At 38.9% G+C, this 136,058-nt stretch overlaps 5 protein-coding genes across 7 annotated transcripts; 2 read left to right on the top strand and 3 right to left on the bottom strand.

Annotated features, from left to right (window-relative positions):
* The first annotated feature begins 347 nt into the window (after window positions 1–347).
* rps6ka1 (ribosomal protein S6 kinase a, polypeptide 1) lies at window positions 348–50,774 on the top strand. Of its 3 annotated transcripts, none has more exons than XM_032547458.1 (22): window positions 348–1,003; window positions 7,302–7,346; window positions 38,788–38,904; window positions 38,994–39,075; window positions 40,412–40,492; window positions 41,942–42,021; window positions 42,156–42,262; window positions 43,668–43,705; window positions 44,120–44,262; window positions 44,372–44,442; window positions 44,542–44,630; window positions 44,755–44,819; window positions 44,919–45,021; window positions 45,101–45,228; window positions 46,338–46,463; window positions 46,611–46,700; window positions 46,786–46,944; window positions 47,772–47,933; window positions 48,012–48,088; window positions 48,167–48,284; window positions 48,365–48,502; window positions 49,073–50,774. In XM_032547458.1, the coding sequence occupies exons 1-22, from the start codon at window positions 941–943 to the stop codon at window positions 49,193–49,195; spliced, it is 2,205 nt and encodes a 734-aa protein (XP_032403349.1). In that variant the 5' UTR covers window positions 348–940; the 3' UTR covers window positions 49,196–50,774. The 3 variants fall into 3 exon arrangements, with proteins under 3 accessions (XP_032403349.1, XP_032403350.1, XP_032403348.1); XM_032547459.1 differs by lacking the exons at window positions 348–1,003; window positions 7,302–7,346 and adding exons at window positions 32,666–32,800; window positions 33,482–33,535; XM_032547457.1 differs by lacking the exons at window positions 348–1,003; window positions 7,302–7,346 and adding an exon at window positions 36,590–37,116.
* Window positions 50,775–56,167: 5,393 nt separating this feature from the next.
* On the top strand, window positions 56,168–62,201 carry LOC116709112 (TMF-regulated nuclear protein 1). Its single transcript, XM_032547460.1, has one exon. It carries the CDS (start codon window positions 57,580–57,582, stop codon window positions 58,261–58,263), a length of 684 nt encoding a protein of 227 aa, XP_032403351.1. The 5' UTR covers window positions 56,168–57,579; the 3' UTR covers window positions 58,264–62,201.
* A 2,126-nt stretch (window positions 62,202–64,327) lies between these two features.
* On the bottom strand, window positions 64,328–100,062 carry asap3 (ArfGAP with SH3 domain, ankyrin repeat and PH domain 3). Its single transcript, XM_032547461.1, is given in 30 exon segments — window positions 64,328–68,428; window positions 69,323–69,451; window positions 69,531–69,741; window positions 70,122–70,180; window positions 70,182–70,399; window positions 70,999–71,212; window positions 71,339–71,446; window positions 72,424–72,491; window positions 73,164–73,279; window positions 73,383–73,468; window positions 75,303–75,398; window positions 75,400–75,435; window positions 75,437–75,485; window positions 75,565–75,656; window positions 75,790–75,923; window positions 76,247–76,413; window positions 77,676–77,724; window positions 77,865–77,952; window positions 78,056–78,125; window positions 79,305–79,414; window positions 80,475–80,561; window positions 82,324–82,399; window positions 82,592–82,677; window positions 84,457–84,579; window position 85,455; window positions 85,777–85,826; window positions 87,464–87,538; window positions 89,598–89,743; window positions 93,748–93,820; window positions 99,571–100,062. Coding segments are annotated over 30 exon segments (3,018 nt in total). The 5' UTR covers window positions 99,697–100,062; the 3' UTR covers window positions 64,328–68,353.
* Window positions 100,063–107,493: 7,431 nt separating this feature from the next.
* Window positions 107,494–120,335, bottom strand: e2f2 (E2F transcription factor 2). Its single transcript, XM_032546253.1, has 7 exons — window positions 119,598–120,335; window positions 112,071–112,170; window positions 111,508–111,727; window positions 109,996–110,157; window positions 109,781–109,895; window positions 109,095–109,284; window positions 107,494–107,802 (listed from the first exon to the last, which is right to left on the bottom strand). Exons 1-7 carry the CDS (start codon window positions 119,871–119,873, stop codon window positions 107,516–107,518), a joined length of 1,350 nt encoding a protein of 449 aa, XP_032402144.1. The 5' UTR covers window positions 119,874–120,335; the 3' UTR covers window positions 107,494–107,515.
* A 5,062-nt stretch (window positions 120,336–125,397) lies between these two features.
* Window positions 125,398–126,831, bottom strand: id3 (inhibitor of DNA binding 3). Its single transcript, XM_032548101.1, has 3 exons — window positions 126,418–126,831; window positions 126,065–126,139; window positions 125,398–125,767 (listed from the first exon to the last, which is right to left on the bottom strand). Exons 1-2 carry the CDS (start codon window positions 126,712–126,714, stop codon window positions 126,086–126,088), a joined length of 351 nt encoding a protein of 116 aa, XP_032403992.1. The 5' UTR covers window positions 126,715–126,831; the 3' UTR covers window positions 125,398–125,767; window positions 126,065–126,085.
* Window positions 126,832–136,058: the final 9,227 nt, after the last annotated feature.

Consider the following 136,058-nt stretch of genomic DNA (forward strand, 5'->3'; position numbering starts at 1 on the left):
GGCTTTCAAAATAAAATGACTGTGTCATTTATTTTGATGACACAGTCATCAAAATAAAAGCTTTGAATTTACGAGTTTCACTTGAACTGAGTGGAATTACTGAGGGATAAAACAAACTGTCCTATTTATTGACATGCTTCTGTAAATAAAGGGACTTGATCGACTCAGTAGCATGGAGCCTAAGCGGCAGCAGGCCGTTCATTAACTGCATTCTCCACCCTGCATTACGTATTTACAGTTCTCCTCTCCACCAGAGGGTGGCGCTGACGGGCCGGTGCAAAACGGGAGCAAGAAATGGGGGGATGGATCTGCCAATGACAGCTCGAGTTGGGAGAGTGCTCGTATTACGGAGCCATACACACGGAGGTCTGCGAGCGCTCCGCGTCCTGCCGGGAAGCCTTCCTTCCTTTCCTGACCGGGAGAAAGCACACACGCGCGCACCAAGGAGGACGCAAAGATCCGAGACGACGTCGACTGCGGAGACGCCAGAGACAGAGAGAGAGAGGCTGACTGTGATTCCTCGGTGTGACATTAGGCTCAGTGCGCCGCGCTGGTAATTAAAGGATCCTGGATTAGCCCCCTGCTTGCTGCTGCGCTCCTCTCCTGCAAAGCCTCAGCTCCCCCGACGCGCTCGCCTGGAAGGAAAAACTGTTTGCGCACCCAAAAAAAGCAACTAAGCAGACCAACAGGCTCCAAAATTAGATCAGATCTGGGGGGTAGTGTTTAGGAAAGCTACTTGCTGCAGCGCGTCCTCTCCTCTCCTGCTCTGAGCGGAGAACAAAGTGCTGTTAAATCTGCGCTCTGCTGGGACTTGGGACCTGAACCAGGACATTCTGGAACTTGCACTTGACAAGAGCGACACGGACAACTCTGACGAGAGCACAGTCACACTCCAGCAGCTCAGGGGAAACTAAGAGTAAAGAATCAAATTCCTGCCAAAATGCCTCTTGCACAAATCGCGGAGCCATGGCCCACAGTGGAGCTGGTGCAGCTGGATACAGAGGTAAGGAAATGTGAAATTAATGGTTTGCTTTGCACTTGTGTGGCTAGTTTTAGTCCAAATCGCGTGGTTCCGTTTAAAGAACGTGAACTCATTTCATTCAGTCTAAAAAGTGGTCTCAGTGTTGAGTGAAGTTGCGCCCTTTTGCTGCTCAGCTGTGAATGAAAGTTGAAATAAACCGGATGATGTTAAGCTGAGTGAAGCTGACATAAAAGTTTCACAAATATTCTGCCCTGTTTTTTATAAAAGGTCGCGTTTCTCGGTCATATTATTCACCTCAGGACCAAATTTAAACCTGCAGCTCGGCTCATTGGAATGAGACTGCAGAGATTCTCCACCTCAGAAAAAACATTTCTAAGCTCATGTAGGTTCCTGGTCGGTTTCCAGAACTTTCGGTGTGAATTCACACAAAAAAAATTCCTGTTCTTGTTAACATTTATGTACAGATCAGGCATATTATTATGACTTCCTGCCCTAATTATGTGTTGTTCTGCCAATTGGCAATCACCCATGGTTTCCATGTGAAGCTGCAGTCTTTTGTATCGATGTCAGTTTAGTTTAGTTTCTACATTTTAATCAATAGAATTACTGTAAATTAAGCCCATATAATACCATAATCTCAGAGGAATGCTTGTTTTTGGCCTCCTAAATCTTAAAGGAAACCTATTTCTTGGTTTATGCCTGATTGATGTAGCTGTTACTGAAGCTGCAGTTTATTTTCTCAGAGTGAATTGTGACTTAAATGTCGTCAAACTGATTTTGAACATTTCTCAAAATGTGGGATTTTTACATAAATTTAGCATTTAGGCTGGGATTTGCTTTAACACAACTTGAGTTTTCCAACTTATTGATCATTTAGATTTTTTATTTGCTGACAGATTACAAAATCTGGAGAATAAGATGGAGAAAATCACAATGACAATATGTCTTGTGATCAGTAAAATGCTGAAGTCTGTAGAGTTGTTGTTTTTCTGCTTTTGGGTGATCGTAACTATAGAACCCATATGGTGCATAGTTTAGGCAAATACTGGCACAAAATGCTTTCATTAACTGGAATTCAAAAAATAAATATTATATATACATATTCATGTGATTTTTAGGAGAAAAACATCAGAAACAGTCTGATATTTAGCTGAAGCACAACTGAACATGGGATGAAAGCCAAACTTTTAATAAAATTTGCCATTCTTTTAATTGCAACATTGCAGCTGAGGGGTTTGCACTCTGCAAGAGACGTATAGAAGTTTAGAAAGACTTTCCCTTTCAGACAGATAGAATCTTCTGTCAGGCTTTTTAAAGCATTAGGTCCTTCGCCCACCTGTTGCAGCCAGTCATCATTTTAGCTCACATTGTACGTTTTTATTTCACATTTATGTGTAAATATTGCAAAATCTTATATTTGCAATCATATGGCAATAATTTTACATCAGTCCAGGTATGGCTATTGCTTTCAGGTGGCAGAGTATAGGAGGTTGAATCAGCTCAATTCATTATTTCTAAGGATTTCACTTAACATTAGGAAAGATTATGGCTGCTAAAGGGCTGTTAGAGGGCCTTTCAGCTCAATTCAAACAGGGACAGCCTAACTGTTGCTCTCTGTTATCAGAGGTAATTTGTGGGAATATGTTAATTCAGAGCAGATGTAGCTGAACGATCAATAATTGGGCTGTGGGCAAATCTATTTGTGTGTGATTTCTCTTGCTCGCTTTGCCCCAGAATAAAGCACAAAAGGTAATTTAGCTAATTTCCATTTGTGAAACCTGTTTGGCTTCCAAGCAAAACCACTCACACTGTTCATAATCAGGAAAAAAAAAGGCTCCTCATCTGCTGTCAAATCCTGAACAACTTTCTGTGCATGTGTCCAGGGTTCCTGCAGATAATTGTGCTTTAGTGCACATGGTTGGTTTTGTCCTCCGTCATCTTCTTGCCAATTAATCCAAAAGTGCATCCCTGCATGTTCCATCTGTCCATATGAGTAGTTGGGCTCTCGTGGCCCAGCCCTCCTTTTCACTCTCCCCAACATGTTCCCTGGCATGGCCTGCAGTCTCACTTCTCCTAAGTCTTCTCTATCAATCTGAGCCCTGGGCTGTCTCTTGCTGCCATCAGGAACCAGAACGTGCAGCTGGCTGGTAGGCTGGAGACAGAGATAAATGGCAAGCACTCCATGCTGCCAGGCACTGATTTGTCTCATCAAATTAATTACAGAAGCTGAAAATCGCAAAGCAAACGCTTTATGTTGGAGAAACAGCATCTTATTCATGCACGCGTCTAATGTAAACATGCAGTTATTTCAACAAGAACCGCACAAATATGGATCTGTGAGTCGTAATTATTGGACCCAGGGAAAGTCATGGTATTTTCACAGCATTAAACTTAGCATTCTTCACAGGCTCTCCACTACCATCTGCTCTGCTGCCACATGCTACTCGCAAAACTCACATGCTGCACAACTCTAAATAGACGGTACGATCTCCGGATGGCACAGTTTCTAAATAACTGAATGCTCTGTCTTGCTGCATCAAATTCTTATTGATCATTCAATCATTTCTTCAAAAATGTACAACCATCTGTATATTATTAGCATATTTTGAACTCATCAGCTTGTTTTGGGTAATTTATGAGTTCGTTCTGAGTCGAGCTCCATTCATGAGTCATTCTGATCTCCTGATTGAGAAGATTGTTCAGCACCGAGTCCAGACTGATTCATTAGCTGCAGCAGACACACTGCTGCGTCACCTCACTGACAGGCAAATCCAAAGAGTCAGAGGGCCACTGGTCACCTTCACACTCCTACCTGCCCATCAAAACCTTAATGCAAAAGGTTCACATGGATGACGAAGCAATCAGCCTGTTCACGAAGAGAGCCTGAGGAGCATCATGAATAATCACGCTGTGCATCGCAATAACAGAGCCGACTGAACCACTCGTTCTTTGCTTGTTGTCTGCAAAGTCTAGTTTCTGGGTTGAAACTTATTTTCTACCTACCTAACAACACCTAGGTATCCTGCATTCTCAATTTCTGCATTTCTTGAGTTTAAGACAATGATTTTTGTATTTTCGACATTAAATTGATATTATAGCACACTTACTTACTGACTTAAAGGAGTTGGAGTCATGTGGTGATGGAGACATTTGGAGTCGTGTGTCATCAATTCAATTTAATTCAATTCAAACACACTTTATTAATCCCAAAGGGACATTAAATGTTGTTCCAGCTCATTAATTCAGATTTTTCAAAGAGTTATTGAAGATGGTGATGGCTGTTGGCAGGAAACACCTCCTGTAGCGGTCTGTATTACAGCGGATCCGAAGAAGCCTCTGACTGAAGATACTCTGTTTTCTCAATCATATCAGCATACATATGGTAAGAAATGTTGTAGTACTCCTTCGTATTCTGAGGTAAATGGATCATGTAGGCGTTAAAAGAGTTCCAAGAATGGAGCCTTGAGGAACTCCATTTCTCCATTTAGTGCTGCTAAATGACAGAGCAGATTCATCATCTATGTGGTAAGATCTGAACAATTGGAGTACCACACAGTTCCACCCACTTTTCCAGTCTATCTATTCGCATGTTGTTGTGGGATTTGCTCTGAACTGCATCCACAGAGTGTTTCATGCTGGTAAAGGAGCATCAGTTTGCATTTCTAGATTAAGGTTTTTTTTTTTTAGTGGGGACACAAATTTGCTGATGCTGTAGAACAGTCAACAGTTTATAGCTTCACCAGCTGTAGATACACTGTTGTGCAATGACTGGCATTAATTTTCTGTTTCCTCTGCTCAAACCAGCCTTGAGCAGTTCATCTGCTTCCCTTTCATTTGTGCTTTTGTCAGCTAGGACATTGTGCAGACCTGTGAGTGAGTCTTCAGTTTGTGGTCATTTTATAGCAATGGACCGCCTGCATTTAGATGACCTTATCGGCTTATTTTTGAAGTTCACTTTAGCTCTAGCAAAAAAGAGAGCTACCTTTCACTTTTAATTAAAATTTTAGGGCAAAAACTAAAAGATTTTTTAAATCTGCAAATTAAAATAAACAATATTATCTTCAAAATTATTTACATTTTGAATGGAGAACATTTTCTGAATTGAAATGTTCTGCTAAACTCTCAAAGTAAAAGTGAATTTGTAAAGCAGGACTGCACAAGTCCTTAAGGTGCAAAGCCCAACAAGTCTGCAAAGACAAAAATAGGAGAAAGTAAAGTTAGTGGTTGGAATGTGTAGTATGTTTGCTGATTAGGCGTGGTCAGTAGGTAACCATAAAGCACTGGAGTGTGAGTTTTCGCTTGATTAGTGTGTTCACTCTTTGCTTCAGCTAATCTGGGTGTGAACCAGGTGAGGAACACCTACACAGAGCGGCGATAATGGAGGAGGAGGGCTGGCAAGGCGTTCGATAACGCAGCTCACTCACTGACGAACGTCTTAAAGAAGGATTTCTCCCCCCTGTGCATTCATGTTTCTTTGAGGCGGTGCAGAGATGGAGTAGTTCGACCTCTGTTGCTCTCTCTGTTTGTGAGAAAGCACTCAGTTGGTCTGAGAAAAGACAATCAAAGTGGCTATTTGTCTTTTTTTGGCACCGACCAGCAGCTGTCGATACAGTGACTGCCAGATGAGATTATGAGAAATTTAGTCAGCTAGAGTTGCAGTTAGAGGAGGGAGTAAAACAAGGGTTATTGTATTTCCTGGTTGCCTAGTTACAATGCAGCACCTCTCTGATCATCAAACATGGATTTATCCGTCTATTACACGAAAGCCATCACTGACCTGAAATTTACTCCCGGATCATTTGGGAGTCGGACGAGGAGTTCTCTCCGTCTCATCTGACAGCAGCACTGAAGCATAAATCCCAGTTGTTTGTTAATGCATTTGACTTTGAGTGTATTTTGGTGGCTGCTTGTTTGTGTGTGCGCTTGCATTTGCACTTGTTGACAAAGTCCATTGGGGAGGGAAGCATCACTAACTGGGCCATTTAGATCAACCATGCAGAGCTAATGAGGATGAAATGTGTTGAGCAGTAAAGTGAAGATGATGATGCTGGCTAAATATACAAACACTTCAGGATCTCCACCACTGGACTGATAACTCCAATGCTGTTTGCATCCTTCTAAAAAATGCAGTTAAATTGGAAATTGAAAGTTAAGTAAAGTGTCTGGAATTTGATTAAATTTGATTTTGACCCTCATTCCAACGGAGGTATGCCACTGCACACACTTGACAAACGGTTTGAATTTCTTATTTTATGTTGAGAACTTCTGCTCGTCATTGCTCCGACTGCCTGTCTCATTCTGTGCCATGTGAAGGAAGAGGAAGCCAGCTCGACGGACGCTCCAGTGGGAAACAAAGCCACGGCGGAAAGGGGGCTGGGAGGTCACTCCACTTGTCCTGACATTTAGCCACATTCCTGTGGACTCTGGTCTGATCCTCTGTAATAACAAGGACTCATGTATATTTAAGTGTCTATCATTTTGTATATATTTTTTTTACATTGATGATGAGTGACAGCGCGACTGTCAGCTTGTGAAAATAATTTCAGTCTAACTTGATGGCTTCCAATTTGTAACAAAAGGTTCATGCAGCAAAACTGGGAAGCCTTGATGTGTGGGGTAGGAAATTTCTTATTTAAAAATGGTTTCAAGTTCTATGAAGAGATGTTCAGATATTAAGTTCATGTCAAAAATTGCTAATCAATATGAAGGTCATCCGTTTCATGATGTGTTTTCAGGGTAGAATTACACAACTGAAGATATACTTTCTAATTTTGCTGAGAAGAAGATTAGCTTAAATGATCATAGTGTCGCATTTTGTTATGACAATCTCCTTAAACTAGTATGCATCTTGCACACCTTGTACTTTAAAAACCTGGCACTTTGGATTGTCCCTAAATCTATCTAGAGCCACAGTTGCTGCTTCGGGTTTTGAATTTAAAGTCTACATTAAAAAAAACTTTTTCCAAGCTTCATCTTGTTGTTCCAGAGTAAAATGCAATCTATTTATCCCATTTCAAATGTGATTTTATTCTAAAAATCAATCGAAGCCGTAAGTACTACATCATTTTTGCAAATAACAGTCATTACACCTTTCAAAAAGTCCTGCCTGCTGGGGATGGACAAAGGGGCGCGCTTGTGCGTGAGCCTCAGATTATTAGGTTTGCCTGCAGAGGTGGAAAGTGGACTGTTGCCACCCACACAGTCTTGTAAATATTCCCTAGTATCTCTTCCTTGCCCTCTCTCTCATCTTTTTGCACGCTCGTGTGATTCATGCACTGACACACACATTGATTCTTCTCACGTCTGCTTTATTTGACAGAATGGGCAGAGCACAACTGAGGACGGAGTCACAGCTGCTGTCAAGGTAAGTGACATCTGTGGAACAGAGACACGAACAAAGACAGAAAAACGGCACATAGATGTGACTCTTTAAGAGACTTTAACGTGCAGAATGCAACCAATTTTACTGGTTATCACAATCAAATCGTGTTGAATTTCCCTTTCCCTCTGACTCTTTGGCTTAAAGACGTATCAGATGACAGCACTGCTTCTGTTGGCCAGTAGTGGTCATTTTAAGATGTTTTTTTGTTTTTGCTTTTTCCAATCCACATTTGCATGTCCGTATATGTACAATGATTAGTTATGAATTATTTATTTATAGGGAAATGAGTCCTTGTTTTGTCTCTTATACGATGGACATAAGCAGAAAAATACAATAGCAGATTGTAATGCCGAGAAGATGCCAAAATCTTGAGTCTAACTTAATGTTTTAAGAAATATTATTAAAAAAAAATACTTAAATTTATTTGGTTACAGTGAGGGTAAAAACAAAGTGTTTTTGGAGATAAGAAAACAAATGTAAAATGTTCATATTAGTGTTAAATATCCAATAAATAAGCGAGTTATTCGCTTAACATCTGAAGATGAAATTAAATCAGAATTCATCTGTTAATGTAAATTTTGAGTTATTTTTTGGGTTGAGGTCAAAAAGAGAGAGAGAGAGAGAGAGAGAGAGAGTTGTGCTCTGTGAAGCATTCCTCAGCTGGTTAATTTTAGTAGGATTTGCAATGACAGCTTGTTGAGTTTATTGGCTGGCCAGGGGTTTAATGTCTGGCCACTCTATACAGTAATTTGTCAAAACAAAAAAAAAGCATTAGCAATGCAAATAGTGCCTGTCGTCATCTGATCTGCTTATATATCAACAAAAATGCCCACAGGCTGGTACATCCAAAAACACTCCCTCAAAATCACTGCGTCAGCCTTCCTCCCCTCCCGCTCTGCGTTTCTTTGTCCAGGCCTGAAACATGATCCTGTTTCCTCCTCTCTGTTACTTTCCCATCATGTGGCAGAGGACCAGGAAATGTTCCTTCTCATGTAGCGTCTCCTTTTATCTGGCCTGGTTCTTTAGGGACAAGTGTTGTGAGAGCATGCAGTTTCTTCTTTCAGCTCAGAACAATGTGCTCAGGCCGAGGGAGAGCTGAGAGTGGATTTAAAACAGGGTTTCTTTGAAAAGGGACCAGAATGGGCAAAGATGTTAAAATGTGATGGTAAAATAAAACTAATCTTTCTGTAAATAGAAAGCAGCAGTATCTAGTAAACAAATGTATTTTCCAGTGCAGCATTAGAAAGAAGTGCAGTATGCAAAACTAAGAAGCTACGCAAACAGGAGTTTGCTCAAAGCACAGTTAAATTTCTATGGTTCTTTTGCATTTATTTTGTAGTTGTTTTTTTCATAAATTTCCTGAAGTTGTTTATGAATCACCAACCGTATATTTTGTATGTAAGTTTTGGCGATTTGATTCGATAAACCAAAACAAAATAAGGCGTAACCAGGGTGTCTGCACATTGTTATAGAGCTTTAAATTCATGTACCTAAAATTAAGGCCTCAAAATGTACCAAATTTATTCAAATGTTAGTTAGCCTTCAATACATTAATCTATGGTTTTAATTTTCTTGTGGCAGGACTATTTAGTATCGTTTTTTTCTCAGAGGATTTTTCTGTTAGGCAAAAGTTTGAGTCGCATGGAGAGCTCCTCATCGTGTTTTGTGACTTGATGCAGTTGAGGCTACCGGTAACTAGCTGTTAATACATCTTTGCTAGCTAACTATGTTTGTAAGTGCAAATTTATTGTCAGTTTGCTGGACGACATTTGTCTTCAACAGTGGTTCACTTCTGTTGTTAACGTATATGAGGCTGGCAACAGAGATACATTCGCTACAAACTTGTCTGTCTGTTTTTGATTATTATGGACCACATACTTCTCTTAATGAAAATGTTTGGTTAATTTTGAGTTGGTGAAACCCTGAAGGCTACTCCAGTGCACTTAAAAGTAGGAAACTCAGAAGAATTAGAGAAATCTGAGAATAAACAGCATCTTGAAGACAAAGGAACACAACAAACGGGTCAGGAAGGAAGTTGTGGCGAAGTTAAAGCAGGTTATGTGATAAAACAATACCCCACACTTTGAAAATCTCCGTTCAGTTTATTATCTGAAAATATAGTTTGGATGCTTTTATTCAGCAGGGAGAGGGAAGCTTTTCAGAGCTGGTGAGAAAATGGATCAGGTTAAATGCAATCTTGGAGGGAAAACCGATTGGAGGCTGGAAAAATGTCACCAAGCAGCAGGAAAGTGAACATAAACACCCATCCAAAGCTTATAATGGTATGGTTTAGGAAAAAGCACAATTGTGTGTTAGAATGTATTTTTGTGCTATAAAATGGCACTATCACGTTACCTCCAGGTGTTACAACAATGCTGAATATATCAAACATGACTTCCTTGGAGCGTTGAACTTAGAAGTACTTTGTATGATGAGCAAATGTAGACGCACAGTTCCACCAGGTGTTTGCTAATTGCTGCTGCCGCTAGTCTGGAGGAGCTGAGTGGGGAAACTCTGCTGGAGAAGCTTTGTGGAAATGGGCGGTGCTTTGTGAGAGTAAGCGTTTAGACACCCCCAAATGGTTGCCATGGGAGATTCAAGGATTTCTCAAACATGCATAAAAGAATCAAGGCAACACTCCAGGTATGTTTTCGATGAGAGAATAACATTTTAACATGATGTAAAGCTAAAAATAATACATAATACCTCCCCTTTAATAAAATACATTAAAGGGTTTGGTTATAACATGACAAAGCATAAAAAATTCTGGTTATTGGAGTTAAATTTGTGTCAATAGTTGTTAGATGTTTTTGTAATGAGTTCAATTTTATAATCAGAATATGATGCTGGGTTTAATGATGGTAATGTGTTGCTGTTGAGGTGTGTGTGTGTGTGGGTGTGTGGGTGTGTGGGTTAGAAGACCTTGTCCCCAGATACCACGCCAGGAGGGCAGTTGTAACCAGGCGCTGCAGCGATCAATATCAAGCTCCTACTTAAATGCTAGGAATCTGATAATGGCTGCTGTTATCTGCTTCAGCCATGGGAGATACCTGACCTGATGGGGGAGAGAGAGCAGCAACTTTTGCAAGAAAGCACAGAGGGCAGGAGAGTCAGTCCTTAGTGATCCAACTGATGTTTCTGGAGCCTGACAGTGGCTTTGAATAGTTCTCCCCACTGAGGAGTGAGTCTGTGTTTGAGGATTTTTAGGGCTAGTGAGGTTAGGTCTATGGTCGTGGTCAAAGATGCTGCAGAGCTAATGAGCTAGCTCCATCCTGTCTGCCTCTTCAGGACGTCAAAGGTGTGAGATGCACACACTTTTGCGTACAAGCTTAAAAGTGACCTTTAGCTACAAGCTTAGCTAAAGGTTCAGCTGTCGTTCCTCAGCTGCAGTTTGAGACTGGCAAAAACAGATAGTGCCCTGAGATTATTCAAACCCATAAAAGGTTGAGGTTTAATGTAATCCTAAATTTTACTGCCCTTTTTTTCTTCAGATGCAAGGTAATATTAGCATTTTGGAGTGACCTAACAAGAGACTAGGTTTGAATGTCATGGAGAATCTGTGGAGGGGCTTAAAATGAGGGTGATGGCAAAGAGGCCTTCCAGCCTTAAAGAATTATAGCGTATCACCAAGGACAAATTGTGAAAATGCCAGTGGAAACATGCAAAAAGCTGACGAGAAAGGCCAGATTACTGTGATATCAATAAAGATTTTTTAATTGATTATAGAGAAAGGTATGGATAATATTTGACATCACATTTTTGAAGATGAAATTATACAATTTTTTTTGTTTTGTATTTCTTTCTTGGTTGAAAGTACTTCAAAATCTAAATAGGCCAGGAATTTGATTTAATTTTGAGCTGAACTGGAAGTTAGACTTTGCAAACATGACTTTCTTTAGTACGTTATTGACCAAGTCCTCCAACTTGTTTGTTTTCTTTCCAGAGGACGCTGCTCCAGTGAGTCTTTGGGATGTTCTTTGTAAATTAAGATGAGATCACATAATAAATATAGACCATAAATTCTCTGAACTTTCATTCCAATGTGTATTGTTGTATCTGGTGTCTATCTCATGATCTATTACAATTAGGAATGCCACTGGTAAGAAAGTTTGGGCCAATATCGATGTCCAATATGTCCAACTCATCTTGTTTAAAGAAATATATAAAAAATATAATATACCGATGTTGATGTCGTGCATCTCTGACTAAAATCCAAGCATATACCCCTGTCTTTTTTCATAGCTATATGCATCCTGATGTGACAGTACAGTAGTTAACAAATTGGTTCTGGTGAGAGGTTCTGACAGCGTGACCTGACAGCAGTACTCTGTAACCTCAGTGGATCTGTCTAGCCACAGTGGGATGATATTACCCAGCAATTTACTCCCTGGCAGGAGGCCAGGATTGCAGTGATTTGCTCTCAAAGGAAAAGTGAGGCCTTTGTCCTATTTCTAGCATCAGATCACATCAGGCCCATTGCCCTTGATGATGCATTGATCCACTAAGCTGAAACAAGGAAGATGTAATCTCAAACGTAGGGAGAGCTGTGACAGAAGTAGGTGTTTTTGAAAATTTTGCCTGAGTTTTGTTTATTTGATTATTTTTGTGAGGGATAAATTTTTCTATCAGCAATGCAAAGACTAGTCAAAGTCAACAAAATACTTCAGAGCAAAGAGCAGGAAGTATTGAATTATCTACTAAATACAAGATAAACTGAAACTATTTCTTGTTTTCTGTCTTCAAGCATCTGGTTTTACTTCAGTTTCTTTTGAGGCTGAAAATGTGACGAAGCTGACAGGATGTGATGTGCATTGTCTGTCTGAATGAGCCTGGAAGTTAATTGTGCTTCGCCAAATTAAATGCATAATGTTCTCCACTTCAGTCATTGAGGAAAACCTGTTTGTGAATTTAATGTTCACGGTACTTTTTAATGTTACTATAGTTCATTTTCTGCTGTAAAAACAATTAAACACAGAATAGTTTGACTTCTTGCATGTTACTAAACTGGCTCACTGTTGCATATGATGCAGTTAATCTTGAAAGCATGAAGCTTTGTGGAGAGCCAATCAACTATTTATTTTCTGTCCTTTTAAAAATACACCAGTCTATTAAATGCACAAGATCAGCATTTTTTATTTTTTAAACCAATAATTCACAAAGCATCTTACCATCTGGCTCTGTTGTTGATTCCAGATAATCTCCTTTGCACAAAACAAATAAATGTTTGCTTTATGGTAGCTTTCATGTGAAACCACAGCAATTCTCCTAATAAAGATGTTTATTTTTAAATCTTTCCTAATTCATAGAAGTGCTTTCAGAATAATATTATAAAACAATCCAAATGACAGATTGCCTCCATCATTCTGAGAGAACTAACAGAATGGACTCCTAATCTACAGTAAAGTTAGTGAAATAATGTGGAGCTTTACAGAAGGCTAGTGTTTACAGTGACCAGTAATTAAGGACGTGTTTGAGGCCTCATGCTTGATTACCACAAATTGCAACATAAGACTAGAGTCTCACGTCAAAGTGTTGTAATAATGCCGCAGTTCGTTGAGAGTTGGTTGTCATGGTTTTGTTGAGGCAAGCAGGAGCTATTCTCACAAAAGCCAGCCTGGTTATAATTGAAATTTAAATTAATGTCTGTGTTTCGACCACTGCAGCGTATAGGTGTCATACGCTGTAGAGATAAAAGTGGAGGCAGTGAAATTGGCTGTTTTATTTATGTGCTAAATAACAGTAAAAGGTGCGTCTGAGGTTTGCAGCGCAACTCAAATTAATTTCCAGTAAATGGTTTTTTATCTGCAGGAGCGCAGCGCTGTAGGACAAAGTGTGTTCTGTACTGTTTGCACTCTTTCTGTCCCATTGCTGTGCAGTTTGCACTTCACTGTGAACTCCAACCTTCCAGGCCTGAGGGGAGCAAGCTGTGTAAGGTAATGCCTTTTCCACTGGTGTCGGTGACATTTTTGTGCTCCCTAATGTAGATAATGGCTTTTTCACTGCAGCTCGGGTGCTGAGTGAGTGGTATTTGTGCTTCAGTGGCCGAGGCACTAAAGGGCACTGCAGAGCAAAACCAGGAGTGACGTAGCTGTCTAGAGAGTAAGAAGAGAGAGGATGGTGGGGCGCGCGGCGAGGGGAATGCAGTTTTTATCTTAACGACTAAGCTGTGATTTAAAGTGCTTCAGTTAAATAATATCTTTAGCTACAGAGACAATGTGTGGGTTGGTACTGCAGTTCGCAGAGCAGCTTTGTAACCTCAGGTTACTATAGACTGCTCTCCGGCCTGGTAAATCAGGAAATGGGAAGGTGCAAGCCGTGCAGCCTTGTAGCTTATGTAAATGCAAGACTCTGTTTTTCACATGCATGTTGTAGGCATGGCAACTGCTGTCTTTACTTCCACAGTTCTGGCCTTGCACTTGATTTACGTGGCCTTTTTACGACCCTCTTGTTTCAGAAACCTCACACTGCACATCTTCGTATAATACAGAGGTAGACTTATTTAATGCAGAGCTTTAATTCCAGTGGAATCTTAAAACACTCAACCATGTTATAAAGAAGTTGCCCTTCATGATGCAACACAGACCTGTTTGAGGCAGCGAGCAAAGGTTTGTTCTGTAGTTATTTTTGTTTGTTTTTCAGTTACAGCACCAGTAAGAAAATCAAGTGTATACTCTGGTACAGAATGGACAACCGCCTTGGTATAACTGACTCCTGGTTTACGTCCCACAGTGTTATATTGCTGCTAATAAATTTACAACAAGTGTATTATTACAGTTGTAATAATTTTGTCTATGAAATTTATTTGTTTGTTTGGATTCCATAATGTTTAGGTAGCAACTGGCAAATGTGCCAGCTGCAGAAAATAAAAACTTAATACATTTTAGACCTATGTAGGACATTTAAGATTTAAATTTAAAGCCTGAGTGAACTGCTTAAAAAGCAGTGTTCAAACATTTCCCCACATGGCCCAAAATGTTCTTAATGAAAGCAATTGAAAGCCACAAAATGTTCATATTTCTTGCCATTTGAATTAAAAAATGCTAGATTTGTATTTCTAATTTTGCAAACATTTTTCCTACAACAATAGACAAAACACAATATTCTAATAAAATAAAGAAGTCTGATTTCAGTAGAAAACATAATTATACACAACATCCTAAATGCTAAGTGTTTTATTCCGTCTTTGTCTGGATTTTTAGTATCCTCAGTGAGAAGAACGGGATGTTGGTCGCTCGTTCTTCGTAAAACATCTTGCTTTATTAAGCCGAGTTTAACCGAGATTATTTTCTTCAGCAAAGTTTAAAAGTCCAACTTTAAGCTGGAAACCAATTTTGTGCAATTTTTATTTATTTATTTGTGGTCAAGTGCTGCACAAAATCCCTTTGAGGGCCGCAAATGTCCCCTGGGCTCACACTTTAAACACCCTTGGCTTAAAACATGTTCAGTCATCTTATCTGACAGTCAGATCTATCCATCTATTGCGTCTTGCTTATTGAAGACCGGGTCACAGGGGCAAAAGTTCCAGGCGGGAATGCCAGACATTCTGGTCGACGTTCTGCAGCTCATTCGTGCAGATCACAAGGCGTTCCCAGGAAGGAAGGCACCTACACTCCCTCCACTGAGTTTCGGTTTTGGACTGAATGTACAAAACAAAGTAGCAAGAGAGAAAGAGTTTGAACTGTTGAAGTTCGAGCACAGAGTGTGCTTTCTGCTCTAGTGCTTTCTGGGATTTGCAGTTGTAGTCGTCTGTGTAACGTACCATGGACGGTTTGTAATGCATATAAAAGATAATCAGCAGTCAGCCTGCAGTCAGTATTGATAATATCATTCATATCACCACCTTTGCTCATACACTGTCACACACATGGTTAATAATACTCGTTCTTTAAAACACATTACCTTCTGTTTCTTTTTCTTCATCAGTGACTTGATTTTATTCTCCTTTCATTAATGTAATGTATCACCGTGTATTTTCTACATTGATATTAAATTTTAAAAAAAGAAGCTCTCGTAGTTTTTCAGCAGCTCTATAAATCAAAAACTCCTCATCCAGAACCGCAACAAAGGGAGAAAAAAGCTGATAGGTGCAATTCCTTCAGGAATGGATAAAGTAAGTTGGAAACTTAGAACCTTAAATTTCTTTGCTTAAATAAGCCTTTTTAAGAAACTTCTTTAAATACATGTTTGCATAGTGCTGTATAACCGAGCTCTCCAGGATCCTTTTAATCTATCATTCAGTTGTTATCACCTTTCTTGGCGCGGTGTAGGGAAACTCCAGGACCAAATAGGGAAATGATTACAAGAAAACCAGTATTTCCAAAATGTAAAATGTTGTCATCTGCCTTGAAAGAGCTGCCCCCACTTGTCTACACTGTTTTCTGCTGTTGGAGTATTATTCTTTCCAGGAACACTGCAGTGCTGCTACCCTGATGTCTTTCACTCAGGTAAATTTACTCAAAGGATCTCTGCATGGACACACAGATGCAGGGAAAATGGCCCAAAAGTCCTCCTTTTTTACACTCAGTTCATTTCCTATATCAGCCTCTTTTTTTACATGCTTCCCTGCAGGGACTGTTTGCATTTTTCATCTTTTACGAGATGCATTCTACCAACTTAACCCTCTCAAATCTGAGGTGACCTCAAAAATGCAAACCCGTTATTCTCTAACCAGCCTTAATGGGCCAAACTGGCTGCTGCAAACCCAACAGTTGTGCAATAATCATGTGGTTTGGATTCAGGCATTTCCTGAAGCATGCTATATTTTTACATCAACTACATTTTTTCAGCTACCAGATGATTTATGATTGTAATGCAGATCCAGCTTTTACAGATGCACCTAACAGTTTTGTGGGCAATTTCAGGATCCCCCTCTTTAACCAGCTGATGTCGATTTTAGCTATTTTTCATTTATCTTTAAGAAAACTAATATAAGACGATACAGCAGCATTGAAAACATTTTTCAAACCTTCCTATATAAAGAAAAATAATTTTACCTTGCGTTTTCAAAAGGTTATGCAATTATTACAGAATTTACACTTTAAACCTGCTTATCTTAGCTATTAGCACAGCTAGCAATACAGAACAGCCATGTTGGTTGGTGTATATTTCTTGTTGCCAGTATGTGAGAGCATGTAGGATCCATCCTGAAAGCTAACTCTCCTTAATCGAACTCAGACCAAACTTATTGACTACCAGATTTTCTCTCCATACTCAAACTGACCTTTAACCCTGTCAGCAGTTTCTTCTGTGCAGCTGGTAATGATTTCAGCACTGCCTACATCTTAGTCATAAATTAACAGTGTCCTCACCTATATGGATCATTGAACGGTTGTGTACACATTGTATGTACCAACTCAATAGTCAATAGTTAATTTGTTGCATTTTAGAGCTGCCTGGTGATGGTGCATTCAGTGACAAACTTGGAAATTGGAGTTTGTAGTTTTCGGTTATGATAAGAAAAAAATCAAGTCATCAGCAGCTCTAGTAAAGTAGTTTGGGTGTCTAATCATGTATTTTTGAAGTTGTGTTTTAGTTCCATTTTTTCCTTTTTGTTTTGTGTCTGTTTTGGTAATCACACACCTAGGATGTGTCCTTTTTTTAGCTCAGGCATCCTTCCAAAGCTTGGATGTGCCCAGTCATACCTACATGTTGTGCTGTTTGCAGCTGCACCTTTAATTAGATGAACTCTGTGGCTTTAGCTGGTGTATGATTAACATCCAATGGATTGCACTGGGAAACCAAAATGCTTCTGCAATCAGTGGGATGTTTACCATCGGTCACAGACAGACGAGGAATCAAGATGAATGGGGTTAAAGAATCCAAATTTAAATCAGCCAGTAAAATTCCCTGATTCCTTCTCGGATCACCAGAGATGACACATCAGCTCCTTACAAAGAGATCAGCTTTCAGAAATGATTTCTGATCAATAAGAATCATTATTGTGTGACATTCTGGTCTTTTCATCCCTAATTGCATTATCAAACTCTTTCAGGATACTTACTTCCTAAAAATAATAAAATACTCAACTAATCTACTCCTAATGATTTTTGAAAGCATAGAAAACTTCAAATCAATGCTGAATTAATTTGTATTTTTCTGTAGCTATTTTTCTTGTAGCCATGGAGTTGACGAGGCATATAAATATCCGGTGTAAGATGTAAAAGATGAAAAAGTTTTAAAAAGTTTCCTCTGTTTCTCCTGCAAGAGACTTTGCTTTTACTTTTACATGAGAAAATGTGGCAAAAGTTGCAGACTGAATTTATGCAATTCATCACTCAATGAAAGAAAAACATTGATATTGTTTTTTTTTGTTACAATCTTTACTGAGATATTAACATACTTTCCTTTTTTTTTTACTATATCTCATATTTCCAGATCCAGCTGGTGCCTAAAATGTTAGATATGGGTGTGAATTGTGTGATGACACTTTTAATGGCGAAAAATACTTAATCTTGTCAAACATATTTTAAAAATATTTTGCCTTAAATTTCATTCCTCGACCATCTGTTTCTATGCTCTTGTTTGCCAAGTTTTGACTAAATTCCTGGATCTCTCTGCACGTGCAGGCCATGACTTGGATTTGGTTACATAAGCACGGCTGACTTTGAACAACTTTACATGGAAAATGTTTCTTATATTAGTGGTAAGCACAGTTTATTCCCCACAAACACCATTATCCTGATTTAAAGTTATTTTTCTAAACTTGAGCAACAAATTCCCCTCCAGCTGCACAATTCACAATCGAGAATTAAGGAACACGTTTTCACACGACACCTTTAACGTGTCAGTATGAATAAGTGGATGACTGTGCAGCAGGATATTACTGGAAAAGGGCACACATGCTCCACTGGCCCTCCTGAGCTCAATAAAGGGTAAGCAACTATAATATAGACGGAATGATGATGATGATGAAGGTTGTAGAGCTGCTTCCTGATCTTCACACCATCCTCCAACCTTTTTTAAAGCTGGAAAGGGTTAAACATTTTCCAGGTAAAAAAGCCAACCATCCTAGAAATAGAGAAAAGAGCAGGGGTTCTTGCCAGAGGAGTAATGCATTATGTCGGCATCTTCTTGGCCATGATCCCTAGTGAGCGGAGGCCTGTATTAACAAGGTTTGCACACGCCTCGGAGCGCAGTCGAGCTTAACACTTCACATTCCACTGCAGCTTCAGAGGGAGGGGTCAGGAGTGAATAGAGCCATCTAAAACTGATTGTAGCTCTCTAGGATGTTAAAACCTCTTGTCTAGTCAGAGCCCACACATGCAAATATAGTTTGTTTTTCTCTCGCTACTCTGACATCCTGAACTCTGTGAACATTTGCATGCATTTAAATAAAACCTTAGTCTGTTATCCCTTTTGCTAAATAAACCCTGAAATGCAGCAGCTGTTCTGATTTGTTTATTTTCAGTTCCTAAGGAGTGAGCTCGTGTTTTTTTTTGTTGTTTTTTTTTGCAAATATGTGCGTGGTTTTTTGTTTTTTTTAATGCAAATTCCTTCCAAAAGAAGCGAGTGTGAGTCAGCACTGTGGCGTCTGCTGAGTGGCGACCCTGCTTGTACACATCATGCAAGCAGAAACACACACCCTGACTGCGATAGTGGAGTAGGACTTTCAAGTTATTTTTTTTATGTAGCTTTGACCTGATGACACGTCTGCCTTACAGCAGTCAGTGGTTTGCATGTTATTGGTCCCCAGGTTTGTGGTTGGACACCTAGGGGAAGGGCCGCCTCCGGCTACACACTAACACGTACATGGCCTAGATAAATCACAGACAGTGTGCAGAGTCTGCCTCTGAAGAGTGAATATTTCATTTTTTTTGTTTGCTGATCAGACTGCTCATCCTCTGTCCTGCTTGATGTGTTGCAGAGCTGCTTTCCAGTTCATACTTGACTCAGACAGATGAGCCATTTGAACATGATTGTGTTGTTTCCACCAGACTTTGTGCTCCCTGTAGTTCTGTTAAGTTCAGATAAGTGGGTCATAAACTACATTAGTGAGAATGATGCCAACATTAAGTAAAACAGTTGGATGTTGGAGTTACTTTGGTAATTTATTATTTAAAAAAACACTACGGTTTTGCTTATTCTTGTTCTCACAGTTATGGAGAGAAGTGTTGGGAAAATCATCAGTAAATGTCATAAAAATTATTTTAAATTATTTTAATTTACCCACATTTTTTACATTTTACTTTTAAAAAAAATTATTCAAAAACTGCAATAGTCAATGGGAATATCATATTGATTATTGGCATTACAGCAATTAAACAATTTTTTTTTGCATGTTTCAGTAGATTTTTAGACAGCTGATCCGTGGTGATGAGCTCCAACTCTTTGGAGGTCGGGAAGCTCTCCTTGCCATCACCCTAATCTTTAGCTGCACAGACTCTTTGTCAGAGACAATCCTGGCTGGGGAACTCCAAATCTTAGTCAGAAGAAACATGTTGGAGCTAAATCTGCCTGAGGTTTGGATAATTTTGGGCTCTACATCCTGTCCATCTGACTTCAGGTCAGGCTAAACTTTTCCTTTTTTAGGTTTTTTTGAATTACCAAAAATATTTTTGTCTGCATGCCAGAATCATGAGAAATTTCTAACATGTTTTACGAATCAAAGGGTTTTGCCCTCCTTGCTTATAGCTGGTAATCAAATGTTTTGAATTATTTTCAAAAATAAAATAATTTCTTTTCCATTATTTTCTACATTTTTACTGCTGTCCCTTCCTTCTGTTACCAGACTAGGAAGATAAAATGTTGAGCTTTAAACCTCTAATCTATTCTCACAGAATAATTATAAAAGGTACCACCAATGATTCAACTTGAATGTGATGGGAACTTTCATATCGTCCTATAGAAAAGCACAGAGATGATAATTAACTGTGGTTGGGTTGCATAATTTGATATCAGAACATCTAGTTAACGGTGCTGTGCTCCAACATCATCATCAAAGTTTAGTGGTTTAAAGATGGCCGCCTCTGAAGCAGCAGTGCTGATACTGAGCCACATCCTGAAAGCTCATCTCACAGCGTGACGATGAAGCTGTGAGCTGAAGAGCTTCAGGATGCGGTTTGGATGAAAAGCAAGACTGGTTGGTTCAAAACAACTGACTTTTTATGATGTAAAGAGAAGCAGAGGGAAGCTGGAATATGGAATGAGAAATTAGTTGGTCATATACTTATTTAAAGCAGCTTGCAAATATATTCTATTCTTTTTAGTATTTCGTTTTGCTTAACTGAGCTAAAAATGGTTAAAAATGTTGATTTGCACAACTTGGAGCAGCAGATGTACTGTGCATGAGTTTTGCCTTGTAATTGTAGCAAATCTGATAAAGACTTAAAATGTCAAAGGGGAGAAAATAATGACCTCAAACCTTTTTGTTTTTGCACACTGCAGAGTGATGTTCATTATCTGGTGCCAATGTTTATCTGGAACACAACGTTTCAGAAAGTGGACTACACTTTCTGAAACGTTGCTGCAGCGGATGACATTTAACTGTTTGAAAGCTCCCCAAATGACAACACAGCTTGAAATATGATGTGTGGCTGCTGATTCTGGTTTTCAACCTCAGATTTATAATAATGTCAGTGATACATTGAGATTACCCATCATTGTTTTTGTCAGCATGTGGCCCAAAAAAGTCTCATTTATTATTTATTTCTGTCCCTGTGAAACACATGATGAAAGATGGCAGAGTTTATCTTCCTGTTATCAAGCTACAGTTTTATCGTGTTACAAACTCAAATCTGTTTCATTGATAGACCAACACAAAGTAGTGTATAAATTTAAAGTAGAAAAATGATGCATAATCAACTCTGGAGCTCCTCTAGAACCACCACAGGCCTGTCAGTTTAAGTAGACGACCATGTTTTGGTTATCCTGGTAAAATCCAGACACTTGTTCTGCGCTTTGCTTCGTACAGAAGGTCTGGTCCTTCAGCTATTCAGAAATGTTTGGTTGCTGGACTCTAATGTTTTAAATTTTACCCAGTTGCTAACGTTTGTTAGACACTCTGGAGCTTTTTGGAAGTTGCCTGCTCTGTAAACAATCATCCTCCTTTTAGATTATATTTGTAATAAATATAAAAAATCATGTAATTGTTCTTCTACTCTACAATTAGGGTGTAAGTTATGTTGGTTTATTACAAAAAGTCCAGTAATAACACTGAAGTTTGTATGGTTATAATGACGTGATGGAATCAGAGGGTATAAATACTTTTACATTTATGTTTATGTGCTAAGCTCTTGATCTAGTTGGAGAAGCCTTTTTCTTATCTATTGTTTATTTTCCTTAGTTTTTATCGCTTATTCATAGGGTTTTGACTGAGATTTTGAGGAGTGTTTTTATGACTTTGCACGTTTGCTCAGTCTCTTTTCTCTGTTCTCGATCTGTTTTAGCGTTAATCTCTCCCTGTTTGTCGCTCAATCTTCTTACATTACGCGCAGTAATGGGATTGAATGCGTCAGTTTCAAATACTGCATGGTCTGACTCATTCGATTATTACTCCAGCAGGCAGACAATTAACAACCAGACCTCCCAGTTACTGCTTTATAAGTGGACTTGGAGGAGCTTGCTGGATGATAACAGCCAGGGAACTCTGATGATGCACACATGAACATACACAGACACAAAACCTAATGATAAAAGCCACTGAGGCTTGAAGATGCCCTCTTTCTGCCTCACACCCTATCTTTCATCAGCACTCTCCTAAAGCCTTATTCATCATTATGTCTTACAGTCCAGATAAGCATGAGGTGTTAAACACTTTGTTGAGCAGGTGTCCTTGACGATTGCTGATGTTATTACCAAGTTTCTGAGCCAAACTTCAGCTCACTTTTATAAAAAAAAGTTATTCACTCAAGCAAGGCCACCTCCAAAAGATCTCTTTTTGTTTGATTCTTCTATCTTATTTTCAACAAGGTCTTTTATAGTCTCACAGAAAAAGATGTCTGACTGAACGGTGTTGAGAGAATCAGTAGCTTCTTGTGAATATTTGAAGGTAATCAATTATGTGTGAACTTGAGTCTGGTTAACAAAAGTTCTCAATAGATAATCGGATTCATTACGCAAGTCGGACGTTGGACTTAGCACGCATAAAAGCTCTCAACGTAATCTTTCAAGAGCAACGGGAGAAATCTATTACGGCGGTTCACACACCTGCAGCTACGCACCATGAATCACGTCTTATCGGCTGAGTCAGAGTTGTGTTTATGCGGCAGGTTAATTGAGACTCTCCAGAGGGGTTTAGTACAAATTAAAATGGCTCTCTTCTTTGTAGCGCCAACAGCCCAGTTACAGTTGCCCCTGCAGACCCAGGAGGGACGCGTGTGTTGCATGTTTTTTTTTTTTTTTATGTACTGCAGAGCTCAATGAAAGTAAACCAGAATTCATATTTCTATACAAAGTATCTGTGTTTTAAGCTTGTCCTCAGTAAACCCAGCTTTAATGGCAGTGGCAGTTTAGGAGTTTTAGATTGCTGATGGACACACACTCTTACATACACACACAGGGCCTGGGAAATATGATTTATAGTCCAATTACCCAGCCTGCCTCTTTGATAAAAGGGAGCTCTAAATCTTCAGATCTTTTTGTGCACAGTATAACTGCTCCCTTTACTTGCCAATGATCCAGAAATCTGATCTGGTGCGCAGTTTCCATAGGATGCTGTTAAAACTGACTGTTTGTCTCTCAATCTGATGCTTTTTGGATAATTTCAGAAGATTACAATTGTGCAAGAAACTGTAAAAGTAAGACTAAGGATTTGAGAAGTTTGTGCTTCATTTTAAATTGTGATGAAAACAGTTGAATAAATAGTCACCTCAAGAATTGGAATAATTATTTTTGAAAACTTCTCCTTTTTAGTCTTCTTCAGTCTTGTTCTGTTGTTTTTCCAATGACCAAAACTGACAAATATTAAGAAAAAAGAAAAGAAAATGAGTATGGAGTAGCAGAGAACACTGCGGAAAGTTGTCAGAGTGATCATGTTTAAAACATGAAAGTCTGTCTTGGCTAATAAGCCAATGTCCATCCAAGAAGAGACAAAAGTAGGAATAGCAGCTCAAATGTAAATTCATAATGTCAACAATTATGTAATTTCTTCCAGTGAGGAGGTAGAAGTCAAAAGTCCATAAGCAGTAGACTTGGGAGACCTAATAAACTGGCACCCAATGAAGGAATTTAAAATCACTCTCTTGTCAGCCTGAAGTTTGTCACAGTCGAAAATGATAAAAGTTGTAATTTGAAACACTAAAAGTCTGACAGCAGTCTGAAAGATGTTCTTTTTTTCTGCTCCTCATTAAGCAGTTGTTATTCTGATGTGTACAGGTTTATGTCAACACATTTTGCTCAACATCAGAATAGCCGTTTCATATCGGCAATCTAGGTAGCTATTGTTTAATTCTCATTTTTAACATAAATAGTCTGTTTATTATGAGGACTTAACTACAATAATGTAGATTTCAAAACATGAATATCACAGATCATATTTTGTCATAATAATCAAACACTGTGACTGCTGTTAGTTTCTTCACAGCATGTTATTTGGCCTTAATAAGTTCACTTAAGCTTTTGCTACTCATGTAAGGGAATAAAAATACAAATATACAAGCTGACCGTAGTTGAACTTTCTCCCTTTCATTTGGCTTGGGCACAAAGAAAAGAAAAGTTGCAGCTGAAGCAAGAATGGTTTGGGGAAAGCAGTTATTGATTTACCGTTATTTTCAGGCATCAGTAAATATTTTTATTAACAAGAAGAAAGTAAGAGCCAGTATAAAAGAAACTTTCCTCCCAGCTACACTCCATGTCTAAAAATCTCTGAAGTTGATTGTCTGGTTGATAACTCCCACTCAAACTACTTGCCCTAGTGCGGCATGAACTTTTCCTGCTGTTCAGTCAGGTGTAAACTGCAGATTGCAGTTGTTTCATAATCCTTTTCCTGGCAGAAAGATGAGAAGAACTCCGTCCTTCACTTGTTTACTTCCTCAGAGCTCATCCACGCTCCCCGCATTGATGACGTTTGTAGCAAAAGTGCTGTTGACATTATTGTCCTTTGTTGCTGAAACTATTTCTATTCAGTATATTACCATTTATTTCATGTATTTTTTTTTTTGTCTCGCTCGCTGTGGATCCAGATAACATTTTGTCTCCCATACATGGTACTAGTTTCCTGATTTTAGAAGTTCAACTATCACATCCATTTTTATTATTTTATTTTCCCTTTGAACATACCACTTATGAAAGACCACTTATGATTTCTTTGATTATTGAAAGGTTTCATGGTTGTAATTTATTTTTTAGCAGCATTAAATGAATACAAACAAATTATTCAGCTGCTTCCTTAAAGACCCATAAACAGGTGATGGAAAAATATTTCACTTTTAACAGATGTGGCAGTAGAGTCATGATTTAAGGTGCTGCTGGCTTAGCCTCTGTGGCCTTTTTGCTCTGCTCCTGTTCCCATTTCATTTCAAGCATATGTTGTTGAAATACGTTATTTACGACTCCCACCAATCACACAAGCCTCGACACACAAAGGAAATGTCACAATTCACATAGTTTGCTATGTTCTCTTGAATGTCACAGGTACAAATGTTTTTGATGCTCTGACCTTACTCTGGTTTATCTGATTAGGGAAGAAATAAGGGTGGAAGCCACAAAATGTTCAGTGTTGTATCCAAGCACCAGTAATGGAATGTTGAGTGGAAGGAAAAGGTGAACAAACAAGTACTGAGTGTATATACACTAAGTTTTCAGTAGGGTAAGATTTCCGTATTATAATTTTTTTTTATGACTATTTCTAAAATTATTTGAATGTGACTTCAGAATCTACAAAATGAGTTTTACTAATTAAATAAAATTACAAACAAACATACACTTGTATTATATTTTACTGTATTGATGTAGCATACAGAGATAAATACATGCATAAACAAAAGTCACGCACATCTGACAAGTTAAATCTAAATTAATATAAATTCTCAACCTCTGAGTGATATATGTAACAGAATAATGTCTGCATTGATTTAAACCTGCTTCTATTTTTTTTTTTCTGTATTGGATTAAAAACTACGCGACTCGACCCAGATGCCCCTCAGTTGTGAGATATATCCTCCCATCTATCCTCTTCATCTCCTCCTTCTGTCCATTCATAGTCGCTATTGGCCTAGGTCGTCATGGTTACTGTCGGCGTCTCTAAGCCCTCATTCTGACTCGCGCTTCCTGGATCAAAGAGATTTACAGTAACTCTTACAGGCAGACTCCCACTGTCAGGATTCTTATTGATCCTTATGGATCAACTTTACGACGGCCTTTCATTCATAGATCCGTCTGGTTAGAAATGTGCAGACGCTCGGGTCCTCTTTGTTATGATTAATCACCTGGCCTGTCTGTGTGCTTTGTGTTATAGATAAGTGTGCGTGCTCAGAAGGGTCTCTGATATTAGCACCTCCCACCAGCCTAATAAAGGCCATCATAATATATTAGCTTCTGTATAAATATGGAAAGCTCTGTTCTGTTGCATGATGTGAAGAAGGTATGGCATTTTACTCCACACTGAAGAAGAGTGAGGTGATACATGAGCACTCTATTTGTGAAAACGGAGGCTGGCGCATGTTACCTGGAAGCAGCAAGTGAAAAAGGTTCCCTCTATGTGTGTACGGCCTTGTCTCGTGTGTCACCTCCTGCCTTGTAAAGAGGAAGCTGGCAGACAGGAGACAGAGAGAGTGCAGTTGCCATAGCGTCACGGTTTTCCCTCTTAAGTTTGATTGAAGGAAACTTTCTAACCATTTCAGCTCATCATTCATAGATCTCAGTAATAGCGGATCATGATGATGTTTTACTCTTTCACGTCTGACTTTTTGTTTTTTTATTCGTATTTCTTTGTTTATAGGTTGTCGTCAGTTTAGGTTCCTGTTGCTGTGTTGCTCCCTATCCCTGTTTGCTCTATTTTTGTTTCTCAGCAGTTTTGAGTGTCACACCCAAGGGTATGAAACCTTTGGCCCCTGTTGCCATGACTGCATCGCCATTTGAAGTACAGGGAAGTGTAGGATTTTATTCAAGACACTTCATATTCCAAAATAAATCTGTCTCCCGAGGAAAGCCATACTGCATTCCCTTAAAGCGTCATCAGTTGAACTTTGTTCATGTCATACTAAGCTTTAAACTGAAGATATCATACTTTTTGATCCTTCCTCTTCACATTTAAATCATTCAATTGTAGTCCAAATTAGGTAGAACTACAATACTTTGGTCTGAATACTTTGTTTTTGTTTTCTTCTTTTACCCCTGCTTCTGAAGTTCATCTGAGAACAGCTTGTTTTGGTGCTGTCTCTTTAAATGCAACTGAGGCATTTCACCCCTGCCCCTCCTCGAGGGCTGGCCATTTTGGTAGTTTCATTGCACAGATTGTATTATCCAGCAGTGCAGAAATGTCTCTGGATGAACTTGGATATCATGTTCACCAAGACATGGATGGCAAAAACAATGCCAAACTGTTTATGTAAAGACACTTTTCAAAACATGCAGCACAATGTAGTCCTGCAACAAATACTGTGACATAATGGTTCAAAAGTCTTAATGGAAAATGAAGAAAACTGAGCAGATTGAAAAATATCTCCCAACAGTGTGTAGATATTTACATAGCATAATGAGAGACTGAACTGAACTTTCTGCACTTCCTAGAGACTCAAAGTAAATGACAAAATGTATTTAAGGGCTAAAAATGAAATGCTTGAAAGTTTAGAAAAGTTTATTGTAAATGTAGAATATTTTTACTTAAACACATGAAAATTTGATCGGAAAATTGTGTTTTTCATACACTGTTAGCTGTGTGTCCTGAGAGAATGTTCACGTCATCGAGTCACTTTTACTTCTTTAAATATTCAGGTTTGATGTTTATAAACATTTTGGATTAAATTTAGAGCACTGTAGTCGTTTCAGAATAAATTAATCAATATAAAAAGTTTCATAATAATTGTGCCCACAGTGTACCTGCAGGTGTTTCTCTGCATGCAACAAGCTAGAGAACTATGAGTTACTTCTGCAATCGGCCAGCTTTGCTTTAACACCTGCTGACCTCATTGTTTGTATTAGCAGCACCATGCTCTCTTTATGTCTGGTGTTTTATGCTTCTTCCTGTCATTTCTGTTTTTATATTTCATTCCAAGGCCATTAGGACCCTTGTCAGCTGGCTGAGCTGCCTGTCATCTTACTGCCATCCTTTCTGCTTCTATTAATAATGCAGATGCCAACACAGGATTTCCTGTAGCTTCCCTGCTAATCCCGCGCCACCTCTGGGACACTTCCTGTACCATCTACCTTCCTCTTGTTCATGTGATTAGTTATGACTGATGAGACAGTGACTGTCATTCAGCTGCGCCACTTTTCGGGGTTCATTTCTATTCTAGTTGCTTATATGGGTTTATTTTTGTGTTTTCCTGTGGGAAAAGACATGACAGATGGCACCGTCCTGCTAAAGAATGGGCAAATGCAATGGCATTCATGATATGCAGTCCATTATATAAAAAATATCATCCAGATTTGGGATTTTTTAAACATTCATTTTGATTTGCTAAGTTTTGTAAGTTTCCTGAAGGCTGTAATAACAGCAGCGCTCTTGTCTTCTGTCTTTCTGTTAGAGAACAGCAGGCACTCTGGTAAAGACGGGGATAATCAGGTTAAGAGCTGCGGATTAGGCCCCTGTGCTCTTTGCGAGCCTTTAGGTAATCTGTCATCCTGAAACAGGACTTTGGTTTTCTCCATGTATATATTTTATTCTGCGAGTTTCTTGGAACTGGAATTAAAGTATTGAAGCTTGACATGTTTGAGGATTACATGGGGACCAGGTGAAAGCCCATCTGGCTCAACAGTCCTGCCAGCTTCCCCCCTGAAACATCTTTGTGTTTGTGTGTCGGCCTGGTCAGTCTGCGTTGAGAGAACAGGTGCTGCCTGGGGGTGAAACAAGAGCAAGAGAACTAAAGCAGGGGAGAGGAAAAAAAGTGAGGAATCACAAATTGAAACATTTCTGCAAAACTAAAGGAAAGTTGGTTGTTAACCAATACCAATAAAAAAACATTAAGTTGTGCACCTCGGTAAATCAGGATATTATCTAAATGTTTGACTGGATTTCAGTTGTTTGAAAACTATTTGCATAAGTTAATGAATTAATATGTGTAATCAATTGAGTTTTATTTTTTTCACTTGAGCTACTGAAATAAATACATTTTCTGATGATATTCAATTTCATTAAGATGCTCCTGTATATAAATAACCGTCTCCTATGAAGCTGTTTCTGGTCACTCTGTTCAACCATCTGTGTAAAGAAAACAGGATGAAATGGGAGACATTCTTGTCTCCCACCTGACAGATTTGGGAACTTCTATGTGGGCATGTCTGGACTTTCCTACTTTGACACAAAGGAACAAAAACACAAACATGTTTCAGAGCTCCAGAAATTCCTATGTAATTATGTTTGGTTAGGCATGCTGTGGACTTGTAGTTTCTTATTAAGTACAGAATATTTTTTTCAGGGAACCTCATAGTCACAAATACTTCAGAGTATTAGTGAATGCAAATATTTAAAGTGTAGGTTAACCCTTTATATGAAGGTAGTGTTGTAATTGGTGGACTGTGAGGTTTAATGATCCTTTAGACGAAACCGTTCCAGAGACTCCCTGATTAACCATGCAATTGGAAACCCTGAAGGATTTCTGTGGAGTTTTAGGAAGTGACATAAGAACAGGTTTGTAATAGGAAAGTAAGTTGGAAAAGGCTCACTGGAATTTACTGACAGGCTATTTGCATGTCCTCATGCATTATTTGAAAGTAACAGTGAAGTGGTGTTCACTGTTAACAGTGCTTTTGCTGTGAGTGTTTTTTTTTTTATATTCATCGACATTATGACTGTACCAAGCAGCACACAGAGCTCCTAATAAAAACAACTTAATGTGCAAGTGAGTACCTACTTTAAACTGCAGTTAATTTCTGCAAACGCAATACAGAAAACATAAGTGGTTGCAGGACATCTGATAATTCAGTCAAAGAAAGTATAAAATATTCTCATTCTTCAGCTGAAAATGTGGATTACTGGATAGTTTTGGCTCTGAAGATTTGTTTCAGATTAGAAGAGTGTAAACATTTGGTTAGATCAGGGGTGTCAAACTATAGCCCTCAAGGGCCAGTGTCCTGCAACTTTTAGATGTGCCTCTGCTGCACCACACCAGAGTAGAATAATTAGGTCATTAGCAAGGCTCTGGAGAACTTATCTACACAAGGAGGAGGTAATTAAGCCATTTCATGCATCTCTTGAACATACTTTATTCCAGAGTTTTGTACTTGTGGCACATCTAAAAACTGCAGGACACCGGCCCTTGAGGACTGGAGTTTGACACCTGTGGGTTAGATATTGTTGTTAAATTTTCCAACTGTAGATGATATCTGTTACAATTAACACAAAGGTTCCAACTTATGTTTTTGTTATACACTCATTTATTATGACTCTGTGCAATTCACTAGTTTTTGGCTAAACACACTATAATCTATTGCAATATCATCCTAAGCGACAAAGCAAGGAAAGTATAAACTGCGGTAGAGAAACCGTATGAATTCTCTTAAAACAATATTTAAATTTGAGTGAGCAGTGAAAAGCGAAATGCATTTTCTTCATCTCTGTTGGACCTCAAAAACTGCAGTGCGTCTGTGCTCTCAGGGTGAGAAGCTCAGAGTAGAGCTGCTGCTCTTCCTAAATGGATAAATATAAAATAACCTTCAAGAGTTTTATTTTGTTACTTAGTGCTTTTTAAACACTCAATGTTACTTCAAATTAACACCAGCATCACTGATAAAAGTTAACGATAATTGTAGTTCAGCACTGCTGAGAATTTTGTGTCTTGGCTCCATTTCCAGTAACACTCGTAAGACTGGTTACCTTCAAAGTAGACTGGCAGCTGTAATTTTTCCTGAATGAGCGGCGCTGATGGACACGACTGGATGGGGGGGGGAAAATCAATGAGGCTGAAATCATTTCATTTTGTCATGATATAAAGATGCTAAATAAAGTGTCACATTTTTTTCTCAACACAATGTTAGAAAACTTAAATAAGATGTTTATGGGTAATTTAATCAGCATTAAATAACTCTTCTGAATGGCTGCTATATTTTGTTTTGATGATTTTGGGGTTTATTTTCTATAAGATCACAAAAACATTGATTTTAAAAAATATCAATTGCAGCTTCTAAAGACCTAATTGCATGAATATAAAAAGGAAAATGATATGATCTTGGAATAGTTCATAGTGCCTGCAGTATGTTCAGTTGTCTCAGTTTTACTCTCAGCATTTTAACCACCTTCTCTCTGTGTTATACTTATGTGTGTGTGTTTCCTTTTACAAAGAGTGGTGAGAGAGATTTGTTTTCACAGCAATGAGACTGAACCATGGCTGTCTGGGTTGGATGTCTAAACTTCTGTGTCCTGTTCTGCAGACACTCTCCCTTCACGCCATCTTTTTTCCCAGCATGCTTGTCTCTGTGGGAGCAGTCAGAGCTGTCATGTATTTGAAAGGCTGCAGGTGCTCCTGTTTTTTCCAGGAAGGAGGAGCAGCTTCTTGGAGAGGCGCATGTTCCATCATTGTCTTGTGATTTTCAGACAGAGCTGCTCTCAGACCTATTTTTGTATTTGTCTGACTTCCTTTTCTGCACTTTACAATCAAAATGAGCTGGTTTAATCACTTTGTAGAAATTTTTTGAAGATGTTGCTGATGGCCATATTCCTGTCTGACCTTTTCCATTGTGACGGGTCATTGTTTGGCACTTTGGCTTGCATAATCACCCACATACTTCCGATCTGTCATACTTTGTATCCCACTTTCTGTTTGCTGATGTCAAAGGCAATTCTGGGATTGGGATGAGACATGGGTTTGCAATGTAAGCGTGGCCCTACTTGGCTAAACCTCAGATCCTGGTTTGGTGCACTGTCCTCTGGATTGGCTGTAAACCTGCACTGGCCCCTTGTGTTGCACAGAGAGCATTGCACCACGTCTGTCACTCGCATTTCCATTTAATACATCCACCTTCTGTCAGTCGACTGGCTGATTACTAAAATTGATTAATCAATATTTATCTCTGTCCCTTTCTTACAAGCATTTAGATTGAATGTTACACAAGGAAAAGTTAACAAAGAATCAAAATTTCCTGTAGAAGTTTAGCTTAAAATTTAAATTTGATTCAGGTATTTTGCCAAGAAGTCAAATATTAAAACTGAAAAAGTACAAAAAAATTACAATGGAAACAAACTAACAAACAAAACAAAACATTTTAAACATAAAGTGACTTAGGGTTAGACTTGAAATTGGATTTAGACTAGGATTTAAAATGCTGTAGGATTTAGGCTACTAAATCCTACAGCATTTATATTGCAATTTTACTCTCAAGCTTTAGTAAAGAAAATATTTTATGCCAACTTTAAACATTGAAAGCGTGTCTTAACTCTGCATTTGAAGCAGGGTGTTGGTAACACCACAAAGGGACCTGAAAGCAAAGGGCTCTGCTACTAAACCCACTTTGAAACTTGAAGAACCACAAGTAGCCCTGCATTCTACGAGCTCCGTGGAAGATGGAGGACGCATGATGAGTTCAATCTTAAATATATTGGGAAGCAGTAAAGTTCAGTGTATTCCAACATTAGAGAAATATGACATCTTGAATTTATTTGCAACATTTTGGATGAGTTGAAGATTACTCAAGGAGCTTTTAGTACATCTGGATGATGACTAATTGCAGTAATGTAGTATAGAGGTAACAACATATGAATTAACCTTTTGAACTGAATGTCCTAAAGGGGTAAAAAATTTAGTATTTGCAAGGTAAAACTAAATGGTCTAAGCATCAACCTTGTGGGACTCCACGAGTAACTGTGGCAAATGATGAGGGCAAAAGAGCTCCATCTGATTATTCTATTGCCTTAGCACCAAATAACTTCATTTGATCTGTTAGTCAAGATGAAATGGAGAGGACAAGGAAGGAAACTCAAACTGAATGATCACTTTCCGTAGAATTAGTCTGACCTAGATAACGTTCTTCTTTTTCATCACTTCTGTGAACTTGTGATTTTTAAAATGCATTTCTGAGAAATTTGCTTTGTGTCGCTTTTTGTCTATGCTTCATTAGTCCTAAAAAAAAATTAGAAAAAAAAAGAAAATAGTTATTTCTGTTCCTCCCTCACTGGCCCCAACAAATCAGTCTGCTGCTCTTACCCGCTTTTATAACTTCCCATTTTAGTGTGCGTGACGATTTTATCTGGTATTGCATACAGAAGGGGTTAGCTAACTGACACAAAGGCTGTGTATGTGTAAGATAGTGGAGCGGTACTGTCACTACTGACAGCATCTGTGACATGGACATAACAGGACCCAGACATGTGGAGGTTCATATTTCGCACCAAACCTCACACCCAAGAGGCAAGTGATCACTTTTTTTCTTTCCGAGTGGACTTGATAATAACCTTCATCCGATGAGCAGTGTGTGTGTGAGCGTGTGGGTGCCCAAAGCTTCAGGCAGCTGTGTGTGAGGTGTGATATTTTTAGGAGGAGAGGAGGTGGGGAGTCTGTCTGTGGTTGCTCGTGAGGGTTTCCATCTCCTCAGCTGTGAATGAGATGATATTCTGTCTCTTTAATTAGAAAAAAGAGAGACTTCTCTCCTTTCAGTGTAGTTCAGAAGTTTCTGATATTCGGAAACACACCAACTCTGCGGTCCACATTGTAAGATTAAAGTTCATAAAACCATACAGGAACCTGTTTTTAGACCCGTCACGATCTAGCTGTTAACATGTGGCCGGTCCGACATGTTGGCTGATCTCTGCCCGTATACTGGGAAACTGAGCTCTAGCGTGTTGAAGGTATCAAGCAGGAAGGAAGTGAGATTGGTTCAAGAAAGAGGAAGTGAGAACAGGGAGGGAAGAGAAGTTTCCTGTTGCTGATCTTACAGCCCTTGTGCCCTCCATCACCTCCTTCCACCCCAGTGTGACTGTTTGTGCAGAATTCTGTCATTTGTTATTAGTGTGTCTGTAAATGAGGAGGAAGTCTCTGTTGTGATGCTTCCTGTAACTGCTGCTAACCGCTGCGTTAAATCACTTTCTATAGAACGAGTCTCGAATCACCTGGATAGAGAGGGAGTTTGCCAATATTAGAGATCAGGTAAGCTCTCACTAATGTCCGGACACAGCTCTTACCTTTCTGCAGCTTTTCATCCACTTTAGACGCCTCATTTATTCCTCTGCCCTCAGGATGCTTAATCCACTAATCAGAAATAATAAAAACATACTTGAAGTTTTTACTGCATACACTGCATTGCAGAGAGCCTGACTCTGGAACTGACCAGTCAGAGAAATGTTGAGTCATTCTCTGCATTATCTGTGTCTGACTTCAACTTTATTCAGTTCACAGGCTTTTGCTATTCACAATCTAAATTAGATATCCTTCCAGCAATCATCATTTTTCAGAGACCCTCAGAGATTGAATGTGTTGTAATTTTCTTTCTTTTGCACCTCACATTGAGTTGTGGCAAAAAAGAAGCTCTAAGTGAAACTAAGTTTTCTCTTTTGATTTAAGTCCCGTTTGTTGTTCAAGTCCACAAAGAGACATATTGCTACTAAGCTTCTTCTTAAAGCCTTCATGATTCATGTTCATGATTCGTCATGTTCTTTAGCTGGATGGTCATACATGCACTCGGACTGAAACACGGGTATATATTAGTCTATTGCTATTTGGGGCAGTCTACCTACATATTTCAACGCTGCATTCATTAGAAAAATCAGGCAGTTAAAGTCTTTGGTCCTATGATGTCGGTACCTAAAGTCTGTGGGGAAAAAATGGGCCAAATGTCAGGAACGGTTTACAAAAAGAACTAAAAAGAATATAAGAAATGTCGCCTCTTTAAACATTTTTCCTAAAAGCTCAGTAGAAACTGGAAAGTCAAAACATTTGATCATATGTTTACTGGTTAAAAGAGGTTAAATAAAGCACATATGCATTGAAAATGAAAAGAATAGAAATGGAAATTCAAGAAAAGTTAACTTATTAAAAAGTTCATTGAGTGATTAAGTTTGAGGTTTATTCTATGAAATTACTACACCATAGATTGATATATCTCCAGTGTTTTGCTGTTCATTTTGATGAAACTTCTCACAGAAAATGTGTTTTTTTGAAAATTATATCATTAGAGAATTATTAGCATAGAAATGTCATGTTATGGTTTACATTGTCACATAGCGTGGAGAAGGTTATTGATAAAGAAACTGTTCAGAATTCTGTCTCCATGCATATGCTTAAGATCCAATGAAGAGAAGCGACCAGTAGCTGCTATAATGGTGTCACTGTGCATGACTGAGCCAGAACCAACAATACAGAAACTTAACAATGCAGGCCGCTATCAAAGCAACCTGGGCTTCTTCAACACCTCAACAGAACCACAGGCTGATCCCGTCCACATCACATGCATACATTACTGCACCACATGGGCGCAGTAATGTATGCAAAATGATACCTTATCAGTTAAGAGCATCTATTGTACATTACATATATCAGCAGGCCCTGATTTCTGTTTACAATATATGAAAATTAAAACTGTGCGAACAGAGATGTGCAATACCAGCAGAAATTTTATTTAAAATGAGTAAAAGCCACAAATACCAGCAGGGATGTAAACACTTAGTTTGGGAACAGTGATGGTTCCTGGGAGGAAGGGTCTCCTTTAATGCTCCTTTGTTCTCTAAGGATGCAGCAGTCCGTTACTGAAGGAGCTCATAGCTGCATGCGTGGAGTAGGACACTTTGTCCAACACTGATGTCATCCATCACCTGCTTTGGGTCGAGGGGCGATCGCAGCACAGAACTGGCCTTCCTGTTGAGCTTTCCTAACGGCTGTAGATAAGCTGCTGCTCCAACATGCTACCCCTGGCATCAGAACAGTAAAGTGTGTGTAAATCTTGTTAAATGGTTCATATTTTGGTTTCTCAGCCAATGTTTGTGGGTCTGGTGGACCTGCTGGGTTTTATTGTTTGTAATTCAACAAAACAAAATAATCTTTTGAATTTAAAATATTGAAATGATGTTCACTTCACTTTATTTTCAATAAATAACATTGAAATAAATGTTATTTATTTGGTTTACATGGTTGATTTTTGCCTTTTGGCCTTGAAAGAAGAATTTGAAGAAAAAAGTAGTACTCTTTCATGTTTGCTATGTGACAAAAACATATAACCTAAACAGAAATAAAAAATTCGAATGAATAAATAAGTAAACCTTAATCAAAACTTAGTTCACACCGTACCTCAAATCTAACCAGTAGATTTCAGTAAAACTGAAAAAGTAGAAAAAGTAAATTGCTTCCGTTTTGCAACAATTAAAAGATAAATGTTAAAACATTTCACCAGGCTTTATGTAGGCTTATGTCTGTGGCTGGCGCATTTTTGATTAACATGTTTTATCTTCATTTTATAAAGTTTCTCGCTGTGTGTAGAATACCGACTTTTTGTTACTCAAGTCAGAGTAGCAATACTTCATTATAATTTTACTCAAGTAAAAGTAAAAAGTATGGTGTTATAAAACTACTCCTAAATGTTCCTTTCAAAATGTTACTCAAGTAAGTGAAACAGTAAATGTAACTGGTTATTACCCACCTCTGTAATCATCATAAATAGAAATAAAAGGTTAAATCTGTCTGTGTAATAAAACTACATAATGAGCTACATTTTTTTTAAATTCAATTAATGAAACAAATGAAATTTCTAATTAGCTGAGATGCAGCTATATTAGAAGCAATGAAGACAGCAGGTTAGGGAGGAGCGGGAGTGTAAGAAGACTTGATGTTTGATAAAACCTGTTTTTAAGTGACTGGCTGTGCAGAAATGGAGGTAGACTGAGCTCACATCACCCTCTCTCTGCCGCCTCCTACTTCTGCTGTGTTGAATTATGGGAAAGGTCAAAAATATACCTTTTAAATAGGAAGTCATCAATAAACACTTCAAATTAAATTTAGCACATCTCATTTGCAGATGTTTCGCTTACTTTTTTATTATTTGTACTTCTCGTTTTTTCGCCTCTCTTTCATTGTCTTTGTGGTGAGATCTACACCTCGTGCATTTTTCGCTCTCTCTCTCTCTCTCTGACACAGATGTTTGCGTTCCACAAGTTGGGTGCAGGACTGTGAGAATAACTGCAGGCTTCTTCCTTCCTGCTCTGTTTAGTTGCCTTTCACTTCAGTTGTGAGGACACAACGCTAATCAGACAGTGAGGCACAACAGGAGATATGATGGGAGAGAAAAAGAAGAAGAAGCATTTCTAAACATCATAGCAGGACACCCCTGCTACAGGAAAGTAGATAAAGGCTGAAGGCGGGGAGATTGCTCTGTTCTTTTTTTTGTTTTGTTTTGTTTTGTTTTTTTACCTGCAGCCTGCAGTGTAACCCCTAGCATGAGTACACACAGGAGTTTGAAGGGTGCTTGTCCTCTGATGAGCAGTTTGAGATGAGCTGTGTGAGTTAGTGCAGTGCTTTTTGTGTTATGGATGAGGGAAGGATTACACAACAGCTTGGAAAATGCTGAGATGGAAAAGGAGAAGAGAAAGTTCAAGCTGAGCCGCATGCTGTCCCTTTACCCGTTCAGAAAGAACAAGTCCCTGACCGGCAGCCCTGCTCACTGCAGCAGCTGCAGATCCACAGCTGCAGCAGGCGGCAGCGCTGCCACTGACCTCCCACCTGAACCCAGGAACGAGTGGACGGTAAAGTCATGACCTCTTCGTAAAGTTTACATTTGGAGAAATTGGATTTATTGTTATTGCATCGTTGCATATGTGTCTGCTGTTATCAGTATCTGATCAGAAACAAGGTGAAACGCCTTGGTGTTCAACCCATTCTGGTTTCCTGTTGTCAAATACATTTCCAGGCTACAGTGGTCGCTAGCTGTTGAATGTTTTCATGTTTAACACTTTAAATACATGCTTGATAATTGATTGGTTAACCTGAAAAGCTTGTTTTTTTAATCTTGCGTTCAAAGTCTACAGTTGAATATAATAAATGACAATATCATGAAAATGTTAGCAATGCAATTCAAAATTCAAATCTGTTTTATAGACTCCTTATACACACACGCCCACACACACACACACACACACACACAGTGATGCATTTTAAAGGTTTATTTTTGTTAGTTTTGGCAATTCTGGTAGACAGATAATGAAAAATCGATTGTATTAGAAGATTTAAACTTTACATAAAACTTTACATTAATAAAATGTAAAGTCTATCTTTATATTTAAAGATAAATTTAAATATAAATATTATCTTTAAAAAAAACAAAACAAACTTTGACCATGTACTATATTGTTAATGCACTCAGTAATTGATTGTCTCCTTTTGCATGAATTACATCATCAGTGGGGCGTGGCATTTATTTTCCTGCTGGAAAACAAAATCAGCCTCCCCATAACGCTCATCAGCTGATGGAATCATGAAATGCTATAAAACACCTTGTTGGTCCAGAAACTTTGGCTTTGATAAAACTGGGATTCTGTTCCTTGTGAATCTCTCAAACTTTTGAATGGACTTTGTGTCACTGTCCTCTCCAGGCTACAGACTTTTCTATTGATTTTGTGTCTTTTTCTGTCACGTTTTTTTCCCCTTTCACTTCACTTCCCATTACTATGCTTGGACACTGTAAAAACTGTAAAAACACCAACTTCTTGAAAATGTGCTTTCTCTGGCTTATTCTACTTGTGTGAAATCTTCTGTGAGTTTGTGAAGTCCATAGCACAACATTTCAGTATTGTAAGTTGTTCATTTACTCTTTGTAATGAATCTATATATGAATTTGATATTTTAAATTGAAGTAAATAGTTTTAGATGGTAAACTTCCTTATTGTAGATCTGATGTAGATTTACCTAATAGTGAAACGGTTTGCTTGCTGAGAAACAAACGAGACAAAAACTTGTTTTGCTTTTGATGCTTTGATAACTTTCTGCTGGAGTTTAGTCAGCGGCCCTCCGCCCTGTGTCAGACCTGCCTCCAAAAGTCTTTGATCGAGAGGTTGAAGCCGAGGTTAAGCAGCTTGTCAGAAAAACAAACTATGAACCACAACTGTTCCCTTTTTGTAATCAGCTGTGTACTTCCATTTAGCATCGCAGCCACCATGCTTTCCAGAAAGACGGCATCAGAGTGATGAGAAGCTGCCGGGTGTAATCTGTCACACTGACGCGCACGTTTTTCTGTTTAATGCCGCTTCCTCTTTCTGAACAATTTTATTTTGATGTAGTTCTACTTAAACCAAGAGACAACCTTATGTGGAAACATCAACTCGTCCCTCACACTTTTCTGCACATCGCAAACAGCTGCAGTTTGGTTGAAATGCTGCTGCCGACTGAATTTTTATACTCTTGGGTTTTTCTCTTTTTAGGAAGATGGAGACATCAAGGAGATCAACATCACCCATGTGGTCAAAGAGGGCTCGGAGAAAGCTGACGCCTCTCAGTTTGAGCTGCTTAAGGTGTTGGGACAGGGATCCTTCGGCAAGGTAATGACTCACTTTTCCTCTGTATGCCTGTTTCCCTCTTTCTTAGCTGTAAATGTTAGGTGTAACATCTAACATCTTGGTGTTTTTAGGTGTTTCTTGTGCGAAAGGTGACCCCTCCAGATGCCAACCAGCTGTATGCCATGAAGGTCCTAAAGAAGGCAACTCTTAAAGGTACAGACGTTTGCATTTTTTTTTTTATTTTAGAGTTTGATCATTCAGAGCTGTACTTTCCCAAGCTACAGGAAAAGGTTTCACATGGGTTTCAGTGGAATGTCATTTTTGTTGTTGTTGTGGGTTTTTGCCACAGTTTCTTGTAAGAGGTTATCTACTTTTCCTGTTAGTCAAAGGCAGCTACATACTAGTGACTGAGCAAAGACCACCACCACCCTGCCCCGCCCACATAAGCTTTCTGTGGGTTTTTCGCAGGTGGTGTGGTCTCATCGGTTGTATAAACAACAGGCAAAGCAGATGGTTCTCACAGTCTCCAAAAAATTAAAAAGAAAAATTTGTTTCATGAATTTTACAAATTTCAGTAAATTTTATTTCAGGGTACAAGCATAAATACTGTACCCAGTTGGAACTAAATATTTTTGAACTCTGAGATTAAATCAGACTAAATGTTTCCTGTTTTGTCAGTTTGGAATTCCCCCAAATAATTGCTTGCTAAAAACAAGAATAATGTGTTGGGTTTTTTTTATTTTTTAGATAAAATTTGCTCATAATAATAACCCTTAAAACACATTTCTAATTCGTAATGTTAATCATAAATAAATAGGAATATGTGCAGTGTAGTTTTCCAGAAAAATAGATCTGAGAAAACAGTCAATTACACACAAAGAATCCAACAAGTTTTGGATTTGGTTAGGCAAAGAGTCGTATGAACAAACGGTGAAATCTGGTGGTGAAGTTGCAGATTGGAGCTAAATGACTCTTAGTTTCCATTCAAAAACACAAAGGACCCTCTCTTCTGTTTATATTTTTTAGAGGAATCTCCTATGAAATTGCTGTATAGAATAAGTCTGCTTGATATTAAGAAATATCACTGAATGTTGTGATAAAGATATCAGTTGCAATAAATGCTTTTTTTCTTTGTTCTTCTCCTGTCATCTGTGCTTCTGACACACTGTGATCTTTAGCATTTTGGGGAATGTCCTTTGAGACTCTGTTCAATTGGTTAAATATTACATTGGCATGACAAAATTACATTAGAATAAAAAAATGCAAGTCCGAAGCACTTTGGATATATTAGTCAGAAAACATTGCTCTCTACAGTCTTTTGTGATATATTGTGCAACTTTACCATAATACAGCTCTAGCTGATTCACACTTTAATTGTGTTGAATTTCAGTATGTATTAAATGCTTACACTGTGATGAACACGGTATTAGTTAAATGTCTTTTCTTCCAAATGGGTTTATTGATTATTAGTCTTCCAATGTATCCCATTTCCTGCATCAAGTATTAAAACTATGAATAAATGCACTGAACTCTTCTTCCTTCCTTTCAGTTAGAGACCGTGTGAGGACCAAGATGGAGAGGGACATCCTTGCAGATGTCAACCACCCATTTGTTGTCAAGCTGCACTACGGTGAGCCAAACCAAAGTCACTGTAACTGTTGAACCTTGATGTTATAAAATTATCATTTTCCTCTAGTCTGAAAAATATACTTCCTATTTCATTACTGACCACTAGAGGCGGTGCTTCAAGCGCTGAATGATCAATCTTGCGCATGCGCATGTCGAGTGCTAATCACAAAGTCACCTGTGACCTGCTCGTGACTCTATGTAGCCATACGATACCCCACGTTCAACATTTTTTGTTCTTCTCGCGGGCAGGTGTGGTTGTGCGAAGCTGGTAGCTTCTGTGTTCGCCACTGTTGTCCTGTCTGCTTGTTGCTAGTAGCTTCTTGAACGTATATGACCGGAGGCGCCGACTTACCCGACTCGGAGCTGCGCAGACTTCGCTTTTTACCAGGTCTGTGGTTGTTGTTGCGACGACTGGTTGTAGTTTACTGTTCACTTTAATTTGGCATTGATCGTTGTGGTTTATTTAACTTAAAAGCCGGTGGCGTTTATCCTCGCGCCGAGTCCGTTAGCCTTTACGGGAGTTGGCTACAACTCCCGTAACTCCCAGAAAACAACTTTTCTGCAGTTTTTTGGTGGGCTGGTCACGCTTCTCGGCAGTATGATGCTAGCTAGAGAATTTATGTTGCTGTCCGCTTCAGCCTGACAACAGGTGTTGCATCAAAATCTGTGACCCATCGTTTTCTGTGACCGCAGAGGGCGATAGAGAGCAGGTACATCTTGAAGGTCAGCGAGAAGAAGAGTATTTACGTAAACTGCGTAAATACTGATACAGCTGGGATTGTGAACTTCACGGCTCCTTTATTATCATCGCACTGACGGAGAAAATATAATGTATTACTTCGTATTTGACTCTGTAAACTGACTGACCATCGAACTGAATGCCTGTGTGCTGTCATTAAAATATGTAAACCAACTGTAGCCGTTTAATAAATCGTTAAACGATTGGAAAATTATTCTAGGTGCTTTGGTAGTTTTTAACACAATTTTTAATGTTTCTTCCTCCTCTTTATTACAGTCTATCACACTTATAGCAATATTTAACCCTCCAATAGCCAGGATCACACTGGTCACAGATTTTGATGGCCATAATAATAATCAGTTACCTTACTGTACAGGCCTGTAAATTATGTCAGAGTGTAAAATAACTATTTTTCAGAGTTCTGCCACCTCTTCACCACTATCTGGGTGTATTTATAAATATTTAACCCTCAAATAGCCAAATTGACACTGTATACAGTGCCTGTGGGACCCCTTGCTGGATACCTGAAGGTCCTGCTGGCGGTAGGTGGGTCACTGGAAGGTCACAGGTGACTTTGTTGTGATTAACACTCAACATGCGTAATAATTATCATTGCTTGAAGCACTGCCTCCAGTGGTCATCCGGGACTCATAGAACCGTAGTTGCAGTCGTAACTTTTCTTTTTCTTCCACAAAATGGGTTCTTTTGTAGCATTCCAGACCGAAGGGAAGTTGTATTTGATCTTGGATTTCCTCCGAGGCGGAGATCTTTTCACCAGACTCTCTAAAGAGGTGAGAGAAACTTGAGAATTATTTCTACAGGGGATTTTATTCAATCATGAGTTATCGAATCCAGCTGATAAGTTTTGAGCACCTCCTTTAACTGTTTCTCTCTCGTGACATTCTTCCTGTCTTATTCCCGCCAGGTGATGTTCACAGAAGAGGATGTGAAGTTTTATCTAGCAGAGCTTGCTTTAGGACTGGACCACCTTCACAGCTTAGGCATCATTTACAGAGACCTCAAACCTGAAAAGTAAGTGTAACATCTCAAAAAAGCAGAAACTCTCTGCATCAAACCAGCAGACAAAACATCCACACTAATAAAAATGTAAATTACTTTTATAATAGTCAGACTTTTCTAGAAAATTGAAGTATTTAAACATTGATGCAGCACCAGAGGGCTTTGAAGTTTTGGTATTTTTGTCAAAACAGGACTAATCTTTTTATTACTTTCTGAGATTTTTCATTCCTTTCAACTTTGTAATTTGATGCCTCTGGATCTAGAAGAAATTATGTAACTTTTGGAGAGATCTGAATAAAATCTTAATGATTTACAAACAACTGAGTGTTCAAATCTTTGGTGGCTAACAATTATTGTTTATAGACTACAGCTCTTTTTATTCAGTTTCAGGGACCTCCCACACAGAATGTTGGACATGGATGGATGAAAAATTATAATAACACACATTTCTCTTAAATTTTTAAGTGATTACATCATAACAGAAGATTAACACTGAAAAGCACCAGAGATGGAGCTCTTCTCACAGATAGTGGTTATGCAAATGTTGTGCAATATCTTAATAGCATCCTGTGGAATATAAGCATGTAACCATCTCTTTTTATTTTTTTTTAAATGATGAGATCCTAATAAGACTCATATTCATTCAAACATTACAAAACTCTTTTCAGACATAATGGACTCTACTCTGCTGCAAAGTTCTGTTGTCCAAACACTCCAGGATGTAGAAAATGACCGATACTACTTCTGATCACTTTTCTCTTATCAGGCCCTATACTTTAATCACACTTAAATTCATTATATAGCTATTTTTTTTTCTTATTTGTAGTATGCTTGTGTTTATTCTGCTGTAATGGGGTTAGTAAAGGTACATTTGAGCTTGCATTCCTATTTGAGACTAAATTATTCTCAGTCCTGTCTAATAAGTAAGCATGGTGCTACTTTAATATTTTCTGTGACTTAACTTTGCCCCGCCTATTGAATATTTATGCAGCCAGCTTCTCTGATCTTTGAAGGAAACTAAGAATCATTGATTATAAATGTCCCTCAGTGAACACATCCCCTGTTATCTGGCACATTTATGCATGTGTGTGTGAACTAATATTTTGACATGTTGATTTTCTCTCCTACATTATTGGTCCACATTGACATAAAACCACATACATGATCTGAGACCTGGCATGGGATTTGTGCGTATCATTACACTCATCACCCAACTCAGAAATCCCAGATCAAGGGTAGAAATGTCACTAAGCATTTTTCTACGTTATTAATATTTGATAAATCAAGGGCTGTCTGTATATAACTTTCCAAACCAATTCTTGTCAAGCTGTTGTGTGTTTCTTGTTCCCCCTGGAGTTGTTTGCTTCTCAGTTTTTGAATGTCTCATTTTGATTCTGGATACTGTGTGTTTTCTTAGTATCCTTCTGGATGAGGAAGGACATATCAAACTCACAGGTGAGTCTCCTGTCTGCTCCTTCACCTTTCAGTATTTAATTAGTGCACACCCCAGTGACCTTCAGCAGTCACAGTGCAGTGGTAAACTTATCAGCATGCAGTTTCCATTGTTAATTATTACACTTTATCTTATTGTCAGTCTGGGTTCTGCTGCCATTTACAGCTTTGAAGAAGTGATATACAGTACACGGACCTGTCTTTGAGTAGGCCAACATATCTTTAAACCTTTTTTATGTGTTTTGAAAACTGCGTTTTAATCTAAATTAAAACTGTCAGAAATGTATATACATTTCCCTTTTTGACTTGAATTATTGAAACTTTCTGAAGATATTCTAATTCAGTGAGATGCAGCTGTTAATCAGTTATATTCTGCAGCCTGTAAATGTTTTAAAAATTGTTTTGTGTTTACTCCAGATTTCGGCTTGTGCAAAGAGGCCATCGATCATGAGAAGAAGGCTTATTCGTTCTGTGGTACTGTCGAATACATGGCGCCTGAGGTTGTAAACAGGCAGGGCCACATCCACAGCGCTGACTGGTGGTCGTTTGGGGTACTGATGGTGAGGAGATTGAAAGAAAAGAATGTTCTTGGGGTTATTAAAAACCTGTTTAAGTATTTTTTTTCTAAATGTTTCTTCATGTATGTTGACTGAAAGTTTCTTCTGGTAGTTTGAGATGCTGACAGGATCTCTGCCGTTTCAAGGGAAGGACCGCAAAGAAACGATGAATCTTATCCTGAAGTGAGTAAAATCAGTTGACACTAGTTCCTGTTGTCACATACTGTCGGTCCGCCACAGGGTGCAATAATTAAAGCTGTTCCGTATGTTTCTCTCCTGCAGGGCACGCCTAGGAATGCCTCAGTTCCTAAGTGCAGAAGCCCAGTCTCTGCTCAGGGCTTTGTTTAAGAGAAACCCTGCCAACAGACTGGGTTAGTTGATCAAGAACATGGTTTTCACCAAAGGCAGAATTTCTGACACAGTTTGAGAAAAGGGTTATTTAGATCTGTATTTGCAGTCGCTTGATGCTGCGAAAATGTTCTGTTGTGCTTCTAGGCTCTGGCGCTGACGGTGCTGAGGAGATAAAGCGACACGGCTTCTTCTCCACTATAGACTGGAATGTGAGTGTTTGTGCTCCTGAGAACATTTGAATTGCACATAGATTTCTGAAAATGGTTCTCGAATCATCAGAGGCAACAAAAAATATCAATTTTCCTCAGAAACTCTTCCGAAGGGAAATAAAACCTCCGTTCAGGCCAGCTGTCGCCTGCCCAGATGACACCTTCTACTTTGACTCAGAGTTCACTTCCCGCACACCCAAAGGTCAGAACTCAGTTACAGCGTGATGCGGCAGCCAGTAAAGTCATACGTTTTATTTGATGGATTTCATATCATGTTTCAGACTCTCCTGGTGTGCCGCCCAGTGCTGGAGCTCATCAGCTGTTTAGAGGCTTCAGCTTTGTTGCATCCACTCTGTTGGAGGAGGAAGGCTCAGTAGAGCCGCCGCAGCCGCCACACCCAGTGGTCCAGGTCAGCTGTCAGCAGTAAAAGCACGTGTTTTTATTCAGCATTGTGTAACACTGTGAGAGAAATCATGAGAAAGAACGAGTGAAAAGCTAAGGTGAATATTTTGTCTAAAAGTAGATTCCTTCATAGAGATGCCAACATGCCTGCAGAACCGTTCTGCCCCAGATAGAGATGACAGAAATAAACGTCTGTATATTTTACCTGAACTGAATCCCAACTTCTGCAGCTAAAATAGTGATGAAGCAAAATAACAAATCTAAACATGGCTGCTTAGATGTTACCAGCCTTAAAAATTTATATGATCCCAAATTGCTCCCAGCATTTAGAAGAGTAATTTTTATTTAGTCTTTTCCAGGAGTGCTTAACTAAGGGGGGAAAAATTACATGAAACTATATTTTTGTGCATCACTTCTGCATTAATAAATGAATATAATTTAAAAAAAAAAAAAAACTTTACAATCTCTTTGTTCTAAAACTCTAATTTGCTTTAATTGACATTTTTGCTGCAATAATTGAAAAATAGTTGCATAAATGTATAAGGATAAAGTAGATTTTCTGAAATGAGCTTACTGAAGAGAAGTTGGCAAATGAATTAACATAACTTCTCCTTTATTCTGTTTTAAAAAAAGCTTAAAATATAGTCGCTTGCAAAATTTCCCCTCTGTGGGACAATAATTTTATGTATTTCTATTCTAAACTAGAATAGAAATTAGTCCCAGTCCTCTGTATTCAAGTGTACTTTATTTCAATTTTGTGCAATAGAGTAATTAATGAATTATTGTGACGTTAATGGAAAATTATGCATGCTTTTAACTATATATTTTCATTTATTTTATTCCTCTGCTGCAAATCTATTGTATACGTTTCCAAAATATTAGTTAAAACTAATATTTTAGACCCTTGTGCTTGGATGCATAAATGATCATTTTTAATAAGATGCTAATCCCTGATGAACACTAATTAACAGCAGGCAGTGGGTTCAGAGCAGCAGCTGGAGTAGCTGCCAAAGAAAAGAAAACCTCTTCCTCAGATCCATCAACGTCCTCCGCCCTTGTCAGCTCTGTCAGCCTGTCACTCCTCCGCTACTCTTTAAGCTTCATCTCTCTCTGCAGCAGCTGCACGGGAAAAACCTCCTGTTCAGCGACGGGTACGTCCTCAAGGAGGACATCGGCATGGGCTCATTCTCCGTCTGCAAGCGCTGCGTCCACAAAGCCACCAACACTGAGTATGCTGTCAAGGTATGAATAGATTCAGGAAACAAAAGAACAACCTGCCATTTAACGTCTGAGGAAGCACATCAAAACTAAACTGAAGTAGAAGAATGTGATCCATATGTTTTTCCGTTTGTTAAAAAAGGAATCTCATTCTATAAATGCTTACTTCAGGTGATTGACAAGACCAACACAGATCCGTCGGAGGAAATAGAGATCCTGCTTCGATATGGACAGCACCCCAACATCATAACGCTGAAGGATGTGGGTCGAAATCAAGACCCGATGCTCTTACTTCTTTTTAAAAGTGGAGATCTTCTCGGTGTGTGAAACCTTGTTTTTGTTTCAGGTGTATGACAACGGGAAGCAGGTGTTCATGGTGACGGAGCTGATGCGCGGCGGAGAGCTGCTGGATCGGATCCTGAAGCAGAAGTTTTTCTCAGAGCGGGAGGCCAGCGCTGTGCTTCATACCATCACAAAGACTGTGGAGTACCTCCACTCCCAGGGGGTGAGCCTGGCCTGACATGCTGACCTTTTCATCCAGTCACTCTGAGCCAGGCTTCAAATTCAACCAAAATACATAATCAGTCTAAAAAAAGCTGTTAAGTAAATGCACAATAATGTAATTTAAGTCCACAACTTATTTCAGAGGATTTTATTCACCTCCTAATTAGGACTGTTAACGTGTGAACACACGCAATTAATCTAAATAATGAACATGTTAATATTACTTAATGCAGATTCTTTGTTGAACTCTTAAATGGATTCTGCTTTTCTATCATCTCAAGACTACGGTTATTTTTCTACCAAACTTTTTCCTTTCACTCAGTTTTCTATTAAATGTGCTTGGATCTGGTTCTCTGCAGCAGCTCATGTAGCAGTTACCTTGTACAGCTCACCCACTTCACCATGGAGGCTCTCAGTAACTGCCAGCTCTTGTTGGTTGTAACGTTTGTGCTAAAATTCCTGTTTTGTAAAATTTGAATTTACAGAGAAGATTAGTATTGAGTTTTCATTACATCTGAGCCTTAATCAGAAATTAACAGACATGTGCTTAGAATGTGTGATTCTATGTGTAATCTGTATATCAGTTTTTTTTGTTTTTTTTAACGAAATCACTACAATAGATTATCTATTTGAGGACACTATTCTGCTGAGTTGGACCTCTGTAACTTGCCTGCTGCTTTTTAAAAATGATTATTATTTCTTGTATCCTCTTGTTTTCCAGGTTGCTCCAACTCAGCACTATTCTGCTGAGTTGGACCTCTGTAACTTGCCTGCTGCTTTTTAAAAATGATTATTATTTCTCCACTCTTGTATCCTCTTGTTTTCCAGGTTGTGCACAGAGACCTGAAGCCCAGCAACATCCTCTACGTTGATGAATCAGGAAATCCCGAGTCCATCAGGATCTGCGACTTTGGCTTTGCGAAGCAGCTGCGCGCCAATAACGGCCTGCTGATGACCCCATGCTACACTGCTAACTTTGTAGCTCCTGAAGTGAGCGGATCACACGTACAAGATGCTCTTTAAATGCGGTTTATCTAAAATGTAATGGATGATGATATGGGCTTCCAGGTGTTGAAGCGTCAAGGCTACGATGAAGGATGCGACATCTGGAGTCTGGGAGTCTTACTGTACACCATGCTGGCTGGGTGAGTACTCCTTTATCTGTGTTTTTCTCTCCTTTCACTGCTCTTTTTACTCACTGCCTTTTTTCTTACTTCCACCAGCTTCACTCCATTTGCCAACGGGCCGGAGGACACTCCTAACGAGATCCTGGGCAGGATAGGGAGTGGTCACTTCAGCCTGGCTGGAGGGAACTGGGACACTGTGTCTGATGCTGCCAAGGTAGAGCTCAGACCTCAAACATTTAGTCACATATTTCAGTCTCTGTGGTGCCCATTCTCATTCTGTTTGGACACTTCCAGGACCTTGTGTCCAAGATGCTCCATGTGGATCCGCACCAGAGACTGACTGCTAAGCAGGTCCTCAGGCACCCCTGGATCGTCCAGAGGGACAAGCTGCCCAACAGCCAGCTCCCTCACCAGGACCCCAAACTGGTCAAGGTAACAACTCAGTGGTTTGCCTACATTTAAAGTTCCACAGCAATTCAATTGAGTTTATTTATGTAGCGCCAATTCACAGCAAAATGTCATCTCAAGGCTTTTTATGATACAAAAATAATTTCTATTCAATCATGCATGCACTCCAATTGATCCTACCAGTTACATTTACTCAGTTACATTTATTTGGGCAATGTTTTGGAATAAATGTACTTTTAGTAGTGTTTTTACTGCACTGTATTTTTTACTTTTGCTTGAGTAATTTTATGACGTATTTCTATTCTTGAGTAAAATTTCTGAATTCTCTACCCACTGAGTAACTTCACTGAATGTTGGGTTTGATCAGTTACTCAGTATTTGAACAGACTTTTTGCCAAATACTTTGAGTAATTTCTTGGAGGTTACTTTTTACTTCTACTTGAGTAAAAATATGTGGAAGTCTTAGCTGAGTACAATTTTTAGCTACTCTATCCATTTGTTTATCAAACAGAACATTATTCTCAATTGGTAATTCTGTAGATTTAGATCTGATTTCCACATTTCGAACATTAGTAACCTCTTCACTGTTCTCAGGGAGCGATGGCAGCCACCTACTCCGCCCTGAAGAACTCCCAGCCCACTCCAGAGCTCAAACCCATCGAGAGTTCCTTCCTCGCCCAGCGGCGTGTCAAGAAGCTGCCCTCCACCTCCCTGTAGCGACTTAAAAAGATAAAAAATAAATAAAAAACCAGCCATCCCGCTCAACGGAGCCTGATTTTTAAAACCAACTTCAAAAGGCTCCAAACCAGCCCAGTCAGCTTGCTCTGGGACGTAGCGTCCAGCCGCCAAAAACCAGCCAAGGAACACCGACTGTGGTCCTGCCCGCGTATCGTAACATCACGTTCTCCTGCTCTCACTGTCGTCCTCTGTGTGTGTGGGCTCGTCGGCTGCTGGGAGCCCGTGGATTCAGAGTGGTAAAAGATCTGGATGGTGAATGAAAGCGATGAGGACTCGTGGGGGTGGGTGTTTAACAGCGGGGGGCGGGGCGTTTTGGGAATGACACGTTTGGATGACCGGCGACAGAGCAGATGCAGCCGATGAAAGTTTTCTCTCCTGATCATTGTTGTAATTAGTTCCTGCTGCACGCTTGTCTGTCGGCCTGTTCAGTTGTCTGCTTTTCTTCTTTTGAAGCTTTATATTCCTTGTTGTGCTGCCAAATCGATGTGCTGACAGCACAGAGCCACAGTATTGTCCAACTGCTGTAAAACGTTTTTGTTTTTTTTCTTCAAAGAGCAGAATTAAAATGTTAAGTATTTTTTGGTGGGGCTCTGGTTTGACCAGAACATTATGGATTCTGGGAAATGTTTTGGGTTGATGTTCTCAATTTGTTTGGTTTTACAGACCGTGTGGGGGTGTGTGTGTGTGTGTGAGTGAGTGTGAATTGCATGACTTGCAGTGTGTGTCGGTTCTGTCTGCAGAGTCATGTGCATGGTGATGTGAAAATGTCATGTGGCTTCTTTGTTTTTCTGCTTTCTCTCTCTGCTTGGTTAATAAAAAAAAGTCTCCTATTTTTATGACTATAAACTAGTGAAATAGTTGGCTTTCTGTGAAAGAAAATCTGCCCATGGAACAATGTGGCATGTTTAAATCTGTTCAATGCTTTGGTTTCTCGTTTATTCCACTGTTTCTTGGATAATGCATATTGAAAGCTGTTTATTGTGTTGGCTGCTTTTGTTGTTTGTGGGTTTTTTTGCTTTTTGTCTCAAGAAACGAAATGGTTTAAAATAGTGAAGACATGCTGAGCAGATCACAGCCTACAGGTCTCTTCTTATGTTGTAAGAATGTAAAAGGGACACTTACTGCTGTCCTGATTTAACTGAGCACTCAAACACAACTGGCTGATAAAGCCACACACTCCTTCTCCTTACCTTTTCTTTTCCATTTATCATATTTGAATTTCATTCTTTTTGTTTTTGTTTTACCACTTCCCTCACAATAAATCAGTAATCTGTCGATCTTTCCTGAATCACTTCCTGAGTCACGTCGTTCTCTCAGCTCTTTGCCTGCAGGTGAGACTCTTGCATTATAATGTGATTTTAAAAGGACAGACCTGTAAGGCTAGATATATTAAGAACAAGCTGTCTTACCAAAAGGGATCAAGGTTCTGTTCTAATTCTTGTTTGGCAAAATGCTCATTCTTTTGACTGATGGCATTGTGGGAAGATGTTATTGTATGATAAAGATGAAAATTTTTATATCTTATAAAATAAAAAACGGAGTTGCTATGACAAACTGACTTGGTTCTTTTGTAGTTTTATCTTTAAATCCAATTATATGTATTTCCACAGAGAAAAAAAAAAGCATAAAGTTTCTTTTAAAGAATATGAAGTGTTTCTGCCATGGATGACCTCTGCACCCTTGGAGTATTTAGTTTTTTTTTTATTTTGTAGCCTGAAATTCACAATTTTCTGGTTGTAATGTGAAAAATGTAAAGTAAAAAAAAAATTATTGCATTAAACTAAAATAATTCTGATATAACTATAGCAAGATGTATTCCAAATCTGAAGATATGATTTCATGTTTATATTTTAAGGTCTCTGGATGTGTCGTATCAGGGTATTTTTTATTTATTTTTTTAGGAGCCAAAATGAAAAACCATGTCTTTCCACTGATGACCACTAGAGGGAGACAAAGGGCAGTGCTTGAATTTGGAAAATCTAGGCCTATGAAGTTTAACGCATTCCTGATGAACAGAGAGCTTTCAAAAACTGAAACCACTGTGTTGATTAACTCGGTTACATTTAGTTTATTGAAATAGTGGCTCAGTGGGAAGAGAAGTCATTTTGCAATCCAAAAGTTTTAGATTTGTTTCCAGTTTCCTCCTGCCACATTTCTATGTGCCCCTTGGCAAGGCACTTAACCCCAATTTGCTTTTTGTTATGTGTATCAGTGGATGAATGTGTGCTTACTTGTGAGTGTGGATGAGTGAATATGGCTTTAGTGTAAAGCACTCTGAGTGGTTTTATCATTTATTAAGCTTACTGATGAGTTTTTAGGATTCTCTCATGGTTGTTGCAACAGGATTTACAGTAGAGTAGAATCATGTAAAATCATGGTGTTCTTGCACAGTGGAAGCAGCTTGTAATAATAATGTGAAGAAATGTTTTCAGCATGTTTTCATTGAATTTTAGCTTTCATCAGAATGTAGCTGCTCAATCTTATTCTTTCCCTTCCAGCCTAAAAGTTATCACATATTTCTACCTGCTGCTACCTGTCTCTGTATGCACAGCAGCAGTTCCTTATATAACTGGCATCTGAGTAACTGCTGCTCATATTGCGGGGGCACTTATAGAGCATTCTGAAATCGTTTGTGCTGAGCAGATGTACGTCAACATTTCATGAAATAAATGCCTGTGTCTGTCCTCAGACAGCAATGCTCACTTTATATGCCTCTGCTGGGCCCTGCTCTCTGTGCACTGACGTCATTGTGCCAGTAACTCACACTGCAATGAATGACTTCCAGCTCTTTTACGCCCGCTCCCACTCACACACGTGCATGCAGGCTGACTGACTCAGCCTGCTGCTGCAGCAGGAACAGAAAACTGATATTGATTACAGGGCAGTGGAAAAGGAACACCATTGTTTGTCTGCCATCTCAGGAAGAATAGGAAAGTGGTGCATTTTATTTATTTATTTTTTTGCTTGTCTTGTCTCCTTTGTTTATCAGTCTGTTTTCTTCAGGTTCTGTAACAGTGGAAGTGGGTGGATGTTAGAGAGGACGCTTGTCTGATAAGCTGTTGAAGGAACACTTTGGAGGACATTATCGCTGTTTAATGATGTCTCACCAGTTGAAACATTTTTCTCTTGCTGATGTAAGTTAAGATTCCAGCATGCTGTACGTAAAGCTGAGTATTTATGCTGTGTGCTGCTCAATATCCCACTGCAGCACACAGTTAATTGCCAAGACTATAAACCTAATATAATTCATTTTTACTTGCACAAACTACACTGCTGTGTAGCTAAACCTCAACTGGTATTACTGGAAGCAAATAACTTTTTTGTCCCTGCATTACCCAAAGTAGATTCCTGTGATATATAGCAAGTTACATGTTATACATAGCATGACAACTAAACTGCCTGAACACATTTCAGCAACAATGCAGTTCAAAGTCCTTTACATGATGCAATCCTAACACAACAAACAAAAACATCATAATACAGTGGCAAAATAAAAATAAGTAAGGAAAAAAATAAAACTAATGATTTTCTAGTTATTGTTAACCAAAGGCAGGTCTAAATAGTCTTAGTTAAAGGAACAAATTTTTTAAAACTATTTTTGAAGTTTCTTCCAGATTAGAGGTGGATAAAAACTGAATGCTGCTTCTCCATGTTCTCCTGAGAGGTCTGGAAGATTGATACAACAAAAGATCCTTGATGTATTTTGGAGCTAAGTCGTTCAGTGATTTATAAACCAACAGAAATATTTTAAAGTCTATTTTTGAGCTCCATGCAGCCAGTGGAAGGACTTCAAACTGGGTTGATGTGCTCTATCTTCCTGGTTTTGGTGAGAACGCCAGCAGCAGCGTTCTGGATCAGCTTCAGTTAAACTCATGGGTGAGTTTCTCTAGATATTGCTGGGACATCCGTCCTTTAATCCCGAAAATGTTCTTCAGGTGGTAGAAGACCAACTTTGTTCATTCAGAAACCATGTACAATTTACCATCCACTTCACAATTCCCAATAAAATACAGTCGTTTACAGTTGCAATGTAACAAAATAGGAATACTACAGGCACTGTATCTATTGAGTTAATAAAAACAAAAGTTGATCTGGTATCTATATTCCTGCTATGCTTCTTCTTATCCTCTTCCCTGAAGGCTTCTTACTTATTTATCCAACTGGATTATGTAACAGTCTCACTACAAGACTACTAAGTACTCTGCTGCACATTTCTGGTGTTTCAGATGGACAACAGAGAAGAAAAAAACCGTGTCAGCCAGAGATAATGCATCATCCTCCACATGTGCATGCTCAAAATACAAACACATGACAGATTAAAGTAATCTAGAACAGAGAGTTTGGTTTGAGGAGTGGAGGCTTTCACGTCAGTTTTAGTTAGGAAGGGATAAATGGGAGATTTGTGAGTTGGGATGGAAATAATTGTATTTTAGAAGGATTTGGCACATGAGAGTAATTGCACATTATCATGGAAAATGTACCATGTAATTGTTTTTCCTGAAGCTTTCAGGGGTTTGCAGGAAAACTGAATCTTAACACAGATTTTTGACATGGTAGAAGCTGAAGAGTTATGATACACAGCAAACAGATCAGTTTCATTACCAATCAAAGATCGTTTTTCTGTAGGCCGAGTTTTATCACACATTTAAAGAAAGGAGGATACTTTGAATCGGAAAAAGTAATAAACAATGTGATCAGCTATGAGCTTTATTGCTTCAGCTTTATTGTCATGCAATATGAAAAAAACAAAGCAGAAGAAAAACTGTTAATTCTTTTACAAGAGAAAATGTGATGGTTGTGTAAGTAGGAAATAGAAATTTTACAGTAAAATCTAAGCAGATCTAAGGTCTACTCTTGAAAAAGGTTTGCTGCTCTCCAGGGAGTTTAAATTTATGCTCTGAAAGATGAAGTCAGTGCTCAATGACTGACTACTGACTGGTGGACTACTGTATTTCTTCTTTATTTATTTATTTGTCTTTTTAAGCAGGCGTGTTACAGGCAGTGTTCAGAATATAAGTATTTGTGCATGTCTACGTATTTCATTAAAAGTTAAAGAAATCTTTCTGCATAAAGATTTCATGACACCTGAAGCTTTTAGAAAAGTGCAGCTTATATATATGTTCACAGTTTTTTCTTTTCAAAGTAATTTGGTGCAGCTTGTGTTCAGGTGTGCTCAGTAGTTTGGAAATTACGTTAGTCAACCTGAGCTATCACAACAGCTCTGTTTGGCTAGTGGTTAAAAAATGTATTACCACCAAATCTTACGATCTCAATCCAGTTTCCAGGGAAAGAGTCATCATGAGGGCTTGTTCAGCCAATCAAAAGCAGACTTTGGAAACCTTTGTCACACTAGACAAACATTTTTATGCCTGGTGTTGCTTTGACATTCAATGCTTCTTTCTACTGAATAAAGTGCAGGATATAAATCCTTTATCTATGGGTAAAGGAAAATATTTCTTCCCCACAAAAATAAAAAGTCATGCCATAGAGGGTTAAGCTTTCCTTCCAAGTGACACTAAAAGTTGGACAAAGTCCCACCGTCTGTGAAAGCGAAGCGCTGCTGGTTTTACATGTCGTCATATCTTATGATTTATGCAGCTATTATCGATTAGTTAGACTCTTCTCCCCCGCTCAGAGGAAACCACTGCGCATGTCTGGAGCTCCGCGTGCTAGTAAAGGGGGAGGCGATGGGTGACAACAACACTAAGTCACGTTATTGCTTGGATTTTACGGCGCCACCTTAAAGTCCCTGAACTTCATATTTTAACGGACAAAAAGAGAGCAGTGCGACTTGGATGTAACGAGTAACGCGACACTTTTGTAGAAATGTAGTGAAGTAGAAAGTACAGATACTTACTGTAAAATGTAGTGGAGTAAAAGTATAAAGTACCCATTATTAAATCTACTTAAGTAAAGTACAGATACATGAAAATTGTACTTAAGTACTATGGATTATTTTAAAAACTTTCCTATATTTAGAAATTAGCTAAATAAGATCATTCATATAAGATATACTTTGCTATGCTGACTTCCATCTAGGCTTGACATCCAGAGAGAAGAATACTTCAAGGTCACAAAACGTTTTTATTCTGAAGGTTCAGAACGCCATCGATGGATAATAAAAGGTTCTGCAGTTAAATCTGAAAGGTTCTGATGGGAAAACAGTTCCTGTAGTCAGATCTGGGTTTGTGTTCATGATTTTTAATGAAACCTTGCCATTAATTTAGTAACTCCTGGGTGCTGTGCAGTCACCTTGGCCTAAAATAAAAACATTTAAAACAAAACATTTGTAGAATGAATGAAAAGCTTTAGTTGAATTAAATTTGAATTGATTTTCTGCATTTCTGCATTACTGTATATGTATTCTTCCAATTTATTTCTTCTTTCTTTATTTTCCTGCCATCTGTACTTTCAGATGCTCACAGTCCATCCTCCCCTCTTTCTTTGCCTCATCTATTTTTTGCTGTTTTCTGTAATTCTCCTCCTTCACTCTGGAGATTAGTAAAGCTAAAAGCAAGAAGAGAGCAGCCGTAGCACTGACTAATGCAGCGCCGATCCTGAGATAAAAGCAAAGAGTTGAGTCCATGAAGGCACATGCACACCCACCTCTGACCTGCTGAAAGCTTCATCTGTTTCCCTTCACCATGAAAGAAGACATTTATTGAAAACACTCGTGGTTTAAAACACAGCGGCGTTTCCCCTCTTATCAGTCTTTTGTGTATTTTAGTGAACTTGAGCTTTGTCTTACTTAATTCATCATCTGTGTCCTACAGCCAAATCAGTCAATATGTCTAGACTGAAGATAAGGTTAGCTTGTAGAGCCTATGGCAGAAAATTGAATTTAGTGAAGATGATGTAATGAGCTAGAGCCTGATCTGAGCAGCTCAAGTTCACATCCAGACACTTTGATGTAGATTATCCTGATGTTATATAAAGCGACGGATCAAACAGGCACTCTGCAGCATGTTGAAGTGAGCATGGTGCAATACTGTTAAAAAATGAACATAGATGGGGTTTTAGTCATTTTATTTCAGCTGCTTTTTCACAGACAAAAAAATTATATAGCATAAAACTTCAGTATCAAAAATTGGGTGCACAGGTTTGAATTTATCGTTAATTGTCTCCAATCCAGACAGGAACAACATTAAACCTAAATGAACAAAAAATTGCTGTTCATCATAAATGAGACAGGCGTCTCTAAAAGCTAAAGGAATATAAATGTGGAGAAAAAAAGGTATCATTTCATTTGTCAAATAAACAAAAATGTTTCTACCTTCTCAATAAGAAGAGCAAACCATTATCAGCATTACAGAAACATTCTTATAACTCCAGATCAGCTTTATGCATTTTTCCACAGACAAATTATCTTTGCTGATGAGCTTTGAGGTCTCCTAATCCACAGATCTCCTAATCCACAGATTCTCTGTCAGATTCAAAAAGATTGATATTACTTCCCATTAGAGGAAAAACGTTGGTCAAATTAAAATATTACTTCAAATCTAAATCTGCCAGAGGTATAATTCATTTTGACGTTAAGTTCACATACGTCCTCACAAACATCTGGATTGGTATACCTCAGGAATTTGCAGAGAATATACTTTTGGTAGCCAGCAGCAAACATCTGGAATAATTCTGACAGAATGTGTGACCATCCTTCGTGACAGAAACGGTAGAGATTAGTTAATTTTCTGGCAACAACTAGCTTTTAAGAATAATCCACAAATTTTGAATTGGGCTGAGGTCAGTAGCAATCTGATTCGTCTCTGTGAAAAACATATCTGGTGACTTTGTTTAGATTTTGTTTGAGATGATTTTTCATGATCTTTTAGTGAAAGAAAGACTGGCTTTTTGTTGAGCAAGAGAGTGTGATGGAGTAGTGGCAATGAGCAGTAATGCTGTGTAATCAACTGATTAAGGGAGAGATAAAGTGGAGCATCACCCCTCCCTCCTGCTCTTGGCAGCTGATGTCAAGACTGTGTTGCTATGGGCAACCGTCCGGGCAAGAGATAGGAAAATGGAGACACCACCTGGTGTGCAGGATGGCAACAGAGAGGCTGAGAGAACAGAAGGGAAGAAACATCATGTCAGAAGGACAATGAAGTCAAATTCTGAAAGCGGAGCTCAGGATGATGACGAGAGAGTCAGACGGAGGACACTCAGCCTGCCAGCATCAGCAGCTGCGAGGAAGGCTGGCCAATCACCAGCTGACATGCTCAGAAATTCAGGAGCCAATGAAATGCCAGCAGGCGCCCTCCACAGCACAACAACTCGGGCGCAGAGGCTGCACAATCTGAGCTCGGATGTCTTATTAATGAATGGAGCTCTTCCTGAGCTGCATCGCTGCACGTCTCTGAAACGGGAGGATGGAGAGGAAAATCAGCAAAGATGGAGGGAAAAACGGTGCCAAGGCTGTGAGAGGACGGCGAACAAACCCAGAGAGCCCCGATGAAGGCTCGGCTGAGGACGTGGCAGCAGCTTTTAAAGGGACGGACTCCCATCCTGATCTCCACCTGCCGGACTCATCGTCCCCATCACCCTCCTCCTCCTCCCCTCTTCCTCAGCCCGCCATGCCTCCTTCCGTGTCTGCCTCTGCTCTCCTGGCTCTGGCGTCTCCAGCAACCAGGCGGTCCATCTCCATGGGAGACTTTCGGAGGGTAACAGGGGCTCTCCTGGCCGGTTCCGATCCCCCGTCCACTTCTGCCACGGCTCCCTCCTCCAAACTGGTCACCCCCAGCTCCAGCATGGAGTTCGAGGCGGCCCGGCGGCGCCTGCTGGAGGTGGAGGAGCGGCAGCGGGTCATCAGGGAGATGGAGCGGCGGCTGGAGGAGCTCAGGGAGATGTTTGTGCGCTCCGAGCAGCAGGTGGTGGTTCACGGGGAGCTGGTGTCGCGGATAACCGGTGCGGCCCAGCAGGGTGAGCTGTACGTGGCGGAGAACACCCAGCGGGTGAAGAAAGGCTTGAAGTTCAAGAAGCATCGACCCACCATCGTGTTTTCCTCCATGCTCGGACTGCGCACGTGCCTCCCCTGGCCTGTGAAGCTCAAATAGGACGTCAGATACTTACATTTCACCCATGATATTAGAAATGTGCTCTACATTAAATAGTGAGGGGTGGAGCTCCATCCCTTAGCTCTCAGTGACACGGCTGCTCTCCAGTTACAACCTTACTGCTCTTGAATCCTGAGGCTGGTCCTTCAGGGGTTAGAGTGCCTAAATATCACAGAGGCCAGTAAAGGAGCTTCCGGTTCAGCAGATTTCTGGGGAAAACTCCCTGGCTAGCTGGCACCAGTGCATTGTGTACAGGATGTCGTTGTGTCCTAGTTGTTCTCACAGATTATTTGCTGCTTGCAGTAATTGTTAGTGCTTGCTTTTGAGATTCATGTCAAATTCATGATGCACAGATGAGTCAGGGGGATGTGGGAGGTGAGCTTCGCTCTGCTCTCTTATCAGGAGGTTCTGCTGCACTTTAACTTCTGCAGCAGTGAGGAGGCTTATGTAAGCTTATCGAAGAAGGGGCAACACAACAGTGTACATCACTGAACTATCTGCCTCTGCAGCTCATTAAGGGCGAAGTGAAGGACAGGAAGGTAAGATGAGACGTTTGCTGCACTGCTACATAAAACCTATGCAGACAGATGCAGAAATAGAAAATGTAATTGTGGGAAATGACTGAAAAAATGTGCCTTGGCCTCTCTGAGACTGCTCATCCCACTGTCATAGCAGCATTAAGAAAAGACAGATAATAGGGGGACAAAATCAAGCTGGGACACTTCCACCTGTGGCCTCTTTTTATCCTGTCACCTAGCAACCATTTATCCCTCCATCCTAAATCCTCTTCTACAAAAAATGCAGAATGTATCCAGCTGAGAGCTCTGATTACACTACTGTGGCAGGGATTTAGTAAAACAAATGATAATCAAGATTTATTATTATTATTATTATTATTATTATTATTTCTGCTTCTGATGATCGGGGGTTAAATTTGAGTTACTCATGCATGCATCAGCTTGTAAATATTAGCTATGCTATCTCTGCTGTCTTAATGAAGAACAAGACGATGTTATAAGCTACAGATTTGCTTCTTAGAACGCAAATGTAACTTTAAGTGCACAAAGACCTCACTAATATGGAATTATAGTGGTAATTGCAGGTTTGACCAATTTATTCAAGTGTTTATTTACATCATGTTGCAGCATTATCTGTTAAGCACAAGACATTTGTCCCATAAATTTTTTTTAAATTATTTCTATGCATGTTTTTGTCTTTGGATTAATAGTGATGTACTTTTTGCATTGTGTTTCTCTCATTTGATCTGCACAGGTACTAATTACATCAGGGATGTCTCGTTTGGGCATTAACAGGTTATGGTAGTGATCCACACTCAGTCTAGGTTCACTGTTTGTTTGTCAGGGTAAAATGTCCTGACAAACACCCTTTTTTCTACAGCAACACAATCCCTGATGGTGCTTTGTTACAGAGAACCAGCAGCCAGGCTGCACAACAGGGAGACACAAGCTTTGATTGTATCATCACTTTCACTAAATGATTCATTCCGTTTCTGATTTTTCTTCTGTTTTTTTTGCTTGCTTGCACAGATTTAATGGATGTATTAGAAGCATCCACTGTATGTACTTTTATAGAGTTAAGAGTAATAGAGGAAGACACTAATGGGAGACCAGGTTGCCTGTGTTTGAAAAAAATGCATTTATAAGAAAACTATGATGCATTTAAAGGATGTGAAGACTCACTACATGAGGCTGGTTCACTTCAGTAGGAGCTGGATTTGGGTCATTGCTAATTTTGACTTGAAGGGCTTAAATTGGAGTTTGTCTGTGTTGCTTGGAAACACTTAAAGGAGCACTCGATCAAATAGTTTGTCAAACAATTTATTCACGTTGTGGATCTGAGACTTTTTCAGAACAACATTAAAAGATACAAGTATTTCCATACTGACTGACATTTTAAAACAGTGACACAGCAGAATTTTGTATTTATTTTAGTTGGTTGTGTGTTTTATGATGACAAAAACAGATAAAAAAAAAGATCAATTGGTACTGCATCCCAGCCAACATGTGCATGTCTGCCTCATATGGGTTTTACTCTGGTTAGACGGACCGTTTAAATACAGTTTTATTGGCAATCCTGTTGGACACGCTATGCATGCTTTCGCTTAGTCCAAAATGAAAAGAAAATCAATTATCCAGGTCTCACATGGGTCCTACTTTTTCCCCAGAATTGTCTTATATAAAACCTATTTCAGCATTTCTCTGTAACCTGTGAGAAACCTTATCTGGCAACCCAGATCCCATTCAAATACTTACTGGGATGTTTGACTGAAAGTGTTTTTCAGTGTTAGATGCTGTGATGAACTGTTCTGATGATTTGTATTTTAGAAAAAATTTTGTCAGAGAGGATTTTCAATTCATGATAGAACACATGAAATGGAAAGAAGTACATTGTTGTTGTCATTGAACACAATGTTTAGAATATCCTTTTGTTTTTCCAAATTGTAACTAGAAAACGGTTATTTTGGGATTGGAACCATCCACCGATATGGGTGTTGACTTCAGAGGTAAACAAGTAGCCTGGTTGTCCTCTTGATTTTAAACCAGGAAGTTACTCATATTCTCCACTGCATTTCACTTTTCTATATGAAGCAAAGACCACATTAGAGAGAATTTAAAATTTAGCAGTGGTACTTGTGGTTTTAACCTGAGAACTGTTGTGAGAAATAGCTGGAGTGCCTCTTCATTCAAAGAAACTTGGTCAAGTCAAAAGTTTCTTTTGACCTACTGATAGCCACGACGTCTTTCTCCTTGGATGTTGATTAACGCCATTTAGCTAAGCATTATACATGCCCAAAGTAAAAAAAAGAAGAAAAAAAGATGCTTTCTGGCTTTGTGCACAACTATACCAAACATTATTGTAGAACAGGTTTTATTTAATAAAGAAGTCTGAAACATGTATTTATGCTCCTGTATATATAGAGCTACCTGTACGTACAGTTAGCCTGATTTGCTGTTTGAGATATTTCTGTTTTCGGTGTTTACAGAAAGGATGGTACTGACACAAACAGCTGGACAACATTTACATATGGGCCCCATATGGGTAGAAATTGACTGAACAATGGGTTAAAGATGGGATTGTATCTAGGTTACATACTGACTTAATTTTAATGTTTTGTTGGAGAAGAATATTGGAACCTATGTGGATTTTCTTTATGAGTCCCAGTTAAGTCCCACATGATGTGCCTGAATTTTGTGGGCCTCTGTGGGTTGGTTCCAAGTGGGTTCAGACTCACAACGCAGTCTAAGCAATCTTTCTATGGGGCCCACATATGCATGTTGACTGGGAACTATTTTTCTTTTTTTTTTTAACCTGAGTGGGACTAAATAACTCAGTCATTCTTTGCTGTGGAACTGCACTTTTTATTTTCTGAATGGAAAAACATTTTAAAAAACACATTATCCAAAGATCTCTGGGCCCACTTGCAGAATGAATGTAATGTTGATTGTTGGGTGTTTCTGTATTTTTTCCTGAACACTGGAAATAGAAATATTATAATATTTCCATTTTGAACCTGTGGCTAGCATTTACTTTGATAAATTTGGAAACTGTTGCCACAGCTCATTTAGCCCTTTACTCACATCAACACTGACTAGCCACAGGCTCAAAACCACCTTTATGATGTTTAACACTTGAACGTTTGAATAATTCATGTTTACTTATGCATACCAGTTATTTATTGCTTTACAATTTGTATGATATTCTTATGATATGTTTAAAAGCTATAGCTTTTTTCCTCAGTTATTATTGACCAAGTGAGTACAATTAGAGCTTCACACTTCAGCATCATCTGTTTGTGATTAAAAAAAAGCTTTATGATAAAATGTTAATTCATGTTCTGCTTTGGGTTCCTGCTTTGTTCAGTTTGCAACTATAAATGTCTGCACAATGCTAGACAATTATTAAAAGACTCCTCTCAAGCTCGTCTTTCGAAAGATTATTTGTTGGCAAGTTGATGCAATTTATTAATAAATTAACTAAATGACTTGAATGTTGTGGGGGGGAAACCAAAACCTTGTTTCAGATCTATATGTTTGGAGTAGGCAAACACAAAGTGTTAAATTTCACATGCATTGCTTGAGAGAGAAAAAGTCTCAGGACTATTTGGGTCACCTTGCAGCGTTTCACAGCAGCTTGCAGGGCATGGTCAGCAGAAAAAAGCTCTTTGACGTAACAAGATGCTGCACGCCAGAAGGAGCAAGCTGTAAAAGCTGCATCAGCCACAAAGATTTAGCAGGCCTTAAATTGTAATGCTGGCCCATTAAATCCCTTTCTCAGCTGATTGTTTGGTAAAAGGGGGTTCGATAAAACAGCAATGGGATGCAAATGGAAGAATTAATGGAAATATTACCCACTTCTGAAAGCTCTTCGTTGGAAGCGAGGGTTTATGAAGTTACATTAAGATGATTATGTCATTTTTCATAAGAAGTATTAGCATTTACATGGAATTTACAGTTGAAGCCAAAATGTTTACACATCAAAATAAACTTTTAATGCTTTAGATCAGTTAGAATTACCTAAATACTGTTTTATGCATTCATATGTTCAAACAATTGCATGCATATCTAAATATCATGGAAATGTCCAGGCCATCACACTGTCCGGGAACCAGATGAGATGAACGAATGAACCAACCTGAGAACAAGAGCAAAAACCTTGAGAAAAAGCCGCTTCTGGAAAAGTGGTGCAATTTTCCAAGTCATGTTCCAAGTTAGGCTGAATGGCCACTCAGGAAGGAAGAGGTCATTACGCTGAAGGCAAGAAAAAATAGGGACAAAGCCCTTAGTCTTGGATACATCATTTGTGGTCTGATGAAATATGAAATGAAAATTAAGAAAATCTAAGTGTTTACTCTTAATTCCTCATCTTTGGGCAATTTTTCCTTACCCAAAGGTGAGGAAAAATTGGTAATGTCTAAAAGTTGTGAAAAATCTCAAAATATCTAGCAGGTGACAAATGGGATTTCCTAATGGACGATAATCCACCAAGGATTCCACCAAATTAGTCACAAAGAAGCTTGTGTGAGTATAATAAATAAGTATAGTAAAATAGTGAACCTTTTAAGGTGAGTGCTGTTTGTATATATGGCATACACCAGTGCATGCCACACGCAGGCCTGATGGGGAGAGAAGCTTATCTATGCTGACAGAACAGAGCAGGCTGCAACCTGATGGTTTCCTGTGCCCGCTGCTTACGTAAGTGACAGGTTGGAATTTCATCATTCTGACTTTTGGATAGCGGGTCAGAGCAAAGTAACATCCAGATGGGTTTAAAACGAGGCTACAGGAACGAGAGAGAGGTCTGAGGAGATTTTCATCAGAGATGCATCTGTCAGATTAGAGACAAAACAAATGCATAAATTCAGCTAAAAAATTTCCCTAGATTTCAAACATAGACATGTATTTTAAACATTTCACAATTCATGGCAAATTATTTACAATTCTAAATTTATATTACAACTTTATTCTCATATGATTTTATTCTCGTAACATGACTATTCTCAAAATGACTTCTCATATTATTAAGTCTTTATTCTAATATTTAGATTTTATTCTTGTAATTTTATGACTTCATTCTTGTAATACTGACTGTCAAGATATGACTATTTTCATGTGATTACGACTTTATTTTCTTTATTTTGACTTTATTCTTGTGCTTTATTCCCATAATTTTATGACTTTCTCATAGGAAGACTACATTATTGTAATATTATGACTTCTTCTCATAATTTTACTTTCTTGTTTTATTTTTTCTTAGTATGTGAAATCTGGAACCTGTTGTCAGAAAATCTTCAGATCTCAACCCCATGAGAGCCTGAGTTCAGAAACAGAAGACAACAACCTGGACTCAACTCCTAAAGCACTAAAAGACAAAAAATTGTCACCAACACTTAGGATTGTGAGTAGAATTAATATTCAGGGTGTAAAAAAAATACAGAAGATTAAAACTAATAATAATTAACACTGGGGAAATGTGAACTTTGCATGAATTTAAGAATGTAGAAGGAAAACATACTGAATAAATAAATATGCCCACACTTAATGAATAATGTAACCAACGCTTTTAGTTTTAGCATCTGTTGTGTAAATAGAAACAAAGATGTCAAGTCATTTACAGCAAAGCGCTTCATTAAACATGTTTAATGCATATGTTACAAACTAAAGCGAGCTCATTTCTTGTTTACATGTCACACAGTCCCCACTGAGAGTGACAATCTGCTGCAGTCATCTGCTCCCTCACACTTCCACGTTTTTCTGCCTATTAACCAACACAGTAACCAGACAATGTGAACAGAAATAGCAGACTCCACACCAGTTTTCTAAATGCTTCTACCCCCTTACTGCATGTCTGTCTAAGTTAGAAAATGTCCTTTTTACACCAGTCAGGTGGATAACCAAAGCAAATTTTGCACAATAACGTGATATTAAGTTAAAAAAACAAAAAGTAACACTGTCCCTTAAAATTCATATCACTTGGGAAAACAAGCAACATATGACAGTTATTCAGGATATATACATGTTAAAAGTGTGCTCAGCCATGGCACAATGATATGTTTGTGCTACGGAAAAACCCAAGACCAATATAAATAACTTTCAAACGTTTTCCACCTTTAATCTGACATATTTTACTATAGAAATCACCCTACAAACAAACCTGGTTGCATAAGTATACACACCCGTTACTGAATCACCTTTTCATTCAGCTAAAAGTGAATTTTAATCAGTGAATATAACCAGTTATAATTAATCTAATTAGGCGGAAATACAATTTAACTGTTCCAAAGGGATTTTCCTCAATATTTAGTGAAAACCATTATTGAGAGTGGTTAGAAAGTTTTGAAAGGATCTCACTTTTAAGAAATAAAAAGGTATCATTCAGGAGAAGGGTACAAAACAATTTACTACATCACATGCGAAAATAGAAAACTTGTTGAAGTTTAGAAACAGTTTTTCTATAAAAAAAAAGAAGCTTTTTTTTTATTAAACAGTGGATTAAAAACAGTTAACATTTTATAATTTTTTTGGTTGTAGTACAAAGTTTTTAAGACAAAAACACTAAATTTACAAAGTGTAGAGTTTTTACAGAATAATTTTCTTCTAGAGGTCTTTCAAAAGCTTTGGTGCAGAAGATGTTATGAAAACAAAGCTCAACTTCTGGGTCACCACTCAAAGCCTCACCAAAAGAACACCATGCCCACACCAAAACACAGTGGTGGCAGCATCATCCTCTGGGGTTAGTTTTACTTCAGATGAAACTTAATGTTTTTGTCAAGAGGGATGAAACTGCCGTTCACTAAAAACCTTCAACTGTCTAAAACCGAGGATGTAATGCAGGTTTATTTTATAACATCACATTCAGTCCAAACATCTAAATTAGAAGGCAAGAATGGCAGAAGAATATTTACATTTCTGAAATAACCTGTTGAACTAGATTTGTGATGACTGTGACACATTTTCAGAAAAGCAGACTAAGCAAATATGACCAAATCCAGATGTTGACACTCTTGCCAAACACTGAGAACTTTGGTAAGAGTTATTTAAACAAAATAGTATTAGTTTAACCCCTTCAGACCTGAATATTTTCTAGTGGACCAAATTTTTTTTACTCCACTTAAGCTTAGAAATAAAGAGATCTCATGTTGGAATGTTTTTTTATGTCCATTGTAATGGACATCTCGACTAAATGAGCGTAGAATATCTTGAAAACTTCTATACTTTTCCCCATAGAGTTTCATGTAATATCTAATAAGGCACAATCTCAACCTTTTAAACTGGATGTGTGCTTTTTTTGTTTATCAGTGTGCATGTCTGAATAGAGAATATATAATACAAAATGTAGTTTTGACTTTAGTAATGTGTCATTGAACTTTAAAATGCATTGGCATGTTATTATTTGTAGTAATGTAAACGGATAACACAGTTACCAAACAGTTGACAAAGCATCAGCTTGCTGGGTATTTTAATGTAATCTCTCATTTTTGATCAACACCCTTGAAGCAGTTTCAGTGTGGCACAAGGCACAGCTGGATTTTACATGTGTAACTGTAGAAGTGCATTTTTCCTTTGTATTATGGCCTCTTGCATCTGGTGGGCGCTGACTTTTTCCCCAGATTTTTGTGTGGTACAGACTGACAATTTCATCTAGCAGGACAACACCACCCACCGATTCACTGTATAGTTTAAACACCTCTGCATGAGACACTTTGAGAAACTGGGACTGTTTTACTTCTCAATTTACCATCTAATTCCTGTTCTCACATGGCTTATTTCCTATATCCAAGCACTCAAGATCAGATATCTTTCGATGTACAGTTAATTCAAGAAAGTCTGAGAGTTTGTACTCCATTACTGAAAAAAATAAAACAACATAAAATCATTTAGAAATCCCAAACTGGCTATGAAATGCTCATCCATGCGTCTTCCTTTGCATGGTAACACTGAATAATTAGGCGTTGTACAACATACACAAACTCCTGATGTACCCCTGGGATGGATACTCAACTTTTAAAAAAATCATGCGATTTCATGATAAAACATCTAAATATCTTCAAATACTACGACTGGAAATACTTAAAATTATACTGAGAGTAATTTTTAAAGCTGCTATGAACATAAATTAGTATTTTTGATGGAAAACAGATGCTTACTGTCCCCGTCTCTCGCTTCATACACATGCTCGTCTTGTCTGATGCCTGAAACTCACTAGTATCAAGTTAAGAGTCTAAACTTCATTGTTTTTGTTTAATAAGAAACCAATCTGTAAGATCCATCATGCAAATAACAAATTTCTTTTTTTATTGGTTTAATTCCAGAAAAATATAATGTCCATTCCAGTGGACGATGGGTCTGAAGGAGTTAAGGATGTATACACTTATGCAATTACATTACTGCAGTTTGTAATATAATCTCCTACTAATAAATGTATTTTCCAGCTGAACTGTACAGCATATTGCTCACATTAAAGGTGGAAAAACTTCATGATTCCTCTTATTTGCATATTTTATATAACCAGAACTTGGCATTTTATTACGAACATGTCCTCCTCATATATAAGAGGAGGACACGTTAAGTTTGTTAAGTGTTATGTTTGACCAAATATGTACAAAAAATGGTGTAAAAGAAATGTGTATCATTTGCTCACAAATATCCTTTCTCCCAAAAAGCTTCCTGAATCCTGGAAGCTGATCCGTGTGTAAGCGTGCATGTGTGGCATGAAAAATATGGCCTTACAGTGAAAAAACCTTGAACAAATTACTGTGCTGCAGTGCAGTTATTAGCAAGTCCACTTTAAGTGCCATTTCCTGGACGGACAGAGGGACTTCTTATATATATTTTTCCCTCCAACACGCTGCTGTTATTCCAGGTTCTCCGGGGACTGATGCCTGGAGGCAGTGGGAAACAGGATCCTGGCCTCCGTCTGCAGCCAGCCTGAGCCTGGAGTCGCCGCGGCTCAACCAAAGTTTCGGATCTCTCTTTGGACTATGCAGACATATCGACGTTTTACTGGAGACAGACTGGCAGGCACGATGCGGGCCAGTCTGTGGCAGATACTGGGCGGGTCTGAACCTCATGTGACTCATTAACCTGTGATTTAAAATCCTTGTCATTTTCCGTTCAGAGGGAAATAAAGCAGTTAACTCCAAATTCAGCGGCTAGCTAATTAAACATTTACAGCTCTCCCAACTCTTCGGAGGATTCCTCTGAAACTTAAAGTGCCTTCAAGAGGTTTTTTTGTCCTGCAGGGAAATTTTGCCTGTATGCACAAGTCGTGTATCAATACAGGCAGCTTATATATCTGCAGCCCAAATGTTTGATTAATATTTAAAAGAACATTAAAGCAATTCACAGTCATTGCTTTATCTTTGCACCTGCAAGTTTAAGACAACAAATATAAGTTTCCAGTTTCTTTGATGCTTTCTGAGACGAGTAATAATCCCCTAAAAAAGACAATTTATTCGTGCAGATATCCTTTGGTCAGTAGATCCTGTTGTGAAAATATTCCCAGATTACTTGGATCCATGAATAGAACAGTATTTCCATTCCCACATGTAGTGATGAAGTCCAAACTAGCATCATTCTGTCACTTTGTGCACATAGTTGACAGGAAAGGTTCCACTCCTCGAAGGGTCACCATCAATATGGCCGACCTGTCAGGAAATGAGAAATGCAATGTTTAAGTCTCTCACACTGCATAAAATAACTCAATTTATTATAAAGAATTCTACATTTACTGAATGTCATTTCAAAACATTTGTAAAATAATGAATGTAATGTCTGTGATAAGCACATTAATCATCAGCTGTCAGTGAAAACTGTCAGTAAATATAGTTTTGTAGCACATAGCTGAGAAATGGCTGCAGTGCTTTGCAAAAGTATTCACATCCCTGAACTTCACCTAAACTTTAGCTTTAATAACATAAAACTACATATTTTTTAAAAGGTTAATCAGTAATACTTTAGTAACAAATTTATGTCAGATCATGATTTTTTTGGTTAATGTCGAGTTGTCATAACGAAGACATTTTGAATAGTGTAAACTTTGTATTAAAAGTGTCATGATTTACCGAATGACACTTTATGACAACAGTCATAAATATTCATGAAGACTTCCTCATGTTCATGACAGGCGTTATGTCATGTTTATGACGGTGTCATGACAGTCTTATTCACAACCCGTCAAATAAAGTGTTAACAGAGGATTTGTATACAGATGTGTGCCAAAGGTTTCAGATTTTTATTCGTAAAAAATGCCAAACATGGTGGTTGATTTTCTTCTCTTTAGCTGTGTGCTGCTTTATGTTAAACTGTCACATAAAATACAGTACAATACATCGAAGCTGGTGGTTGTAGCTACAAAACGTGAAGAAGTTCAAGGTGCACTGCAAGTGATTCATTAGGGAGCAACACTGAATACAACTTGTTATTCTTAAAAATTTAAGTTTTTTAATGTATAATTTTATTTTAATAAAAAAAATAAAAAAAAATTCAACCTTTGCAGAGAAAAAAATGTAGCTTAAAAAGAAAATTGTGGTTGTACTTACCCACCAGTGGAGGTCATTCGTGGCTGTGACCACAATGACTTCATCTTTGAAGAAGGAGAGCTGCTCGGCGCTGACCGCTCGGCAGTCCACCAAAGCCTTTACGCGTTTCTGTGGCCTGCTGACCGAAACCTGCAGGAAACACCATGAGAAAAACCTCTCTGGACCGGCCGGCTGAGTGAAACACAATAAGGTGTCTGTGCGGTCGTACCATTGCATTCCTGCGGGAGCGAGAGCCACAAGTCACAGTGGGGGAGGACGAAGGCGCTGGAGATGGAGCCGAGCCGTTTCCGTTCCCCACCAGGCTGCAGTACAGCTCCTCCTGGCTGCCCACGCAGGGCGGCGCCAGAGAGCCCACGTTGCCCTTTCCGAAGCTGCTGCCTCCGGTGCTGGTGCGCCGATAGGAGGTGGTCTTCTCTGAACTGATAACAACACAGGAGGACAGTCAGAGGGTTTTGGTATTAAAAGAGGAGACTCGTGAATTTTAAATTTTGCATTTGAACTGTTCTTTTTTTTGTTCTGTGTGATTCTCCAGAACTACTCGTAGTTAAGAAGACCCTTAACATAATGCTACCACCTCCATGCTTGACAACTAGTACAATTTGGGGCGGGGCGATATGGCTTGAAAGTAAAATCAAACATTTTTTCATATAAAATTCAACTTCAATTAATCAATTTCCAGAACTTGCTTTTATTTCAGACATCCTTCCTGTGAGCTGACCTGAATACAAAATCCAAATAAATCTGCATGGCACTGAATAAATATTTTTACTCTGAGGATAATCTGGAGCTCTTTTCTCACCTGACTGGTCCTCCATGATTCTGATTGGACGCCTGTGAGACACTTTGAGGGGTTTGGCCAGTCCCAGGTCTGCCTGTGCGATCTTTGCAGACCTCCTTGTCCGTGTGGGGACCGTTGGACTCTCCCACTGTGACTCTGGGTTTCTGTATTTGACAAAGAGGAGCCGTGTTTCGTGTGAGTCTGAGAACTGGAAGAGTGGGACGACGGGTTGGAGCAGCGGCGCAGGATGTGGGCTCCATCCTGCACTGTCGTGACTGAAATCTGCGGGTCTGAGCGGCCTATGGAGGAAAACACAGATCCGATTCTCAATGTCTTTATGGCAATCATGATTTTATTAATGTAACTACATTTATTTAAGTAAAGATTATTCCCAAATTGATATAAATCAAAATCTGATCTTGTGTCATTTATGCCTGAAAAGAAAAATAAAAAAATTATCTTACATTGAGCCATTGCAGTAAAATAGTCGGCAACAGCTAAGTTTCCATTACAAATGTGTGCAAAACTTTGTTGATATTCCTGCCAATGTAAAAAAAAAGAAGCAATTTTGCAATTGTGATGTTTCCTATTAAATAAGTAGAGCAATTAACATGTGAATGCGTTTATTAATTCGATAAAGTCATTAAAAAACATCCTGCAACATGATCCTCCAGCTACTTCCTGTTGTGTTCTTCGTATTTTCCGCTGGTTGCAGTTTTGCGAAATACATCCATTTTGATATAGCCGAAAAACCGCCTCATCCAAGCACAAAAGTCTTTATCAAAAAAATGTGTGTGTGTTTTATTTAAATTGTTGTGTTTTTATTAAACAAATGTATTTTTTTAATTCCAATTTGAGCAAGTTTATGGTCAATGGAAACGCAGCTACAGTGACCTACCTCTTAGGACTGATTTGGCAGGCAGCGGTGGCGGCAGAGATGCTCCAGTGGTGGCGCTGTTGGCAGGAGCATTCTTGTACAGGAAGTCCAGATTCTCATAGGTCTGACAGGGCCTGAGACCTGGACTTGGGTCATTGCTTGCTGTCCACTGGGCAAAGGCAGATCCACCACCTCCATTTGATGGAGGAGAGCGGTTTTTGGGTAACGGACTCACCTGAAGGTAGATGGAAAGAGAACACTATAAAAATCTCCACCTTTCTAGAATCTTCTTTGGCTAAAAGTCAAGCTCAGTAACTCAGTATTTGAGTGTGTGTGTGTGTGTGTGTGTGTGTGTATTTACTCTCTCATCCAGGTCATCCTCACTGTCATAGAACTCCTGAGACTGACTCTCCCACATGTACTCCACATGGATCTGAGAGTTGAACTTCCCACTTTGGGCCAGCTCCAACTGAAGAAACACATACATGCATTAGTAGAACAGAAAAGACCTTCTGCAAGGACACGTTCAATTCTACGGAGGCCCCTAGGGGAAATAGGGGATTTTTTCCCCCCTTTGCGTTACCTCACAATAATGTATGTAGTAGTTTTTTCATGCAGCATCTTGAATACTGAAAGTCTTTCTGCTACAATGTAAGGTTTTTCATGTATGTTTCTCATTTGTGAGATATCAACCAGTTTTCTGTGCCAAAAAATTTCACTGATGATTTTTTATATAGATATTAAATAGACATTTGCAATACTACTGCGAAGTAACATAAAAGAAAATATTTCCCCGCTGGCCTCTAGGGGGCTCTGTAGCACAAACTCCTTTTAAAAACTGAACTCATCGCTCTGATTCAGTTTTTTAAAGGAGACCTAGAGGCATCCTGCTCTCGGGTCACACTCTTTAGTTTATTCTGGATGACTCAAAGCTGTTCTCAGGTCAGCTGTGAAGTCCCTCCTGCATGTTCTGGTTCTGACCTGGGGTCTTCATCCGTTAGGATTTGACTAGAAAACCTCCAAAGGGAGGCTTGCTGTTCACATCACGGTCAACTATTAAGCTAACACAAACTAAAGGAAACAATCTTTTGCATGTATGGGGAAAAAAACCCATTTTTTAACATTCAGTTTTTTCTACATCCTGTAATCCAAAGTTATTCACACCAGACAGGATGTGACAGAAGTTAAGCCTGATTCAGTGGGGGCTGATGGCCGGTAAGAAAATAAAAGAGGTTTATAAATGATGTACACTGGGGCCTGCTGGGGAGGAAGGCTGGGGAGTTTTCTTAAGGCAGGGTTCCAGCTGTGGACGTTGTGCTTTTTGGTTTCTGCTCTTCGCTTTCTGGTAGGTATTTTAATGCTGTAATTTGAGCTCACTTTGGAGGATTGACGTTCCATTAGCATTTTATTTAAATCTTTAAAGACGGAGAGAAAGTGTGCGCTCACCAGCTCGATGCAGTGAGTGTGCTGCAGCTTCTTAGCGATGTCCAGAGCCGTTTCTCCGTTTGAGTTCACTACAGGGAAAACAACAATAAATACACGAGTTTTACTCCTTCCTCATGGTAACAGAAGGCTATTAGTGAAGTGCCTTGTAAAAGCATCAATACCTCAGATTTCTTGTCAGAGGTAAAACTCACCAGAGGAAAGGTTAGGAGAAAGTTGTAAAGTTTAAAACAGGGTTAAGTTATAAAACAATAACACAAGCTTTGAACAATTCACAGAGCTTTGATTCAACTGATTTATCTATAATTGGATTGATGGGAAAATGATTGAAGCAAAACACAAAGTAATCCTGGATGAAAACCTGTTACAAAAGATGTGTGACTGGGAAGGAGGGTCACCTTCAATCTGGACAAAGAGCCTAAACAAAAACCAAGTCGGAATGCTTTAGATTAGGATGATCAAGTCAAAGTCCAGATCTAAATCCAACTGAGTCTCTGTGGCAAGTCTTGAAAACTGATTTTCACATCCCATCTAACTGAGCTTGATCTTTTGTAAAGAATGGGTGAGCAGATGTCAGACTAAATGTGAAAGGAAAACAAAAATTGTAAACCATGTCTTCTTTTATCCAATTTCATAGCGGTAAGAAAACCTATTTACAGTTCATAGTTGTAACGTCACAAAATGTGAGAAAGTTCTGGAGCTATGAAAACGTTTGGGAGGTTCTGTGGTCCAGTGAAATGTACCTGCTTGAATAGAAGCCTTTGCTTTGAGAAGCAGCTTGAGTGATTCAGGATTGTGGTGCAGGACGCTGTAGTGAAGAGCCGTGTTCCCTTCTGTTGTTTTCTTCTCCAGACAGTTGCTGCATAAGAAACAAACCAAACACAGAGATGATCCTAAGCTTCACCTCACTGCTTTTACAGCATCTGTGAGCAACAGAGAATGGATCTGTGTCTGGGTCTAACCTGTTCTGACAGAGGAAGTCCACCAGCGCAAGAGAGCTTCTCTCCTCCAGACGAACGGAGAGGTGAAGAGCCGTTTCTCTGATTCCCTACAGGAGGAAAAAAACAGCTCTGGTTCAGTAATCGTTCTTCACAGATGTCCCTGCTTTATTTACAACAGCTAATCTTCTCTCCATGATGTTCTGGATTTTTTAAATGTAACTGTGTTGTGCTTGCAAAGTATATTTCATAAAAAGCAATCAGAAAAGCATGGTTTTAGAGGTAATCGTGTTTTAGGAAAAGGTGATATTACTGCACCTGCAGCATTTTTTGTAACACTTTTCAGATTTCAGATCACTAAAATGTCCCGAAAACATATTTTGGTTTAAGACTTAAATGAAGTGCAAATGAGGCTTTTGTGCTTGAATTGATTGTGAAAAATTCAGACTCAATGCAAACTATCCCCATAAAAACTGAAGCGGCCAGTAAACTTTTCACCATGACTGTATATTTACAGGCTTTTTTTAAAAGACTGAATATAAATCATCTGCCCAGTTTGGTTTAACTGCACCACTGATCTTGATATTCTCCCAATGAATCTTAAATTAGAGCTCAATTTCACAGCAACTCTTGTATTTTCATGCTAAAAAGTGAAAACTCTCCTGCAAGTTTCATCTGTTTACATGGAGAGCAAAAGGAGTGGCGGCACTGCATCCCTAATTCAATAAGCTCGTCTCATTTTCTCTCCAGAGACACGAGCTTTGACCTACAAGCTGAAATAATAAAAGAAAGCCAACCAACACAAACAAACAACCTCTCACAACCACAAAGTAAATCACACTCCACATGCTGCTAAAGCCGACCAGGAAGCGCCTGACAGAAGTTTAGAGGGTGATTAAAGAGAAGAAGAAAAGGCAGATGGGGGGATGGCAGAGGAAATAATAGACGAAGAGATGAGGCAAGGAAAAACTGTGGATTAGAGGCTAAAAAAGATGGGAGGAGTTTGAAAAACCACTCCAAAGTTTCCCAAAACTTAACTCACGTTTTTACAATGTTATACGTGAAAGAATTAGATTTTACTTCATTTTCAACACCAGTTATAAAGAAAAGAGAAGTACAAACTTTCTAAAACAAACCGGGTTACCTGGTTTACCACCTTTTTGTTCATTTACATCAAATGCAAGACATTTTGGCTTCATGACAAGAATCTGAGATACATGTTAAACTCAAGGCTCAGGAACCAAATCCAGCCTGCCATAGCTTCTGGTGTGGCCCTCTAGACTCCAGACAGAGGCATAAATAGAATCTTCAAGATAACTTGTGTGTTCAAATATTATTTTATCAATCAAATCAAACCAGTTTTTATGTGTATACTGCCAAATTACATCAATAAGTTCCGGTTTTTCGGGATTTCGCATTTGTGGAAATTCATGCTAAATCAACAGATCCCCCACACTTTTTGGTGCTAATGTTTTCTGCAAAGATGATCTAAAATATTGGGTTTAAGTGACTGTTGTGTCCCACTTGTGGACGGCAGTATTTCTAATTTTTACTATCCTGGTGTCTCAGTTTTACTTGATGTCAAGTTATAGTTGGTGACTTGATACAGCAAGTAACAAAATGTCACTTTTACCGTCATACATAAATGCAACTTTTCCAAAATTCCTTACAAATGTTTCTAAATTAGCATCACAAAATCCAGGCAAAACGTTGTAAACATTCACAAAATCCTGGAGACGCTGATCAGTGTGAAAAGATGTTCAGGATTATTTAATTTTAAGAAGAACTTTTTGCTATTTATTAATATTTTAACATTTTGTCGATGGGTTTTATCAATACATTCTGACACAACTGGCCCTTGTGAACAATCATGAACTTGATGTGGCCCAAAATGAAAATGAGTTGGACTCCCCTGCTCTCTCAGGAACAATAAATGACCTTCACCTGTCCTTCAGGGAGCACCAGCGGCTTGGCCAGGTCTGTTCCCTCGGCGTAGAGCTGCAGAAGCGAAACAATGTCCCGGCTCCTCACCGCGTCGTAACAGGCGACCCGGATCCGAGTCTTCCCTGCGGAGGACAGTACCGACGTTCGGCATACTTTGCCACTATGTACTCCTTCCTGGCATTCCTGTACGGTGAGGGAGACTCCTTAAAGATCTGACTTTATACCAATCAGATGTTTGACTGAAGATACATCAGGAACTCACATGTCACTCTGTGGTAACGGTTTGACAGAGTCATTGGGAAGCCCTGCTTCCATGATGTCATTAAACCTGGTGTTGCCGATGCTGACGGCCAACTGAGGAAACACACGGGAAAAAACACAAAAAAGCAAAATAAAGGCACGTCTGGGAAACGCTGGTATTTAATGTTTTCATCTGGATAATCAACAAGTGTAGATTATATTATGCTGTGGTGAGTTTTTCTAGTACCAGTAACTCTGAGGTGCTGAGCAAATCGAGAGTGAGCGACTGAATCCTGGAGTAATGGACTCCCAAATCTCTGTGGATGCCAGAGCATTCGATGCATGTCAGGATGCCCAGGTTGGTGGACAGCCATGTTGGGTCTGATGCAGAACAGAAAAGCACTTCAATTAAAACTACAGGCATTACATATAATCTCATATCATCTGTATAAAGAGCCAGTGCTACAGGGAAACATGTTTGTACCATTTTTGAATTGAAAAATTAATTTCATATTTTGAATTTAAATAAATTATTTTTATCTAATAAATTTTTTTTTTTTAGATATTTTCTTTACAAAAAAAAACCACACAAATATTTCTCCTATAAATAAAAACAAAAAATATTGGGATTAAAGAAGCTTGCACAAAACAAATAAAGCAAATAATGAACTTTTAAAATATTTTTGGATGAGGGACCAGCTGACCTGGCGCCCCGCAGTCTGCACACGCCTCGTTTCCTGGCATGTGTCGCAGATCTGCGATGATGGACTGGGAAAGTTCCTGCAGGCCGCTGTCCTGCACGTGGAGCTGATCTCCTCCCAACGCCGTGTTCAGGGCCTGCTCCTTACTGTTCTGCAGCACCGACACCCAGCTGAAAGCAAAACCCACACAAACCTTTAGGAAATGCCACGTTTCGCAGTGAGACTGCGGGAAAGCTCTGTGTCCAAAACATCAGACGTTTTACAGCGTGTGTTGCGCATGTGTTTGCAGTTCATTTAATGATCAGTCAGCACCACTTTTACTTTCTCAGCTTTATTAGTAACAAGACCCATACTGAGCCACATCTGCAACTTTGAGAGCTTCAGAACGTCTTTGCTACAAACTGTTTTCATCTCTCGTTGACCCCACAAAAAAAAAAAAAAAAACCTGTCAAGAGGCCCATAGATGAGAGAAAAGCAGGGGACATTTACACACCCCCATCCAAAACCACATCAGAACACACTCAGATTCCTCACCAAAGACGTCCCACCCAGAACCAGCTGGGACCAGTGAGCCTCTCAACTAGTACACTGTATGCTTCACTTATTCTGAGCTATAAAAGGTAAGATTTTGCTTTTAAGCATCATTTTAACAAGAGATATACTGTGAAGTTACAGGATTGGCCTGCTAGAAACTCAATAAGCTCAAGCACCGTCATTTAGCACTAAACTGTTGTGCTAGCAAACAAGGCTCCTCTGTGTGGAAGTTGTTACCCTCTGTCTGTCGTGGAACAAGATCCTAAAAGTCGTAAGGCAGACTTTGATCGTTGGAGGCCCATCCTGCACTGCAGAGAGAAATACCAATCCGAACGAGGTGGCTGTTAATGTTAATTCAATATTTGGAAGTGTGGCTGAAACGGACTGAATGACTTTGTTCGCTTCCTCCGCTGCCATTGCTAAAACTAAAGGCAGACAATAATTGTAAAACAGAGCAGAAAAGCCACGTCATCATTCACAACTGCTCCGTCTGTTCTCTGATTGGCCTAGTGGAAAATCTATTGGAAGAATCCAAGTGAATGGGAGAAAGCCCAGACTGTGCTGTGAAAACAGATTTGAAAGAAGTGGAATAGTGTCCATGCTTGTCTTCCCATAATGCAACATCTGGAATGATGTCCTAATGTTTTGTCAAAAAATATCTCAGTTAGCTTAGAACTTTGGGGGATAATGTAAAAATCAGCCACACTTTCTGTTTTAACTTATCCTGTTCAGGGCTGAAATGTTTTCAGAGTGAAGTCTGCAAAACATCCTTACACAAACCTAAGCTTTTTATTTAAGAGCCTTCCTTCACTTGTCATGACTTGTTTCTAAGGTAGTAAAATATAAGATAAGAACTGAATAACATTAAGCTGTATCCCACAGAGGTTTCAGCACTTACATCAGACATTCCTGCTCATCGTCTGCTTGGAAATGATATGTCCGATTATCTGGAATAAATAAAAAATAAAAAGTCAAATAGCTGGTAAACTTGTTGGAACCTATATACAAATGATTTCCAACTCATTTAAAACCCATTTAGATTTCATTTCATATTTTAAGGATACATTTTAGGCAAAAATAAACATACGAGTAACCAAATCAAATGTCTTCCTGTCCTCCAGGTTGGGCCGCACCTGACAGGTCAGAAGGTTCAGTTTGGCTGGAGGTCGATTGATCTGGAATAAAAACAAAGCGCCATCACTTTCAGTTAAAGGAATTTTCAGACTTAAGCTTTATTTTCTCATTTGAATGAACAAAGTGAAAACTTTTATTCCTCACCGTACTGTGGGAAATAGTCAAGTATCCAAATTTGACTCCACATTTCCTCCTCTGCCAAACTTTCCTGATCCTAGACGGTTAAGGGTGTAAAAAAAAAAAATCAGTTGTTTTATCAGTGATCTAACATTAATAGTAGGTGTGATTTGTGGTGAACTGCACTGTGAGATCCTGAGCCAACCTGTACCTCTGGTTTGGGTAGATCTAAACAAAGTGCTATCAGATTTTATAACTTAATTTCTGTTTTCATCAACTCAACTAGCTCAAGTTTAAAAAAAAAAAAAAAAAAAGCAGAGAATATATTTTGTTTCCTGTCACTGGCCTGAGGAGGTTTTACTCTCCTCTGGTCTGTCATTTATCCAACTGAACCACATCCCCTCTCCTTTCTCAGGGTAATCTAGCTGTGTGTGTAGGTGTGTGTATAGGCGTGTGCTGTGCGCGTGTGTGTGTGTAAATGCTGCAAAAGTTGGATCTGCTCGTTTGCCAATAAACTCCAAAGGAGGGGCCCCTGCCCGACTCTTCATCCCATAATAACAAAAACCACATGGTCCAGACTAAGCTTGACTTCGCCCCTTTCCCTTCATGCCTTGTTAACAGGTTCAAATATCTTCTAATTGTTTTAAGTTGCATTTATAGCTTTAAAACAAAGGAAAACAACCAACAAAAGGCACTGCAAATGCTCAAAAGTATCCAAACAGGACAATTAAGATTTCTTTATCAGAAAGTGCCATCAGTCGTTATTATTATTATTCAAATACATCAATGGATTTCAAAAACCAGAGATGGGGTCTTAAGTTGTAAGTAATTGTAAGAAGACTGATTCAAAGTCAGAAGAAATCACACACCACTGCTCTTTAATGAAGAGTTCATTTAAACTGGTTCAGTTTCTGGAAAAGGTTGGGGCCACTGCAGAAACTTAAACGTAGGCTGAACACTAAATTGTACCCAAGTTTCAACCATCTAGCTGCCTGAGCTCAGGTGAAGTGGAGGAATTTGGAGGTAGACCTCTTTATTCATTGTGCAATCCACCAGCAGCACTGGCAGCAAAACAAATCCTCAGCATGATGCTACCACCACCATGCTTCACAGTGTTAATAGATTTGGAAGTCTCCTCTGTTGCTAAATGGCTCAATCTTTGCCTCGTCTGACTTCTCTGTCTCTGATGCTCTAACATCTTCTAAAGCTGACGAGAGCTGTATGTGCAATCCTAATAAAAATTATTGATTTATTGAACCCTGATGAGTTTATGTACCCGTCGCTCTTCTTTTGGAGGAAGCCAGATTTCTCAGTCCCGTATTTCTTGTTTCCTTGTGGCTGGTGGATGCTGTAGCCATTTCCAGAATTCTTCCGGTTCAGATACTCCTGGGATACAATTCAGCTTAAGAATTTCACTCAAAACATTAAACCAGTTGGTGGTTATGGCGTCTAACGTGTACTGTGTGTAGCTAGAGTTCTTATATTTCGCACCAGGTCAGCAGGATGCAATGTGAATTTGTGTAAATAATTTCAAATTAAAACATAAATAAAGTATTTGAGAGTGTTCCTCAAGAGTGAATCTTGGAACAACTTCTTTTTTTTTCATTTAAAGTATCTAAATAATTTTGTAAACAGTCTAGTTCCCTTCTATGTTGATGATACAATTAATTATATAGTAGTATCATATTTATTTTATTTAATCTGTGTTCAACCTTTTCAAAGTCTGTTGTCCACTTTAAAATGGACATTTCATTTTAAAAAAACTAAATATTTAGATCCTTACCTGTTGTTAACTAATAACTGCAACATTAGATTGAACTCATTTGGTGAGGATTGTGTTTTTATTTTCATTGAAAGTTTGTTGTTTGTTTGGCTGCTAGAAAAAAAGATGAGTCCAGATCTCATTCTTATTGGTTGCTAACTATAACGATATAATTTACTTGAAATTGGCTATTTACAGTGTAATTCCTTTAAAAGCAGTTTTAAATGAAGTGTGTGGGATACTAGCTAAGATGTTGGACAATGTCTCCCACCTTTAACGGTTTACATCCCTGCTATTATAGTTGTAGTTTTTCCATTTCTTGTAATGGCCAGCTGTTGTTTTTATATGCATAAATACACATGAACATTTATATAAAAAAAAAACAATTAAATAATCCTCCACAGTTGCACATTTCTTTGAATCAGAGTATAGTATTTTAACTGTACAGTATTTATTTTCCGGTGCTCTAAATTTGCTCCTACTGTACAGTCTCTGTTGTAATTTCCATGCTTCAATTTGCCTGTCAATAACCGCTACCTGAATAGTAACGGTTATTTGTAATCTTGTTTTTTCTTTCTTTCATTTATTCAGTATTTTATTTGTTCATCTGCTCATCTTGACCTGACAGAAGACATTCAGTATGGTATCAAAGAACTGAATAAAGCAAATCCGAACTCGGCTTACCTCTTTTCCCTCGACCTGCAGAAGTAACCTGAGAGAATCCCTGAGCTGAAGGAGTTTTTTTACCTCCTCGTCCTGCTCAAGTCGCATCTGCAACACATAAACTTCTTTTACTCAACCTGAGAAATGCAAAATAAAATTAACTGGAAGAGAAGCAAGTTATGTGTTCTGACAGTTCAATAGATAATGTCTATTTTTATCATAATAGGGTGTAGAAGTTAAATTAGAACTTTTTGAAATGGCATTAAATGTTGCAGACTGGGTCTTAATACTTATTTTAAAAAAAGGCTTTTTCCTTTAAGAAAGTATTTGGGTTAGGAAAGACGTTTTTGCATTTTCTTCCTGGGAACCATAATACGTTTTTAATTTTTTACTTCCTTCTTGAGGCTGAGATCTGGCATGTCTGAACAGGTCAGTGTTCTGCTTCTGCTCACAGAGAACCAGAAAAACATCTAACGCTCCCAGTGCCGCTGCTAGCAACCGTTTTCTGGTGATTTTCCTGGGAAGCAGCATAAAGCTACGTCTTTGCAGATTGGAGACCAGTGGTTGGAAAAATTGGTTTTGCATCAAGAAAATATGGAAATAAGGGAATCTTTCAGACAAAGTGCAATGCTGTAAGCTGAAGTTGTGGGGGGAGAGCAGCAGTCATCACTTGTGGGAAGAGAGACTTTGGTTTTTGCAACTGATTTAAAATGAAAATGAAACAGAAAATCAGTCAAATCTAAAAAAGGTTTCCTGGATTTTTTCTAGGGGTCAAAGAATATCCGTTTGGTGACTCATTACAACTGAAGGAAATAGGCGCAGAGGGAATGTATGAGTGGATGCTTTGGGACTGGTTAAACTGAGGGTTAGATGGTCAATATGTACGGCATGTCCACACGTTATCTTCTGGGATAACATCAGAAACAACACAGACATGATTTAGTTCTTCTGACTTTTGAATCCAGAGGTATAATAAAATAAAAATGCAACTGCCTCATGCATTTCCAGTAATATGGAGTTTACGTAATACTGGTTATTAAAGACACATTAAATCCACAGGAAGGATATGGGATGGATCGATCCCGGTCCCAAACAGTCTGCTCGGCCCCATCTTTACGAGGCTGGGAGCTGTTGAGGCATTCTGTCAGATTTCATCTCTTCTTCACTGGGTCGGATGTTCCGGAGCCACTAAGTTCTGTTTTTTATGTTTAATACAGGAAGCATAAAACAACCTTACTGGAACTACAGAGACTATTTGTGAGTGAGACAGCAGTGCAAAGTGTGAATAAAAGGTGCATTGCTCCACCTGGCACAAGACTCTAGCGAAGGAGCTCGAGCATCTCAGTGTGTCGTTTAGAAGTGATAAGGATAGAACAAGAGACGGATAAATTGATAAACACGTCATTTGTAATCCAGGTGCTGTTAGTCTAAAATAATGAGATTTCAGATACAAGCAGGACACCGTGTTATCTTGTATCCAACTGTAATGGAGGCAATTAAAACCTCAACAGAATAATAGAAATGAGAACAGGATGTAAACATGCTGGGACGATGTGATTAGGACTAGAAAATGATGTTATTTAGGTTACAATAGTTGGGAAATACTGTTTATGAGTCGCAATTCAGTAAGATTAAGGAGGTTATATCAATGTGTGACTGTAAACAGGATGACTCTGCAATTTAATTTGTGGTAAAAAAATAGGCCACCATACACAATCTGCAGAGACTTCATGTTGTGTCTAACTCACTGTGTTCAAGTCCCCTGATTTCCAAAAGTTAAGGAAGTTGAGAGGGATTTCCCCAGTTTCAGGTCCTGCTTTACTGACCGAATGTAAAAAAAGACAGACAGAAAAAAACAGTTTCTGTTTACCGTGTGAATAGAAGAAGCAAGTTTCTCAATGAATGGAGTGAGATTCTCTGCAGCTTTCAGCCCATCCTGAAAAAAACTGAAATCAGAAAGCAACATGTTGAGCCATGACTGGTATCCGACTCTGAGTACCTCAGTTTTCAGCAAACAAACATCACATGTCTGCGGCTGCAAAAGTACCTCAGTATGCAAGTAAAAACATTTGTATGAATTAAATAAAATTATGGTCTACAGTTAAAATGGTGGAACTGGTAATAGTTGACAGACTAACCTGAGCTGGGCCTGGAAGTATTTGATAAGGCTTTGGAGAAGATCGGGTCCCTGGCGAACCTTCAGCTCTTGGATCTTCAATAGATACTAAAAACATTAAAAAAAACAACCTTTGGTTTAAAACTGCTTCATAAACGGAGCCGCAGAGCATTTTGACAAAATACTTTACAACCAACTTTGTTCTTTTTGCATTCTCTCCAATATATCTTTATGCTCCTTCAAAGGTTACATTTTACAGCACTTTAGTAGGTCAATGGATTCGAAAGACTTCAGAGAAACAGAAAGCTGCGTGTGGAAGGAATAACTGCACTGTGAGCATCATTAAACAGCATAAGACACCATCTGTCTTTCTGTAGTTGACGCGGCTCAGTGACCTGTTTTCTGTTATGTTTATATTCATGCCTGTTTCTTTGAGTTTTCCTGGATGTGTGTATGAACAGGGAGGGAGGAGGAAAGACTGAAATGGAAATTCCCTTTCCCCTGCCTCTTCTACTGGTGTTCAGCTGGTCAACGTCAAAATTACAGACCTCAGGATTTTCCCCCAGCTACTTCTACATGAGCTACATGCTCATCTGAAGCACACACCAACACCTTCAGTAAAATTTCCCTCATTTTGGGCATTGACATATGTCTGATTACGTAGGAGTGAGGCTTTTAGCATAACAGGAAGGCTAAACGCAAGACAGCAAAGTCTCTCCTTTTAATCCTTCCAAACTTCTAAGGTCTGCCTGTCATGAAACATCTAAAAGTTGGAAATATTTTTAGACTTTTCAAAAGTCTAAAAATAAAATAAAGCTCAACATTCTCCAGTGAATACACAGGGAAACTGTACTTCAGTAAAGCTCAGCATGCTGAATGCTAATATGAGAAGCTAAAAACAGTATAAAACGTCTCTCTTGTAGTCTTTTCAACTTTGTTTGAAAGTAATAGTGAAACCCACAGCAAATATCACCTTTGGTTCTAAATGTAAATAATTAATGACCACTCACTAACAGAAGGCTAGTAAAACATGTTTTGAATACTGTTTATTATTATCCTTACAGAGGAAGTGGAACAGGTCCAAACAGGTGTTAGCAGGTCAAAGGTTACAGAAAAGTCAAATATTAAATACTGGCTACAAAATCCTGATTGGTGGAACTTTTACACCGACACAAAGTTAAAAACCCTGGAATTAATGAATATGAACATCACCAGCATGAAGCAGCTGCTTTAGCTTCCCACAGCTTTGTTACCATATGCTGCTTATTACCAACTGCTGTCAGCATTTCAATATGGTAGTTATTACAATAAATATCAGCCACATGACAACAAAAAATAATCATCAACAATCCCATGACTTCTGAAGCAATAGCTTTTTTTACAATGACCCTGCTTCTTATATCAGCAAGTTGTACTGCAGTGTTATTGCTTCTACACAGAAAGAATTAGTAGATATTGAGATTTAACTATTATTTTCTGCTTTCTGTTCTGCCCTGCTATTTAATTAAATGTTCCTTGCAGTAGGCAGCTCACTGTTTCCTACGATGAGGCTCTAAGTGCTGGGAGAAAGCCAGCAGGATATCAGACAGGAAACACCAGCTCGTTCGTTTATAGCCACGTACTCCACAGCATCTTTGAAAAGTATTCACAGCTCGAACTTTTTCACATTTTGTTACTTTGCTGCCACAAACCTGAATTGTTGAGGTGTTATCTGATGGGCCAACACAAAGTACCACATAACTCCTGTGAAAGGAAAATGTCAATGCCAGATGGAAAATGCAACCCACAAGGCGGACCACCAGTGTAAAAATAAATAAAAGTCACCACAGGTAAGCAAGAGTCTAGGTTTTAATGTTTGAACTGGCCCTGATCCCTGCCTTCTCTCACCTCACACATCTGCAGCTGGAAAATCCTCCTCTCCCTCTCCATGTCCTCCCCTCCGTCCGATCCGTCTCTCCTGATCACCCCCAGCTGCCGCGTCTTCTCCCTTCTTTCCTTCTCCTAGCTTCCCTCTAAAAAAGGGAAGAAGAAAGCAGAATTTGAGGACCAAAATAGAGGATCATTCTTAATCATTTACCACCGTCACGTGTTTAAAAGTCTGTTTTCTGAAGAGACATTGTTGTGTCATCGTGTAAAAGGATGGTTCTTTTTAAACTAACTCATCTGAAAAGCTGAAGGACAACCACAAAAGGTAAAACATGTTTATACCAGTAGAAAACATTTGACAGCACAGATGCTGCATGCTTTAAGGTGTCTGGGCTTTATTTTATTGCAGAGTAACAGGAAATAACCAAACGTACGACATATTATTCTGTGCTTTTAATGGATTTTATAGTCACTGAACTTTGTCACATTTTCTCCAGTTAATCCCACATCTTCAATATTTCACTGGGATTTTATATGACTGAGGACAGAGTAGTGAAAATGGAAAAAAGTGGTTCATGGTTTTTATTATATTGCAAATAAAAATCTAAGAGCTGTGGAGTTTATTTGTATTCAGACTGTTTAAAACTTCAGGTTTTCTACAAGCATTACAGACCCAGAAACTGAAATGTTTCCATTCTTGTTTGCAAAATAGCTCAAATTCCCTCAGATAGAATGTACAGCTTCTGTGAACATCAATCTTTGATTGGATTTAGGTCTGGACTTTAACTAGCCCATTTTAACACACGAACATTGCTTGATCTAAACCTGTGGCTGTATGTTTGTGTTTCTATCCTGCTGGTAGATCAAGCTTAGCCCCAGTCTCAGGTTTGCACTGGATGTGGCTCTATTCATATTCTGTTCAACTTCCGCTGTCCCTAGAGAAGAAAAGCATCCCCAAAGCATGATGCTGCCTCCTCCGGTGGGGATATGTTCAATGAATTTAGACCAAAAGGTTAAACTCTTATCTCCTCTGACTGGAGCATCTGATAGGTGTCAACAGATTCTCCCACCTGAGCTTTGAATGTGCAGCTCCTCCAAATGTTGACATTTTTACAACTATTTTGAAGGCAATTTGTTACACTATCATTCTTTTAGAATAGGAGATTAAAGAAACCTTTATAATAAAATATGCATTGCTTTTCTTCCATTTTCCTATATAGCACAGCAAATCAATATGATAGATCAAAGTTTGAAAATGTTTGTCTTTCATTCAAACAGTTTTTTCTCAGAGTAAATATCAAGAATGTTGCAGCATGAGAGCAAAAAGAAGAGTGTAATTACAATTTTATGTCATAATCCTTCCAACTCTTCTCCATGTGTTTCTTGAGCTCCTGTAAGAGAGGAGAATAGTTTCAGAACAGAGACGTAATTCCTTCGGTTACGTCAACCTGCGCGCCGTCTTGCTGAACAGGATTTCTGTGGCAATTTGCCATCCGCCACAGTGACAGAGAAACAAAGTCCAGTCATGGAGTCAGCTGTTCAAAGACAGGGCAGGGACTAGAGCTTACCTAAGCATTCGTCTGATGTTACTCACTGGCTTGGCATGGTGAATCAAGAGGACTAGAATACTGAGCAAGACACGTGAAAGCAACACTGAGGCAGAGCCAGGCTTTACTCAAGCTTACATAATCTGTACAGAACAGGATAGAATTTATTGTCCCTATGTAGGAAAATAATATATTAATAACCTCATAAATTATCACTCATATTGGGTGTACATAGTCATATATGTATGTATGAATTGCTGTTTTTATCTATTATTTTATTTCCTGTAAAGTTTATACAGTTATAGCTTAATGTCTGTGCAATGTGTGCAAGTGAACCAAAGTAAAATGTTTTGTTTGTGCACAAAGTCTTGGCCAATAAAGCTCATTCTGATTCTACTATCCATCATAAAATTATGCTTTTTCTTAATATCATTTAATGCACCATTTTCTTAAATAAAATTTCACCCTAGAAGCACCCATTTTAAATTTTTGGTATGAGTCCAAAGATGCAAACCAGGGTTGAAATGATTAATCGGATTAATTGTGATGAATAAATTTTTGAAGTAATTTAGTAGTCATTTAATCGATAACAGACTCAGATACATGCCATTTGCTGAACAAAAAACAACATACTCAGAGCAGTAATTAAGCCAAACTGTACAAGAATGTATATGTTTTGAATTCAAGATAAAAACACCTTCATCTGTAAATATGTTTGACCCAAAACTGCTGAAACGCTTAGTTCAAATTCTGCAAAAACAAAAATCTCATCTTTTGCCTTTCGCACCTTTTGCTGTCCAATTAATCAGTTAATCCAAAAAAAATAATCAACATATCAACCCTACACTGTATTGATGTTAAGTCAAGCAGAAAAGTCTGAGCTTTTCTCATGATCTCAGATCCTTTACTACAAATTATCCAAGTGTCCTCTAATGGAATGCCATATCATGGCATTTAGGCAATAAAATATTTTAAAAAGAATTAAATTTTTTGTTTCCAAAGAACTGCATCCTGTCTCTCACTGATGTGTTTTTTTTACTATTTGAGAATAAAAACAAGAATATTACTGTCTTTGTGCAAAACATAAAACATGAGAAGTGCACACTGCAACCAAATAATTAAGATATCATTTAAAAATGAATTATGAATTTTATATCAGTATAAAAAAGTGAAACTGATTCTTTTTGATTATTAATAAATTTAAAGTTTGTATTTGCGATCATTTTAATAAAAAGGCCTCATGTGTTGCTATTTACCACATACTAGAGACTGAAAGGATTACTTTGGATAGCATCAAAATATTTTTCAAAGAGCTACAGTAAATATAATAAATTCATTAATAAAGCTGTAATAATAAAGTTACAATTAATTTAAAGCTGCAATATTAGAATCTCTTCATGTCTTGGTAGCATGCTAATGCCATTCAAAACTATAGAAGTTGTTTTTGATGAAGTGTTATTTGTCATGGTGTTCATACTCACTAATCTGCTGTCCCGGAGTTCAGACTTCAACACATTTTCCAGAGGAAACGCCATGATGTTGTTGAGGTTTTGGACCTAAAAGATGAAATCAAACAGCTAATGACTAAAGAGAGTTTAAGTTTCCTTTACAACATCACACATGGCACCAATCAAAGGAAACATGGATCATCACACACACACACACACACACCCTTATACATGCTCAAAGAATTCACTCAGCATATTTACTATATTTCCCAATAGGCCTGCATTTCTGGGAACGAGAAAATGAGGTGCACTCATTTTGAACCGGTGAGTCACCCGATGAACGATGTGGGGCTCCGTGTGATGCAACTGTGATGGTTGGGGTTTGGTAACGGTAAAGAGTGGGTTGTAATTAAATTCAGATTTGGGAGGTCACAATATGTTGGTGATGAATTAAGGAGGAATGAATCACAAAGCAACAAACAGGTTACCAAACAGGCTGCACTCTACCCTGGAAAGTGCACCCTACAAACTACAGAAACAAAAATGAATCTACAAGAAATTTCTAAACTTTTTCCATGGTTAATGTGAACAACTCAACTGAAAAACAATCAAATCTGCTTAATGGAAAGATGCAAGAAAATAGATGAGGGCTCAAGAACCTTAATGAAAGGAGTGCAAACCTTCTAACTTAAATGTTCTTTCATTCACTTTTAATTTCTACAATCTTCTTGGATTCAGACCAAACATCATAAATAGTGAATCTGGTTCACCAGATTTTTCTAGAAAATGTTTATTTGCATCCTTAAGCTAAAGTCATAGTTTGATGCAAAGTTAAAGAGGAGCCAAAGATTCTGGTTAATACTATTTATGATATCAACAAATAAAAAAGAAACCTCCTGTATTTTCTGTATGTCCTGGATAAGTTATAGTGTAGATATCAGAAGTCTTGTCTTACAAAAAATATTGAGGAATATCTAAAATTTCCCCAAACCTTGTTGAATTAAGTCTGAGGAAACCAAGTAGAATCTTTTGATAAACTATTGCAAAGGGAAATTTTGCAACAAATAATTATAATCTGGGGTTACGTTTTGGGGAGAACGTGAATAAAATTCACAAAAGTCCCAAAACCTTCAGAGTTCTTCAAGGAGGCTTAAGATGATGCAACATCACAGTAGATCTAAAATCAACCAAAGAGTGGTTCAACTTTACATCCGACACATTTGGACAAATTTTGCAAGGTATAGTAAAGTCAGAATGAGGAATGCTCAAAAACTTTTACCCAAGACTAAATCCTGTTGGTGTAGCAAATTGGTCATTGTAGTTTTTATATTTTTCTCCCAACAAGTTTGTTACACAGTTGAACAACATATGTGTCAAATTAAAGGAGGAAATGGTTTTAATCACTTCTATTTTACAAAAACCTGGTGTTTTAGTAAGAGGGTGTGAACACTTTGAGAGCCACTGTTCATGAACCCAGCTGCCACAGCTTCTGGTCAGGGAAGTAAATCAAATTGTTTTTTGTTTTTCTTTGCCTCACAGCATAGCTACACATCTACAACCTCCAGGTAACCATGGCACAGGCTTCTTGTGTTGCTTTTCTGGTGAACTGATCTTCCTTAAGATAAATAATGTCCAGCCATTTCCGTTAGTTGACTGTAGCAGCTAACCTTGCTGTGTTGACACAGCAGCCTGGACTCCAGAAGGAAAGCTTTGGGTGGTTTCCAGAAGCTGAGGCAAGCAAGTTCATAACAAGTTTAATCTGACACAGGAAAACACTGTGAACATGTGACAGAAGATCAATGTATGCCTTAAATCACTCATTTTAATCATTCAGATCCACTTTTAACATCTGTTAGGCATCGTCTCCACTGAGAGGCCCGGACTGACACAATTTGGGGAAAGGGTTTAGGTGAATGTGTGCTGGTTCTGACTCACGCCTCACACATAGAGGCCTGGGATAAATTATCAACACTACAGAGACAGAGAGAGATCAGTGGGAGGGTTCTGGACAGTCCCAGGCAAAAGGTGCAGCTCATAAAAATCCCTTTCTTCTACACACCGTTTGTGTTCAGGTTACACCATTCTTTTCATCTTTGTTTTGTCTCCTTTCTTAAGCACTCTATTGTCTTTGTAGTTCAAGTTCCCATTTGCACTTTCTTCCCCTCACCAGGTTTTTGAAGAGGGACGTGACCTCTCTGGTGAAAACGGCCAAGTTCAGGAAGCCTGTGGAGATTTCATTGTTGTCCTGACTCAGGTGGCTGTTCCCCAAGTTCTCCATCACCTCAATGTACTGCTCTTTGTTTTCCACGTGTGCTAAAAAATAAAAATAAAAAAAGACACAGACAAGCAGAAGCATGAAGATTGATCCAGACAAAGAAAAACAAATTACTCAGACTTGCACTACAAGTTCAGAAAACTTGATGATGGCAGACAGAGTTTGACTAACATGTGGGATAGATTAGAGCAGGAGACACATAAAGATCCATGTTTCTGTGGTTTATATGACTCTTTACCAGGGGTCATGACCTTAGGCAGATTAAGGACTTGAATCTTCATTGAGCATAAATTGGTTTGTCATTGGCAAATGTTTGTTTACAATCATGTGAGACATTTATGATCCTATTAGCAAAATGATCCTCATCATCTCTTTTGTCCAATGTGAAAAACAACTCAGTGAAACAAATGTTACATTTTATCAATTTGATATTTTGTTAGAGAGGCCTAAAAAGCAAAGAGACATTTTATTTACGCTGCTGCTGCCCCATGTTTTAATATGAATATATATATAATGTTATTTCTTAGCAGCCATTATATGCTCATACTTTATATCTAAAATTTCCCGATTGAGACGGTGCTAAAATAACTTGATGAAAACAACATATGTACCAGTTTGTCTCATACTGTCTGTCAGAATGCTTCATCTTAAAGAAAAGTTTAATTGAAAACAAACAAAGTAACAGTTAAAAAAATAAATAAAAATAATAATTCTGTTATTAGTGGAGAAGTTTCTGGGTTTTGTTCTATTCAAAGTAGCAGTACTTAACCAAACAGACATAAGATGGTTCAAAACAGACAAGAAAAAGCTTTTTACTTGAGTTTTATAAATCTGGGAGGGAGGAAGCACCTTCAGGATTTACCCTGAACCATCAAGGGGGAGTTTTTGAGTGGGGGATTTCTAATTCTTACCGACTGACTTCATCCACCATTTTGTTTCAGATACAGTATTTCCCAGTACAAACTCAAGGGTGTTTCCAACTGTGAGACATGAAACATTTTCCACCTGCATTGCACATGTTCCATATCGCACATGTGTAAATTTCAAAGTATGGTAATAATTAAAACTGTTGATTCTGTCCAAGCAATTTCACTAAAAAGTCAGTGGAAAAGTGTAGCAATTTTTTTTTCAAGTCATTGCAGATTTTTGAGTTAAATCACTCTTTGGGCTACAGGAGAAGAAAGAAAAAGCTACTTTCAGGACTAAATCCCAATGTTTTACCAACAAACATCATAAAACAGTGTTAAAAATCACTTCATTGTCACAAAACATTTTCAGCATTATCAGACATTTAATAAACCCTGAAAGAAACCTACCAATGGGCATTAACCACACAGGGTTGCCATGACATTATGCGCCAAGAAAATGATGCTTCCATGTTGCTTTCTGACACCAGCAGTGCAGCATACAGAGTTTGATCCCTACATAAACCGTACAAACAACGTGTTTGGTCACATGGAGGCACTAACAGAATGAATAAATAAAATGAAACGCTAACGTGACAGAAAAATAACATTCCCGGGCCTAACGTTGCAGAACACGGTACATCTCCCCTCATTGATCTAAAGTAAATATGAACCATTTACAATGGGAGCGAATCAAAAATGTCCCACATAAGTCAAAGACAATAACTGGTGTTCATGTGTCACAACACCTCCTTCATTTTCTGGAGGTTGGAACAACCTAACCTCCTCCCAATGTCCCAGTTTTCTGTGATGAAATTTCAGCTTGTTGCAGGATGCTAAAGACCATTTAAAACGTTGCATGAAGGTTCTAAACTACACACCTGTCTCTCCTTTCCCATCCTCAAAAAGCAACAACACAATAGCTCTGCATCAGCAAAATATATTCAGTTTGTTACATGCTTTTCATGAAGTACGTTCTCTATAAAACCATCATTTATAGTTTTATTGCTGAAAATAAAGGCTTTTTATTTTTGTAACAGGAGCATGTTTCCATTCCCTGTCACACTGAGTGAAGTAGGAGACATGACGTTCTCTCTGTCAGCTGACGTAATTTCTATAAACAGAGTGTGAAAACTGACCAAAAAAAACCCCAGCTAGGGGGAAATAGACTTTCACCTCACAGTTATTCTAACTACCCCCAAAAGAGAAAGGATGTCAACATTTACCGTAACAACAGAGAATTATACAACAGGTAAATTAGGGCAAACATAAATGCCAAGAAACTTTGATTTTATAAATAAATTCATGAAACTCACAAACCAAACAGCTGAATCACCAAAAAGCCTGAGGGTAATTTTTCAGCCGACCTTTAAAAGTTAAATACCACCAGAGAAACTCTACACTGACTGGTCTGCAAGAACACACACAGAGTCACAAACCGCAGCAATGTGGAAGAAAACGTGTACTTAGAGTTGATGTGAATGAAAAGAAGGCGTACCTCACAACGTGTTATTGCATGTGTGACAAGGTAGGGGGTCATCTGACCTGCACATGGGGGAGGGGAGGCTGCACAACTTACCCTATTTATGTAGAAGTACTAAACAGTCCTCTTATTGGCCTCCAATCATCACATTACCGGAACTCCTCCATATGATTTTACTTAGATATACAGGAAGAAGATGGAACTAATGATGGACTTCTACTCTACACATACGGGAAAGCCGCTGACTGTATCGGGTTGCCTAATTCAGTGCAGCTGCCTGGTTCTGGCAACAAAAAAACGTTGGATGATTGAAATAGGAAGCAGGATGTTAACCAGAGAAAACGGTTTTCTGAATGCGTTACTCAGTTGTTTTGAACATTTTTGAGAAAGCGCTCACATCTGACATATTTCTGCTGAATTACGCTGACAACAGTCTGCATGACACACTCTCACTGGGAGAACAACCTGGGCTGCTGGACTTCAAGGTCACTGAACTGAGCAGCGGATTGTTGCCAAAGCTTCACACGCCATTTACTTTCACACAGACACTTCTAAACCACACTCCCTCTTTTTAATATAAAAACATTTACAATCATCATAATGCACACAACACATCCTCATATGGCATAGTAAGGTAAAATATGTGGAGGCTTCCTAAAGCACTAAGCTGTTCATCTTGCAATAATAGAGGCTGACATTTATCCCAAAACAAGCTACTAAACAGGCATGCTTTCCATACGGTAGTCAAGCAATTCTTTAGTACTCTTAGGTCTAAACACGTAAATTAGAACCTTTAATTTTTCCACAACAGTTTGGCAAATGGTGCCAAATTATATGTTATTTCATAACATCTTCCTCATACAAAGGGTGTATTATATGAAGACTGAAACTACTTACGATACTATTTTAGATTTTGTTTCAAACTTGTCCACTGCTAGTATTCACACTTGTGGAGCCACAAGTTGCTGAGAGGTTATTTTTTTCAACCCCAAGTCAACTTTCAAGACTTGAAGGGGCAACTCCAAGACAAATATCAACTCTGTCAGGGGCAAGGCAAAGTCAATAATTTATAAGAGGCACTGTCCAAAGTGAGTTACACTTTTTTGAGGTTTTGTCAAGTCTAAAATCCTTGAGATGGAAGTTAAAATCATTTTTCAAGTCTCTGCATAGGAAGTCTAAGTCAAGTCCCAGCACTTTGAGAGACGAATCAAAGTCAAGTCGTATGTGCTTGGTTTCTAGTACAAAATGGATGGCATATCTTTCAGGGACAAGTCCAGGACAAGTTGCATGTTTTGAGGACCAAGTCTAAGACAAGTATCAACTCTTTGATGTGTAAATAAAAGTCAAGACCCAAGTCTTTGGGGATCAAGTTCAAATCAAGTTTAAAGAGTGCAAATCCAAAGAAGTCACATATTTGAGTGTCAACTACAATTAGGTTAAGATTATGTGAATCATAAACAGTAACATTGCTAAGTGTTATTGCCCACTAGAATGCTATGTTAAGATTTCCATGATGTGATTCTTTGCTGCTGTTTGTGTAAAATTGATGCTCGGTTGCTGCACCCTATCATTGCCACAAAGAGCAGCGGCGACCATGGTACCCCTCCTCCACCGCCCCCCTCCATGGTGATGGATGTATTGCTTAGGTGCTTACAGAGTCCAGACGTGTGTATAGCTTTAATCGTCTTCTTCATCCTCTGCAGAGTTGAGTTGTCCATCTCCAGACACTGCAACACACACAGAAACAACATTTACACACAGAAATTAAGCAACTGTCTGACTAATCTACATATTGGGAAGATAATTTGAGCATCGTTCAGAGAGACATTTGAGAAACCGTGTCTGCCTAAATGTCTCACAGTGTGTGACTAAGGCAGACAGGTTTTATCCAGATAACTGTCTTGGCTTGCCATTCACAGCCCCAGATGATGCAAGAGCAGTTGTGTCACTTGCAACTTTTCAGGTTTAGGCTGTGCTTGGATGCAGACCAGAGGCAGGTTTCTACCTGGCTCCACTCTGAATGAGCAGTAAACCTTGTTCAAACCACAAGGATTGAACCTATTTATTTAGTTTATGCTCCTCACACAGGCCACTTGTTGCAGTAAGCTAGTGTTGAGACTCCACCCAACAGGCACCACAAATAGCTCAAAGGAGACAGTAATTTATATTTGACTGAGACCATGTCTTGTTGCATGTTGTTGTTTCCCCAGCCCTGCCCTTCGTAGTTAAGAACTCTCCCTGTGTGTTGAATTATTCATCAAAAAGCGCAAATGTTGGGTGTATTTATGGAAAGCTACAGTTGGAGAATGGAAAGTGTTTTAGTGAAAGTTGCTGCCTCATTTGAGCTTTGCTTCATAAACTGGACACAAAGAAACATTGCATTTTCACCAGCCACTTCACAAGGTGAATCTGTTCAATCACATGGCAGCAACTGATCATATTTATCTCTCCAGACATGGGAAAGATGACATACTGAAGTTCAAACCAACGTCAGAACAGAGAGGACAGGAACTTAAGTGAGACTAAACATGACATAGGTGTTTGTGCCAGACTAGTATTTCAGAAGCTGTTGATTTACATGGATTTCAAATAACAATTTCTCTGGAAAATAGTCTGGACAAATAGAAAATACTCAAGGAATGGAGTTTGTAGGATTACAAATGTCTTGCTGCTGTGAGATGAGAAGAGCAGACTAGTTTAAGATGATACAAAGACTCAGATAAAGCTCAAAAATCCTCTCACTACAACCAAGATTTGAAGAATATTATTTATCTAGTACATATGCGAGCACAACACTTTGAAGAAGACCTGCTACAGCAGCAGACGACCATGCTTTTTGTCTTTTCTGTCAGTTAAGAACAAGAAACTGAGGCAACAATTCATACAGACTTATCAAATAACGACGAAAGGAGGAAAAATGTTTCCAGGTAAAATTAGTCCAGTTTTTCCATCGTCACTCAGACGCACCATAAAAACATGGATCCATCTTGTTCTGTATCAACTTTTAAGGACTGGTGGTGGAAGGGCAAAAGTTTGGAGATATTTTTTTGGCACACTTCATAGATTTAAGACTGTTCTGAAGGAGACGAATAAAAAATAATAAAGATGAAGTGTATATCCTTAAAACTAAGAAAAGTGCGTCAAAAATTGTGGGAGATTTTAGTTTTGTTGAAGTCAATGACCTGAAATTGCTAAATATATTTCAATCTATGAGTTAGTCAAGGGAAATTTGGTCAATTCCAGTCTCTGTTTGCACAACTGGTGCATCTCTGCTTTCCCTCCATGCATCAGAAAAGTCAAGCTGACCAGAAATCCAGTCCTTTCTGCAACAGATAAGGAGCTCTGCCTGTCTCATGTGATTAAACTTTAAAAGCTACAAAGTTTGCGTGAGAGCTACTCTGTGTGTAGCTGACATGTGATCCTGTATTTCCTACATTACATACAGAACTCTATGCCAGAAGTTTAATCCCAAGAGAAACTTTTCAATCTCTTTACATATCCCTTTATAGGACAAAAAAATATATTTTCTTTTTTGCTATGATCTCTCTGAGTCTTTGCCTTTAATCAGGACAGATAAGTAGCAGCCAGATGGGGTGTGTGTGTGTGTGTGTGTGGTTTGGGGGGAAGGGGGTTAAATAGCGTCTGTGCCCTAAACCACAAACATGCCCACACATTCACCCTCGTCATTAATCAAGATTCTGCTTCTTGGGCAGACTAAACATTATACCCATATCCAGTTATAAAAAGTGTGTTGCCCTTACATCTGTGTGTCTCTGTGCACACATGCAGGATTCCAGCATGGCTCTCCCCACTGAGCTATTTCTGTTATGTATTTTCCAATAGATCATGTCCATAAAATAAGGAACCAAACCCCAAGCATAATGTATCAGACAGCTGCAAAAAACTGGATTCTCCAGTCCAGCTTTGCTCATTGTTATGGTTCTAAACCAAAGAATTCCTAAAGAAAACCTTAAAATGTTTTCAGTCTTATTAGAATATCTGCACTGCATGCATTATTTTAGAGAGTTTTGCATGACATGAATTCATTTTCTACACAAATTAGAAATCCTCTTTTTATAAACAAATAATTAAAAAAAATCTGGGTGACTCTAGCTGATGAGATCCCTAATGAACTATCATGTTTTGTCACAAGATGAGAAAGGATGTGTGTGTGTGTGTGTGTGTGGGTGTCCGTGCGGGTGCACGTGTGTGTGTGTGTGCACTTGAATTATTTGTTTTCTGGCACGGGTTCATGGCAACTTCTCTCTCCGTTTCCTCCTTTGCCTGAGGATTTTTGGGAGGAGACATTTCAAATAAACAGAATTGCACACATAGGCCTCAAACAAGCCTGAAGCCAACCCTGCAGTTCAAATAAGCAAAAAAAAAAAACCAAAACAAAAAAAACTGGCCTTCACCACCATGCATTCCCAACTAGGACAAACACAGCCGCGCATGATTAAAGCCACAGGCACAACACTCTGTCAACGGGTGACACTTTTTGTGACATGTGGCCAGTGTTTGTCTGATTCCTGCTCGATCGAGGACGTCCAGTTCATTCCTAAAAGGCAACATTAGTTTATGTAACTTTTACTGCCCTCATGATGCAAGTCAGTCCACACTGAATGCTACAGAGAACCAACATTCAGCCCATTTTTCCTCAACAATGTAAGAGTGGAAAAACAGGCAGAGGCAATAACAAAGCAGAACAGCATGGCCTGGTTTGTGTTATTAAAAAATAGCAGGGTTTTTAAAAGTTTGCATTTCAAAAGAAGATTTTCCTTCATACGGTTTATGAAATGTACAACTTTTCAAAGTCAAATTTGTATCTTTAGAAGTCTCATCTGTCCATTTTTGGTGTAATTTTTTTTTATATATCTTTTCAGCACACAAAAGTGAAAAAATATTCTGTGTAAGAGACAGTAGCTTTAAATCTAACATAAATTGAGGACTTAGACATTTATCCTCATTTAGTCATCAAAGCATACAGCTTTGTCTGAGATTTATTATGCTTAAAACAGTGCTTAAAAAGACAAAACGGTGAGAGTTCTTGATTCATCCAGTAAATAAAGAACAGTAAAATATTCTGATTGTAGTCTAAGGCAGTAGTTTCCCGACCCTGGTCCTTAAGGCACACTGCCCTGCAGGGTTTAGACGTTTCCCTGCTTTATTACGACTGATTCGGCTGAATACGGTTCAGCAAACACCTGTCAACTGAAATCACCTGGGCTGAAGCAAGGAGACACCTAAAACATGCAGGGCAGTGAGCCCTGAGGACCAGGGCTGGGGAAACACTGGTCTAAGATGCAGCACAGTTTCTGCACAATTTGAATCAGATGGCTGAAAGAAAGCTCCCCACCTTTTCCCTTCTTACTAGAAAGACAAACTCAGCTGTCTGGAAATCTTTAGAGCAACAAAAACGAAGAATTGACTTGGAAATTAAAGAAGTGCTCAGAAGTAACCTCAACCTTCTACAAAAAGTAAAGTGGAAATTAACTTGTCTACCACACAGCTGATGATGTAGCTTGACTAATTATTATTAATTATATCATATTATGCTGTTTTCTGCACTATTATTCAGCAAACAGATTTTCATGCAACCCCTCAAACATCTACTGTATATCATGTTTTGATGTCAGAACACATGAACCCGTGTCGTTTCCACTGATGTCAGATAGCCTAAAGGTGTATTAAACTAATTTTTTGTGATAAAATTTATGTTGATTTCATGTTTCTTCTTCACATTTCAAAGTTAAACTAAAAGATAAACAGCATGACAGAGTGTGACTCTTCTGCAAAGATCCTCAGCAGAAGCAGGATGCATGTTAAGCAGTACTTTACAAATAAATAATGGAGTCATGTATGTTATTGGCGAGTTTAAAAAAAACTATATTTTACAATAAAATCTGGGGAGCTCTTTTTTATCTTACACTTTACTTTCAGTTATTGTTCTTCTGCTTAGCAAACGATATTTCTAGGCTGCACAGTGGAACTGTTGGCAGCATGGTTGCCTTGCAGCAAGAAGGTCCTGGGTTCAAATCCCCGCCTGGGGTCTTTCTGCATGGACCTTGCATGTTCTCCCCATGGATGTGCAGGTTCTCTCTGGGTCCTCCAGTTGTCTGCCTCTGTCCAAAAACATTACTGTGAATTTCTCCCGAAGTAATTGCCCTGAGGTATGAGTGTGTGTGCATGGTTGTCTACAGGATGTTGCCCTGTGATGGACTTGTGACCTGTTGGGGGTATCTCCCACATCTCACCCTCCAACTGCTGGTGATAAGCACCACCCCCCACCTCCAGACTCTGCCAGGAGAAACGTGTGTAGACAATAGAGGGATGGAAGGATAACATCTATAAAAATTGAGTTATTTCCAAATAACTTCTGACTGGCAGGTCTCAGCATCCAGCAGCCTCTGCCTCAACAGTAAAATGTTTTAAAGTTGTTCTGTTCTATTTAGTCTGATTTACAGTGACAAGCAGTATGGCTATAAGATTTATCTGTAAACTAACAGAAGAAGTTAAATTAAGATGTGGTTCACTTTACTTCCAAATCAGACTGTGGAGCAAGTCATTCTACAGTCTGTTTCACTTTGCTTGTTTAAAATTTACAATTAGCAATTAGCAAAAAATATACAGAGGTATTTCTGATAGCAGTAAATGACTGGGATGGATTAAAAAATGGGAGAGTAAAAAGGTAAAGGCTTCAAATACATTCATTATTTTTCATTTTTCATTTTTATTAATTTTCTCTGTCAATTTTTTTTCACATTCAGTATTTATTTAATGCATTTTTTATTTGTTGTGACATTTAATTTTGTTATTTTTCTATATTCTGTGTTTATCTTTTTTTTATTTACTGTCGCTTATTTTAATCAAACATTGATTTATTTTTATTTATCCTGTTATGATTGTGTCATTTTCATCATGCAAATGGAGGACGAAAAAGCAATACTGTCTTCAAGAATCATCCAAAAAGAAAAAAAAAATCAACAACATGTATCGGAGATCGGTTAAACTCATGTCAAAGTAATTGGTATCATCCTTAAAAACCTATACAGGAATATCTCTAAGTGGCATTATTATGAAATTACTTAAAATGACACAAACATTAAAAAAATAAGTCTATAAAAGTTCCTCTCTAATCAAAATTGCTTTCTCTTAAATTCATACAAATAAAAACACGATGCATTTAAGACTATCTGACAAAGAGGAGCAGCAACTTTAAAATGCCCTAACGGCCCCCTCCTGGTGACGCCACTGCTTTACCTCCGGAATGGATCACTAAATTATTTGCTGTTTTGACACCCGTTTATGGAAGATGAAACCGATCCGAAATTTGAAGTGGGATCTTGAAAGCGTTTCAAAAATCCGTCCACAGGTGAGTGTGTTCGGCCCATTACCTGCAGCGGCACCGCTAAGAAAGCCGAGCAGGTAAACAGACAACACGGAGGCGAACCGCCTCCCACCGCACCATTGTTCCTACCTCTTCCACGGCTGACACGGTGTTCTTGCAGTCGCTCATCTTGGACTGGAAGCTGGAAGTCCCGGGCGAAGACAAATCCTCGTTTGTCAACTCGACAAAATCCGAAATACTTATTCGCTCCGGCATGTTTCTAGAAAGAAAGGGGCTCCGAAATTCACCGAGCGAAATAGTGTGCCAAAGTTTTACGCGCGCATGTGATTCCCATTTGAAGAAGACGTGGAGTCTGTTTGCTTCGCTTGCGTTGAAACAGACAGGCTCGAAAAAATGTTTAGTCCTTCAAAGAACCGGTTTCGCACAGTAAAGTCACCTAAAGGCAGAGCTGAGGTCGGACTGGACGTACGCTCCACTTAGCAGATGTGTGCGCCTAGAGATCCTTCTGCGCGTTCCGGGAGGGAGGGAGGAGGGATCTCTGGGGAATCACGTGGGGAAACTTTCTGGCGCAGTGGAACAAGCAAGGTTGTCTCTTTCATTAATACCTCTCATTTCTATGCAAACTCCTCAGAGCTTCAAGAGCGGTCGCCATGGATAAGCAGAAGTCTCTTTCACGATGTGAGCTGCAGGAATTTGAATGAATAAGGTGAAGGAATTAAAAACTCGGAGAATAAACATTGTTCATCAACGCTGAGTTTCTCTTTTAATTTAAGCTGCATGAAACGCAAATTTGTTGCAAAAACCTGGCAGTATGGAGGTTTGCATGCAGAGTTCTGGACATGCTTCTTATCTTGGCTTAGACTCTAAAGTTCCTTATTCATGCTTCACAAAAGAGACGCTTTTCATTGAAGCAGAGTTGCTGAAGTCCCTCCCTCCCCTGCAGCCCCTGCACTGACATTTCCTGAAATATTCAGAAAACAACCAGAGAATAAAAAACTGGGAGAGAGGTTGAAAAAAACCCTGCAAGAATATGTGATACAAGTCCTGCATGCCTGACATTGTCAACCCTGTCAGCTCAAAGAAACGAGGCGTATCAGTGAACATTGCCTCAGGGTGAGCAGTGATATCATATATTTTAAAGTAGAGATGATAGGAGGAAGCTGCATTATTTTTCTGTCGCCAACTGCAAAATCTGCTACAAGATATACAGAGAAACAGTTCCAGCTGTGGGGAATAATATTCTTGTTTTCTCTGTGTTCATCAAAAAAACCTTTACTTTGTGAAATAAAGGTTTTATTTGAGTTGCTACTCAATAAATGCAAGAGAAACTAGCAAGCATATTCATACCCCAGAACTTTTTCGCATTTGGTTACACCACGTCCCCAAACATCAATGTATTGTATTTGGGTTTATAAAAAAATCTTGTGAAGTTATAGTAAAAATATACAAATTTTTAAAATCTTTTTGATGAATAGCAATCTGAAAAAGCGTGGGGTGACATACAGCATCTTTACTCTGAAACCCCAAAGTAAAACCTAACCATTTACCTTCAGACAACATCAGAGAAGTACCTGAGAGGCACGCTGTTACTCTGGAGGAGCTGACAAGATCAGTCGCTCGGGTGAGGGAATCTGTTGGCAGGACAGCCATTAATTACATGCTCTACAGAGCTAGACTGAAGTTCATGGTCGCAATGAGCAAAACTGTGGAAAAAGTCATGAGATGTGAATACTTTTGTAAGCCTCTTATCTTGTGGCTCAACTATGTGGCCTTTCAGTGGATCTGCTGTTAATAAACACAAATTATTTGCTTTTTGTTTACTAAATAACTCAAACTCATAGAAATGTCTAGTATTTTATTCCTTGTGACGGTGCACAAACAAACATGCATTAAATATAAAACTGAAAGTGTCCAGAAGCTTTTCAAACACTTTTCTCTGGAAGAGCTAAAAGGTCCATCCGGGAGCAAACAACCAGCCGCCTCATTTTCCCCCAGCAGTTTCGTTTGAGCAAATAGAGTAAAGTCTACAAAGTGAAAGCTGTAAAACTTCCTCTTTAACCTATTAATCATTATGCAAAAGCTCATTGAGTTATGGAAGTGAGGCCATGTAGTAAACAGCAGCATACGTAGATCTGGTGACCCACTTTGAACTCCTCATTTGTTCGCTGTGTGTGTGTTTGAATATTCATTCGGGAGAAGAGAAAGACAAATGGACGGATTAGATCCGAGCACTTTGCACTGATGCATTTATCACCGCTGTGATGTGAGTGCTAAATATTTGTGTCGACATTTCCATGTCTGCATGCACACATGCAGAGGCTCGCAGCGTCCCAACAAAACGCTCCTTCAGCTCCGTGGTGGCCTCATGTGAAGAAGCTATGTCTTTGTGTGTTTGCCAGCTTTTCAGCCTGGAGCTCATTGTAAAGTTGTGCAAATTGGTCTTCTCAGGCTGTGAATGAAGTAAACCCATGGATTTAGAGACAATGGAAGAAAGTGACAGGCTGTTGAGGAATTTTTTTACATTTTTTTCAGGGACAAGAAGAGCTTAGAGCTGGGAAGGTGAACCACACGTGAAGAAAAGGTGGAGTGAGAGAATAAAAGAGTTGAAAACAAGCTGCGTTGGCTGCGTTCATAAACTGAAGTGACTCATTTAATGTTTTCCCCGCTTGTCTCCACCCTTTTCTTAACACCCCTGGCTTCTCATACATTGTCATTTCCCTTGTCAACAAACTCTTCGCTAACACTGCTTACAGTGACTTTACTCTTTCCTTCCATTTCCAGCTAATAAATCACTAATATCTTTGCAGTGTTAGGTATTCTTCTCAGGTTTTCTTTTTCTCTACAATACAAACATCTTTCAGTGAGGGACGGTTACAGTGGGCAGGATTTCCGTGCTGCATGCTTCCCAGCAGCAGCACTGGGTTCCACTCTGCAGCCCAGATTGTTTTGCTTGTTGACTCAGCTCTACAAGTCCTGTTATCAATTTACAACCAATGTCAAGGAAAGGGGCCCAGGCTTACCGTAACACACCCCCTCGCCCGGTCAGCACTGATTACTGAAAACAGGAGGGAAGGAGGAGGAAAATGGGGAGAGGGGATTTATTGTTCAGCTGGAGTATTTCAGCCCACTGCAAAAAAAAAAAAAAGACTTGGTGGTGCTTTAAGCATAGCATGGGGTCTGATTCATAGATTCATCTTCTGCCTTGTTAAAATGCATTATTCCTCACTAAATAAATTAGCAGCATCCCTTTAGTCCAGTGCCTTGCATGCTCCAGGTGAAAACCTGAATATAAACCTCCACCCGTGTCGACAAGACAGCGGCAAACAGAAATATTGTCTGCTACCTCACCTGGTATGGCAACAAAACCTTTTTGAAACTGGAAAAACTTGTTTTGTGATTCATACGAACCTTTCATGACAGACACACTTTCACAATGTCATAGTGACGACTGGTAATTTCATCAGAACACATTGTTTACCACCTAGTAAGCCACTTGTTACCTGCTAAGCTGAGCAACATGCTGGGAAAATGTCATTCATATAAATGCAGCCTATTATTACATAAACACTCAGGCCCTTAACAATGAAAGGGGATCCCATATTTGCCAAGAAGGAACAGGTACAGAGTGAAGAGGAGGGGCCTAAAACTGAGCCCTGTGGAACTCCCTAATCACACAAGAGATTAGTGATGAGGGTGATGACAAAGAGGCCTTCCAAACTCAAAAACTCCAAGCTTATCACCAAAGGTAAATCATCAAAATACCAGTTGAAACATACAAAAAAAAAGTTGCTCAGGAATTATTAGAATGGGTTGATGGCTCTAATGAATCACTTTTACAGTAAATATTTATTGAGAAAGCTGTAAATAATAGTAGAAAGACCATTCTTAGGTTCTTCTTGTCCTCTCCTCTCTTTCCACTTGTTTTGATTAAAGTTGTATTCTCCTAAAGTCAACTACTACCTTGTTGTATTTAAGTCCAGGTTGTCATTATAACACCAAGTTTCAGATGCTGAACCTCTTCCCCACAGGCATTGTTGTCTTTAATTAGTCCTACAATGGTTGTGTTGTCAGCTAATTTCATGATCGTGTTAGGAGAGCAGTCATGAGTACAGAGAGTAGAAGAGAAGGCGAAGAAAACACCCCTGTGGTGTCCCTGTGTTCAGAATGAGAGTGGAGAAAATGTACTTTCCCATCCTGACATTCTGGAGAAAGTCCAGTATCCAGGTGAACACTGAACTGCTACGGCACGAGTTGTTCAGCGTTTGAACGATGTGTGTGGACGAAAACAGCATCCTCACATAAGTGTTGCTGTTTTCCAGGTGTGTGAGGGCAAAATTTCAGCCAGCCACAGATACGTTCGCTTCCAGCTGCTGCAGCCATTTGTGCCAGGCTGAGGCGTAACTGGAGCGAGCTGCTCAGGTCTTTGAGGAGCACATCAACCTCATTGTCAATGCTTTGTCTGTATGCAGCGCCTGACACCTGAGTTCACTGCTTCTTGTTAAACACAGCAGCCGCCCTGGGCAGCATGTGTTAATAGACACTTAACAGACACCTGTATTTGAGTCAGACAAGCAGACACCAGAGAGAACTGCTATGGCTGAATGTCTGAGGGTGTTTATTATTCCTCCAAACACTCCCAGCTCCCATAAACCTCAGGCTGTGTGACGTCACACGAGGAGGAACTGAACAAGGTTGCTGAGCTTGCAACAGTAAGCAACAAAACAACAGTAGTGAAAGCAAGTGGACATTAATACACGGGCTTGCATTTTGTCTCATTATATTCACAAACTTTAATGTGCTTTTAACTGAATGTAAAGAGACTGAAAAATAAAACATCGTTGAAATGAAAGGAATACAATACATAGCTTTCAAATTTGAGAAGCTTGACATGCCTTTGTATTCAGGCCCAATATTTAACTTTTTGGGCTATGTGTAAAACATTATCTGTTGTGGCAAACAAACATTACAAATGTCCCTGAACACACCATTGCAGTGGTGAAAGACAGCGGTGGCTGTAACATGCTAGAAGCAGGTTAGAGCTACAGGGGAGATAAAATGAGCTAAATACAGGACACTCCTAAGAGGATTAAGACTGGGATGGAGATTCACCCAATGGACAATGATCAAAGTCTAAACTTAAATCCAACTGAGACGCTGTGGTAAAAGTTGGGAATTGTTGTGTACAGACATTCTTCATCAAATCTGACTGAGCCTTTGCCTTTTTTGCAAAGACGAATTGAAAAAAGTTGAGTTTTGAGATGTGTTGATATTCTAGAACAAAATGTGACTCTACAAAGTATTGGGGGTTAATGCAACTGGACACCAAGCTATTTTATCTATCTTCATGTGACAAAATATGAAAAAGTATAAGTTATTTTGGAAGGCATTACATTTCGACATATTTCATCTGAAATTGCTTCAACATTTTTGGAACATAGGAAAGAAACTTATGCATTTAGATCTCCAAAGTGGTGACCTATTCTCTTGCAAATGTCTTTTCTCCCATGATGCCTTTGCACTCTTACCGTATAGCCCGCTGACCTCTGACCCCCTATTGTTAGGTCCCTTTTCAGTTCTTGTTTCCAAAGCAACCAGCTCAGAGGCAATGATGTCAATATGTCTGGATGTGTTTATAAAGCATTCCGCTTCATTGTCGCTCTTCTTGTCAGGTTATTGTGTCTCAGCTGGGCATGCCACTTTTCATTAGGTCAGCATCATCAGCGGTCCAAAGTCTCACTGTTTCAACACCAAAAATACTTCCGGATCCTTCTTTATGTTTTGAAAAGTAATTTAGAGGCTCCTTCTTTCTAGCAAACTCACTGGATACAAACACTTTGGCAACAATGACAGCTGATTAGACGTTGATAACATAAACTGAGAATCTATACTTGTGCCTGAAGTCATTGAAAGTTATTTCTGGTTAAACATGAACATTTAGTTTGTGAGAGAGGTTGGACCTTAAGGAATTGAACACAGCTTCAGTTGAGCTCTGACAGGAGCAGCCAAAAGAAGGAGACAATGGATGGATGGATAGCTGAATCTTGTAAAAGTACACCGGAGTTACAGCTGCCATAACATAATACTGCCCTCTACAGGCAAAACAGTGGCACTATCTTTAAGATTGGAAATATTTTCTTTGCTGGTCACAGTAAACACTGCGTTTTATTCAGATACATCAGATTTTTGTCCACATGATGTAAAACATTCTGTTTTATCTGATTTCTAAATACTTTGTTATATATATTTTTTAAATCAACAAGATGATAGTCATATCAAGTTGCATCTTTTGATTTACATCAATTTAATGAGATATAATTTCAAAATCAAGTGTATTAAATCTAAATAAATGCAATAATTAAGTGGTGAAAACACATCATTCCATCATTGGATGAGATCTAATGGAGGTCAAATGAACTCAACACTTTCCCAGACTGTTTCTTATGTTTTTTTAAATTCCTTATATTAGAGTGTAACCTTTTGAGATCTTACAGCCAACTTTATTTTAGAAATGTTTTGTTTTAATAATATTTCAATTCTAAAGGTGTTACTGTTCATCAATCTAGGGCGGGGATAGAGAAGCTGGACTCAGCTTTCCAAAAAATCAGTTGAAATAAATTTACGTTTCAATTTATTGGGATGAACCTGTAATTTTAAAATACAAGATAACCTAATTTTAAGGTGCTTTAGAGGCTATTTTTGTTCAAAAACACTCACTCAAGCTGTAAACAAAGTATTTATTCAACAACTCCAAAACAGTACACACAATATTAAAAAAATAGTAAGTGCTGCATGTCTTATAAAACAGTCAAAAAATCCTGAACACATGGTATAAATACAAGTGAGATTTATGTACAAATACCAAAAAAATAATGCTCATTGGAAAAAAAATAATTCTACAAATCTTCAAATTATATCTTCTATTCTATTTAATAAAACCTCGCACACAAACACACCAGGACACCCATTTACCAATCTGCCAAACACACAAACACAATTTTCAAGTTTTGTTAGGACAGGACAGGTAGCTTATCTCTGCAATGTAGAGGGAAAGCCAAAAAAATAATAAACTTCAGCAAAAAATTCAAATATTCAAATCTCTAGAAAACTTAAAAAAACAAAAACAATAATAATAAACCCCCAATCCCACCTCACCTGTAACACAGGTGCTAATTTTAATGGATTTCAGATTATTTCCTTGGAAATACAATAATGGTCTCGAACTACTAAATACAGAAATATTATATTACATCTGCAGTCAGAGTCAGATTAGCAGAGGAGGTACCAGATTAGAATCAAAGCTGCCAAACCAGAGAGTCAGTGATTGCTTCTCAGCATGGGCCATCATTCCCATCATCAAACAGTGCTTTGGGTCTCTGTTGGCACCGTTTGGTACCGGACACATACAGAACCTGATACTAAATGTCAAACAGGGAAAAGTGAACCTGATGGGACAGAAACAACATGAGCACCTTTAAAATCAGATGCAGTGCGTCCAATATCTCTGCACAGATTTCACAGATGTCTTTATAAGAACTGAAACAGAGGCTGGACTTAATCACAGCTTTTTGTGATACAGGTGAAAAGATATTTTTTAAAAACCTGAATCAGAACTCCGTGCAGCTACAGCTTACTTTTATCCAGTGATTAAATCCTGTAAAGCTCAACTAGATTTAAAGCTGACATAATGCAAGGCTGCCCCCTACAGGTCAAATCCTTGTAGGCTTTGGAGAAAAAAACCCTGAGTTGGTCACAACGAACATGCATCACATTTTCTCCACATGAAATGCTATGCACCAAAAGCTGCTCCTCTTTTGAGCTGATAGTTTCTAATCTCCTCAGCACAATCTGTAAATGTTCCTACAAACCAACAAAAATCCCTGCATTTTACAACTCTGACTTCATGCCCGATCAGTCACACCACAATAAGTCCAAATGGTTTTGACTGTAAAATCAACAATGGCTCTAAAGAAATAAAAACAAGCAATGGCTTCATAGTGTAATTTCATTTGCCCCAATCAAGCATTCCTTTAAATATTTCACACATTTTTTTTCTTAAATCATTGCCCCATCTCCCTCAGCTCTTCAGTAAATCTCCAAGATCATAGGGGTCAAAGAAATCCGACACCCCTTCACTATCCTCCAGGCTCCAGAGGTAGTCGCTGTGGTCTAAAGGTGGAGAGAAGCTGACGAAGGGAGTGCTGGGATCTGTAGTGAAGGAGGCGCCGGGCAGCTGGTCCTCTGTGATCTGGAGCAGACTGGGAGGCAAACCCAGTAGCCCCTCCACGTCGAGAAGAGAGGGAGCAGAGGTAGCGGCTGAGGAGGGGGCTGAAACTGAAGCTGGAGATGAAGTGGATAAGCTCACTGCGAGGAAAATGGAGATAAAACGCAGGAAACAAAGATGATTAATCACAGAATAAAGGAACTTTACTGAAAACCTGCAGACGAACACTGATTCTCTCTCTCCCTCCCTTCCTCCCTCTCTCCCTCCATCCATCCATCCATCCATCCATCCATCCATCCATCCATCCATCCATCCATCCATCCATCCATCCAAAACAGTATTTCAGCTGTTTTACAGTTTTCTGGAAGTTTGTTCCAAACTTGTGGTACATAGAAGCTGAAAGCTGCTTCTCCTCATTTGGTTCTGGTTCTGGGGATGCAGAGCAGAACCAGAACCAGAAGACCTGAGAGGTCTGAAAGGTTGATACAATAAAAGCAGATCTTTAAAGTATTGTGGTGCTAAGCTGTTCATCCATCATCCATCCATCCATTTTCTAACACCCCTGCCCCTAGGGGGTCAGGAGGTACTGGTGCCTCTCCAGCTAACGTTCCGGGCGAGAGCTGGGGTCACCCTGGACAGGCTCGCCAGTTTGTCACAGGCTAAGCCGTTCAGTGATTTGTAAACTAACAACATTTTAAAGTCTATTCTTTGAGCTACAGGGAGCCAGTGTAGGGACTTTAAAACTGGTGTTATGTGCTCTATCTTCCTGGTTTTAGTGAGAAGGCGAGCAGCAGCATTCTGGATCAGCTGCAGCTGTTTGATTGATTTGTTTGACAAACCCGTGAAGACGCTGTTGCAATAATCAATGCAACTAAAGATAAACACATGGATAAGTTTCTCTAGATCTGGCTGAGACATTAGTCCTCTAATCCTGGTGAAGTTCTTCAGGTGACAGAAGGCCAGACTTTGTAACTGTCTTAATGTGACTCTGAAGTATAAAGTATAAGTAATGTATAAAAAGTATTTGCAAATCAAAATGTTACAAAGAGAAGCAGGCCCATACATTTGTTTCATACTAAACCCACTAAAGTCCCAGTCACACTTAGCAAAATCTTTTTGTGATGATACGATGATGATACTTCCTTAAATACCTGTTACATCTCTGAAATTATCCCAAAACATGTTTAATAAATACCATTGTTAAAACCAGACACTGTTGACTTGCTATAAAACAATTCAACAACCAACTATGAAAATCTTTGAAAACATATTTTTTATCGACAGATGTGAATAGTCACACATAAAGCTGTCTACATCTGTCTGAATGATCCAAAATTATGTTAATATTTTGTCCAAAAAAATAGTCTCTGTTAAAAATATGTCATTATCAAAGTTCAAGAGGAGCAGAAATGATCCCAGCACCCTGACCCACCTTCAACAGGCTCGTCTTTGACAGCCTGGGTCTGTGGCGCTCCGGTGGTCGTCACCGGTTTCTTCAGGTCTTCCTTTTTAGGGGTGACTGTGCTCTTAACAGGGCTGGCATCTTCAAGCCCTTCCTCAGGACACAGGTACACCTCTATAGGCCCATTCCTACTCTTTAAATAGATCTGTAATGAGCCCTGCTGCAAGGAGACAAAGGAAAACTGTTATGGCAACAGATCCAATATCTGTGTCATTCCTTAGACACTGGAAGTAAAGGACGCGTGCAAACCGTGAATTTTAACAAAAAAAATCTTTATCTGTAAAAAATAGCGAAAAATGCAAATACAAAAATGACGATACATCAGTTTAACAATTCCTCTTTTTCCTTTTCCAAAACATACACAGCTTACACGGTCAAAAACTGTATTGCTCCGTGTCTTGGTAATCCGTCAAGTTTTTTCTAATACAATATATGGCCCGACAGGAAGCAAGCCTTTCAAAATAAATCTAAATTTCACGATAAAAATGGCCTGAACAAATATCAGTCTTCTTACTAAATATAATAAAATAAAAAACAAACCATCATACAAATAACTTAAAGTATTTCCTATTTATGGCTCTAACAAAAACCAACAATCAACATGTTACACTTACACTAACGTGGACACACAGTTAAAGTCTCATATTCAGTCTCACCCCTGCAGTGTCTGGCACCTCCAACTTGGTCTCAGCCGGAGCTTTGACTGCGATCACCGTCTGATCTCGGAGGCTGTCGATGGAGCGGATGTCCTGGTACGTCACGTATCCCAGAGTGCAGCAGGTGCGTCAAGGGTAACAGCAGCAATAAAAGGTGAGTGCGTGTGTGACTGGACACATATGATAAACATGATGGAGCTTTGTGGAAAGGATATCTTTGGCTGTCTTTGAACTCTGTGACCTGTTTGAGCTGAGTGGTGCTGGACTGAATCAGGTCATCCAGAGATCGCTCCGCTCTCTCCAGGTCCCCCAGCTCTCTCCTCAGAGCAAAGGCCTTTTCTCCTCCAGCAACACCGCCTTCAAAAACATTTCCCCATCCTGAAAAACACACACATAAAAAACAGGAACATAAACAGGCTGGTCTACTTTAAAATCTATCATTAGCACATCCTAACAGACTGAAAAGTTGAACAGGATGAAAGTGTTTTATTCCTTCTTTTGTTTGTTTTTTTTGTGCTTCTTATATTTCGTAAAGCACTTTGTGGTTTCTGACATGCAAAAAGGTGATATGTAAAGAAAGTTTACTTACTGTTTGATTAAATTACATTACTTCTAAAAACAGTTTGAATTCAGCTGAAGTTTTTTTGTTCTGTTCTCGTTCGAAATTGCTGGTACTGTAAATTATTTTTCTTGGCATCCATTTCAGTTGATGTTTCACAATGGGAAACAGAAACTTTGGTTTCAACAGAAAATTTCTGAGGCAGCTTGAAGCTCCACTTGTGCAAGAATCAATGGTGCAACATCACTTACCGTAACATCAGGCCAGTTAATGCCGACATGCGCGACTTTATCTCCTGGTTGAAGCTGCATTTAGGTTTCACTTATTTTACAGAATAAGTAAGTAAAGTAGTTTTCCCCCATTGTAACCACAAACTTTAATGTACTTTGTTTGGAATTTCTGTGATAAACTAAACACAAATTGTTAGGGGGAAATGTAAATGAAGCGGTGTTTAAATTTAAATAAAATCCTGAAAGGTGTGAGGATCTACTCATCTGCTTCTCTGACTCTGCTGGAAGGAACCATAACTAAACCACAGTGCTGCCACCACCACGTTTCACTGTGGGGATGCCAAAACGTAAAACTGAATATAATTTAATAGTCTCACAGAAAAGGCCAATACATACTTTATAAGAACAGAGAAATTTGAATGTTTTTCTCAAAGTGGCAAGAAAAGACCCAAGTTTTTTCAGGCTAGGACATTTTCTGCCTCATAAAAACTGAAGTGCAGAACTCCACAAATGTGTCTTTCCCACTGCGGTTGTCAGAAAAAAATGTGCAAAGAACAAGCTGTGAAAACAGAGTAAAGTCATTTTGTTCTTGCAGCTCTGAGAGATAGAACAACATTCTCTGTCCTTGTGGTGTATGCAGAGACCTTTTATGGTACTGAATACAAATGCAAAGAACATTTTATGGATTTTTTTTATTTATAAAAAACAAACAAAAAACATTTAGAATTTTCCCTCAGCATTATTTGTCTAAAATCCCAATAAAATACGTTGAAGTTTGTGGTTGTGACGTGACAAAATATTGAAAAGTTCAAGTGGCCTGAACACTTTTGGAAGACTCTGGATATTTGTGAAGAACGTCACACTTTAGAATTTCTACAACTACAAAAAAACATACATTTTAGCTGCAGTGTACTTTTCAGCTCTGCATTCACACTTACAGCCACTGGATGTTGTTTTTGGACTTCTTTCGGATGAGCTGCACACCTTCCAGGACGTTGGTGATGTCATAAATCCGCCTCTTCTGGACCTCCAGAACTTCAGTGGCCCAGTTAAGGTCCAGAACTCCATCAGCAGATTCTGCGATCAGTCCCACAAACTTCTTTGTCAGCAGGCCCAACGAAGTGTCGTACCGCGTCCGCTCGCCTGGAGACTTTGGCGCTTAAAGAATTCATATAAAATAATTACCATTAACGAAACCAAAATATGACAATTTCACCAGATCATTCGAACTTTTCCTAACTCATTTATGTCAATCAGTTAATTTTTTTATTTAACTGAATGCTGATTTAGTCAACATGGAGATATAAGGTGCTACATAAATGTGCTGCTGATTATTATTTATGCCTTAATGTGGCTCATTCTGCAGTTTGGTTTGCACAGAGACACAGGAACTTTGGTTAGTAATTAGTTCTGCATGCGAGTGAAACTGAACAAGTCTAAATGTACCTACTGCTGATATGAGCAGCACTCTGTCCTGATTTGCTCCATGAGGCTGACTCACTTCGTGGGCTTGGTAGTCCTGCTGCGACGCTGCACTTCCTTTTAGGTGTGCGAAACTCTGGCAGGTAAAGAGGGTCCTCCAGGTCCAGCTTCCTTTTCGCCTGCACAGAAAAGATTTTGTGCACATTAGAAAATAAAATTTAAAACAACAAAACTCTTAAAGAGTTCTAGTTTCTGCTGGAAAGGTCATCTGCGGAGAAAAATGCCCCATCCTAAATGTTTAGTACGTCTATTTGGCTTATTCAAATGTAATGAGTAGATCTAAACCATGAAACAAATGCTAAGAAAAGGGACTAAATAGGGTTTTGTTAAGAGTCATAAATATGCCAACAGCCCTCAGGAACACCAACAAAGTGCTACCCTCACACGTTCCCAAGCATGAAGTGGGGCCCATTGTGTGGAGGTCAAAAAAGCTTTGGGGAGGGGTGAGTGCTTCTTGACCCAGCTCCTCCTAAGTGCCTGCAGGTCTCTGGAATCCCTCACTGACCTCCCAGACTCTCGCCAAGCCCCTTCCCTCAGTCTGACCCTGCACAAACCCTCTGCTCACACACAGGATGTACAAACATGCCAAAGCATCTAATTTTAATCAGAATCACACATTTCTTTGGAATAGATATGCGCCCATCAAACATTTCTTCAGATTCAGATTTTCTTTTCCAAATTAACACTAAAAACTACAATTGTTGCTTAGCTAGCTGACTTTTAACCCTCGTTCATACTTCCTAATCTCTTTACTGCTCCCTCGACCACAAAGTCTGTGTGAAGGGAATGTTAAATATTAAGATTATTTATTCCCAGTTTAGCCTTACCAACATTTAATTATATTTAGTCTTACTGCTCTTTAATACCAATTTTAAAAAAATATGCACCATGTTTGTATTTTGAAAATTTTATATAAGCTGTTAAAGTTAAATTTAAGCTAACTTCAATTTTAATAACTTATTTTTATTTTTTGCTCCTTTTCTACTATTTGTTACATTGCTCTGCCTCAAGCATCACCAGCTCACCATCAACACAAATTTGTCTTCAATCTTTCAAATAAATCTCATCTGTTCTGTTTTTTTAATGATCATACTTTTCCTTGTTCAGTTCCTTCATTTTTGCCTTTATAATTTGTGTTTTTTTTCCTATGTAAAGCCGTTGTGAATAAAAAGGCTTCCAAAATAAAAGTATGTAAAAGCAAATAACAGTATGTGGAAAATTTGCCTGTTTGCTGATTTTTCCAGAGTATCTCTAAAATATTGAAAAGAAAAAAAAGGCAGTTTGAGAAGCTGAAATGCTTTGGTACAATGTTACTTTGAACGTAATTGGCTGGTGTTTGCAAAGTTGATAATGAAGACTATATTATTTCTGTGGTAGTGTTAAGACAGTGTATTAATGCATATTAAGGTATATTTGTTGTTATGAGCTACTGAAATACACAGTTCTGAACATTTTTGGATGGACAAATATTACATTAGCATGAAAAATGAAGGTTTATGACATTTGGAATATATTAACCAACAGTTACTGCACTCCAGTTTGTTGCAATCTGATATTGCATTATATTGTGCAGCCATAGTTCATGCTGTGCATGTTGATACTAAATTTTCCAAATTGGAAAAACTTTAATTGCCCTTATCAGCAACACAGACTCTGTGTATTTAGTGACTGAGATGCTAAAGTTCATGTTGAGTGGTAGGAACAACCTGTAATGAAAGTTCCAGCAAAAGTATCAAAATTTAATATTTTCCAGCTGCTCCTGTATTTGACCAGCTGGTCACTAATCAGAGTCAAACAGTTTGAATCAGATTGCTGACTGATCACCTGGTGCATCTCTACTTTGTAATCTTAACCTCGACTAAACAACTTTATTGGAGTATTACTTCTGAGCCACACACAACAAAAGTGAAAGTGCAAAGAATCTCTCTTGAAAGATTCTTCTGGTTTGCAAATCAACAACGCCATTAAAATGAGAATAAAGGAGACCAATAAACCTTCACTGTGGATGTGGAAGTGTGTCAGTCAGTAATCATTGGCCCAGTCACACTGTGCAGCCTCACAGAAAACAGTAGTGACACGACTAGTGAGGTGTGAGATTTCAGCTCAGTCCCTGAAACCACGAGTTAATCTGTTCCATCTGTCTGGGTCGTCACTTAACTGTTTATTCTCCCACCTACCTACCAACAACAAAGATCCCTTTGTCACCACAATACACACCAGGTGACTGATTTTGGTAGTAGAATATAATTGGGCAACATCTTTTTTCATATATGACAGAATGTGAGTCCTCAACCACGGCTGTGCTCATGTGAGAGATGAGACAACAGAACGAGCCGTTGTCCTGACGTGTCCACCTGTCGCCTGGCGACATCTGGAGCGGGGCAGCCAGCCAAGGCGCCGCTGAAGGGTGACCTGAAATCTCTAAATCACACAGCCAGCCAGAACCAAACTAAACAACCCCAACAGGAAAGCAACCAGCAAAACTTTTATGTAAGATTTATGTAAGTTTGATACTATTCCTGGTTTACTCTTGCTCAACCTGCTTGTTACTCTCTGTGTGAATCCAACCACACCAAGTTTTTAAAAAATGCAACAGTTCCAGTCAAAGACAGACATGCTGACGGGTTGTAGGAAAGGGACTAACGGTTTCACACTGCAGCTGTGAGAGGGCGTGTGTGTGTGTGTGTGTGTGTGTGCGTGAATGTGTCTGTGTAAGGGTGGGGAAATTAGAATCTCCTTTTTTGCATGAGGGATTTTTCTAGTGACTCGTCCCTATGACACACTTTACATTTCATGTGGGGGAAATGTGATAGGTCAGTCCCTCATGCCTTGTTTCCAATGAGCAGTTCGGCATCGGTTCGGTACGCCGGTGGATTCAGGAGAGTGTTTCTACCGCCAGTTGACGGCTCACTAAACCAAATGGCTACCATAGCATCTCACTCATGTGACGATAAACGTAACATACTACTATACCTCACGCTTGCATCAAGCATGAGGGACAATGACGCAAGCATTGCCACCCGAGCCGTACCGTACCATTGTATGGTCCTGTGGACCTATAACTGAAGCGGGTCCTGGAATGGTGCTGTACAGGTCGGTTCTATGAGCCGTTTCTACACTGGAATCAGACCAACAGGCGTACCGAACCACAGCAACCGGTGGCGTATCGCTCAGAAACGAGGTATTGGTTATCGTACCTCACAGAAAATACAGTATGTGGACTGTTACAGGAAAGCCACTGTAAATGTGCCACAAGCTACTTTCACTGCTATTTGTTTTTCTGATCACTGTTATGCTTTATTTAATTTACACTTTAATTTTGAGAGTTCCAGTTCTTAACTTTGACATTTCATTTCTCTGTGGCCTGCTTTTTCTGTTTGTGGAAATCAACTTGTTTCTTTGTCAGTTTTTTTTATTTTTTATTTGAAAGATCGTTAAGAATGTATGAGCTAATTATTTCTCTATGTTGTTCTTAACAGATGATGCTGTGCAAAAGTGATGTTTGACACTATTCCTGGTTTACTCCTGCTCAACCTGCTTCTCAGTCTTTTCTGAAATACAGAGAATGTTCTTCAGGTATTTTTTTAAGTGGATGCTGTTAGAAATGTTATTTAGCTTTGAGATGTTCTCATTTTTTTAGAAGCCACTCTAATTCAGATAATTCGGAATTTCACACAATAACCCTGGATTTTATGCTGTTAGAAAAGTTTTAACTTCAAATCATCCCCAGTTACTCTTACAAATGGAGCTCCACAAGGTTCTGCTCTCAGTCCCATTTTATTTGTGCTTTATTTACCTTCATACTAATATCTTAAAAGGCAGAATATACTTTAGTTCTGGTTTGGACTTTTAAACCACAGCATGATGACACTCCTTCATACATTTCCAATGTTTTCTGGCCCTATATCATCACTAGGATCCAAACTTACATTGATTGGGGCCAGTTTTCTGTTCCTAAATGAAGGCTAAAAGCGACAAAGCTCCTGCAGTAACAGCCTCTCAAAATCACTTTCTTTGCCTAATTTTACAGTATATTTTGCTTTTTATCAACTTTATCTTATAAATTGACATATTTATCTTTGCCTCCTTTCTTTTGTTTTACCACAAGGCACCATGTGGACTTTATCTTGAAAGTAGCTATATAAATAAAATGTACTTACTTCTTTCACTCGTTTTATTGGCTCTGTTTTATCTCCTCGTTGACTGATATATCTTCTGACGCATTTGCTATAACCTTACTCTAGAAACACCCAATCACTGAGTTCCCGCTGCTGTTGTGAAATTCCCAAGCTAATCTGGTGAAGTGAAGGCCTGATGCCAACAAACCCAGTTGGTCAGGCTGCACAGGACTCAGATTCCAACTAATTCAAAGGTGAGTTACAGTACAGCTGAAAATATCTACTACCAGTGTGGAGCCTCAAATGCCGGATAGCGGAAGAGGAATAAATCCTGCTGTTTATCGTCAACATGATCTTAAACAGGTAAAGGGTGAGTCTTCCCATTTGGGTTGCTAATGGGGGAAGGGGGAGAAGGCTGCTTTGACATGCAAAGCTCCCCCTACAGAGAGCAGAAAGCTCTAGGGCCAGGGCTTGCCTCAGGGTGTGGTAAAACAAAGAAAATGATCGGAAGAGCGCATGCATACAGGTGGTAGGATGGTAAATGTCACACACAAGCATCACTCTGAATACGGGGGTTAACCACAGGGGCTCAAGGGAGGCAAGTCCTCATAAGAAACCCCCTGCTCTGAATTCTGCAGTTAAGTGGATGGCAAATGGACGCCCCTGAACTCTGAAAGGACGTACACTGTAACACATTCACAGCATGTCACAACATTATCAACAGTCAACACACCCAGGTTTAACCTCACGTGCTTGCCACTGATTGCTGCCTTTTACTCCAGTCAACATGACTAATAAGTAAACCTGAGATCTCTGCAGCTACAGGTGAAGGATTAAAAAAAAAACCCCTTTCTTAAGAACAAGCTTTATGTCAACTTCATGCACCATGACTGCTTTGCAGACACGTTTGCCTTGCTTTAGCATCCGGTTTTACCTGCCCTGAAACTTAAAAAGCAGTGGTTATTCTGTTGTTTAAGTTAAAGGAAGTGAGTCGAGCACCAATAGGCAACATTTCCTGTAATCAACAACCATAAAAGCTGCAAAATCAGAGAGTCTGTGATCTCACAAAACTGTCTTTGAGAAGAACATTAAAATATGTAATCTGCAACTGAAATATATTCTAAATTAACAAATGTGTTTTATGTTTGAATACATTTCACATCCATTTTAAGGAATGCATCACACAGGATGATTAGTCAGTCCATACCACCATGAACAAGTCAGACATGTTTCGGTCCATGCCCCACCCATAGATAAATGCCAAGGTGCTTTTCCTTCAACAAATAGTGTTTTCTCACTTTACTAAAGAGAGCAGAAGACCATTTAACAACAACATAAAACTATCTTTATATCCTTTAACCAGGAGAAGAATTAGACATCTTTTTATAATAACTTTAAACTCTAAACAATCATATTTGTCAAATCTATAAACTGATAGTATGATTCAGGGCTTTGTAGCTTTGTTGTTTGAACGTTTTGTTTTATTGTTGCTGTATTAACATTTTAAAATATAACTGAATGCAATACGGTTTAGCTTCAGAGCTGTACTACTAATTTATAGCTGTGATGACATCCTGATAATACTTTTATTTTAAAATATGCATACGAGGCTCGGTTTTTAACTTTAAAAAAATTAAAATACTTTTTACTGCTACTGTTAATAAATACATCAAAATATTGTGGTACAAAGCTTAGTCCATATTATACTCCAGGAACACAATGTGTGCATACATTAGATCCTTGTCTCCCAGTTTCTGCGTGTGGATTATTGTATGTCCACACATCACATCCAAGGTTGGTTTAAATTAAAATATCTGTCACATGACCCGGTTCTAATATCGGATTAGAAAAGGAGGCGTAAAATTTCTGCACTGTGATGCACAAATCTACGAACGCAGGCATATGATGAGCCAGGTGGTAGTTTGTCTCCCACTATCCTTATAATCCTCTTGTAGGGAATATTAGAGGAGGGGCGGGGGGGTTAAATGAGATTTAAAGAGCCTGCCCACACTTTAACCCCAAACCCTGGTGAAGCACAAAATCTTACAGTCAAAAGCAGATATTATAATAATTATCATCCATATTTTTCTATATTCCTTCAATGTGTTAACACACTGCTTTTATGTGCAGATTAGGGATGGGACAGCTATATCAAGACATAAAAATTGCACTTTGGAGCATACAGTGATGCACTGCCCCCTCCCCCACCTGTTGCTGATCAATAGATAATAGTTTGGGTAGGGGCCAATGATTTGTACTTTTATTTTTTGGTAACTGTATGTCTATGGTTGCAAGACACAGCATTCAAAGCTGCCCAAATGGAAATATTACTCTTGAAAAATATTTCTGTTTGAAATGGGCTTCTTCAAGACACAGCTTACTTAAAAAAGTGTGATTTATATCACTAACCTGCACACAGGAACTGCATTTAATCACATTTTTGAATTTACTGATGTCTATGAATGCTCCATGGAGCAGAAACAGACACGGAGCTATGAGAGAAAATTGTAAAAAAAAAATAACATTTCCAGTCATACTGTCAGGTTTGTTTATTTTCTCTGTTGTCAATAACTGAAACTTAACATAATAAAACAATATACTGATAAGCGATGCCCACCTCTACCAACATTAGTAAATTTGAAGGTTTATTATTTGTATCTAAATAACAAAAAAAAATCAGATTTAGATAAAAATATTAAGTAGCTTCGCATGTTTTTCTATTTTAAACAATAAAGATCATGTTAGACGTTTTTGTTTCAGATCATTTAAATACAGTGAATGTGTGATATTTCTCCTCTAGGTAATCATACCATGGGAATCTCATTTCTGCCTTTTCCCAGTATGGAAACAGAAAAATGGCTTCCTCCAGGACAGCAGTTGTTCAGTTATGACCTCCACCAGCTTCAGTTGCATGAACAGGTTCTACAGGTTGCCTGTAGGCTAATGACTGGAGCAGATGGAGCAGCTGTCTCTGGGCAGAATCACCAAAACCAAGTGTTCAAAAACTGTTTTGGGTTCCAACACCCCCCTCTGCACTGTCTGTGCATCACAGTGGGGGCCACTCATCCTACTTTTTCCACAAGAAAAGGGGCCCAAAATCCTACCAACAACCTTCCCCCTCCCTTTTCCTCTTTCTCATCCAAAGCATCAATACAAGCATGGCGTCTGGTCTCCTCCAGCTACAGCTGGGTTACTGGTAGAAAGATGTCCCCAATCTTTACAGGAAAGAGAGCAAACATTCATGCACAGCAGCAGCAGCAGTGCAGCAGCATAAAGGCCCCTCTGTGGCTTATCGCGTCAGAACATAACCGAGGGCGCCCTGCTTAAAACATGGATGCCAATGCAAATTAAGAATTATTCCTCCCACAGCAGCACTTATCAACCCGTCAGTAAAACATTGTGTTCGCGGAGAAAGTGCGAATGCGTACCGGCAGGCGCCCGGAGGATGATCTGATGGGCTTCGCGTCCGGTCCGTGGGGGGTCGAGTACAGACTGTTGGCTCTTTGTTCGGCCGCTGTCGTGTTGCCGATCTGGGTGAAGTATCCGACCGGTACCGAGCTCATCGGCGGGCTGGACAGTCCGCTGCAGAACAGCTCGGTCTTCCCTCCGCCGCCGGACAAAACCTTCATCTTCTGCTGGGCGCAGGGGAGCCCCGCGGACGGCCGGGCCGGTGCGGGAGAGACGCCTCTGGGCATCCGCATCATTTTCCTGAGTAAACTAAATTTAACCGGATTGGTGCAGCGGAGGGAGAAGCTTGTCGTGAGCCGAGCACAGAAATGAAATGCAGAACAACAATGCAATTAACCTGCAATATGATCAATATGAAAAGTAAACATGCAGAATAAGCGTGCTTTTTTATATTATTAGGATATTTATATTACACTCAATGTTATGATCCTTTGTTCTGCAGAATAGTTTAAAGAAACCTTCCCTTACCAGTCACTAAAAGCGGCTCCCTAAATAAACAAACACATTTAAATATCCAACAGTAAAAAGGGAAACAAATGTTGTCAGGGTTCTATGAGTTCGGATCCAGGTTAGCGAGTCTGCCTCTGAAACGGAATCGGAACCAATCCAAGCCAACTGTCCGTACAGCGCAGAGCAGCACTCTCCATACAACAGAAGAAGAGTCTTTTTAGCGCCAAACTCGATCCCGCGAAATTCAGATCTCCCGCGGTTAGATCTCGCCTCTGATTGGCTGGCGGCACGCTCGGCTTGTCACTTTTGTGTGAAACAGTTGGAGCTCTTAAAGGGACAGTAGCATCAGTTTGACACCAGGCTGTTTATTGTTAGGCTGGATGAAGACAATAGAAGTGTGTTATATTAACTATATGTGCGTCATTAAAGCCATGATAAACAAGCATATAAGAAATACATCTTTATATTATATAAGGACTTAAAGATTTAAAGATCGGAAATGTATTACGATAAATTATGGAAATTACCTAATTCTTGATGAAAAGAAAAGGATTCATATTTGTTCACTGGACGGTGTTGAGTTATTTTGCTTCATATGACCGCTTATTATTACCTTTGATAGAAGAAAGAGTGAGAAAGTGTAATAACATATTTACAGTTTAATTTGATTGTCTTCTCATTCTTATATTGCAATTTTTAAACTATTTTTTAAAAACTTTATTATCTTTCAAACAACCTTTATTTTGAGTGAGGATATCTTCCACCATGTTTTTTAAAAATATATATATTCTTTAAACTCTACTTCACATTTCCCTGTAATAAAGTGCCTGGTGGGTGTAGCTAAGAGGAGATGCAGAGGGCAGTCTGTAAATGATAACTCAAGTCAGCTGAACTCTTGCTTATTGGCTCACAAGAGATATTGAAAGAAAACACCCCCACCCCATTCACAGCGACCAAACCCAAACCATATGACCTGACCCCCACTGGCCAAGACAAGTAAACTCACTTCCACAGCAAGACTATTGTCATGACTGGATCAGTGTTGAATTTTAGAGAAAATATGTATGTAAAAGTTTTCAGAAATATGTTTTGTGCGTTTAGCTTATTAGGGGATTTAACCCTTTCATGCATGAATTACAATCCTTTGTGTCAGGATTTTTTTTTCTTTTTTTCTTATGGCATAAAAAAAGGTAGGAAAAATAATTTTGTAAAATTTTTTTTTTTTTTTAGGTGATCAATTGTAATTTTCTCCAAATACAAAGTTCCTTTTTGAAAAATACATCAGTAGTATTGTTCTTTAGGGGTTATCTGATGTCACAATATTTTTTTACCTGCAAGAGTCGTCTACAGTAGAAGGAGGGACAGGGTCGCTTTTTTGTCTGTCGGCCATATTGGATTTAACAAAAATAATTTCTTGCATTAGCAGTTGATGGCCAGTAGTTGATCATGTATTTTATGATGCGTTACTGTCCGCTTCAGTGGTCTGTGTGCAATTATCGCAAAAAAATCTACAAGAAGCACAAGAAAATGGCTTTTAGATAGCTGTCCACTGTAGTGGCCACGATGCATGAAAGGGTAAAAAAGCCTTAGTTGACAGTAAATGAAGAAACTAGACTTACAACAGTAAAAAGGAATCATAAACTGTATAAAATAAAGAGATTGTAACTAGATCTTATTTTATCTTCACTTTCTGTTTCTTCATCTTTAATAAGGCAAACTGGTGAAAAGTTCCTGTGTTGTGAAATCCACAGACTTGGGATTTCACTTTCTTTTACAGATTGCATAAACTGGAGTGATCCACCAAATAAAGGAGGGCATACACACATGTTGTTAAATTATATCTAGGCTTGGGTGACTTGAATTAAACTTAAAATAAACTTTAAACCACTAATAGATGGAATGTCAGCACAGGAAGACATAACCAAAACATTTGATTGTTGTTGCGTTGACATTGTTATGCTTCCAGGATTTGTCTGAATACCTCAGTGTATGTCAAAGTTTCTCTTACATGAATGATCTTATTCAGAAAGATCTTAAAAAAGAATTGAGACGATACAAAGTTAACAGTTGAAATAACAACAGAAAAGCAATAACTGGAGAAGAAGAAAGTAGCAGAATGAGAAAAAGTAAAAAAAAATATAAAATCTCTTTTTTATTTGGTGACTAATGTGACGCTTAATCTCATTCTGCTTTTGATTGGTTGATTAGCATCTAATGATGCCTCCTCCTCTGAACAGAAGAAACCAGAGAAGCCATCATGCATCTTTCCATGCTAAATAGATCTGATCAAACTTTCATGTTTGGTTGGAATAAATAGTTTTGTTCGCATTGTCTGCTTTGCTATGTGCATCTAAACCAGGAGTTTCAAACTGTAGTCCTGGATGGCAGGATGTGTCAATGCTTCAACGTGCTTGAATCAAACCAGTAGGTCGTTAGCAGGCCTTTGTCGAACTTAATCGCAGGCTGAGGAGGCAATTATCTGACTGATAAATTGCCTCGTTATAAAACATTCCCCCTTTTACCAGTAGTTTTGCACATTTAATTATTTGCAGACAAACATTAGTATGAAGCATAGTAAAATAATTCTTAGTTTTGTTTATTACTAACTGGTTTTACTTATAATCAGTTTCTTAACTTTGCTGCTTATCATTATGAAATCTTAACCCTGACAAACATAGAAGAATCTCTTTGCTTTTTGTGTGGTAAAACTGTTGAATGGACAGGGAAAAAAAATATTTTTGATATATAATGAGAGTAACTGGTTTATGAACATGTAAAAATTACTTTCTCTGAATCATAAGCAAAATTATATTTGAACTGCCTGAAAAACATCTGGTTTCACGTGTACTCATTTTGGTACATTCTTGTCCAACACCCCCATCTTGTGCTGTAAACTTTTACCACAAGTTTTTACTGCCTGCTAAAAAACTGAGAAGTACATAAAATAAATCCTGTCTTCATTTTCATTCACAAAGTAAACTGCAGCCAAAGATTGTGTCACTGCTCCCTCTAATTTGCTTTTGAGGAATTGCTTTCCTTGGGTGATTAAAAGTTTCACATGATTACGAAACTATTTCAAGATATTTAGAAAGACCATTTTTCCCATCTGCACTGAAAAGATATGGAAAGAGAAGGTTTTGAATCAATATACATATACATATATTTTGTGGTAATAAACATAAAATCATGACTTAATATGTTCTTAATTAAAATGGTAAAATAGGTACATGTATAATTTAATGCTTATGATAATTTAACAGTTTTGCTAGATAACATGCCCATTTTATATGCCAAAAGCATCTGTGAGTATTTTTCTATTTCTATTTCTATTCTATTTAATTTATGAATTCAAGATCTAAATATAAATTTATAGATCTAACTAATATAGAATTTTCAAAACTTATTATTGTTATTATATCCAAGTCAGTCTTATTTGCAGCAACCGACTGATAGTATCAGATCAATTTAATTTGAAATGTACTCAAACCTGGTTTCCTTTAAATGTACAGCACTTTATAAAACTCTGTTATATATTTCATTCTGAAAACTTCTGCCAAACATCTATTTTTGACATTCTTTTGATGCATGCAACACCTCCAGGATCTCACGCAACAAAGCTGCTGTACAGCCTGAAGGAAACTTCAAACCCTGTGAGGAAAATACATTTTTGATCCCCTGCAGATTCTGTATGTTCGCTCACTTAGAAACAAAACTTTAGAATTTTTATAATATTTTGATTTTGACCAAAAAAATTCATGAAAATGCAAAAATATATACAAGTCAGAACTTTGGTTGATTTTATGAATCAGTAAATCAATTGCAGTTAATTCTGACCTGAAAAGTAAAACTGGAAAGATTTCCTTTTGTAAATCTTTCCAGTTTGAGCTGGTGGTGCTACAATAAAATTACACCGGGGGACCAACAACTTTGTCCAAGTCTCTATTTTATATGAAGAACTGCAGATTCTAGATAAAAAAGAAGAAAGAAATCAGTGGGTTAAAACATATTTTAGAACATTCAGTTTTTGGTCTTTGGAATTGACAATTGTTAGGTTGAAGAAAATATTTTTAAAAAGTCAACCTATTCTCTTAATTTTTTTCAAATTTAGCCAGATGTTTAAAAACAGACTAATAACTTTAAATAAATAAAAACGTAATAGTAAAAATATATATATATTTTTATTTATGTAGCAGAAATGTGACTTGCTTGATAAATAATTTAGACAAGAACTTCTAATTACCACTAGAGGGAGCTGTAACTTTGTTAACGGCAAGTAGAGTAAAGGTAAGAAGTAGGTCATCGTGTTCATGTTTTCAGTAAAACAATATTTGCCTTTTTTATAGGTTTGTAAGCGCGTAAAAATAGTATAAACATAAAATCTACTCTTCTGTGTAATTATTCAGAGGTTACACTGAGGTTAGAGCCTCGACTTTCAAATTCAGTTGTTTTCAAAGTCACATCATTCTCTAAAGCGGATTATGCTGCTAATATCTTAAGATATATTAGAAATCTCACATGAAGTGATAATTTATAAGACCATGTGCACAAAATGTTAATTTTTTAAAAATAAAACTTTAAGCATTCGCTGCAAGAAATAAAGTTCTCACCACACTTTCCTGTCACCTCTTTTACACCTGCAAGGTCACAAAAGAAGGCACTTTTTTCCTTTTTTTTCTGCTATTTTTTGGCATAAGGAGCTAACTTGTGACCTTCACCACGTTAGAAGCTGCTGACGCTGGCCGTTACTCCTTCAATGGAAAAATAAAAAGCATTCACAGGAAACTCCCTTTGCTTGATTTCCAACCACCCAACCTCAAGATTCATCTGAACACATCCTGTTGTATCAGCCCTTCGTTGTCATTCAAAGCCCAGAAGTCACATCAGCGTCACTGGAATCTACTAAAGAGGCGACTCATTCATTTTTTAAAGTGCTAAATACGCCACACAAACTGTTTCACATCTTTTTTTTTTATTTCATAACATAGATACAAATTAAACGTTAAAATAAAGAGTTTATGAAACTCACAGCATGTTGTCTGTAGAAATAAGACAATCCCTACAAACGTTTATAATAAACTCTAGTATAGAGTTTAGAATATATCAGCTAAAAGTCCCGTTAAAAAATAAAACAACAACAAAAAAAAAAACATCCAAAATGACTCACATCTTACAAACCCACATCAGATATGTACACATGCTTTAACAGACAAACAATCTGTCTTGGGGGTTGAAGGAGGGTGAGGACTTGGTGCAGATCATTTCAGATGGGAAGTGATGTTTGGAATGCATTAAAAATGTAAAAAAAAAAAAAAAAAAAGAGAAAAGGATAAATATTTCACTTCTTCTAAAAGAAACTGCATTTATGAAGGGAAGACATACACATCGCTTTCAGTTTCCAATTCCTCTGCTTTGGTGTGTTGATTTTATCTGTCCAGGAGCCAAAGAATGAGTCTCTGTTTTCTTGCTCATGCACTGCTGCTGTTGATCCCCACTCATCCCAGAAACAGTTCAATGTTTTCTTCTTTCCTCTGTCTTTAAACCCTCCGCCTCCTCTTCTGTCTTCTACCTCTTTTTCAAATACCTATCCCCCCTTTCCTTTTTCTTTCTCTCTTTCTTTCTTTTTTTTTGCCCCTCTTGTCCTCTTGCCCGGAGTGAAGTGGAGACATGTGTTTCCCTGCACCTGCATGGAGAGAAAGGAAGAAAAGTGAAGTCAGATCTCTGCCTCCCTCCCTTCCTCCCTCCCTGCAGAGGGGAGCAGACAGACTGGCGCCTAGCATGGAACTTTCATTAACCCCAGGCAGATAGCAATGAATCCGCTCCACGCTCACTGGCCTGTTTAATTGGCTGCACATTGAATGTACTTTTAGCACACAGTTTGATCTGGATTTATTTCCTTTCGCATTAAAAACACAACTTGTGCCCCGCTATGACTGATTTATTTAAAACAAGTTTCTTTATGGAGATGTATGATGCGTACCAGTATTGTTCCATCCGCATCCTAATGGCACAATCGTTCTTCTTCTTTGGAGAAATTGCGAGTAATATCCGCAGCCTGGATGAGAAGCAGAAAGAAAAAGAGTTTTAGCAGCTGGCAGAATGTGACAAATTGGTACAAGAATAGCTTAGATGTCAGAGATGAGGTGCAATCACAAAAGATCACTATCAGCCTCTGGACCACAGACAGTTTAAAATAGAACAGAAGCAGAAAAAAGCTCCATCCTGTGCGAAACAGAAGCTTAAGATCCACACTGAGACTCCATGTGCGTTTTGTTGGGGATGTTGAAAACGAGCCCACCCTGCAGCCCACCATCCCCTCCATCTAACCCTCACCTTTATGGATAAAACCATCTCCGGCGCAGACGCGTCCTCCGCCTCCAGCGCGATCTGTAGGTCGAAGATGTAGTCGATGACGTGCTGGAGGATCTCCACCTGGCTCACCGACTTGTTCTGCGGGATGCACACCAGCTCCTTCAGCTTGGAGTAGCAGTCGTTCATGTCGCACAGCGCGCTCACAGACTCATCCACGCACGGGTGTTTATTCCGGCCGATGGCCAGGCTCTGCTCCGAGATGCAGCACACGGCCTTGTAGCAGCTCCTCACCGAGCGGACGGGACTGATGGCCTTCATGCTGGGACGATAAAGCGATGGGGAGACGCCGCGGCTGGTTGTCCTCGCTGTGAGTTTCGGGTACTTTCCTTCGGGTTCGCGTTCGGATCAGCTACAGCGATGTGACAGCGGCGTACAGTTACGTTTTTATACGTCGCGGACGCCTACGAACCGCCCACGTTTCGCATCGCGTTGTGATTGGCGAGCGCGAAAAAGAGGTGCGCGCTGATTGGTTGAACGTACGTAGTGGATGGAGTATCAGGAATGAGGAAATTTGGATGAGATGCCTGAAGGGGTTTGTCACTCCGTGTGTTAGCGATCTTCTTCAGGTGCTTTCTTTATTTGATATGGATAAAATTACAAAGTAAATAACACGATCCCCTGTTTCTGACTAGTTTCAACAAATGTAGTGCTGCCTGAAGGTTTACTGCATAGATAGATAGATAGATAGATAGATAGATAGATAGATAGATAGATAGATAGATAGATAGATAGATAGATAGATAGATAGATAGATAGATAGATAGATAGATAGATAGATAGATAGATAGATAGATAGATAGATAGATAGATAGATAGAGTGTACATCACATTCAAAAGGGTTTCAAAAGATTTTCGGACTAAATGACCCCAAACTGATGTAATATGGGGAAAGGGTCAGTGAAACCAGCTTGTTTCAACACAAATCAAGTTATGTAATTTGGAAGAAGCAATCAGTTTCAGTCAGTTTCCCGTTATGATCTTGGATCATAAGCATCTTCTGCCTCGTTGTTGCTTATTAAGAATTCATTTCCATATATTATCAGGACTTTTGAGATGATAAAGCCTGCCACCCTCTGAGTGAAACTGTCATAAATGTTGCTTTGGAGCAGATTTATATGTTGCCCCCTTTCAGTTTACACCGAAGCACGTCCCGTTCTGCTCCTATTTGGGTCTTATTTTCCCCTTTTCTCACAATCCTGTTTTGTGGAGGAATGCAGGCCTGAGCCAGCTGTGTGTCCTATCCCGGCCCAGCTGTGTTGATCTAACGCGCCAGTCCCAGACATGCTGGCGCCAGCCTCCCGACGTCATCCATTCACCCCGACGCACACTCCCCTCTCTGGCAGACGGCCCGCCCTCCCACAAGAACTCGTCGGAGCGGAGAGGCGAAGAGGCGCTCGGAGATCTGATTGGCTGGGAGGAGCTGCCAGTCATGGATGGAACCGCCGCTCCACAGTCTTCTTCTTTGGATCTGAAGTTGTATTCAGCTAAATTACGTAGTAAAACTTTAAGATAATAAGGTTTAAGATGTAAGTAAACACAATAATTAAGAAGAGTGGTATTCTTTAATAAGTGTAACACACTGCTTGTTGTTGTTATTAATCTTATTATCACTATTTTTGGTGCCTGGCACAGCAATGACGCACAATCACACGTTCTTCAAGATTTTTTCTTGTTATAACAATCATGATAAATATTAAAATAACATGTTAGGAGATTAGGGGAGGGGCATGGGGGATTAAGAAGATCATTAACGTCTTATCTTCATGCTCGGATGTGTGCGTAAAAACCCAGGATCGGTTGGAGATATCCCTCCAGTTACGCAGAGGTTGAGCAGATGTTAAAGCTAAAACTGCCTTCCTCCTGATCTCCCCCTCCCTCCACCTCTCCTGCTCCTCCTCCTCACAACCACTGACCCTATGTGACAAGTCACTCAACGACCTCACTTCAGAGCAAACCATAATATTGAACCGTGAGACAAGACTTCGATCCGGGCGCTGTTTTAAAGAGGCATCATGTGAGCGGCGCCGGTTGTGCAAACAAAACTTTGACCTTAAATAGCTTTCTTAAATATGTCAAGAGAGAAAGGGGGGGAAGGAGAAATATCGCTTCACATTTCCCAGATCTGATGGGAAAATAACCGCTGGATCTGACTTCAGGGAATGAAGCTACCAAGGAAACGAACTGGTCTGAGGTCAATTCATCAAATTGCGGTTATTTTATTTAGAAAGACCAAACTTTTTTTGTTTTGTTTTGTTCCCCCCCCCTTTTTTTTATTTTGCATATACCCCTGCCTGCCCATTGCATGAGTCTGGGTACATCTGCAGGAAGCACACACACTCACACACGCAGCAGTGTGTCTGGGCAAAGATCAGGTGCTCGCTGGAAAGGCAGCGGACACAATCGGGTCTCTCTTTCAATGGATGGGAGAATTCCGAGGCCGGCGTCAGTGAGTCTGCCTCTCCCTCTCCCTCCCCTCGCCTCTCTCTGCTCCTCTGTGCAGCTGGACGCAGACAATCAAGCCATCAACAATCGTCACGCATAATTAGCAGCACCCCCCTTCCCCTCCCTTTTATCTCACTCTTTATCTGCCTCTCAATTAAATTTTAGACCATTGTATTTTATTTATAACCACTTACTTCAAAGAGAAAAGGAAAATGGTGATATTCCTTGAACAAGAGAGAAACTCATGAACTTAGGTGTTTCCACAGCTGCTGAGCTGCTCATATTCTCACCGTTCATCTTTATGACCCAAACAGCGTGTTTCAAGATAAACAGACTGTCTCCTTTTACTCAACAGGAAAGAGTGTAGAGTAATGGGAGTCATCTTGTGAGATGAGATAAAAAGGAGTGTCCAATGGAGAGACTGCATTGTACTTCCTGTGTTGGATAATTAGGACTCAAGAAACATACCAAAACTTAAATTCTTTGAGTGTGTGTTGTGTTTTGTGTGTGTCATGCAGGATTCCTTGTCATCCTCTGCTCAGGGTTTTCTGTCTGTGCTTCATCAAAGACTCTTCAGTCTTCTTCTCCGGCTTTGAAGGGCCTACACATCCCCAGCTTTTGTCCCTTGTGACCCAGGCGGTGACACGACATTTTCTGCACATTGTTGTCTTGTATCGGCCGCTTGTTAAGAACCTTGGAGTCTCTTGTTCAAGCTTATGCATGATGATGATTGTGCAGGAATTTTAGAAGAGAGAGAAAGAAAGACAGAAAGACAGAGAGGGGGAGAAATAAAGCACCTAATCTCTGAGGAAATTAACTGACGTGTATCACGTTATTTCATTCAGTCCAAGAGCAACCCACTCTGTGACCTCTGTGGATGAGAGGAGCTGTGGGGGGGAAATTTATACACAAGGATCCCCTTTTCCATCTAATCATGGAGACGAAACAACTTTTCTGGAAAGTGATGACACTAAACATCTGATTGTATGCAATGTCTTGCAAAATGACTTACATCCATGTAAAAACCACAGCGCTCAGTGTTTTCATGTGGTAGACTAAAGTACAATAGTGCATTTGAAAAGATTTCCTACATTTATTTGGGAACATGTGGCATGTATTTCTGTCCAGTCCCCTTAACTCTGCAAATATTTAATCTCAGTAAATTCAGCTGTTCTCTGAAGGCCTGAGAGGATCTTTAGAGAATGTTAATGAACAAACAGCATCAATAAGACAAAGGAACACAGCAGACCGGTTAGGGGGGAGGTTGTGAAGTTTAAAGCAAGATTAGATTCTAAAACAATATCCCAAGTGCTGTTTAGTATGTCATTTGTGAAAAGATCCATGTAAACTCTGGAGGAGCAGCAGAAATTGGCTGCACAGGTGGGAGAATCTGTTAACAAGGCAACTAATCGGGATTTTATGGAACAAAAAATAAATCTTAGTAAGAAGAAAGATAGTCTATCCTTCCAGAGTTAACAGAAAGCTGAACCGAGCTAAAAACAGGACAATCCTAGAAGAAGACCTGCAAAAAACTTGAGACTAGGGCTGATGTTCACTTTCCATCCGGAAAATGACCCTAAACATACAGCGGGATGTATGCTTGCAATGAAACGCTTTAGAACAAAGCAGATTCATGTCCAGATTGATTATCCGTAGCCTTGAAAAGTTGAAGATTGATTTTAACAGATTCCCACCATCAAATCCGGCTGAGCTTGAGTTGTTTTGCAAAGTAAAATGGTCAAAAAAAGTTTTAGAGCCAAATACTACAGCTCTAATTGTAGTGAAAAAAGACTCTTCTACAAGTATTGACTGAGAATGCCTGAATGCAAATATAATAATGGACTGCTTTGTTTGGGTCCATCAAATGAAGACCCACTGAATACATTAAAATTGTTCCAGCTGTAACATGATAAAATGTTAAAAGAATAAAATACAAATGATACTTATCTAAGGAATTGAATGTTTTTAGATAAATAAGGCAGCAGTTACGGCACAGAAACATGAAGCTTTAGCTTTAAATTTTCGACACCTGACAGATTAAGCTCCTAATCTCAAAAAGTTTCTGATTTTGAGGCCTGGCTTTGTGGGAACTGAGCTTTTGAGATCCTCATGTTGTCAGGTGGCCCATCTACGTCCTTGAAGTGAAGATTTTATCCCGCCTCCCTCTGTCTGTCTCTCTCTCTGTGAGCAGGTGGAAAAAGACCCACAGAAAGTCATAAAGCCCACAGGTGCCACATAGGGGCAAAACAAGCTGAATTTACTGTTCAGGAGACAGAGGACGCCAGGTGCTGGTCACACCATTGTTTTGTCGTTTTCGTCAACATACTGGAACAGTTGGTCTGTGCTGTGGCCATCCGGAAAGGACAAACATCTGAGGTTGTGCAAGGAAGGCCAGACATGGTTACTGTGGTAGCTGGCGCTTCGCTGAGTGTAGGAGAGCGTGATCTGATCAGTCACAACGCCTTCCATCATTCCACTGGTGCAACTTGGAGAAAACTCTGAATTTCATTTGGTCATTTTGGACAAGAACTTTTTATCGGTTCATGGAAAGATAGCTGGATTCTTCATCTCCAGCATGCCGCACTTCCAAAAACTGAATTACCACACCAACAATTAGACAATCCTCAGAAAATGGGTTGAAACCGTCCTCTAAAGCAGCTTCCCTGCTCTTAGAACTGGGCCTCCAGACAGGACAAAGTGGCCAACTGTTTTCTCCACAGCTCGTTTTTTGGTCTCATTTGTTGTGGAGCTGCATTCTCAACTTCAACCAAAATCACGATGGATGAAACATTTTGCAGATTAGAACCAGATGATGGCCATGTAATTATTTTTTTTGTAACAGACGCTCCTTCTGCAGATTTGCAAGGCTTTTGCATTGCGGTGAAAACACTTTAAACTCCTCTTAGCTAGATTTTTGACCTTGCTTTTAAGGATAAGCTTGCACACTGGAATCCCACACACTGCGGCTTGTTAATAATGAGTCTTTGAATTTGCCATCCAGATCTGATCCTGGACGTTCCAAGTGGCTTTTAAAAGACAGCTGGATCTGCTTGCTTCAAGACATCCAAGTTGGAGAAGATACATGTATGGGTAACTAAAATGGAAACAAACTAATCCCACTATTTTTCAGCTTGTCCAGCGACATATCATGTTGCAGTCAAAGACGTTTGGTGAAAAAGTTAGAGAGGACAGAGCTGCCATTTTAGAAGACAAAGCCAAATATACATCTGTGTTTTCTCATGCACAAGTTCATGCATGTGCCTCAGTAAGTGGATGTAAATTTCAGTAAGAGGAAATGATCTCGAAGAGACCAGAAGCAAAGAAAACTGAGGTCGAAAATGTCTGATGGGTGCGCTGTGTGTCTGGCATCAGAGGGGAGAAAGTAACTCAAGGACAGTGACAGAATAAGAGACGGGTTGAAGGGAAGAAAGCTGCGGAGGGGGTCCGTCACGGTGGTGGCTGCTGCGAGGGGATCAGCTGGTCGGACTTCACACACACACACACACACCCACCCACACACAGGGGCTGCCAAGTCCCTGGTGAGTATGTGTGCACCTGTGTGTGTCTGTGTCACGGCTTTCTAGGTCAAGTAGATCCCAGAAACCGAGTGACTTTCTCCGTCTGTCACTGACGTGTTCTTCTTTTCTTGCCCCCAACCCCCAACACACACACGCTCAGACACACATGTTTGCACAGCTATCTTTGCGGGGACTTTCTATTGACTTCCATTCATTTCTACAGCCTATACCTTACCCTTACCTTTACCCTAACCTTATCCATTACATTCCTAACCCTAACCAAAACTCAATTCACACCGTAGTCCTCTGACCCTATACTACGTTGTGTGTCCTCACAACGTAGTATATCTCAGGAAAATGGTCCCCACAAGGTATTAGAAACAAACACATGCCCACACACACCCCCACACACCCCCACACCCCTGCTCACCCCTACACACTCTCTCCCATCTCTCTTGTCTGTTCCTTATGCTGCCAATGAATTAAAATGGTGTAGACTGAGACATGATACACAGCTGATATCCCCCCACCTCTCCACACACACACACTTACTCTTTGTTAATCTGGGTCAGCGGTGTCCGTCTTGGTCACCCCTCCAGACGAAGAGGGCAGAGTGACAGCAAAGAGGTGACCTGAATAAAAGCCCGTCTACTCATGACGAAGCTCTGAGACGAGTCACACACTGAAACACACTCCGTGCTTCCTGCTGGACTCTCATCATTCTCATATATATACTTCAAAGTCTGTATTTTTCTCCACTGGGAGAGATTTATTTGCTCTGAGGATGTTTTCTATAATGAATTAATCATTTTTATTGCTCTCTGCTTCAGTTCTGCATTCTAATGTTTGGAATGTTTTTTTACATCATAAAAACATAACCTTGTCTAGCTAATAATGGATAAATTCACTTTTCTGGAAAATAATTTTCCTTCCTCCTCGTAACACTCTATGTGTGTTGATATACTGCATAAATCCCAATACAGTTTAAATTTGTTCTTGTGATGTGTCAAAATAAGAAAAATGATCTGCATGTCATCTCAGAATTTAACAGAACTTCCTTCCACTTTTTAGTCCAGAAGTGTCCAAGTCCATTCCTCCAGAGATTTTTAGAAGCATCTCTGCTCGAACACACCTGAATCAAATTAACTGCTAGTTACTTGGCCTCTGGTTGCAGGGTGGCAGCTCTCAAGGACTGGACTTGGGTAAGCCTGCTTTAATCCTCTAGCTTTGGTGTATCAGTTTCTTGTAAATGAAAGGAAAATTGCCTCAAAATCTCCATTATGATTCCAGAGAAAAATAGAAACACAAGCAAGAGTCGCCCCCAAAGAGCGGAAAACCAGCAGGAAGTTCTATCTGCTCGGCCACGCTTGGCCTGCATATTGTACTACGGACATTTCCTGCTAACATTCCCTGGTTACTCTGTAATTACTGAAAATATCCTTCCTCCACCGGAGCTAAAGCCACTCAAGAAGTCTAAAAAAGCTCCTTCCTCTGGTCTCTCAAAGAGGCCAAAAGAGAAAAATGGCCAATGGAAGCAAGTTCTCAGAGATCGGGTTTTATTTTAAACCCAGATATATGAAGGTTTTTTTCTTTAGTTGTTTTTCTTGTTGAGAAGAGCTGAAAATCAATCATAAATCACTGGTAAGCAGTAAACTACACATCATAATGATTGCTGTGATGGTTTATACTGAGTATTTGCTGTCTTTTATAATGTGATAATGAACTTATTAGTGCATCTGGTGTTAAGATATGTGTTACTGAGCACATATCTACATGTGGCCCTAAAAATAAGTTTTTAAGGGCCATAAAGCCATTCTCTCTGATCTTCTTCTACTCCCCAGAAACAAGTACGATACCCTGACCTTTAGTGGCAAGGTTTGGTAACCCTAAACTATGGGATTTTTTTCTACAATTTCAACATTTCAGTTACAAGCCACAAATACGTCTGCACCAAAAGTGTCCATAAAAATGGTTGTACACTTAAGTTACTTCACAGAATAAGTTTCTGAGCATTCACAATGTCTTCATTAACAAGTCAAATATTTAAGTTAAACTTACTAAAGTGTGTTTTGTTTGAAGTCAATATATATTGATTCATTTTGGCTCCATTTATGTAATTTAACAATACACTGAGTTCACTTTTTGAGTGTGCATTCACAGCAACAGTTTTCTCTGCTTTATACAGCCAGGAAAAAGCTTTAGTCAGCTATTTCTTTTCACGATTTGCCGTTTCTGACCACATTATAACGATGTGCAGATTTAACTTGAATGCTTGGACCATATTTATTTTTCTCATAACTTGCATATAACACCACACCGACACAGCAGCTACTTTTAAACTTTTTCAAAAACATAGAGCTATTTTCAGTTTCATCAACCACATGACACCTACAACCTTCTGGGTTTGGCTTGGGAACACCCACACATCTCTAAATTCAGGAAACATTTGGCAAGTGAAGATCACTTCCTTGCTTTTGTTTTGATCTTTCTGTTTTTCTCTCTCTTTAGAAGCTACACTTTGTACTTTCTGTGTTTACTCGTCTCTTTTTTGGATTGAGACTTTGACTGAACTATTCCTTCTGTTAACTTTATGTTCTCACTCTTTTTTTATCTATAGTTGTACACTTGCTACTGCTGCTATTATCGCTGTTAAATTATTTGCTTTCATTCTGTAGATTGTGGATTCATGAACTCCGTGTTCAAAGGTCCACTTCTGATTTCTGGATAAGATCAAAAGTCAGGAACATAGTAATGACCAAATTTCCTGTAACAAAAATGCTTAAAACTTAACAAGCAAAACCAATTTCCTTTTGTAGCTTCAGCTGATCGTCTGTGAGCCTTAGTTGCTCTAATTTTTAACAGTACAAACTTTATTATTTTATTTAAAAAATCTTTAACTTAAACTTAACCTGATTAGTTTTCATGTCTGTGAAAATGAATGCCCTTTCTCTCCACATAAGAATAAAGATAATAACATCAATTCTGATTTGTTTGTTTTGTAAACCTTTGTTGTTCATTTTTTTAATAGTTGAGGCTTTAGTTTGGACAGTTATTATTTGAACTCTGTGCAGCTGGATTTGATTATTGCTCTTATTTTTTTTTAAAACTTTTGGACAGTTGTTTTTATGTGTAACCGTGGCAACAAGGTATTGTTTTTACAAATGTAAGCTAATAACCAGCATCTCAAAAGCTCAAATAACACATAAATTATGACCATATCTTTGACTCCAACGCCAGACAGAGACTTAAAGAGGAGCGGCAAAAGCAAGCGAGGTGGATTAGCAGTGTTAGCCAACAATTGATGGTGTCATCCAGGATATGTTGCTGTGAAATGTTGTCTCTGCTGCCTGGATATTGAGATGTTAGCATGTTGTGACAGTCAGGAGACAGTCATACAGCAACAGCTCTCAGTGAAAGGTTTCGTCAGTTTCATTGCGTGACTGACTGCTGGCAGAAATCCTTTCTGCCCACAGCATCACCGTCTAATTGACTCTTTGACCATAAATGATAGGAGTTACGAAACCATTTAGCTTCCCTTTGGGATAAATAAAGTATTTTTCTAGTGAACTGAATTGAATCCATAAGTATTTTTTGCTATAAAATAGTAGCATATTTCATACAAAAGCACATTAAACTTAATGT

Source organism: Xiphophorus hellerii, chromosome 19, assembly GCF_003331165.1.
Source record: "Xiphophorus hellerii strain 12219 chromosome 19, Xiphophorus_hellerii-4.1, whole genome shotgun sequence".
NCBI classification, from domain to species: Eukaryota; Metazoa; Chordata; class Actinopteri; order Cyprinodontiformes; family Poeciliidae; genus Xiphophorus; species Xiphophorus hellerii.

Coding starts and splice junctions, on each gene's coding strand:
- rps6ka1 (XM_032547457.1), top strand. CDS start 36,904: ATGAGGGAAGGATTACACAACAGCTTGGAAAATGCTGAGATGGAAAAG. Junction 45,229..46,337: donor CGCCACACCCAGTGGTCCAG/GTCAGCTGTCAG, acceptor CTCTCTCTGCAG/CAGCTGCACGGGAAAAACCT. Junction 46,701..46,785: donor ACATCATAACGCTGAAGGAT/GTGGGTCGAAAT, acceptor TTTTTGTTTCAG/GTGTATGACAACGGGAAGCA.
- LOC116709112 (XM_032547460.1), top strand. CDS start 57,580: ATGGAGAGGAAAATCAGCAAAGATGGAGGGAAAAACGGTGCCAAGGCT.
- e2f2 (XM_032546253.1), bottom strand. CDS start 119,873: ATGATGCGGATGCCCAGAGGCGTCTCTCCCGCACCGGCCCGGCCGTCC. Junction 112,171..119,597: donor CATCCTCCGGGCGCCTGCCG/GTACGCATTCGC, acceptor TTTTCTGTGCAG/GCGAAAAGGAAGCTGGACCT. Junction 109,285..109,780: donor AGGTGCCAGACACTGCAGGG/GTGAGACTGAAT, acceptor GTCTCCTTGCAG/CAGGGCTCATTACAGATCTA.
- id3 (XM_032548101.1), bottom strand. CDS start 126,714: ATGAAGGCCATCAGTCCCGTCCGCTCGGTGAGGAGCTGCTACAAGGCC. Junction 126,140..126,417: donor AGATGGTTTTATCCATAAAG/GTGAGGGTTAGA, acceptor CTTCTCATCCAG/GCTGCGGATATTACTCGCAA.